The sequence below is a fragment of the Schistocerca gregaria genome, chromosome 3, assembly GCF_023897955.1.
Source record: "Schistocerca gregaria isolate iqSchGreg1 chromosome 3, iqSchGreg1.2, whole genome shotgun sequence".
NCBI classification, from domain to species: Eukaryota; Metazoa; Arthropoda; class Insecta; order Orthoptera; family Acrididae; genus Schistocerca; species Schistocerca gregaria.
The window spans coordinates 390,426,368-390,570,546 of record NC_064922.1 but is presented as its reverse complement, the minus strand read 5'-3'; the positions used below and the strand labels follow the sequence as shown (position 1 = coordinate 390,570,546).

Below are 144,179 nucleotides of genomic sequence, written 5' to 3'. Positions count from 1 at the left end.
CAATTCTGGTAATCATTTCCCTATCTTTAATTTTTCTCTCACTCGAAAATGATTCAAAATACTTTGCGGTTTCTTCCACTTCCCGTTTGATTGTTAATTCGACCTTATTGAGTTTATCTTCCACATTGTCTACCCTACCTTCAATTTCATCTGTTCGCTCCTCCAAACTGGTTTTCGTCTCTTTCATTTCCGATCTGATAGTTGAACATTCATTAAAGAACTCCTTAGCCAATTGGCTATTTTCTTTTAAAAGCTTCTCTTCTAAATCAGACACTTTCTTTTCCAAACTTTTCGCGTTTTCTGTAATTACATTATTCAAGAAACTAAATTGTTCAGAACATTGCTTATTCAAACAACTAAACCGTTTGTTCAAAGTATCGAATTGTTCAGCATTCTGTGTTAACAGTAATTGCAACATAGCGGACATATCTAATTCTTCAACCTTTCCTTCCGATTTTTTACCTGCCATTTCTGCACTAGCACTTGCTTGAACACTTTCGATAGACTTTTTATCTCCCTGCTGATTTTGTTGCAACTTGTCTGTCACGGTCATTTTTAATCGAATTAGAAAACTCTTGCTCCGACAAAACGCCCCAAATTTCAACAATACAAATAACTTAATAGGTGTACTTATCTCGTTTTTCCGCGTGGTCCCACGTCCGTTATTATTTACTTTTCTTATTCTTGTTGGGTTGTTACTTCCATTTGTCAGTAGACTATATTTCCTTTCATTTAGATCGTTCTCCTCTTCTTTCTAATACATTATTAGTCCATACCTGTTAACATAAAACGAGTATCAGTCCAATAATGCAATGGATCCCGGACAAGAGCCCCCAATTGTAATGTACCCTCTTTCATCCAGGGTGAAAATCAAATATCAAGCGACAAAATTTCAATTCATTTAAATGCTATTTCAAACCCTGAGATTATGATGATCAATTGACGACACCCTGCCAGCTTGGGTGGTCCGTATCTACAACAGACGATGTTAAGCTTAATATTTAGACAAAAGAATGATACATCACAGAATACTAAAAGTAATTAAAATACCTTACCTTTAGATACTGAATTTGGTCTCATTGTCTTGATTCTCACCATGGTGCGTTCCATCCATCTAACATTGTTAATATTAGGTCTGGGTCTTTGTGTGCTAATGAAAACTGGTACTCGCTTTTTGTTTTACTATTGATTCTTCATTCTTATTAATTTAACTTTTTCACAATAATTTCCATCTTCATATCACATACTATTTATAGATACTCTCCATATAAGACGACAGACTTCCTTCCGTACTCCCATCAACAGTCCACCTCACAAAAAACACGCTCTCCCCACAACAGTCCAACTAACTCACTCCAACAGTCACCTTAACAATGTCCGACTCTCTACCTTTTACACACGAATGTCTTTGGCTCACACTGGTGCCAACATATTCTCCAGAAATAAACAAATAAAGTTCACATTATAGAATAATATAATAAAAAAGATTTGGGCAAAATTAAATACTACATACAATAATATTATATAAAAAAAAATCATAGAAATGAAATTGGAGCACTGACCCTGCAAGGGTAGATGCGACTATAAGGGTGGTATCGCACTCTTCAGCAGTCCGTTACATTACACGACGCACTTCCATCATAATGGATGTCCAGCACGTAGCTCACGTGCAGTTGAAGTGGTATTGAACAGCATAATCCATGACAGGTGGATTGGTTCACAAAGCACTATACCATGGCCCTCATGTTCAGCGGATCTGACATCCCTGGATTTATTTCTGTGGGGAAAGTTGAAGGATATTTGCTATCATGATCCACTGACAATGCCTGACAACATGCATTAGTGCATTGTCAATGCATGTGCGAACATACGAGAGGCAGACTACTCCCTGTTGAGAGGAATGTCATTACACATATTGCCAAATACATTGAGGTTGACAGACATCATTTTGAGCATTTATTGCATATATGTGGTATTTGCAGTTAATATTGCTGTAACAGCATACATTCTCAGAAAAGATAAGTTCACAAAGGTACATCTATCACATTGGAACAACCGAAATAAAATGTTCAAATGTACCTATGTTCTGTATTTTAATTTAAAAAACCTACCTATTACCAACTGTTCGTCTAAAATTGTGAGCCATATGTTTGTGACTATTACAGTGCCATCTACTACAAAGCAAAATAAGTGGTCCAACTAAAACACTCATATATCTTTATGTACTACATGAATATGTAATAAAAAATGGGGGTTCCTATTTAAAAAAAGAACAGTTGATATCCGTTCGACCTATGGCAGTGCCATCTAGCGGGCCAACTATAGTGACATCTGGTTTCCCACTTCAAGGTAGACAAGTTTTGTTCTTTGTAGTATTTTTGTTTGATGCTTATTTTGTGAGATATTTGGCCAGGACATTATCAATGGACCACCCTGTATATACTGTATGTGTTCTGGCCAGAGGCAATTCGCTCTGCACTCATGTGTGCAAGTGCTGAATGAACTATTATTAAGTGAAGTTAGTGTTTGTGACTCATCTAAGTAGACATTATTCTGGTGGAGGCATTGGGTATTGAAACTTGTGATAGCACACACCATCAACAACACAGTGGCTCCCATCAGGCCACTACAGAGCTGCCCTTTACGTGGCGAGAAAACGGAGTTCAAGCCATATTCAACAGAATGCAATCTACAGAGGAGGGAAGAAAAAGAGGACATTAAGATGACAGCAACTGTGTGCCACCACATGAGACATCCTTCCGGGTTCTCTGGGGATGATGGCCAAGGTCCAAACAAGTGGCGGAAGGTATATTAGCATATAGCCAAATTTAACAAATGGGATGACACCGTTTGTTTGGCTAATGTATTTTTCTACTTGGAGGGCACTTCCAAGCAATGGTATGAGAACAACAAGGAGAAGTTCACAAGCTGGGAAGTATTCCAGATGGAACTGGGCAAGTATTTTGGCAACACACAATGATGGAAGTACAAGGCTGAAGAGAAACTAAAGTGCAGGGCACAGAGTCCAGAAGAAACTACAGCATCCTACATATAAGACGTCTTGGAGCTGTGTAAAATAGTGGATCCTTGAATGAAGGAGGAAGATAAGGTTACACATCTCATGAAGGGTGTGACTGAGGACATGTATCAAGCCCTATTCCTGAGGGAGGTTTTGACAGTAGACGACTTCATAAAATGTTGCACATATATCGAGACAATGCATCAAAAAAGAATTACGCACAAGAAGTTTGAATGGCTTCCAAATGTTGTATCAATGTCTGTGATGGAAGAAGCAACTGATTTCACAATTGTTCTTCATAAGGTAGTGAGAGAGGAAGTTCAGAAGGCACTTGGATTGCACGGCGAGCAAAAACCTGAGATACTTCAAGAGGTCATAAGGGACGAAGTCTAACAGACATTGAACCCAATCTCTCGTCCTTCATTTCCCTTTAAAATGGTGAAAAAGTTAAGACCCAGGCGGAGTTACGTTCCTACAATGCTGCATGAGGAACCTGTTTGGGCACCAAGGAAGACTGACCTCTGGAGGACCCAGGATAACCAATCAGTATGTTTCCACTGTGGATGACTGGGACATATGGTGCACTATTGTCGAGAAAGGCAGGGGATATTTGATGATGCTCGCACCAGAAGACAGCAGACCAATCTTAGCCACTGCCAACTCTAGGATGATGAAGATGTGGGTGCAGGACGATGGAGGTCACCATCACCTTAAGCTAGCCACTGGAGAGGATACTCCCCAACAGGTCTCCATTGCCGTTTAGAAACTCCAGCTGATCACCTAGCTGCCGCAACCTGGAAAACTAAAGGCAACCTTCCTTGGAGGTGAGGCCACCAAAGAGAAAAATCCTCCACTGTCAATCACTACAAAAATAATAGGAAACTACATCAATATCCTCACAGATGGCCTTCCAGCCCAAGCTCTTGTGGACTCTGGAGCATCATATTCAGTCATTTTGGAGATGTACCATTGCCAGTTGCAGAAAACCATATTCATCGACAACAAAACATCTCTGCTGAAGGTGACCAATGGGAAATATGTAAAACCCACAGGAAGATGTACCATTTGTGTGGGTATAAGTGGTCATACATAGGCCTTAGAATTCATCGTCTTATGAGAGTGTAGTCATGACGTCATACTCATATGGGACTTTTTGAAAGCTTCTCAGGCAATTATAGATTGTGGTCACTCAAAGATTATGCTAGATGAGATGAGATACCGTGGACAGGAAAATGTGCACCCAAGTGTATGAAGACTATGAGTGCTGGATGAAGTGATCATTCCTGTAGTCAGTGCTAGAAATGTAACTGTCATGTGTCATGCCATGCATCAACCCCTGGATCTTGTAGTAGACTGTAAGAGAAACATACCACTGAAGAATAACTTGGTCATCCCAGCCTCTGTTGTCTCATTTAAGAATGGATTCAGTGAATTGTGGATAGTTAACTGTCGCCGAGAACTGTAGATCCTTCCGAGATGCATGTGCATAGCAAACACTGAGCCATTAATTGAAGAACAGTTGAGTGTCATAGAAACCTCCCATGCTGAGTCTGTGGGCAGAATTAGTGCTACCACTACGAGACAAGATCTTCTAGCTTGACTACCACCAGATCTCACTAAGGAACAACAGAAGAAGCTACTTGCCATTCTTCAAGAGTTCTCTGAGTGCTTCAATCCACAGTGACGAGCAAATTAGACAAATCGACAGTGAAGCACCAGATTAGCACTTGGAGACCATTAACTAATAAGCCAGAGAGCATACCATGTATCAGCAATGGAACGTCGAATAATTCACTATGAGGTAGAGAAAATGATGAAGAATGACATCATTTAGCCTCCACAGAGCACGTGGGCATCTCTAGTGGTCCTCATCAGGTAGAAGGATGGCAGTTGGCGCTTTTGTGTTGATTACAGGAAGCTTAACAAGCTAACTAAAGAAGCCGTTTACCCTCTTCCACAAACTAATGATACACTAGATTGTCTGAAGGGGGCTAAGTTTTTCTGAACTATGGACATGTACTCAGGATACTGGCAAATCGAAGTAGATTAAGCGGATCATGAGAAAACTGCATTCATCACCCCTGAGAGCCTGTATGAGTTTCAGTTAATGCCGTTCAGTTTATGTAATGCACCAGCAAGTTTAGAACAGATGATGGATAATCTTCTACATCGCCTGAAGTGGGCGATCTGTCTTTGTTATTTAGATGACATTATAGTGATCTAAGAGACATTTGATGAATATATAAAAAGACTGAGGGCCATTCTTAAGTGTCTCCAACAAGGCAGATTGAAACTTAATCCAAGGAAGTGTATCTTTGGAGCAAAAGAAATCAAAATACTTGGAAACCTTGTGTCAAACAAAGGTGTGTGGCCAGACCCAGAAAAGGTGAGATCTATAATGGAATTTCCTATTCCTAAAGGTATTGGAGATGTGAGAAGCTTCCACGGATTACATTCTTATTACTGTCGTTTTATCAAAGGGTTTTGTATCAAAGCCAGGCCAAGAGTTGTTAAAAGCTGATGCTAAATTTATCTTGGGGTGGTGCTCAACAAGATTCTTTCAATGTGCTGTTAAAAGCTCTGATGAGTGAGTCTGAACTTAGTCTGTATGATGAGAGAGCACCTACAGAACTACACACAGATACCAGTGGGTATGGGATCGTTGCTGTTCTGGTGCAAATTTCGGATGGAACAGAGAAGGTTATAGCCTATGCTTCTAGGACACTTACAAAAGCTGAGAGAAACTACTCAACTATGGAAAGAGAATGTCTTGCAGTGATCTGGGCCATGTGCAGATTTTGACAGTATCTCTGTGTAAGGCCATTCACAGTTGTTAGAGACCATCATTCACTTTGTTGGTTGACAGGTTTTAAGGATCCAACAGGACGACTCTCTAGGTGGGCACTGCGTCTTCAAGAGTATGACATTACCATAGTGTACGAAACTGGAAGAAAACACCAAGATGCTGACTGTCTCTCAAGAAACTCTATGCAAGACCTCAAGACTTTGATGGAGATAGTGACTGTCTCACTGCACTCCAGGATCTCTCTGCTGAGCAGAAGAAGAACGCCAAGATATCTCAAATTATGCTGCTCTTAAATTGGTCAGAGGATGTGAAAGGACAATTTAAGGTAGTTAACAGGTTACTTTGCAAGAAAAACTTTGATCTGTTCGGAAAGAGATGGGACATTAATTACAGACTGAGGGAAAGTTTTTCAATGGAATCTTGTGACAGAGATAAACCATCAGTGCAACATTACTCATCACATGACGACTGCCTACCATCCGCAAACTAATGGGCTTACTGAATGCCTTAATAAGACTTTGGCCAACATGGATAAGGTGCTACCTTTTGTGACGTTTGCTTACAACACCACCTAATAAGACACCACAGAATTTACGCTATTTTTCCTGGTGCATGGGCGTGGGATGACTACAATGATGGACACTGTGTTTCCACTACATCCTGATGACAAGGATGACGACTGCATCAATCAGGCATTAACCAGAGCTGAGGAAGCTCGGCAGTTAGCTCAACTCCGCTTGCTGCAGGCTCAAGAAAACGATCGCCGAAGGTATGACGCGAGCCACTGCCCTGTTGTTTACCAGCCTGGTGACCTCATCTGGGTATTCACTCCAGTTCGGAAGGTTGGTCTCTCTGAGAAGCTCCTCAGGCATTACTTTGGACCTTATAAGGTTGTAAGACAGTTGTCTGATGTTACTGGTGAAGTTGAAGATTTTGACCCGGACGCAAGATGACGAAAGATCAGAGATACGGTCCACATCATTTGAATGAAGGCCTGCAAGGATCCTGCCACCCAGGGTAAATTTAAAGCTCCAGCAACAGGCAACAAGTGGAAAGGTGACAAAGAGCATAATGGCAAAAGAAGTTCTAAGAAGATCACTGTCAGGTTGAGCATCAGACATTGGAAGTCGGAGTATGCAGGACTGATGACTCGTTCCCGTACTAGGACAATGTAACACCAACACACTGCTCTCTTAAGAAGGGAGCAATGTCACAGAAGAGGCTGAGGTAGTACCATGGTGTAGTGATTATGATACTACACTGTTGAATGGAGAGTCATGAGTTCAAAACTCACCGGCACTTTAACATTTTAATTTCTATATTTGGTTTGCGTACATTTTATGAGTATCCACAAATGTCAAGAATCATTCTACTGGAATGTTCTGTAGCTGTATGTATACTGTATGTGTTCTGGCCAGGGGTAGTTCGCTCTGCACTCTTGTATGTACAAGTGCTGAATAAACCTTTGTTAAGTGAAGTTAGTGTTCATCATTCATCTACTTACACCTTCTCCTATGTGACAATATAAAGAGATCTATTCTTTACATGTGTTATGAAAAATGATGCACCTGCTCGAGGGTTAATGTTTTTGCACATTCCATGCAAAACCTTATTGTCATCACGTTGTTGTATATTTTCTTGGACTTATTTCATATACTAAAAAATGTATAAGTAAGGAAAAAACTGACAAGCAGCTGATAAACAACCAGAAAATACCAAAGAAGTTAAAAAACAACTGTAACTGAAGAAATATTCAATAGAAAACTAAATTTTCAAAAATAAAATTGGCAAAAATTACGTTATGAGCTAACACAGAAGGTACAGACAACATTGATTATTCTTCTTTGCCAGCTTGTAGAGTAGATTTTATGCACACCTGTACTTCAAGGCTAAATTTTGCTTGAAATTTGAATATTTTAAAATTTCTGTGTTAATGAGCTTTAACAATAGTAAAAATCCAACTTGTACAAGATGGCTGACTTAATGTCATGAGCATAAGTAATCGCACAGTGCTTCTTTATTGCTTCATGACAGTAAAGTTGGCTTTCCAGAATGTTCTTGCTCAACAATATTATTATTACTGTGCTGATATTAAATTGAAATACATGAATCTTATGTGATTTCTGTCATGTTATATCTTATAGTGAAAGACAGGAAAAGCCACCACAATGGAAACAGAAGCAGGTAATAAGGTAATTAATCCAATCCATTTTCTCTCACCTGATCAATTTACTGCATTATCCAAAATGTTCATATAAATGGAAAATGAATTATCTGGAACATCACAAAATTTTAGTGAGATTTCCATTAACGCAAGTGATGAAATGTCATTTAAATGTAATGAAATAGCTGCTAAGTGTAAAGAAATTTAAACTAAATATTGTGAAATGTCTCATGAAATGTCAACTCAGTTAGATGAAATATCGACTAACATAGATGAAATATCCACTAAAAATAGCGAAATGTCTCCTACCATAAGTGTAAAGTTCACTCAATATGATGAAATGTCATCTATGTGTAAGGAAATATCATCTAGCATAAATCAAGTGTCAACTAAGTCAGATGCTATATCATATAAACCAGAAGGCATGTCATCAGAAATGTCAAATAACTGTAATGAAAAATTAGATTCAGAATTGACACACATAGTGCAGTCTTCTGCAGCTGAACTTTCATCTCAGAATGATACTTTGGAAGAAGTAATTAGGTCTGAATCAATGCAGCCCACCAAATTTCATTAAAATAAGGAAGGATTGTAATACATACCAAACCAGTTACCATCATTATGGAGTAGGACAATACCATGACTATGACAAACATAATCAGTGGAACATCAACAAAAGACACTTACAAGAAATTTCAGGACCAAATTATAATATTAATACAACTGGCGAATACAGAAACTCACTGTGAACATTGTTCTGGTGGTGGAAGAGCCCCACCCTACGATGATAAGTTTAACAAACTATGCTTGATAACAAACAGTAAGTTGTTGGATGGTGGACCGGGAGCAAAGTATATAATCCAGTACACTTATTATGTTACTACTACAAAGACATTAGGGAAGAATTGACTAATGACAGTTACAAATGCAGTGGTCATAGTGAAGCAATTGTTCAAGTCACAGTACACTTTATTGTAGGGAAGATACCCACTATATTTGTTTTAGATACAGGTGCTATGGTGAACGTTATGTTGTCCAATTTATTTAATAAGATTTGTCAGATCAAAAAAGTTCCCCTGTTTTCTGTACAAAACTGTAAGGGTATTGGAGCTATTGGTGTTAGGTTATGAAATGTCAAAATTCAAATTCAGGTGGAAGTTGAAATAGCAAATGGAGTTATAAAATCCTATTCCTAATAGTTAGTGCTTAGCTGTGAATGCATTTTTGGCACTGATTTCCTAAGGAAGAAAGACACAGTGATCAACTTCTCCTCAAGCAAATGCTTTCTAAACATTGACAGCCAAAATATCTACATCTACATCTACATACACACTCCGCAATCCACCATACAGTGTGTGCCGGAGGGTACCTCGTTTCACAACTAGCATCTTCTCTCCCTGTTCCACTCCCAAACAGAACAAGGGATAAATTACTGCCTATATGCCTCTGTATGAGCCCTAATCTCTCTTATCTTATCTTTGTGGTCTTTCCGTGAAATGTAAGTTGGTGGAAGTAGAATTGTACTGCAGTCAGCCTCAAATGTTGGTTCTCTAAATTTCCTCAGTAGTGATTCATGAAAAGAACACCTCCTTGCCTCCAGAGACTCCCACCTGAGTTCCTTAAGCATTTCCGTAACACTCATGTGATGATCAAACTTACCAGTAACAAATCTAGCAGCCTGCCTCTGAATTGCTTCTATGTCCTCCCTCAATCCAACCTGATAGGGATCCCAAACACTCGAGCAGTACTCAAGAATAGGTCGTATTAGTGTTTTATAAGTGGTCTCCTTTACAGATGAACCACATCTTCCCAAAATTCTACCAATGAACCGAAGATGACTATCCACCTTCCCCACAACTGCTGTTACATGCTTGTCCCACTTCATATCGCTCTGCAATGTTATGCCAAAATATTTAGTCGACGTGACTGTGCAGGTGCTACACTACTAATGGAGTATTCAAACATTACGGGATTCTTTATCGTATTCATTTGCATTAATTTACATTTACCTATATTTAGAGTTAGCTGCCATTCCTTACACCAATCATAAATCCTGTCCAAGTCATCTTGTATCCTCCTACAGTCACTCAATGATGACACCTTCCCGTACACCACAGCATCATCAACAAACAGTGGCTCATTGCTATGTACTCTATCCAAAATATCATTTATGTAGATAGAAAACAATAGCAGATCTACCACACTTACCTGGGGTACTCCAGATGATACTCTAACCTCCGATGAAGACTCACCATCGAGGACAACATACTGGGTTCTATTACTTAAGAAGTCTTCGAGCCACTCATATATTTGGGAACCAATCCCATATGCTCATACCTTAGTTAGGAGGTATCATGTGAAAAAAGGGCAAGTTGCGTTTCGCAGGAGCGATGCTTTCTAAAGCCGTGCTGATGAAAAAATAGTTGACATATTCCACATCCACAAGGATCTCCTCAGTATGGATCTACGGAATGAAAAACTAATCTAATCTAATCTAATCTAATCTAATCTGGACAGCAACTTCTCTGTCTCAAGGAAATTCATTATATTCAAACTGAGAATATGTTCGAGAATCCTTCAACAAACTGATGTTAAGGATATTGGTCTGTAATTTTGAGGATCCGTCCTTCTACCCTTCTTATATACAGGCGTCACCTGCGCTTTTTTCCAGTCGCTCGGGCCGTTGCCAGGCCAGACTGATCAGTGAGTGACTGGATGGAAGACTTTGTCCCACTTACCGATTTTACGTAAGACCAGAATTTCCTTGGGTTTTCAGCAAGATCTTTTGCTAAGGTAATATTGTAGTTGACTTAGGAAAAAGAAATATAGAGCATCACAAACACTGCCGGGGCTTATAGGTAAAGTTTCTTAAGACAAAGGTGATATATACTGATAACACACCTTCACATAGTAGTCCAGTTGAGAATAATGAAAAGCAAGTTAAAGATAAGCTTGTTGAGTCTAATACTATCGTCTCATTGCGACAGGCAGAATCAAAAGAAATGCTGTTAAAGTATGTGCACATATTTGGGAACAAACTTGATATTATTAACACAGGCAAATATTAAATAGATGTTCAGTCCCATATACTGTCTGAATAAATAATCCATCTTATGGCCCAAAAGAGGCACTGTCATGAATGGTCACACCAGGCAAATAAGGTATGCTGAACTATATGCTACAATGTCTATTGCAGCAGGTCCAATCATTGAAAGAATTATTATAAATGATTTCATGCCAGAATTGCCAAGCCTGCTGTCTTGCTGTCAGACAATGGATCAAATTTTGCTTGTCAAGCATCTAAGAATTTCTACATGCATATCAAATTAAACAGATACTACTATCACAATTTCACCCAGAAGGAAACCTCATAGCCAGAATTTTCTGTGAACTGAGTAGATTTATATGAACATATGTACATAGTCAACGGACACATTGGACAGACTATTTAGTTATTCAAACAGGCAGCAAACAATTTGCCACTTTACTCCACACTATTCACTCCAGCTAATATACAAGACAAAAGAGAAGAGTGACTGGACAGATCCCTTCCCATGTACTCTGAGATAAGAAAAGGTATGACAAGCCTTAGTCATACTCACCAAACAAGTACACTTGAGAAAGGCCTACTATGATTGGGAAATTATGACAAATGCAAAGATATCAGGTAGGAGGAAGTTTTCTTTTTGAAAACTTGCCCAAAATCTTCACTTCTTCACAAAAGAAATTCTAAATGGCAGCTTTTGTACATAGGTACTTATAAAATAGTCAGGATTCCACATGAAGGAAATCACCTCCTGGCCTATCCCAAAAACAATAAAAGTAAGGTGTTATATACCCATGAAGATGCAAAAAGTACTTACATGAATTATTAATCCTTTTATGTTCTGTAAAGTGTTTGTACTTAACTGATTATTAGTTGTGATATACAAACTAATTTAACCAGGGATATCAGTAGAAACTTTTATAGCCATGTGTTAGCAAAATAACCAATGAACTGAAAGAATACTATGTGATTAGTACTTTTATACTTGGACATTCATTACAAAGGGCATGGACAGTGCACTACAGAAGTCAATCTACATGTTGTGGTGATCAACAAGTTAGATACATTGACTGATGAACTGATCAAGAAAATTTACCACTTCTGGTTCTTCATTAGAAATAAAATGACAGTATCCCAAGGAAAAGTGGCATATTTGAATTAAAAACAATCTTGGTTGCAACCAAGACTGTTTTTAATTCAGATTTTCTACATACAGTTGCTGTAGTACCAGATGGCCTAAGGGAGTGGAAGAAATTCTGGAGAGAAGCATGAATATGTTTGGGAAAGAAAAGGGTGACATTTATACATCTGCATGGCTAGACTCTCCACTGTGTGAACAGTCTAATATGAAGTTTGTAATACTAAATATTTAGCTACGTAGGTTACTTTTTTGTCTGTTTCTCCAATTCTTCTGGAACAAATGAAACAAAAACTTGCCACAAGAATGATGTGCCCTCATTACCGATTATTTGTAAATCCCTAACACATCATATTACTACTGGGTAACAATGGGAGATTAATTTAGTGTTAATGGCATTCAAAGCCATGTATATATTAGCATTAGCCATGTAATCAGGCTTTGAATGAGTACAGCTATCATAGCTCCTTGCAAGTCCTAAGTATGTGTCCTGCTCAGCTTTGAACATGTTCTTCATTTTTTTCTCTTTGTTTTTCCAAGCTGAATACTCTATGCAAAAGTTGATTTTGTCCTATGAAAAGACAATGTCGTGCTGACCTATTCCAGTGTGATTCTGTCACAATGCAGGATTTTAGGAAATCAGACCAGAGTTGTACAAAAGAAAACTATTTTTATGATTGTAAACTTATTCTGTAATGAAGTATAGCTATGATTTCTACAAAAGAATGTACACATTTTTCTATAAACATGTTACCAATCTTTGCTTAACAAAAACCACTTCGGATCCATGGGGCGACATGAAAGCATGAACTGTAAATAATACAGTGAACTCATATTCTGAAAAGTTACTGTATCAATGACTATGCGATGAAGATATTGGACAATGATGAACAAACAATGTGAAAAGTTATGACCCAACCAAACTAGCACTGTGTTGGGTTGTGTTGATATTGTAGCGGCACCACTGTTTAGTATAGGGAGAGTTGGTTTTGTGTGATATTCAGAGCACAAGTTATAGCCAGGTGCACACCTGAGTATAAATATGTGCCATTTTCTAATGAGATTCATTGAAGTGTGACAGCTCTCCTGGACGGCAGGGCGTATCACACCACCGGGCTACATGCAGAAACAGATGGGGCACCAGTGTGCCAGTCCATGGTGGGTCGTTGGCTCAACCCTCTGAGGCCAACACGTGATCCACAGCAAGCCAGGGCGAGCCACTCTTCAGCTTGCTACCGCAGGCAGTCATCTTGGCTCCCGTCACATGCTGGAGACTTCCCAAGGTGAGGGCTGCAGATTCGGATGCCGGAGAGTGGGCGGTCATTGCCGCCGCATTCTCAGCTACGCCAGCGAGGAAGAAGCAGCAGCGGCACCGACCTATGGCTCCAAAAAGAGCAGCGCTGAGTCAACGGGGAAGAAGAGTACTTAGTCAGCAGCAGGCACAACCATGATGACGCAGTCCTACAAGGCCGACACACAGTAGTGCGTTGCACTGGCTCGCTGGGGTGGTGGCCTCAGCAATGCGGGGCCCTGTGACGCAGAGCAAGGTGAATGGAGCACTGCAGTGGAAGCAAATAAATAATTTGGAAAGTTCTTACTGGGTTTCAATACGCCAAATTTGGCATCTGATACCACAATATTTGGCGTCAGAATAGCGGACGTCATCTGTCCAGTACCATGTTCGAGTCAACTGCTGTAGTACAGTCACAAGATGTGGTGAGTGCTGTCAGAATTGTTCTTTTGAGTGTTGGACGTTTTCTTTTTTGTTTGTGTAGATTAGATTAGATTAGATTAGATTAGATTAATACTTGTTCCATAGATCATGAATACGACACTTCGTAATGATGTGGAACGTGTCAGGTTAATAAAAGATGTCTGTACAAGAAATTACATTACACAAAATATTGCATGACACTAATGATTAAGTTTTTTTTTTTTTTTCCCTTACTTTATATCTAAAAATTCAGCCAATGAGTAGAAGGAGTTGTCATCTAGAAATTCTTTTAATTTATTTTTAAATGTTAGTTGGCTATCTGTCAGGCTTTTGATGCTGTTTGGTAGGTGCCCAAAGACTTTTGTGGCAGCATAATTTACCCCTTTCTGTGCCAAAGTCAGATTTAACCCTGCATAGTGAAGATCATCCTTTCTCCTGGTGTTATAGGTATGCACACTGCTATTACTTTTGAATTGGGTTGGATTATTATCAACAAATTTCATAAGGGAATATATATACTGTGAGGTTACTGTGAGGATCCCTAGATCCTTAAATAGATGTCTGCAGGATGACCGTGGGTGGGCTCCAGCAATTATTCTGATTACACGTTTTTGTGCAATGAATACTTTTCTACTCAACGATGAATTACCCCAGAATATGATGCCATACGAAAGCAGTGAATGAAAGTAGGCATAGTAAGCTAATTTACTGAGATTCTTATCACCAAAATTTGCAATAACCCTAATAGCATACGTAGCTGAACTCAGACGTTTCAGCAGACCATCAATGTATGAAGTGTCAAAAGCCACTTTGTAAATGTTTTGCGTGAGCATAGTATTTTTTGTTGTCAGACTAAGTGTTGGTGTATTTGGGGCAGTACGATTTTTTTTTTTTTTTTTTCATGGCATTTGGTTACTTTTGTATTGGTTTATGATGATACTGAATATCATCATACTGAGCTGTAGGAAGTCAGATTATTCTTGTACTTAATCCTGAAACAAAACCAAAACGACTAACTGGTAACAAAAGTAACACAATGGCAGAGTAAATGACGCAAGGTGTGTCGGAACCAGAAGTGGTGCGGATTTTGATGGAAAAGATAGCACAATTGACAGCACTCAATATGCAATTGAGAAATGAATTAACATCTAGAAGTGAGCAGGAAACCACATCTGATCAGTCGCCGTTGTCTAGGGTGCAGGAGATTGATCCAGCTGCCGCGAGTCTGATTATTCCGTTTTCTGGCAAGACATCTGAGGACATGTGTTTATTTGAGGAGGACTTGGAGACTTCAGCGGTGATGAATGGTTGGTTTGATGAACAATTGTTACATGTAGCCAAGATTAGATTAACGGGTGAAGTGAAGACATATGTAAGATGCTCTGAGGCCTCAAGGAAGGCAGGACAGTTTAAGCAGTTAAAGGAAGGGCTTTTACAAGGGTACAAGAAACAGAATAGCACACAGTACTTTGGAGAGAGGTTAAGTACAATGACAAACAGACAGGGGGAGATGGTGGAGAAATTTGCAGATTGGAAAGGGGAAATTAATGAATATACTTACAAGTTGGGTCAGAGCAATGAAGCAAATAGTGTTCTGTTGCAGGAGGCTGAGCAAAGGGTACTTGATGTTTTTTTGGGAGGGTTATTGGCGCATATGTCACAGAAAGTGGCTGAAGGGAATCTGGATGACTTGTATTGGGCCATTCAGCTGGCAATTCAATGTGAGGAAATAGACATGGCAACAGGGGCATGTGAGAGGCAAACAGTGTTTACGGCAGGTGTGAAAGTTTTAAGTGTGGTCGTACAGGACATGTGCAGAGGCAATGTACCCAGTCACCAAGGAATAGAGGAAGGGGTGGAAATCAGCACCGGGGAGGATGGAGAAGTGGAGATAGCAGAGATGGACAATTGTTAAACGACAGAGAGGGCCCAAGACTCACCTAAGGGAGGCCCCGTTTGATTTCAATGATACGAATATGTATGCAGAGGTGGAATGTTCAGTGGTATGATCTGTAGGAACTAAAAAGTTTAAGATTTTGTTGGACACAGGAGCGCAAGTGTCAGTGGCTACTAAGAATATAATGGGACAAAGGAAACTAGACCCATCACATTATAGGTTGCATGGAGTGGGGGATAAGGAGGTCACATCTTTGGGGTCGGCGACAGTTGACTTTTGCATAGGGAAAGTCCAATTTAATACGTGCATGGAGGTAGTACCATGCATAAGTGAGGGATATGACATGATCCTAGGAGTAGATTCCTTGCCTCAACAACATGCCAAAATTGACCTTGGAACTTGGTGGAATGTTATTTCCGCTAGAGGAAACTGTTGTCAATGCAGAGCTGTCGCAAGCGGCGTTCAACGTAATGAGGAAACCAATTGAACTGCGTACATTAGTATTAAGGCTTAATTCGCATGAGTGTGTGTCCAATGGCACCACGGAGTTGCTTTGGATAAGTGTGGAGTCGAATCTACCTGTGGGTACAGTATGCGTTATTGAACCATTGGAGGATAATGAAGTTTTAGGTCCATTGGGTTGTTTCATGAAACGTAGTGTTGTACACGTAGAGGAGGGGAATGACACATTAGTAGTTCCCATGAACATTGATAATTTTGGTACTGTAGATGTGAATTTGAGGAAAGAAGTTTTAGTAGCAAATTTAGATGTGCCAGATGATGAAAGACTGGTGTTCGAGAGGTAGGCAAAGCGATCAACCACTAACTGCCAACAGAACTGCATTGCATGACAAAATTAAGCATTTGAAAGCAGGAGAAAGAGAGCGTATGGAAGAATTATTGTGGGAATTTAAGGATTTGTTTTTTTCCACAAGGGCCGTTACCAGCAACTCCATTAGTTCAACATATGATACCAACAGGGAATGAAGCACCTGTTTACCATAAACCATACAGAATACAGAGGTATTTGCAGCCGATTGTGGAGGATTTCATTGATCAGCAACTTGTGGATGGTATTATAGAGCATAGTAATAGTTGCTGAGGAGTGGGCATTGTCACTGTGCCTAAAAAATCTACAGATGGAACTAAGAGATACAGGTTCTGTTGTGACTACCGATACCTCAATAATAAGACAGTAACGGACGCATGCCCCATTACAAACATATCAGAGACTTTGGATCACTTAGGACAGTGCCAGTACTTTTCTACAATGGATTTGACAAGTGGTTGTCATCAGTTAGAGGTGGCTCCAGAGGATCGTCCAAAAACCACTTTCTCTACACTTGGAGGCCGTTACCAATACATCAGAATGCCATTCGGTTTGAAAAATGCTTCAGAAATATTTCAGAGGTTGCTAGACAGTATCTTGAGGGGTTTGAAACCACAGCAGTGTCTGGTCTATTTGGATGACATTATAGTGTTTTGAAGTAGTATGGAGCAACATAGACAGTGGTTAAGGGAAGTCTTTATGAGGTTAAGAGCAGCTCATTTGACATTGAGCCTGGAGAAGTGTCATTTTGCATTAGAAGAAGTAAAATATTTTGGTCATATTATCAGTAAGGACAAAGTGCGAACAGATCCAAGGTTGGTACAGGCTGTAACGGATTTTCAGGAACCAAAAACAGCTAAAGAAGTGCAGTAATTCATCAGACTTTGCAATTTCTATCAAAAGTTTGTGAAGGGTTTTGCAGATGTAGCACAACCATTGACGTGATTGTTACAGAAGGGTGTAAAATTTGAGTGGGCAGAAGAGTGTCAGAAAGCGTTTGACAAACTGAAAGAAGTGTTAACATCAAGTCCGGTTCTTGTGTTTCCAGATTTTGAAAAGGAGTTTATACTAGCATGTGATGCATCAAATCAAGTATTAGGGTATGTTCTTAGTCAGGAAATTGATGGGAAAGAACATCCTGTAGCCTATGCATCTAGGCAGTTGAATACAGCAGAGAGGAATTAATCAACAACTCAGAGGGAGATGCTTAGCGTAATCTATGGAATCACATATTTTAAATGTTATTTGTATGGGAGAAGATTTCGGGTAGTGACAGATCATGCTGCATTGAAGTGGTTGTTGGGGTTGAAGGATTCGTCCACTAGACTCGCTCAGTGGGCTGTGAGACTTAGTGAATTCAACTACAACTTGCTGCACAAGCCTGGGAAGAAGCATGGTAATGCGAATGCACTAAGTAGGAAGGTGGAAAAAGAAGAAGTCATAGGTTATGACCTAGCGGTATGGCAAGAATTACAGGAAGCTGACAACGAGTGTAAACTGTATCAGACACAGTGACAGTTTAATATGTATGATGGTCTTCTGTACAGGGAAGCAAAGTTAGGGCCAAGGGTAGCAGTGCCAGCGAAGTTAAGGGATGAGGTTTTAAAGGAAGCACATGATCATGTGTTATCTTGTCATGGAGGGTGTAGAGCAATGAATAGGAGAGTGGTGGAGAGGTAGGAAAACAGATGTGTATCAGTATGTCAAGAATTGTATACCATTTGCACAGAGACAGATTTGAACAGGAAACAGATACAGCTACAGCTACAACAATTACCAGAAGCTACATGTCCATTCTCTTTGCTGGGGATTGATGTCTTAGCACCTTTTAGTCAAACACCATTGGGGAACAGATTCGTTCTGACAATAATACACCATTTTTCAAAGTATGTGGAGATGGTGGCTAAGCCAAATCAACAGGCAGCAATGGTCATGCAAGCGTTAGTAAACAACTGGATTTTGAAGTTTCGTGTGCCGGAGACAATAATTACTGACCAAGGGACCAAGTTCAAGTCAGATTTAATGAAGGAACCATATGAGGTAGTGTACGGGTGAAAAATGCCGTCACCGTTTGATTTAGTGAAGCTACAGAAAGGTAGGACTGGTGAATCTATACGTCAATTTGCTAGGACAATTTGGGATGTTTGTAAATGCGTACAAAAGGCGAATATGAAGGCTTTGGAAAGGTAGGAAGATGCAGTAAAGCAGAAAGGCAGTTTACTGCAGTATAGAGTGGGGCAATGGGTAATGCTGTCCAGCCCCTATACGCAAAAAGAGAAAACAAAGAAGTTCCTCACGAGGTATCAAGGGCCATGCCAAGTTGTTGAAACCACATCTCCCATTAATGTTAAGTTTCAGCTGCCAATAGAATGACAATAGTACGCATTGGGTGGTTACGGCCATTTAAGGGTTGCCGGAATGTGATTCCAGGAAGGAAAGAGGAAGAAAGAGAGAGTGAAGAGAGTGCTAAGTGCAGAGAAGACCAGGCAGATCGAGTACAGCATGAAGTATCGTATGCTTTGTGATCCAGAAAGTAGTAGAGTATTTGTAGTTTTTTTGTCATGTATCATTGGGTTTGCATAGAGTAATTAAGCATTGTATTTTGTATGTGTTTTCGAGTATTGTGGGCCTGCTAGGGGCAGCAGTCTTTTTGAAGTGGGAGGAAGGGTGATGGTGATCCCTGTCCTCAGGTCACTGAAAAGGGACATGTACCATCTGACGTATGTGGAGTATTGTTGGAGGAGAAATCAAATGCAGTTCTCGAGAAATAAATGTGTTGGAGTAAATTTTGCGGCAAAGCTGTAATAAATATATTTTGAATGATGTCAGAGTCGTACGATTCCCTGTTTAAATTTTTAGTTGTCAGCAGTGGTGGGTCAGGAAAGTCGAGTTTATTGCACCAGTTCATATGATGTGAATTTAAGGAGGAAAGTAGTCACACAATCTGTGTTGAGTTTTGATCAAAACTAGTGAAGTTGGAGGAAAATCTGTGAAGCTGTGAATATGGGGCACGTGCACGGTGCAGTTATTTTTAGCCAGGAGGAAAGGAATAGGATGTCCAAGAGACAACGTGGAACCAAAATGGAGCTTGCAACGGGTCGGGATGCATTGGATCTTCTCCACCTATGAGAATTTGGTAGTAGTAGCAAGTTGTTTTGAGCAAAGAGTGTTTACGGAAGTGAAACATATAGAGCTCGAGGGGAGCAGAATTTTAATCAATGGAACAAAGTGTAACAGAATAGGACCAACCTTCCACGTGCCAGTGTCAGTTTCAGAAGTCACACAATTGAATGTTACGCAGCCACAGATGTACTGGCCAGAAGCCACTTTAGAGTTTTTGCCAAGGCAGAATCTGACCTTGTTAAATCAAACTCTGGAGCCAGATCTGCTGAGTTCCATAAACCAGTTCATTTTAAAGCAAGAGAGGGGCATATCATCTGAACAGCTTGTGCAACGTGTCGCTCAGTATAGGGAAAGGCAACAGCAAATAACAGTCATTTTGAGCACCTCTGTGCCAAGTGTCATCACAGCCTTAACTTTGTTATGTGTTGTTTTCTTTCTGACCAGGCAGAGAGCTAATTCCAAGAGGGAACCAAGGGTAGTCTAAGTCACAGTAGACTGGATACCAAGGGCATAGGTAAGGGGTTAAACAAGTGTTCAGTGGAGTGGCAATCCATTAAGGATTTTTTAAATGTTTTTCCCCCCATGTAATTTGCTTAGGAGCACTAGATCATGTCTAAGTTTTCTAATAGTAAGTAATTATGTCATAAGTGCCAATTCAAACAAGTTTAACAGTTAGTTAAAGGACGACCCGAGGACTGCGTCTTTCCAAAGAGGGGAATAATGTAGCAGCACCGCCATTTAGGGTAGGGAAAGTTAGTTTTGTGCAATATTCGGAGCACAAGTCACAGCCAGGTGCAGGCCAGGTTGCAGTAAGTTACGCATACCAGCAGTTGTGAAGCCAAATAGAGGACACAGGGGCGTAGAACTGCTGGGGAGGGCGCACACAGCAGTTTCCATGGTGCAAGTCACAAGCAGAAGAGGGCCACTGCCCAACCTAAGTGTTATGCATATGTGATGCGAAGTGGTGTGCTTGGCAGAACAGAGGCACACAGCCAAGTATAAATAGATGCCGTTTTCTAACGAGATTCATTGAAGTGTGACAGCTCTCCTGGACGGCGGGGAATACCACACCACCAAGCTACACGCAACAACAGATGGGATGCCAGTGTTCTTAGTCCACGGCGGGTCATTGGTTTGACCCTCTGAGGCCAACGCGGGGTCCGCAGCCAGCCAGGGCGGGCCACTCTTTGGCACACTACTGCGGGCAGTTGTCTTGGCTATCGTCACATGCCGGAGACTTCCCAAGGCGAGGGCCGCAGATTTGGATGCCGGATCATGGGCAGTCATTGCTGCCGCGTTCTTAGCTACGCCAGGGAAGAAGAAGCAGCGGCAGTGCCGGCCTGCGGCTCCCGGTGGAGCAGCGCTGAGTCAATGGAGAAGAAGACCACTGAGCCGGCTGCAGGTGCAGCCCTGATGACACAGTCCTACAAGGCTGACACACAGCAGCGTGTTGCACTGGGTTGCTGGGCAGTGGCCTCAGCGCTGCGGGGCCATGTGACACAGGTCGAGATGAATGGAGCACTGTAGTGGAAGCAAATAAATAAATTTGGAAAGTTCTTGCTGAGTTTCAATACGGCACCTCCTGGCACCCATCCACTACATTTGGTGTCTTCCCCCTACATTTGGTCATCCTGATACATTCGGGGGCAGAAGTCGCCACAACAATATGAACAACAAAAACTATAGCACCAATGCAACCTGCACAAAATTTTGGTTTCAACTGAGATGAACTCCACAATCTGCTATCCACTTCTGGTGTAGTGCAAGATGATGAAGTTTTCCTTATGTGATATGGAATGCCTTTTCGCACACCATAAGAACTTAGATATTCGATGTGCTGGAGGAACAATAATGCAGTAGTGGGGCTAACTGTTCTACAATCCTTGCACCAGACCTGAATGCTGCTGTATATACTGGGCACACTGTCATTATTGATTGTGGACATTAATTTAAAAAAAAGTGATTTTGGCTCCAGGAACTCATTCATCACAAACGTTAGTAGTGTATTGGACAATGAGTGATGCTTTGAAGTCAAAATACAAAAAAGTTCTGCCCATGCTAATGATGGACCCATCTAATGTATTTGATTAATCCTTGCTATTTCTGTTTGTGTAAAAAATTTTGCTTGTGTGTTAACAAAGAATTTTCTTTCAGTAAAACCTATGTAGGTCACACATTATGTACTAGTAATTCTGTTAAACAGCTGTTCTAGTGACATGATAATAACAAAACTCTCTGAGGCCACTCTGAGAACTAAGCAGACACTTTCTGCCTACTGTACTGATTGATGACCTTTCTGTCAGGAACTTGGCTGCTAAGATGGGCCCTACCATAACTTACAACACTGACAGTACCTAATCATTTGGTCCATCACACCATGTCATTGCCTACAGAAAAATCCTGTCATTCCTACAATCCAGCATCTCATGAATTTTAACACTTATTGTTATAAAAAGAAAGAAACCGTAGTTATCTTACTGCCATTATCACCATGTGTATCATACCACAGTGACACGGAAGTATTTACAAAAACAATTGAACTGAACTCCAAAATAATCACATTGATTAAAAAAATATAAAGCTATTATTCTAAAAGAAAAATTAATTACAATAACTTTGACTGCTAAAACATAAATTGTTAAAAAACATAACAATTCAGTAAATCATATATTATGAGAAACTGTCTTTCAAAGAATAGTACTTGAAAATCTAAATATCTGTGAAGTGTAGTATGCCTTTTTCATTTTTTCTAATGAACAATATCTGTCACTTGTGATGTGTTAACATCTGAGGCCCCCGCCACAGTTGTCTCATGTTTCCTGTCAACTACATCCAGATGGGGAAGCAAATATTTAATTAAAGTCCTAAGCACAGCTAAAACTTCAGGTATTAACTCTAAGTTGTGACACTGAATATTGTGTTGTTAAGGAGTTGAGTAATCTGTTGTGATCAATGGCTTAATTAAATGTCATGCAAGAAAGGCATTTAAAAGCATATGCAATCTGCACCAACCAAAGGCTCTTTGAGAAATACAGAAAACGCTTTTGTTAGAAATGTAATACGCAAAAACTACTCTCTCAGGAATGCTAACAAATTGACATTGTATATACGTTATATTTTATGCTGAATTCATACATCAGTGCTCTTGTCGTGTTTCTTTGATTCTAAAACTCATGAAATACTCCTCACGGAATAGAACCCAGGATGTTGTCCTTGACGATGAGTTTTCATCAGAGACAAGGGTATCGTCAGGAGTGCCCCGGGAAGTCTGATAGGACTGCTGTTGTTTTCTATACACATAAATGATTTGGCAATTGGGGGGAAGGGGGGGGGGACAGGTGACGGTATGAGGATACAAGATTACTTTGACAAAATTTGCAGTTAGTACGATGAATGGAAAAATATAAGTTAATGTGGATGAGTAGGAAAAACAAACTTGTAACGTTCTGATACAGTAGTGTCCGGCTTGACTCAATCAAGTCGTTAACATATCCAGGTGTAACATCGTTATGCGATATCAGGTGGAAAGAGGACGTGAAAACTGTGGTAGGGAAGGCAAATGGTCAACTTTGGTTTATTGGGAGAATTTTTAGGAAAGAATGGTTCACCTGTAAAGGAGACCGCATATAGGATGCTGGTGCGATCTATAATGCAATCCATTCTGGAGAACTGCTCAAGAGTTTGGGATCCGTTCCAGATTGGATTGAAGGAAGACATCAAAACAAGTCAGAGGAAAGCTGCTAGATTTGTTTCCAGTATGTTCAAACAAAACATAAGTGTTACAGAGATGCTTTGGGAACTCAAATGGGAATCTCTGGAGGGAAGCCGACATTATTTTCAGGAAATACTATTAAGAAAATTTAGAAAACCGGCATTTGAAGCTGACTGCCGAATGATTCTACTGCTGCCAACATACATCACACATAACGACCACGAAGATAAGATATGAGAAATTAGGGCTCATATGGAGGCACAGAGACAGTTGTTTTTCCCTTGCTCTATTTGTGAGTGGAACAGGAGGGGAAATGACAAATAGTAGTACAGGGTACGCCACGCCACACACCTTGCAGTGGGTTGTGGAGTATCTGTGTAGATGTAGAAATACTTGGCCCCTTTGTGAATCAGGCAAGAACAAACTACTGTAAACTTTGTGTCCACCATTCAAGGAGGCATTTTAATGAATCGTTATAACATATGTTAATGTCAAAGATGTAATTATCCTGTAGAGAATACATCCTAACATACATAATGAAATTTCTGTAAAATTCATGAATCACCTGCTTTCAAAAAACTGATGTACAATGTGCTCTTGCTTCAACTCTTGTCTTTTACTGCTTGTCTGCTCTCTCAAATGGATGTGCACAGGAGAAGGTTCTGTATTTATTTTGTTGACGTACCCAATATCTAGAAATGTACTGTGTTTTATTTATTACTGCAATCATTATGATCCTGACCTGCCTTGCTAACTGTAAACCATTCATATGATTTCAGCTAGTTAAATCTGTTGGTCAGTTTGGTGATGTGATGCCCACATCCTTTAGCCTGTTTTCGAATGTGCATTTACATTTTTACAAGTCGAACCTGTGGTCTAATGTTCTTTATGAGGTTCAGTTATCATTGCTATTAATATACAAGTCATTTGTTGCATTGCAAGTCAGTATTATCATGGTCCTGCATCACCAAGCTTTTGCATTCGTTAACGACTTCTGCACCTAACTGCTTCATGATTTTGAGCTTTCAGATGTTTCAATATTAATTGATGCAGTAGGAGTTTCAGTTTTACCTTTAATACAAAAAAGTTACAGCTCCATGTTATACTATACATCTGCTGTTGTCAGTGTGATGTGTCCCACCACAGAAATAATCAACATAATCATTCACTCTTTACATTTCATTTTTGTGGGATACATTATGAGTTTCACAACTTTTTGAATCGTGTTTATAGAGAATGTACAAATATGATGATCTATAATGTCTCATTTTGAAGAACTGAGAACATTGGTGAAGATACTGCATTTGTAATTGCAGGCATTTTCTCATTCTGATGTAGATTTCTTATGATCTCCCTAATTACTGTAGTCTTCAAGGTCACAGTCACCCATGCTTCTCTTAAAAGCAACACACATGAATTACAGAACTACAAGCACAAATGGAAACACATAAATAGTGCACAGCATGGTAGTGGATGTTTGATAACAAAAGGTATACATGTTAAAACATCAAACTACTCTGAAAATGCTGAATGGATGCTGGTTACTTTATACGAAAAAGATGAACTCCATGTCATCTGCAAGAAATATTAGGGCTATAATTTTCTTGTGTGAAGAAAGGATTCTTTTCTGTCTACCTAGCAAATATTAAAGCAAAAAAAGTGAGAGTGAAAGGGGCCTTCAATTACAAAGCAAAAAACATCTTTCATAAGGACAATATGCCTGTTCACAATAGTCATTTGATGACAGAAACTAGGGGTTTGAAGTACAAAATGTTGGAACATAACTCTTTTCACCAGATTTGGCACCTAATTTCCGTTGTTCCCTCATCTACAAAAAATTGTGGGTACAAAACATTTTGAATTCAGTGCACAAGTTAAGGCAAGAGTGTATTCACTGGAACTACTTTGGACAAAGTGGATTGACCTAGAAGGGTATCACATAAGAAAAGATCCACTTCTGACTGGAAAATGCAGCCTTTCACTGCTAGGGTGACAACTTTTCAAGCTTGTCTGCATATTTTGGATTTGGTAACAGATTATATACTTCTGTATTTCATGCCTAAATTTTAAGTGACACTACAATTATTGGATATACTTACCTATTCTTTTTGTAACAATATTATGAAAAGAACAGTTGCCACTCACCATATAGCAGAGATGCTCAGTCGCAGACAGGCATAACAAAAAGACGAGAAGACTGCCAGAAAGTACGCTATTGGCCAATAAGGCCCTCGTCAGGAACAGACAAAACACACACACACACACACACACACACACACACACACACACAAGGTGACAGCCAGAGACTGGGGTCGTGTGTGTGTGTGTGTGAGACAAAGGCCTTGTTGGCTGAAAGCTCACTTTCTGATAGTCTTTTTGTGGGGCCTATCTGCAACTCAGCATCACTGCTATATGGCAAGTAGCAACTATTCTTTTCATATTGTTTTATTCTTTCTGTAAAACATTTAATTTACATATCCTTTACACGTGTTTCATGCATATAATTCTGTACCTTCTCCCTTTGACATGTGTGACAGAGCTCCGAAGTTTTCTTGCAATACAGCTTACTATGTATTTACGGTAGTGCTTTACACTTCCTTAGTAACATAAAATGTGAGACTTCTGAAAATGAAGTGAGTTAAAATGTAATTTCTTTTGGAGAGAGAACTGTGATATAGAAACACAAATGAAAGGTGAGGGTAATATTTATCTGAAATTAAACACCCGTTACTTAACATTTATCTGTTTATTAACATGGCAGTTCGCAACAACCACATTTTTGGCATAACAGACTTACAATATGTCATATGAAAATGTAATATAAAAATTCTTCACTAACATTCAGTCAAGAAATTCATATACAATAGTACTACATTATCACCACAAAATCTTGGCACTTTCCTGAAAACAGGATGTACAACGGCATAATAAATTTTCCTTCAAAACCCATATAACAAATGTCATAAACATTTTAAAAACAAACAGTACATTTACTATGAGTATTTATTATAGCACTACAGCTCTTAATTTATAATCAAGTTCTTCGTAGGTTCCTCGTAAGCATCCCAATGTTTTTTATGGCTTATATAATCAATCATAAAAATGGCAGTTTTTGCTTTTTGTGGATGCTTCCGTTTCACCTTTTTAATCATGATACTATATACCTCATCACAATTCACTTGTGCTACAATTAAAACACAATTTTATTTAATTCCATTCTAACATTACTATTGCATTTATGCACTCATCACTGATGAGGTGTTTACACATATGCAACACAAATACTTTACAAATAACTGCCATTAGGTTTAAATACACTAAAAAATTACATAAAACAATCAAAAAATAAAAATTAAACATCATTTAAGATAAAATAAGGTAATATATTTATCAAAATAATTTGTAAGTGTACAGTAGAATGTACCCGAAAAAGCTTATATAAATTTGAACTTTATGAATCAGAAGAGCAACAAAAAACACAGGGAAAAATCTGGATAAATGAACCAAACACTGTGTCCCGCACAATAACAGAGATATAAACAGGACAGGTTTTTTTTTCCCTTTCTCACAGCGTTTTGGAAAGTTTTCCTGAATCAAGAATCTAACAGCATTTCCTAAAGAAGGAATCTCTACACCAAACTGAAAGACAATGTCTGTTCTAGTTACGTTAGTAGAAAGAAGTGGCATTAAGGTTACAAAAAACAAGTTACGCACAAATCAAAAATAAAAATTTAGATTGAGAATTACAAACTAAGACAACATATTTGATGAGTATGGGCATATCTGCAGCAGCGAGAGGAAAAGTTGGGATGGTGTACAGAGTACTGAAGAGCTACAAATGTAGGAACATTCATTCACAGTGGAAATTAATTAATATCAAAATTCCTTAAGTAATTTATTTGATAACCATTTCAAGACTGATATTCCCTCAAATGCTGCTCTATTTCCTATTTTTCACAACAAATAAACATGTTGGTTAATTTGCATCTTCATATTTTCATGATGCAATGACTGATCCACTGAATTCTGGAAGCACATCATGGATTCAACTTATGTGTTCTGTTTGCTGCCAATCAACATCTTTGGCATTTGTGTACCTGTGGTTTAAAATAACAGAATGAGTACTGCAGCTTCTGTCGTCTGGATCACTCTGAAGATGGCTGAAAGGTATACAGCCAAAATATTAGAAGACAAAGATGAAGAAGAAAAAAAAAGGAAAAGGAGAGAAGTCATTGAGCTGCACAGCGGAAATTTAATGGATCATACAGGTTTATTACTCATTTCATAGCCACATAAATGAGTGATGAAGACACTGAATTACCTCAACTTATTGAATTTAAATTACTTGATGTCTGTAAAGTTATTATTGTTATTGTCCCTATCATCATTATTAATTATGACAGTAAATGTCAAACTTTCTTAGATTCCAACAGTTCTATGATTAGATTTTATGGGAGGGGACTGTTATAAAGTAACAGGAAAAATGGCAGGACAGATCGAAAAGAAAGGCCACATTGCCTTTTCATATGGAAAGTGAGTTTACTAGTGTCAATGTATTTTCTCTGTCAAACAAGTATTGAAGATGAAAATGATGAGACATGGCTTCAAAAAAAAAGTATTGTTTAGAGGAGCTACAGTAAATCTATTCTGAACTATTGGAATACGAGTTGAACACAACATTTTTGTTTTATGACAGTTCACTTAATCATTCAGTGGGAGAAAGCTGTTTATTGATGTAGAGAATGTAGTATCAGTGGAAGAAATATGAAAGGAAAAGTGAGGTAGTACTAAAAGAACCAGCTTTATACAGCCAAGGAAGTGCCACTAAATGGTATGTATAAGCATCAATAGAGCAATGAATATGTCCTGTTTCACTGATGCAATACTGGCAACAGGCCAAGTGTTTTAAAACAAAAGACATTACACTCATGGGCATCTGTAATTGTACGTTGAGGGAAGAAATAGCAAATGCAAGAAGCAAGGACTTATTATGCAAAATGACGTGTTGAAACATTATAGTTGTTGTTATACCTGGATCAGAATTACAAAGTGAATGACAGCTAGTTGCTTACAGAACAGCTACCACAGCAACAAATAACAACAGAACTAGTTTAGTCACGGTATATCTTCCGTTCTTGTTCTGCTACTGGTTTATACAGAGTAATTGTAGATGGCATATGTGGCTGGTAACTTTCTCAGTGTCACTTGTCTTTATTTTTGCCATGGAAGAATATTTAATTTGCTTAACAGAATGTGTGAAACTATATCTGATAGTTAACACAAAAGTGATAAGGCTATTATGATCTTGCAAAGGGAACTAAACATTGAATGTTAGCATAGGACTGAATGGGTTCACTACTAAACTACACAACTGTTGTTATAGCAACCATATTGAGAGCACAGGGAGAAATTGATCAACAACAAAACTCCCTGCCATGTTCAGACATGATCGCCTGTTAAGCTCTTTGTTATTTTGGTACAGTTATAGTTCTTTGGAAAGAAGTGTTCTGGGTCTTAAAGGGAAGCGCACACCTATTGTGTCATTGCATTCCCTAAACCTGTGTGACACTTCATAGGCCTCTCTCCCAGAATTTATCATTTTACTCTCAGATTCATATCTTCACTTTTCCCCCCATGCAGTTTTTCTTCCACTGAAGACACCAGTTGTTAATAACTGTCAGGGCAAAACTGAGGAACAATGTTTACATCTCTGTTAGCATTCAGCATTGGACAGAACTGGATAATAAACAGGCTAAACAATCTTGAGATGTGTCCTGTTATAGTTTTCTGGCTTATCTGCAAGACAACTAGTGACCTGTTTTGTCACACATATTTACCCCCTCCTGAGATGTATAATATTTGTTACTAAAGTCTGCAAATCTAAATCTGATTTTCTACCATGACCTTGATCTTTTAACATTAAATTTGACTAGACATACGTTCTGTATTAAAATTTCACCATTAGTGTTATAGAACCAAATTTTTAACTACAGTGTACAACCCTGTCATGTCAAAGGAATTTCCTCACCTTTTTTTTGGCAAACCAGATAGATTTCAAGGAATTCACCAGTCAAATAATATGCATTGTATAACAGAACAGACTCACTCATTATCCATCTCTGGAACTGCAAACAGCAATGTTTTAAAATAGATATGCAGTCTAACCGCTTTACAATCCCCGATCTGCAAAAGCTGCCAGAAAATCAGTTATTAAAATTATTCTGCTATAATACAGTGCCATGATTGTTACTTCAGGCACTGCTATAGCTACACTGAAGGCGTGTTTTCCATAAAAAATTAAAAATAGTACATATTGAAGAATGCATATAATATGTAGAGCCAAAAGCCAAGCTAAAGACAGTAAAACAATGTTGGTCTCTCTCTCTCTCTCTCTCTCTCTCTCTCTCTCTCTCTCTCTCTCTCTCTCTCTCTCTCTCTCTCTCTCTCCTCCAACACAAAATGTGGATAATTTCTTAACAATAGTTTAGCACTTCTGGTTTTCATCAAAGGAGCCTACTACCAATACATGTGAATGGATTTCAGTTAGTGGGAAATGACAGTAACAGTCTTTATATTGTGCAAGATTTCTCTGATAAAAAATGATATTCCATTATGATGAAAAATTTGCTTACAGTGATGAGAATGAGAGGTGTGGTAACTACGAGGAAGATTTAGGCTTAACATCACACTGACAGTGGCAAATTTATTATTATTATTATTATTATTATTTTAAAGAAATACAAGGCAAAGCATTTTAGCTGTTTCAGAAGTGAGACCAGTATGCTTGGGGTGGGCAGTGGGTGGAGGGTGGGGCGCGGATGGTTACCGAGGGGGGAGGGGGGGGGGCAAGGGGATGAGAAACATTAACAGTCCAATGTCATAACATTAGATCAGTTTAAGGAAGCAAATGACAAACAGAATAATGTATGACATTATGTATTACAAATGTAAGTAACAACACAAGCAAGTTATCTCTTTTATTGAGACATATTTGCTAGTATCTGAAAAGCTCAGTACGTTCCAGTATTTTCATCACCACTTTTTTTGCCTTGCATACAGGACTTGCTTACTTAACACAGAAAATGTAAAACTGATATGCGAAACAGATATTCATGCTATAAAAATCATTTTTCTCTCGGTCAATTATCTTACTTCTTCTTAACTGTTTTTTGTCTTTCATTTATATGCCAAATTCTTCTTCCTGACTAATCTTGTCCATATTTGCATACACAAATTACTACTCTTCACGTGTTTTCAATTAATAACATGCTATTTTTTATCTCAACAATCTTGCTTCTGTCAGTCACCATCTCAACATAACTTTTGAACAATGAAGAAAATTACACTTCTAAGCAACACTTAACGCATATTCTAAAACAAGACTACTCCCACCCTTTCTGCCTTCTTTGCCTTATAACACACGAAATGAACTTCAACCAATGCCATGACAATGAACAAGTGGGTAATGGGACAGCAGAACCGATTTTTGTATACATATTCTATGTAGATTTTTGTCACCTGATCAACCTTTTTTTACACAGATATTCATACAGAATTTTTTTGCTTTGTTTTATTGAAGAATTTCCTAAATTCTTTTTAAATGTATGTCACTAAAACCTCCATAGCTTGAAATGCATATGTACAACATCTGCAATGTTTCTTAACTACAAATTGATTTTAAGGTAACAGCTCAAGAACTGCATCCAAAAGAAAAATGTCATTCATGGTACTGAAACATTATTACAGATTTTATTTGTAAATGAAGGTGCTCCATTGTTAAAATCTTTTCTTTACTTTGAATTATTTTTAACATTAAAACATTTGAAAGGAGCCTCGGAGAAAGCAATTGTGAATAATGTCCAGTTCTGACCAATCAGAGAAATATCTGTATGAGCCCTCTGTTGCTAGAAACAGCGTATACTGAGTAAAGGGCCTAATTTTCTTTATCTCACATAACTTTCGACTCATTAATGATAACTGTAATCTCTTTTCATGTAGACAAATAAAACTAGGGGCTCATAAAACACAACATTGAGACATTTTCATAATTTCATCATTCACTAAGCTACAGACATAAAGTTCTTTTTTAAATTATAATTTTTTTCCACTAGAATAGCATATGTATACATATCAAATTCAGTGATACAGTTCTTTTGTTTGGATTTTTGTTCTGTTATGCATCTGTTTGAATGACTTGGTGACCAGAATTTCTAGCTTATATGAACAGAAAACTGCCCTTCCCGGCTGAGACACAAACTCATGTCTGAGTGTTATACTTTACAAAGATTTAAATGGTTTGTTGCAAGTTGGTTTTAGAGACATATCATTATCTTCAGCACAAAAATGTTTAAACCTCTGCAAAGGTTAGTGGTCGAACATGAAATTTCCATGGAGAGTAGCATACACTGCTGCACTATACAGCATTCAAATGATCACAACAGCTCAATATCCTCATTTTAAAGATATATTTAACCTGTAATTTTCTGTGATACCTACAAAATCTGTATGGCAGAAGGAAACACTACAGGCCCACTAAATAACACAGTTAATGTCTTTAAAAAACTGTGTTGTCTATCTTTCACAAGCCGCCGGTCGTGACTCATCTGGATGAAAAGAGATTACAAACATCATCAATGAGTCAAAAGTTATTTGAAGAGAAAAAGTGAGACACCTCACTTCGTACGTTGGAATCACTGGAAGCAGATAATTGGTGACAGAAAAATAATAGGAAGTGACCCAATTATAGTTCCAACAAGTTATGCAGAATGCAATACTTCCATTTATGTTGGGGTACTAGATCTCTTCCTTATCCCTTTGCTCTGTATCTAATGTTTTTAGTTCATGTGTGTGAAAATTTCATATTAAATGCTGTAACTGACTTCTTATGCTATAGCCAACACCTATGAAATTTTGAAGTGCTCTGCCATGGATTAGTTTTCATTTCACCTTCAAAGACACAGAGAACTTAGCACATTGCATGTTGTGGGAAACAAGACCACCCCTGCAAGCCCATATATATTAATACAACTGAGGGTCGTGTTGCATAAGCTGCTCACCATATGATCTATCACAAAAAAGAACACCATCAGAGCACATACTAAATATACTTGAGTACAACTGTACACAAAACTTTTTTCAATAAAATACTTATTGGAGTAATTTTTCAAATTTGTTAATGTACAGAAACAAAATTGTGTAATTTCCAACACCATTCTAGCTTTTTGTAGACACTGTTTCTACTATCACTGTCTCAGTTTGTTGGCTAAAACAATTACTCTGACTGGCTTATTCCATCATCTTTCAGGCGAGCATCTGGAATAGTGCTGTTTGCTCTTCTGATATTTTGACTGGTAATCTTACAGCCATCTTTATAAGGTGAGATGCTGCCAGAACTTAAACCACTCAACACAGTGCTGTGGTGTAAAGATGTGTGTGACAGAGATTACACTGTCAGCAATCAGCAACAACAGCATCAATCACAGAAAAAAAAGAAAAAAAAAATTTTATGTCTAAGAGTAAACCGAGGCAAACACAGATTAGTAGGTACACAGTTCTTAAGAAATACATGGTTGATAACTAAAAAGGATAGCATGTGTTGAATTACCAGGCTCCAAATACTCCAAACAATAATTTCTCTGAGACAACAGATGAAAAATGAGTGGTTTCTGTGGTTTATTGAGATGGAACTCCTCATCTCCGCTAAGCAAGTTATCTGCTAATTGTATTTCCACTACTTCCTTGATCACAGAATCGCACAGGGGTGAAGGTGTGGCCAGGATCTTGACTTTACCGTAATCCATGGAAGGGTCAGTGTAAATACAATTGTAAGCCACTGGAGACTTGTCACACTGTAGAAGGTGGGTGTGTCACTGGTTTTCAATGGACCATTAACATCAGTGACAAGGAATTTCACATATACTTGCCTTTCTTAAAAGCAGACCCCAGAAGAACTGCCGTCTTGGTTGGCAAGAGGACGGTCACATTCACTTTAAGCTTTTTCATTGCTCTGGCAATTTTTCATGAAACACTTCCCACATAGAACAATGTCATGAAAAGGATAGATTTCTACTCAGCATATAGAGGAGACTTTATAAGTGCAATGAAAAGACTATTATACATTTAATCTTTGGGCCAAACAGACTTCTTTCAAAATAGAGAACACACACCCACGTTCGCAGAAGCACTGTTCACACATACATGATCACTGTGTCCGGCCAGAGTGGCTGAGACTGTGGCCTTGTGTATATGAGTTATGCTTGTGTGAATTTTCTGCTTTGAAAGAAGGCCTTTTGGCTGAAAGCTTAAATGTATAGCAGTCTTTCAATTGTGGCAGTCTATGACTCAAAGTCTTCCATATGATGAGAAGCAGTCTATGCTTTTTCTGGAGTTTCCCAATATGGTGGAAAGAGTGCAAACTTTACACCTCTTTCTTCTTCCTCTTCTTTTGATTGTTCTAGTGTTTTCACAAGCTGAGTTATTTACTACAATCTAAAGCCTTTCTTTTGTATGTGGGAAATGTATCTTCAAAAACTGATAGAATAATGAAGCAGCATAAAGTGGGCATGAGCTACCTACGACCAGTCAAGACAGCAATTCGTCTGGGATCTGTGAAATATGATCTGCTTTCAAGAAAGGCAAATGTATATGAAATTCCTTGACACTGTAGTAAAAAGTACAAAGGAAAAACAGTACATACTGTACAAGAATTGTGCATTGAACACCACTGACATGCCCACCTTCCACAGCAAAACAAGTCTTCAGTGGTGTACAATTGTATTTACATTGACCCTTCTATGGATTATGGAAAGTCAAAATACTGGTCACACCTTCAACTCATTGCAATTCTGTGGTCAATGAAGTGGTGTAAATACAATTCGCACACAACCTGCTCAATCGAGATGAGCTTCAAAAATCATGAAAACCAGTCATTTCATATCTGCACTTTCAGAGGAATCATTGTTCAGAGTCTTCACTGCTTGTTATTTCTATACATACCATCATTTTTAATAATCAACTACATAATTCTTAAACACTATGGATATGCAGAATCTGTGCTGGCTTGTTTTACTTTTGGCCAGACAAAGTTTTATTGTTCGTTTATTCCACAACATTGCATCAAATGGTTTAAATTCTTCCAGTGACCGTCTTGAAGAAGGCTGTTAGGTTATCAGCTGGAAAAAAAAACAAAAAAACCAACAACAACAACTCAAGAAGAAACAATACTATCCCAGCTGCATGCATGAAAGACAATGGAATATTTCTCACAGGCTCATTTGGGTTTTAGTCATAACTGTGCAGCTGTGTTATGTATTTCTCTACATATTTCAGTCTTTTTACAATGTAAGTAAAATGTGAACTTTAATAACTATTTCTAAGTATTATTTTTAATAAAGTAATTAGTTCCTAGATTTTCTTCTCTAAGGATACAGCACTCAATGAAATTCATTTACACTAATTTCTAGCTTTAAAAGCTAATCTAGCAACTGATGTCAGAAACTTACTTGCCTTTAAGTTCCTATCCTCTGTGAAAATTCATTAACAGTGGTTTCATTTATGGTGACTGACTGTATTGGGGTATACTGTAGCTGATGTTTACATTTTGAAAGCTTGCCATATTACTAATGTGGGTTAGGAATGACCTGTCTATCTGAAGTTTGCTTGAACTGTGATGTTTCAAATGATCAAGTTTAGTAATCAATCATATGATAAAATATGTGAAACAGTTGTCTGAGTAAGCTGCTTCTTATTAGAATACAGCTGACATGGAGTTCGTTTTGCGACCAAAAGCTCTCTGTGTCAGCGTCTACAAATCAAACTTTCTCAGTTTCTAACTACATGGTCACTGCTGTTGGTGGGAACAGTGAGAATTATTTTCACACAAAAGGTAAGGAGAGTATCTAAATAAAAAATAGATATAAGTGGCTGTTATGTTAAAGTAGACATGTCCTGTACATATTGTTTAAATAATTAGTGAATCTGGCACTTCAATTTTACACTTGGCTTTGTTTGAGCTGCAACTGACAAGTAAATTTCTTTCAATTTTTCCTCTCACTCCTAAAAGGGGGTGGGATGTAACTTAAGTTCAATTCTTTAGATGACTTAATATACTGTATTAATGTTGGGGCAGTAACTTTCTGTAAATATGATTCCTCACCCTCCACACTCCTATTTACAATAGAAAGGGAATGTAGTTTGACATCATTTTTCTATCCACAACATTGCATCAGAAAAGACTAACAATTAGCTTAAAGAATTTCTTTTAGTAAACTCTGGAAGTCTAATGGCTCTTATAAAATTTACTAGTTTCTGTGAATCAGTGCATGACAAGCAACAGTTGTGTAAGTAACTAATTTCTTTTTTAGAGGCCTTTTGTGAACATAGTTTGGGTGTAAGTGTGTTTATACCACATCCATCCATTCATAACCACTATCTTACTTTTGATAAAACAATTTGAAAGACAGGCACTTCAAGACGTTTGGTGATAACCAAGTAAAAAAATATGTTTGTTTGCAGTTCACACTACAACATCTGTGATCAACAAAAACAAAGCAAGGCCGAAGTAAGTTTCTTGATGAAGAATTATGAATACTCAAGTCATTTTTTTATATGGCACCCAAAACAAATTTGCTAATAGTAACATACTTTCATCTGTTAAAAATAGGAAGAAAAGAATGACAATAGAAACTTCTACAACAAGAAGTCTTTCTGTAAATTAAAGGCATGTGATTCCTTTCTTTCTTATCTAAATGAAAATATGAAAGTGAAATGAAAATTTTACATGTGCAGAATAATTTTAAAAGCACATGAAATGAAAATTCCCACTAAGAGATGACATGAGTTGTTAAAGTCACAGAAACAACAAAGGCATAGAAATATGGTCACTTCTTACAAAAGTAGCTTCAAAAGCATCATTTCAGTGATACAAATCTGTGATTAGAACAGGCATAATGAGTGGTTATGCCAGAAAACACATCACTGGATGACTATTTTCCTTTGGGATGATAGAAAATAACTAGGATCTCTGATGGACAAGTGAGGAAAATTTATTGGTAACACGACAGATAATTAATGAAGGCTTCCTGTTTAATTGCAATTAACAATGTAAGCATCTGAGAGTGAATATTCTGGTGCTTACTGTCCATTAACAGTTGCTACTGTACAACATACAAAATCTGAGTGTATTCCACATATGCTTCATTCACCGCACAACAAAACCACATCTAAAATTTCTTTTTTCTTTTACTGCTGAAAGAAGCATTTGGAGGAAAATAATTTTAAGATAAAGAATGGGTGAAAATATGGTTAGAGAGTAATTACAGCTGTGGACAAAACACCTTCCTCAAGCAGTATCTACCCAATTCCAAAGACTGTAATATATATGTAACACATCATTAGGATTATTTTATGAATGGGTAACAGTAAATTAGTTATGTATGTAATAAATTATTTGGTAACAGATATTTAAGGCTTTCATTTGAACTTCTGATTTGTAATATTCACTGCTAATTTCTTTCAGGATTGTGTTGGCTTCTCTGCAATATACATGCCAGGTACTGCTGAAGATAATTTTATTTCATGGTATATGTAATAAAAACATATTTATAACTGAAATGTCTAGTACAGATACCAAATGATTTCTTGGAATCAAATATATTTAAATCATTCTTGGTCTCTTCTTTGTAAGCATAAAACTAACATTATTTTTAAAAATTCAAGTACTCTATTTTTATGCACATTAGAACTCAGTAATCCACTTTTCAACTTAAATGTGCATCTTTATACTCAAGATACAGTCTTTACATGAACACTGAATACTTCTCTTCTGATACCTCATACAATCAATGATTTCTCAAGAAAAAGTTTTAAACATGATAAGGCCACATGAAAAACTGCCAGTTAAAACTAAGTCAATTTCCTGAAACTGTAAAAGTTTTGACTAGACCCTTCAATAACGTAGTAGACTTCTGCCTTATAATAAAAGTGAAGTGGTGAAAGCAGACAGAACATGCTTACTTCAAACTGTGTCACAGATCAACTCTATATTTTTGAGCTGTGGTTTCTTCAGTACTCTTTCTTTAGTAATCCATTCTTAGTCATAAAAAAAGCAATGCCTACATTCACTTATTTTTCTCTTAAGCTAATCACAGTTCCAACTATTAGAGAAAGTTTTATCATTTACTTCACTGTATTAATCATGGTATTCTCTGTTCTGCTGATAATCCTGATCAATTCAGATTCAGCAGAGCACTTGAAATAATAGAGAGCAAATTTTAAAGTAGTATAACTTTCCCATTTTCTACTCCTGTAAACATCAAACTTCGTTAACTTAGAGCTTTTAATTATCTCAAAAGAACCTACAACAGAGGGCAAGAATAAATTACACAACTCCTGCTATTTGTGCACTTCAAGTTTTTGGTGTAGAATAAATTCTAATGATACAACACTTCATATAAAATTGACCTAAATAAATATAATAAAATGTTTATTAGCTCCAAATATATTTTCAGAGCTCTACTAAGCACAGGATTGTCTGTGAAACCAGTAGTACCATCTTCTGTTTTGCAGAGAAAGCACAGGTGTTAGCTGTAAAATGAGAAGACTGCTGCTGTATTCTGTACAACAACTCGTCGTAGTCCAGGCCACACACGTTGCAGGGCTGCCTGCATCTTGTGCCACAACCACACTGGAAAGGAGCACGGATTGGACCGGTACACGATGCTGCAGTAGTGCTTCATGTAGTCAGTGCAACAACGTCAAGGACAAATATACAGCTTTAAAGATGGTTTCTTACATCTAGAGCCTTCAAACATATGATATCAATAATTAAAGAACATTTTACAACCATATATACATATGTGTGTGTGTGTGTGTGTGTGTGTGTGTGTGTGTGTGTGTGTGTGTGTGTGTGTGTGTGTTTCATATATCACTCAAGTCTTCCATCCAAAAGTATGTCCTGAAAATACATGTCTTCTATTTTACTCATTTTACGAAAACTAATATATTAAGGAAAAACCATTACATAATTCAAAATTTGACAAGCAAAAACAACATGATTCTAACTTTGTTCTACAGAAAGCTACTTCAAAAGTGAAATACACTGCAGTGGATGAATATAGCAGCTGTTGATACAAAGAGAAATAATTGGAAGTCTACAGTATACAACAACATAAGAAGGCCAGATTTTTTGGCTCAAGCAGAAAAATAAGAGTAAACATGAAAAACTGAACCTAGAGATGGAGTGTGAAATTTAAGGCATTAATTGTGGACTTATATGCTGTATATTTATTCAGTAGTACATTTAGACCACATATCTTGAATAATGGTCTCCCAAAGTGTCTACACATGTACGAAATGCTGGCATTGTTAGTCTGAACTGAGACATTAGTGAAAACTGAGAAATCGACATGCAACAGTGAGATACTGAAGACACTTTACTGATCAGTAGAACCTGTTGGTTAGGCTTAGGAACAAAAGAACATTCAAAATGAATGATTCTGGATTAAGTTTTTCTCTGGTCCAAGTGCCTGGTTTTTGTGCAATGGCACATTACTATGAGGTGGGAAAAAGTAGTTATTAAAATGTGTAAAATGTCTTTCAATAATAAAATAATATTTCTTGTCATTTGTTTTCTGAAAACCAGCTTCTCAATTTATAAACAATATTTCGACATCTATATTGCAGATGCTCATAATATTAAATTGTGAACCCTGTTGCCCTCCCTTGAACATATAGGTCAGAGAAAATTCACTTGTGTTATCTTCTACATCCAAACCTAGAACAAAAAGTTACATAATAACAAGCCCTTTGTTGAAGTCATGCTTTGTTCTGTGACACTGGTGAGTGGCATAAGGAATTCAACTCAAGTTTCAGTGTATTTCAACATTTTTTTCCCCTAAGCAAATGAATGCAAATTATAAAACTATACTGAAAAACCTATTTCTCAGTCATACAAACTTGGCAAGGATCAAGACAGATGAGTATCATTCACAAATAGGTTACCCAAAGGGCTCTGAAGTAACAGTCTTGGAAGTTTATCTATTCCTCTGAAGAACTTCACCAATTAAATACACTTTTGTGTTGGCAGTTTATCTATCCCTCTGAAGAACTTCACCAAATACAGTTATTCTGTCAATAGTCCACTGCAATATCTGATCAATGTAAGTGGTTGTAGAAGGAAGGGAAGAAGAATATAATTTAATATCTTATTGATTGATGAAGTCATCAGAGATAAATAACATACTCAAATTGGACAAGGATGGGAAAGGAAATCACTGTGTCCTTTTCATAGGAACCGTTCTTGCCTTTGTCTTATCCAATTTAGTGAAACCATGGAGGGTTTAATATGTATGGCCACATGGGATAAGACAATCTGATCCTCCTGAATGTGAATCCAGTGCCTTAACCACTGTGTCATCTCACCTGCTACATGACCCTGCAGATTATCCCTCACACTGTGCTCCAATAGCATCAAGGCTCTATTTCAACACAAATATGAAGAGTTATTGACACTGTCTGCTGCATCACTTGTGCATAACAGCATACTTCATTGAAATATACTTAAAATTCTATTCACATGCAATGATTGTTTTCTCCTATTAAGACTAGCTGTATATTTGGTCAAAGTGCCAGAAGCAAATACTTGTATTTTGTTAATTAAACGTATCATTAGGTGAAGTTTGTAAGTGCTGTAAGGGACATCAGAATGCTGATACCACTTCAATAATCTGTTTTAAACATTTTAATCTTTGCTTGTTCCAATATGTTTTTTTTTTCTTTTTTTTCCTATTTCTTCCCACAGAAAGTTAATTATTAACCCATTGTGACTTCAGGAGAGAGTGTCTCATAGATTTATTTCCCCATGTTTTGTCAACATCCTTCCTCTGCACCACATTTCAGATGCTTCTAGTTCCTTTTTATATATGTCCCCTCCTCACAAACTCCCCCTCCCCACAAAAAAAAAAAAAAAAAAAAAATAAATAAATAAAATAAAAAAAAATCACTTCCATTTAAATTATAACAGCAAAGCTCTTTCACTGAAGAAATCTTCTCTTGACAACATCCATCTATTTCTACAGTATCGCCTGCTTTGGCAACATTGTGTAAGTTTGATGTCTTTCGAATCTTCAGTTGTATCTTCCTAATTGTAATGGGTAGTCACAAGGGGCTCGTAAAGCAGTAGTACTCCTGATTTTGCAATCTAATTAACCACTGATATACAGACTACAAGTTTTGCAACTTAAATGCTAATATGCTAATTTTGTGTCAACTGAAGCAATTCTCTATAAGGTAAATTCAGTAATATCATTATTTCATGGGTCTGATAAGGGATTATGTAGCACAGATACATGTAAAATATGGGTTCCTAGGTTAAATGGCACCAACAATCAAATTCTTATGCCATTCTCAATAGAAATGTGCTTTACTGAGAAAACAGTGGAAATACTGTCTACATACAGAAGTGTTTCTTGTGAGGTGTGTCAAACTTCGTTTACAGTACGACTGCCAAAAACTAATTGCCTTGCTTAAATAAGTTATGAAAACCATAATAAATTTAACTCAGAGTCTAGGAATTTTGATAACTATTTAATGGGGTGGGCACCTAACTACCCAGCACATACTACATGCAGCAATACAGAAAATCTATTACTGGCAAGAGTTACTTTTTTTTACCATTCAAATTAATCAACTTTTCTTGATAATTGCTATATATTTGTGAATCAATTACTGTGCAGCCTACTAATATTCAATTTATTGAGGAAGAGCATAGTTAAATATAAGAATCGAGCAGAGAAGTGCCTAAATTTAGAAAAAAATGGTCATGTGTAATAGAAGATTGTACTATTATTAAATTTTTACATTTTTTATAATTTACATCCTGAAATTTATTGTCATGTCATGTGGTTTATCCTTAATCATGCAGCTTTTAATATGGATTCTTAAAATTTTCAGCACAGATGATGCAGTTATAGCCATGTACTTCACTGGTTTCAAAGAATTACAGGAAAGTTAAAGTAACTAATACACAGACGACATCAAAACTGCACAAAACTACCATGCGCAAAACAGTTGTGTTGCAATGTAGTCTTGTCACTGTCCACAGTATATATTATATTTCAGATCAGTACAGCAACTGATACAATGAGTGAGAGAGAGAGAGAGAGAGAGAGAGAGAGAGAGAGAGAGAGAGAGAGAGAGTGGGGCAGGGAGGAGGGGGGGGTTGGGTGTGTGGCTGGGGGTGGGGGGAGGGGGGGGCAACTGAGATAGCCAACCACATGCCTTGGGGTATCATAAACAGACAAACTGAGATGAAGTGCCATTGGCAGACTGGGCATTGGTCAAACTGAGAGACGGGAGAGGACAGAAAGTTTGGAAACTGAGCTAAAATGTTCAACTTCTTGTTTACATACCTATTAACAGCTTGATACATCCTCCAGATGGTGATGGCTCTCTAGGTAATAATGTACATGTTACTTGTTCTATACTAAATTAATTCATCATTTTGTAAGTTTCAAATATATATGTTCAAACATAATTTATTTATCTGAGTCTGTTTTCTATTACTAGCTCCAGCTATGCTATATCGTTCGACACACAATTTTTTTGAGTAATTATTTTGGTGATTGTTCCTTGATCTATGTAAACTAGCACATCTTCCAGCTGGGTCACAATATTCTTACATAACATACAGACACTCAATCTTTTCACTTGATTCAGCTGTAGATGAGCACAAAATAGCCACAATTTTCATAACACAGTTTTATTCATATCATTTCACTGTTTCTTGTTTTATTTATGCAGTCTAAAGCAATTTCTTTTATTGACCATCCATGTATCAGTAAATTCTGTAAAATCTTTGGGTAATTTTTATTCATAACTTATTGATCGTTACATCCAGAATGACAAAATATTTCTTAGAACCATAACAAATTTTTGGGAAGGGATAGTTTTTGTAAAATTTTGTCACTCAACCATCTTGCTCAAAATTTACTCACATTTCCGGTACACAAAGCACCGATCACTTTGCTCTGTATGTGTTTTGTGCATCTGAATAGTTACAGCTTGTTTTTAAGCAATTTTTTCCTATTACAAGTTGTTCAATTGCATTCTTTATTGTTTTACAACTTTCAAGGGGACATCTCCATCTTGCATTCTCTTGTCTTAATTGTTTCTAGCCACTGCAATCTTCCTCTGAAGTGAACTGTACCACATGTTGCTGCACTAAGGAAAATTCATGACTTGACAGCAGGTCTTAATAATTTTTGAACCCAAATTAAGTGACTTCACTGCTTTTTCTAGTTACAAGTGTGTTTGCATTGCCCTAGTATTATTTTCTTGAGCAGATAACTGCCTGCCTATTCTGTAAACAATTTCTTTATATTAATCTCATACCCATTCTTCTGACACCATTGGAAAAATCATTATACTGCCTGGCAAGAGTACAATTCTACAGGCCACTTCTCTTTGTTCATGGTAGGAAGTGTGCCACTGCCCCAATGAACATACTGAAAGCACATGATAAATTGGAAGATAGGGATAAACATTCACTTTATGGCCACTATTTTTTCTCCTTCTACTTGAGATACATGTCAATTTTCACATTGAGTGTAACCTGTTTATTTCTCTCATTTACTTTAGTAAGATTTTTCTGAATTTTGAAAAGAGCATATTCTAATTTTTGAACACATTTTCATGAAATGGTCTTTACTTTTAATGAAACTGCCCCCCCCCCCCCCCCCCCCCCCCCCGTAATTGTTCTACAACTGTTTCTCTAAACAACACATAATTAGAACTTCAGGCATTGTACATCTTCTTCTAAACACCACCTTTCATTGAATAATTTTTCTTTTCTTTCTTTTTGCTTTTAGTTTCCTTGTCTAATTAATAATATAATTTCACTTTCTTTTTCCTTTAACTGCTTCTTCAGTTCCCATTTCTTCCTTATTAAGCATATTTCATGCACCTTACATCTGGCTGAAATATATATGTTTTTATCTGCTGTCTCATTTTAAAATGCTGTCTGTTTCTTCTACTTCACTCATTTCTGCAGTTTTTTTTATTGTCTCTCTCACTAATCCTGTTTTATATGCCCAATCTCTCTCCCAAAGTTTCTTTTGACTGCTTTTGACTTTCAGCAGATTTGTAACATACCGGAAACTCAGTGTGACTAACACTAACAGATGCTACTTGCAAATCATTTATCTTTATTTTATTTACTTAAGTAGAAACTTGATGATGAGTCATAACAAAAATATATTTCCACTTTAGTATTATGCGACTTCGTTCTTAATATAAGTAATTTTACCTCTGCATCATTTATTTTCTTTTCAGAAAAAAAGTATTTCTTTTCACCTATGTGTTTCACATCACTGTTTGCATAAGAGAATATTCTGATTTCTGTAGGCTCAGCTCAGTAATTCTCACGACACACTTTAGTGAAACTGTATGGTCACAGATGTTTATTATTTGGTATGAGAATTACAATGGATATTTCCATGCAAAACAGCATGTATATTCTTATTAAACCTCTACAACAAATTACTATCTAGTTCTTTCAGTTTGTTGATTGCAACTGCTAGCAGATTCCTAAATTCAACCTCACTCTATGTTGCAGCATTTTATGTGCTTTTGAAGACAATCATGATCTTCCCTACACTAACTGGTGCAAAAATTAATTTTTCTTCAGTTAATGTTTTCCACTTATATGTATTAAGATGAAACTACGAGGGTGGTTTGAAAAGTTTTTGGAATCACCACAAGAGTTCAGCACTAATGCAATGAGTTGTTCATGTGATATTCATTGGACTGTTGCCTGTAAACACGTGCCATGTCAGTGGTCTTGAAAGAGAGCTGTGGCAGTGACATTGCTCTGATGTTCCCGCATAGTGATTTGCGAGGATGGCAAAAAAAAAAAAAAAAAAAAAATTATATACATATATATATATATTAAAAACAAAGATTCCAAGACTTTTGGAATCTTTGTTTTTAATATATTTTTCCCATGTGGAAGTTTCTTTCTGTTTTATATATATATATATATTAAAAATAAAGATTCCAAGACTTACCAAGCGGGAAAGCGCCGGCAGACAGGCACATGAACAAAACACACAAACACACACACAAAATTACGAGCTTTCGCAACTGGCAGTTGCTTCGTCAGGAAGGAAGGAAGGAGAGGGAAAAATGAAAGGGTGTGGGTTTTAAGGGAGAGGGTAAGGAGTCATTCCAATCCCGGGAGCGGAAAGACTTCCCTTAGGGGAAAAAAAAAAAAAGGACAGGTGTACACTCGCACACACACACACATATCCATCCGCACATACACAGACACAAGCAGTCTGCTTGTGTCTGTGTATGTGCGGATGGATATGTGTGTGTGTGTGCGAGTGTACACCTGTCCTTTTTTTTTTCCCCTAAGGGAAGTCTTTCCGCTCCCGGGATTGGAATGACTCCTTACCCTCTCCCTTAAAACCCACACCCTTTCATTTTTCCCTCTCCTTCCTTCCTTCCTGACGAAGCAACTGCCAGTTGCGAAAGCTCGTAATTTTGTGTGTGTGTTTGTGTGTTTTGTTCATGTGCCTGTCTGCCGGCGCTTTCCCGCTTGGTAAGTCTTGGAATCTTTATTTTTAATATATTTTTCCCATGTGGAAGTTTCTTTCTGTTTTATATATATATATATATATATATATATATATATATATATATATATATATATATATTAAAAACAAAGATTCCAAGACTTACCAAGCGGGAAAGCGCCGGCAGACAAGCACAATGAACAAAACACACAAACACACACACACAGAATTACTAGCTTTAGTAACCATCGGTTGCGAAAGCTAGTAATTCTGTGTGTGTGTGTGTTTGTGTGTTTTGTTCATTGTGCCTGTCTGCCGGCGCTTTCCCGCTTGGTAAGTCTTGGAATCTTTGTTTTTAATATATTTTTCCCATGTGGAAGTTTCTGTATATAAAATGGAGATTCGAGCAGTGATTAGGTACTTCGTAAAAAAAAAAAGTATGAAAGCAAAGGAAATTCATGCTGATTTCCAGAATACACTGAGGGACTCTGCTCTTTCATATTCAACTGTTGCCAAGTGGACGAATGAATTTAAATTTGGTCGGTAGAGCTCAGATGATGATCCCCACTGTGGTTGGCCATGATCCACGCAGTGGTCAGTTAAGGTGTGTCACTACTCCAGAAATCATTGGAAAAGTGCACAAAATGGTCATGGAGGATCGCTGATTGAAAATTCGTGAAATTGCTCATGCTTGCCAGATGTCATCTGGTAGAGTATATCACATTTTAACTGAAGAATTATAAATGAAAAAATTATCTGCAAGATAGGTGCCGTGACTCTTGACGCTGGATCATGTATGCATGTGACGTAGCCATGGCAAAATTACACGAACTAAGGTATGAATTGTTGCCACACCCACCTTACTCACGTGATATGGCTCCGTCAGACTTCCATCTCTTCCCAAAACAGTAAATTAAGAAAGATTCACTTCAAACAAGAACTGATAGCTGGAGTTGACAACTACTTTGCAGGCCTGGAGGAAACTCATTTTCGAGATGGGATCAAAGCATTGGAATATTATTGGACCAAGAGACATGGAGAATACATTGAAAAATAAAAAAAAGTTTCAGTGATGTAAGTAATTTTTTTCTATTTTGTTCTGAGAACTTTTCAAACCACCCTCGTATGCTACAGTGCCAAAAATTGATAAGCAATTAGCCAACATTCTCATCAGTTACCACCAAAACACATATTAATGAGACCCTATCCTATTAGCTATATATACGCTTAAATACATTATTACTATAAAAATATGAAAGCAACCTAAGACACAAAGGCCCAAAGGCAGTTGCAAATGAAGAAAGACAGACAAAAAAAGTGCACAATAAATTACATGAATTGGAAGGCAGTATGCCATAATGAGTGTCACTCTCTTTCAGAAATGTGTCAAGCATAGGTAAGCTTGAAACTATGCTATACATTCCACAATGCAATTTGAAGATATTTGCAGACCATTGTTTTTCATCATGCATTTATGTAATTTTTTTACTGGACATTTTGAAATAATTTGAGGTCTACTGATTGTCAGTAACAAGCATTGTTTAAATGCAATTTTTACCTTAAGGAACTTGTCACAGCTTCTAGAGGACAGAGCAATACCAGTTATGAGATAAAGTAAAAAATGGGAAGCAATGCACTCTTTTATGTAACAGAGAATTTACACCCTTGAGTAACTGAATTAGAGACTGCTGTTGCATTAAATAAAGATGACTCCTATTCGTGCAGGGAATAGAAGAGCTCTGTGTCTCATGTGATTAGGATACAGTCAGATCATCTACTGGTTGACAGAAGACATTCAAATACAGGATGTTGGATGTGTGGCAACTCAAGAGAAATTTTACCAATGTGCTACGATGTGGTGGCCTATAGAACTTAAAATGATACTAATTGCAAATAAATGGAATATAATAATTTTAGATACACAGGGTGAACATTAATAAAACCAACACACTGCAGGGATGGATTCATGACTGGAAATGGAGGAAAAAGAACATGTGTCCAGAAATGCATCTTTGGCATGATAGATTATGCTGACAAATGACCATGTGCCATGTGTTCTTCATGTGTTGCACATTTGTATGATTGACGCAGCTAACGGTGAGCACCAGAATGGTCCGGTATTCATGTCAAGAAAAAAACCAAGATGGTGTTTGTGTACGGCCAAGCACATGGAAACAATTGAGAGGCAGCACGGCTATACCAAAACAGGTACCCTCTGAGACACCAACCACATTGCACAACATTTCAAGCCCGTTTTGGGTATCTGTGTGATCTTGGGTCCTTTCAGTCAGATGAATGTGCAAGAAGGAGGCGGACTGTGCATACACCAGATCTGGAGGACTTCGTTCAACAAGATATTGAGATGAACCCTAGTGCAAGCTCCAGGCACGTGGCCCCATAATATGGTGTAAGCTAAAGTATGATTATGTGTATCCTGTATGACAATCGCTACCATCCCTACCACCTGTAACACACAAGGAACACAAGGCACAGGGTCAGAGGAACTGTCATTCTTCAGCACCATCTACTGTGGTAATGATAAATTTCCATACACATGTTCATAAAACCTTTTCCTCTCCATTTCCAGCCAGGAATCTGTCCCTGCAATTTGTCAGTTTTATTATTGTTCACTCTATATAAACTGAAGTGTTTAAATATATTAAAATTTCATAATGAGTCATTGAACATTGCGAGTAATAAAATAAAGGAAAAAAAGGGTAGAACCAGCGGGAATCAAACTCCATCAAATGAACTATCAATCCATGTCCTTAACCCCTTAGCTACTGAGCCATTCTGCCTACTGTTCAAAGTTCCTCATACTCTATGCATAAATATTTAGAGAGTGTAATACATTTTCCTATTGCCCATTCATGGAAAATATTTTAGGAACTTGAAATGGGCATCTATTTGCTTCTGTTCACATAGTTTGAGCCAAATCGGTCAGCCTTGTCCCGCACCCTTATGTCGTTAGATTTACATATGGAGAAGATCTACCTAACTTTCTCCTCCTAAGATCTACTGAGAAAGAGCCTCTTTAGCAGATCATCTACAAACAACACTTTAGTACTAAAGGAAGATGGCATTTCCCATTTTTGCTGGTTTAAGTTTATTTGTTCACAGCTATTTTCAGCCATTCTGAAGTCATTTTGTGGTTCTGCAACAGAAAACTATGCCTTACATAATGAAACATCAAGTGGTGGCAGAACACACACGTAAAAGACTGTTGTCATTGGCAAACTTTTGGAGCCAGTGGCTCCTTCTTCAGGCAGAAACGTTGAAGGAAAAGGAAGAAGGATGAAGGAAAAGGACTGGAGAGGTCTAGGAAAAGGGGTAGATTTCGGGAAAGTCACCCAGAACTGCAGGTCAGGGGAGACTTACCGTACGGGATGTGGAGGAAAGACTTATTGTTGGGGACTGCATCAGATGAGATTTGAAAACCTGAGTCCCCAACAATCAGTCTTTCCTTCTCACCCCTTACAGTAAGTCTCCCCTGATGCATGGTTATCAGTGACTGTCCCCAAATCTACCACTTTCCCTAACCTCTCCAGTCCTTTTCCTTCATCCTTCTTCCTTCCCCTTCAACCCTTCTGCCTGAAGAAGGAGTCATTGACTCCGAACGCTTGCCAATCACAACACTCTTTTATGTGTGTGTTCTGCTGCCACTTGGTGAGTAGATTTTTTACCTACCCAATTAAATAATTTTATCAATAACATGAAACATAAGCGTCTTTAAATTTTTTCATGGAGGGAGTGCTACAAAACATGTTTTTGTCCACTTTATTTGGATACTAGCCTGCATTTGAAGAGAAATGGTGTAATTTTATTGCGATTTCGGCAAACATTTGAAGGGAAACAATGTAATTTTAGTGTGATTTGTGGTTCGCATTCAAAGAGAGACAGAAATGGCATAATTTTATTGTGATATTTATAGTGTGCTGTAGCACATTAGTAAATGGTAACTGACTGCCACTGATAAATACAATTGACTGTAAGCACATCATGGACACTTGTTGCATGAGCAATACCATCTTGAAAGTTATGCAGGCACTGGGCTATGTAATACCACCATGCTAGGGTGCACTGTAAGTAACACTGCTAATGACAACTACCATTAGTAATATCATGCTGACAGGAGTCACCACCAGTTATCACAGATTGTAACAGCTAGTATATGAGTCATGGTGCAGTAACTCATTTGAACATTCAATACTGAACAATTCATGAGCTGTCACAACATCCAGAATTATCTCCTCACTGTAAAGCCACTGCCTAATGTGTGTACCTCTGATTCCCGCACAACACAGGCCATAGTGATTTGCAAGGACACATGACTGTTACCATCAGATGTTCAAAGCATGGAAAATATCACTTGAACTGATGAGTTCCAGTACACGAAAGTGCATTCCAGAGAAAGAATACAAGTGTGTCAAAAACTATACGCGAGATGCATTCCACTTGTCAAGAATGCAACATTCTCCAGGGTGGGGAAGTAATCTTACATGGGGTGCACTCGCACAGCATAAAATGGAATCCCTGATATGCCTGCCATCATCTCTCACTGAAGAATGAGACAGCAACCTACTGTCTGATCCTGGACATCCTTTTGTTCACTTACAGCACTTTTCAAGAGACTGTATCTTTAGCAAACCCAAGGAACCACTGAACCCAAATTGTGCCACTCCATGGATGTGTGGTTACTTGAACATAAGCCCTGTTGAACTTTGGGTGTAGTCCAGCAATCATGGATCGGGACTGCTTGCCAACATATTCAGTGTCTCCTAGTCCATGCCATGTTTTGTCACTACTGTCATCATATCAAAAAGTGATGCTACATGCTACTAGGTACATTAAGTCAATTGCTTATGAGTTTATTACAATGTATTTCTACGACAGTGCATACTTGTAATGACTGGCATGCAGAAATAATAACATACTATTTTAACTTTCAGTCAGTCCATATACGAGACAAGAGTGTTGGCATTAAATTTAGTATTTTTAAAATTATGATGACTTTGAATGCCATTCATTACTGAAAAGTTTCTACACATGAGAGAGTAGAATTCTTCCTGATGTTGCTTATTTATCTGAGGCAAAGGTATATAATGAGGAAAGCACAAATGTCTCTATGTGAACAATGGCAGAGAAGAGTTGGACCACACCAAAACCAAAACAGTTTGTGAAAGAATTTGAGAGCTGAAAGTAATGTATTAAAAGTTACAAAAAGAGCTATATATGACAAAAACAACTGCAATGAACTCAAATTGGTTCATAATATCTTTGGATGCATAATGCCACATTATATAAAAATGCTGCAAAGCATGCTCAATGTAAACAGGTTGTGCAAGTATGATAAATAAATGGAGGCAGTTTCTTAGGTGAAATATCAAATAGCACTTTATTTTGTACTTTGCAATCCAGATTTGAATTGCATGTGAAGTGAGGGTGCATCCCGTGTAAAATCAGATTCGAAAAGCTTTCCAACATAGTGTATCACTTCTAAGTCAATGATGTCTCGTGAGCAGGCATATATATCAACAGGAGCATAATCTATCAGGTTAATACCACCAAAATCTCACTGAAATTTATTCTATGGGACAGAACTTGAGAGCATATAATGCTTCACAGGTTGAACAATGAAAATCAAAGATCAGAAAGCAGGAAATGCAACACAGTATGCTCACTCTTATCATGCTGCAGCTATATACCATCTGAGGAAAAAATCAATGTGATGAGGATAAGATATGCAATAACAAAAGAATAATAGTGATATAAAAGAGAAAATGATGGGAACTGGCAACTGAAGTGAAGATCAAAGAAAAATAAACAGTTTTATAAACATAAAATATCTTTAATTATTCAGGTACAACAGTATAATTACAAAATACCTTCTCAAACTCAAAAAGCTGTACACATTTGGAAAAGGATATTATATGCCCCATGGTGGATGGCCTCCATTAATATATAGTACATATGTAAAGCCATCTTTGCATTTTCCCTTTATGGAATAATAATATGGTAGAAAAGAATGTAACCTGAAAAATAATATGAAACACTATGATACAATCTTCTTTTATCACGAAAAGCATACAGGTTTCTTTTAAAACAAAATACAAAGAAAACAGAATACAGCTTATGACATCACATTACAACAAAATTTAAAGAATCAAGAACACTGCTCTGAGAAACGGAACTATTATTTTTTTTCTTTAAATTTTATCACGGTTACATGTGCCTTCTGCAATAGTTTTTCCAAAACCAAATTATATAGATTATGAAGGGGCTTTTTCAAAATTCAAAAAGGTTTACAACTGAAGTTAGTGTCTTAATGTGCCACCTTCTATAATCTCGTCCTTAATGGGGGGGGGACACCCTTTCTAAATTTTCTTGCACAGTGATCTCTCATTGCATTTGTGCTTTGCAAATGATGGGATGCTCACCAGTTGAAATATTGGGAGTTGTCGAATATATCATCTGGCTGCATTTCTCTATGCTGCTTATACATTTTATAAGCCATGAGAAACTTTAGTTTCACACCTCTAAAGCTAATTATCAAAGTAGCTCATTTTTCTGCATTCAATCGAATGAGCATAAACTAACAGATAGAGCATTCTCAGTGGCTAAACTTTTTATGCTACATTGTTAGCAACATCACTGTCACATACAAATGTATCTTATTACTGCAACTAGCTGAGAGCCCTGCTGTTGCCCAGGCATATTTTGATAGCCGAGCCTGAAACTTCGAATGTGTGGAATTTTTGATTTATAAAGCTTCTTTGTATACTATGTTTGATGTAGTATGATTGGGGACATGAACTAAGAGCTTCTTTGCTTCACTAATGAGAGAGAGCCACAAAGTGCTGGCCATGCGAAAGGAAACTGAGCTAAGATCCATGCCAGCAACACACACTGTCTGGTCTTGTGCTTCGTTTATGGTCACGGTATAACATAAGCTCACTCGGAATTTTACATGTTTAAAGCAAAATGGTAAACTGTTATGAATAAGCAGGATTCGGGATATAAAAATTCACTTGCCTGTGCCACTTCACATTAAAATTTTTTGCTTCTATGATGCTACAGTGGAGGCAAGTAACTTTGAGCCTCTGTGAATGAAGTATATTTTGAAGAGTGAGATAATGTAAGATGGTCTCCATCAGAGTTATATGGCACCTCACTTTTGGAAGAAGTCTCCAAAAAGTGAGTTAGAGCCTGATATAAGTTTTGTCTCATGATCTTCATTGGATTCTTGAGACCGCATAGTCCTGAAGTCTTTTAGCTGTTTACTGAGCGAGGTGACACAGTGGTTAGCACACTGGACTTGCATTCGGGAGGACGACGGTTCAATTCCGCGTCCGGCCATCCTGATTAAGGTTTTCTGTAATTTACCTTAATGACTCCAGGCAAATGGCACGATGGTTCCTTTGAAAGAGCATGGCCGACTTCCTTCCCTAATTTGATGAGACCGATGACCTCGCTGTTTGGTCTCTTCCCCCAAACAACCCAACCCTCTTGTAGCTGTTCTGGTGTATTCGGAAAGACTCAACCATTTTCTAGAAATTTTAATTCACAAACAAAACTAAATCAAAATATAATGAGTTGATACTCATATTACAAAGAAATTTAACAAATTCATATTTTCCTAGTGTAGAATATAAATAAAATTATTCCAGAATAAGGATAATTTGCTGAATAATCAACTGATCAGTAAAAATCAAGTTGATTACAATTCAATGTTACTGGTTTTTACAATGCTAGTACAATGATATGCCTTGTTTTCTGTTTTAGTTGGTTTCACATGACAGGATTACTTTTATTTATTTATTCATTCATCCAAAACATCTTTTGAGATTGTGGGACACAAACAAACACAAAACAAAACAGTAACACAATACAGTAAAAATGAAGTAATATTTCAGTAGAGCCTTATCCGCAAAAGAGCTTGCACTACTTGCAGTAGGTGCACTGTCTTGTCTCAAGTCTCTTGTATCTCAAATGTTCCAAACATACTGCTACTGAATGGAAGCAATGAAAGGAAGCAATGTTCTAATACAAATTCCCTGAAGGTTTTACAAAAGAGTGTGAATGATTATATGATTTTTCCCCTATGTGGAAGACTATTGCAAAATTTGTATACCAATGTTTATTGTGGAAGTTTTGTAGGCTGACGTCATTACTGACTAGCTATGAAGCTTCTCCTTTTGCTTTGTATTATGTTCACGGATATTAAAATTTTCATTGATGTCTTTCAAGTTCTTTCTAACATACTTCATTGTCCGCCCCAGGTAGCTGAGTGGTCAGTGCGACAGACTGTCAATCCTAAGGGCCCGGGTTCAATTCCCGGCTGGGTCGGAAATTTTCTCCACTCATGGACTGGGTGTTGTGTTGTCCTAATAATCATCATTTCATCCCCATCGACACGCAAGTCGCCGCAGTGGCGTCAAATCGAAAGACTTGCACCAGGCGAGCGGTCTACCCGACGGGAGGCCCTCGTCACACGACATTTCATTTTCACATACTTCATTTATGCCTTCTTTTAAGTTCTTTCTAACATTCTTACAGACGTCTAGTAGTACATACAGGGAAATGGGAGGGGTGATAACTTTTGAAAGAGGGGTCTGCAAGAATCTGTTTGTCGAGCTTGCTGCATTGCTCTTACAATTCTTTTCTGGGTTAGCAAATGAGTGAACTAGGTTGTGTATTACCCCAAAATATAATTCCATACAGTAGGATGCTATGGAATTGAGCAAAGTAGGCAATTCATACAGTGCTAAAACTTGCTTTAACAGAGGATAAATGTTGATTATAACATATTTTATTTAATGTTCCATTTATTTTGTTTATATATGTATTCCATGTGAAGTCATTTTGAAGCCATATCCCAAAAAACTTAGTTTTTCTGATAAGATGAAATGTCGTTGGATTTTATTGCCACACTGGTGTTGCATGCATCATCTTTTAAACACAAATTTAGGAATGTTGTTTTTTGGTGTTTATCAGTACTTTATTCCCTCCAAACCATCTATTTAACTTTGCTGAAGTTTTATTTTTAGCTGCTTGTAGCTGACTTGAGGTGTTTCTTGTAATATGGAGGCTTGAGTCATCAGTGAAAAAAGTATTTGTTTGTGACTCAATGTTTAGGTCTAAATTAAATTGTTTATATAGAGGAGAAAAAGGTTTGGCCCAAGAATGGATCCCTGAGGGGCTCCTTTTCTTCCAGTTTCTGCGCCTGAGAAACATATTCTAGTATTTTACTTAAGTTCACATTTTATTTTTATTTTCTGTTTTCTGTTTGTCAACTACAATGTGAACCATTTCAATGCAATGCCTTTAATGGCATATGCTTAGAGCTTTACTTAAGTGTAAACAAATTGCAGTGCCACTTTTTTTTCCCCATTGTTTGCAGGGCATCATGTATAAAATCATAGATGGCACTAGTTGTTGATTTATTTTCTCTAAATCTATGCTGAGTGTCAGTGAGAATTTTGTTTTCCTCTCAAAATTATTATATATTACTTTTTCTGTGGCTTTGCTGAAGCTTGCTAATAAGGCAATTGGTCTATAGTTTTCTATATTTGATTTATCTCCTTTCTGATAAACAGAAATCACTGCAGCAATTTTTAAACAGTCTGGAAATGTGCCTGACAGAAAAGATGAATTGACTATATATCTGCAAGAGGCAGTGAAATGTTCACAATATGACACAATCAGGAATACCATCAATTCCTGATGATATTTTCTTAAGAGTTGATGCAACATGGATGATTTCATCTAGAGTCATTCCAGAAACATAGATTGAAAAGGAACATGACTGCACTTTGTTTTTCTATTTCTATTCTAGGTACTGTTTTGACACTGACTGTTAAATTATTTGTGATATCTGCACAGTAACACCCGAAAAGATGTGTGATGTGTTGGGGATCAGTTACTCTCTTCTTCTCATGGTTCAGAGTGATATTCTCCATTTTAGGGTACACTTTATTTGCTTCCTTCTTAATTACTTTCCACACTGCTTGGTTTTTATTTGATGACTCTGTTATGAACTTATCATTGGCCATTCTTTTTGCCTAGCACATCACTCTTTTGTACATTTGAAATTATTTCTGAATGTGGTTGTTCAGAAGTGGGAGTTTGTTATTGTTTTTCCAGCATCTGAGTAATTCTCTTTTACTCGAACTTGATACCTGTTGTTATCAATATCTTAGCTTTTGGAGTTGTGCCTCTTATTACTTGTGTTTTGAGAGGGAATTCAATTTCAAAGTAATCACTGAAGATACTAGAGAATTTCTTGAATCTTTCGTTGGTGTCATATATTTGGGAAACTCCGTCCTGCCTTTCTCCTGATAATATTAGACTGAATGTTTCTATATTATGTGTACTGAAACTTCTTGATGTTGCAGTAGTTTTGTAGTTCTGGGTGGGGAGCAAGTAGCTTTGGAGGGTGTCAACTTGATCTTTATGATCACTAAGCCTTCTACTTACCAATTTTGCACAACAGTCTGTATTCACAAACATCTGGTCCAGGGCATTGACAGTAGTTTTTGTAATTCTTGTTGGTGTTGTTATAGTCAGTTTTAAGGTGAAAGTATTTATGAGGCTGAGGAGTAGATTTTTTTCTTTTGTTGCTTCCAAGAAAGTCTCTACACAGCACATTGATTTTCTGTCTAGATGGAGCCTGTTTAGTACTTATTCAAGATTTATTTGGGAACGAGTTAAAATTTCCATTTGGGGAGTGATAAATACAAGCTAAAACTGTATTTGTATCACAGACTTCAATGAGTACCAGGTTAAAGTCTCTTTCTGTACTGAGATTCTGATACTTATTAATGGATTTATATTTTAGATATTGATTGATGAACATCACAATATCTCCATTTTTATAACTGTATCCACAGAAATAATTTGGGAGTGATTACCCTGGCATAGAGAAAAAGATAATTTGATCCATATTTAGGCAGAGTTCTGTAATGTGCAGAACAGTGATAAAGTGGAGTTCTGTATTTAGTAAAATCTCTACATCTAAAATTTTGTTTGTTATTGACTGAATGTTTTGATGGCAAACAGAAAGAACTTTATTACTACAATTTATCTGATTACTAGAACTGATTTTTACACTAACATTAGATTTTGCTGAGGGCATTTTTATTACACCTCTAACCTCCTCATTGCTTGGTATAGATTTTTCCACAGTAAATCATCTGTATAGTCTTGGAATAGATTTTTCCACAGTACATCATCTGTATAGGCAGCGAAAGGCTATTTACAATTTGTACAGAAACCAGATGGCACTTATAAGAGTCGAGGGGCATGAAAGGGAAAGATTATTGTTTCGTTATATTGAGGAGTTAGGGGGAGGACTGTACGGGATTTATAAGGGCTTTATTTTATTGTAAGTACCTTATTTTTTTACATATATATTTCAACATTCCATTAGAACCACTGATAGCCTTGGGAGAGCCAGCCCTGACACAATTCTACCATCTGGTGAGCAAGACGTATGGGACAGGCGAAATACCCTTAGACTTCAAGAAGAATATAATAATTCCAATCTCAAAGAAAGCAGGTGTTGACAGATGTGAAAATTAGTGAACTATCAGTTTAATAAGTCACACTACAAAATACTAACACGAATTCTTTACAGACAAATGGAAAAACTGGTAGAAGTTGACCTCGGGGAAGATCAGTTTGGACTCTGTAGAAATGTTGGAACATGTGAGGCAATATTGACCCTACGACTTATCTTAGAAGACAGATTAAGGAAAGGCAAACCTACGTTTCTAGCATTTGTAGACTTAGAGAAAGCTTTTGACAATGTTGACTGGAATACTCTCTCTCAAATTCTGAGGTGGCAGGTGTAAAATACAGGGAGTGAAAGGCTATTTATAATTTTTACAGAAACCAGATGGCAGTCATAAGAGTCGAGGGGCATGAAAGGGAAGCAGTGGTTGGGAAAGGAGTGAGACAGGGTTGTAGCCTCTCCCCGATGTTATTCAATCTGTATATTGAGCAAGTAGGAAAAAAAGAAAAAATAGTAATTGGAGTAGGTATTAAAATCCATGGAGAAGAAATAAAAACCTTGAGGTTCGCCGATGACATTGTAATACTGTCAGAGACAGCAAAGGACTTGGAAGAGCTGTTGAACGGAATGGACATTGTCTTGAATGGAGGATATAAGATGAACATCAACAAAAGCAAAATGAGGATAATGGAATGCAGTCGAATTAAATCAGGTGATGCTGAGAGAATTAGATTGGGAAATGAGACACTGAAAGTAGTAGATGAGTTTTGCTATTTGGGGAGCAAAATAACTGATGATGGTCAAAGTAGAGTGGATATAAAATGTAGACTGGCAGTGACAAGGAAAGTGTTTCTGAAGAAGAGAAATTTGTTAACATTGAGTATAGATTTCAATGTAAGGAAGTTGTTTCTGAAGTATTTGTGTGGAATGTAGCCATGTATGCAAGTGAAACATGGACGATAAATAGTTTGGACAAGAAGAGAATAGAAGCTTTCGAAATGTGGTGCTACAGAACAATGCTGAAGATTAGATGAGTAGACCACATAACTAACGAGGAGGTATTGAATAGAATTACGGCACAACTTGACTAGAAGAAGGGATCAGTTGGTAGGACATGTTCTGAGGTATCAAGGGATCACCAATTTAGTATTGGAGGGCACCAAGGAGGGTAAAAATCATAGAGTGAGACCAAGAGATGAATACACTAATCAGATTCAGAAGAATGTAAGCTGCAATAGGTACTGGGAGATGAAGAAGCTTGCACAGAATACCATAGCATGGAGAGCTGCATCAAACCAGTCTCTGGACTGAAGACCACAACAACAACAAGAACAACAACATTTCTTCATTTTAATGTCTGTTTGTGATCTGCAAATTTTATTACAATCCCTGTTTCTAGTGCTTTGATGTTTGTATTTGTTGGTAACTGAATGCACATGCTCTACATGCACTTTAAATTTTTGGCAGTTTACTGCACATCAGAGGGACTTCATGGGATACTTGATTCATTATGTATTAAGCTACCACCATTTACAATTTTGCTTCGCATATGGCCAGCTTAATATGTATTTGGTTTTATGTAATTTTGAATGCTTTTGTTATTTTATTTATTTCTTAGGATTTCCATAAATGCATTTCAGTTTACTTGTTTTGCATAATTTTATATTTATGTAATGCTCCTTATGGCTGATATTGCACACCATCTAGTTACATTTTGCCACACTAGTACTGTGTGTGTTTCCTAGACTCTGGTAGTCATATCTGTATTAGCACTAAACAGACCTGAGTTGCGCACAGCTGATACTGTGTTTGTTCTTCTGTAAGTGTGGTCCAAGGTTGTGCTAACAAGGTGAAGTTTGCTGGTGTTAGTAAGGTAACATACAGTCTTTTTTGAAAAGTGTTTCTGTCGCTGTCATATATGGGATGGCTTATTGTCATATTACCTTTCTTTTAATTACGTCCCCTTCTCATTCTGTATGACTATGATGGATGGGTTTTTTATACAGCTACTTTTATGTAAGTTCTAGTATACATTTGAATTCATTTATTTGTGTAGTTGTAGAAGATAGGACCATGCCTTCCCTCTATTTTGTTTTTAATGGAATGTTTTCCTCTTTTTGTAGACAACCTGATGATGCCCCAAAAGGATAAAAGCATTATTAAAACAAATAACTTTGCAACCCAGGGGGTTTTCCAGTCTGAAATAAAACATATTGAATGAAGCAATGCCATGTCATTAAGTTTTTAATACACAAAGCGAAATCAGTAAATCCATATACCCTAGTCAAGTAAATGCACTGTTAGTTTGTATTTGTAAAAATAAGGTTGTGACAATTCTGTCACTGATATAAACTTCCTAAAATACATCTGTACTTGAGTTAAAAACTAACAGCATTATCTATTGGAACTTTGGTGTATAATGAAGTTAAGAGTGCCATCTACTGGTTCTTTGCTGCACTAATGTGATGATTAAACATCTGAAATACTAAGCTGAGTAGAAAATTTTACAGAAAACTTTATAAATTACGATACCTTCTTTTCCTGTGCTCCAATTTTGATGAAATAAAGGCTATAAATTGCTCAAGCTACACTCTTGTTACCTGCGAAAATCCCATGAAAATTCTTCAACTAATTTTGAAGATTAGCGTGTTCAAACTGACAGACACAATGGTTTTTGATAAAACTCATGATACCTTTTTTTCTTCATGATCTGATTTTGATCAAGTAAAGCCTATATGTTTCCCCAAGCTACACTCAAGTTAGTTACATGTGAAAATACCATGAAAATTCTTCTAGTAGATTTGAAGATTAGTGTGTTCAAATTGGCAAATGGTTTTGCGTTTTAATAATTAGTGTAGACCACGGTAAATGCTCATCATAACTGGCAAGATTTGAATTATGTCACACCATCTGTTTATCAAAAACATGTATTGGCAACTGTGGAGGACATTAATAAATGATGTGGTACAAATAACAGCCACAATATGCATAGAGAAGCGACAGCATCTGGCAATCAGCTACTGTATGTGCTGCTAGGATTCCACTTAATTATGCTCATCATCAGCTCCAGTCATTATGTTGAGTGACACAATCAATGCCACCCACTGAAGGATCCTGTAGTAAAAGATGTTATCAATCAGGTGGTGAGTTATCTTTGGATGGATGGATTTATGGGGTTACAAGGACCTAACTATTAGGTCATTGGTCCCTAAATCCTTCATGTGTCAAGCCAGAAATAGTCCCCAGAGAGGAAAGATACAAAAGACAAATCTTGATGAACTCGACTGCATCTGAGAATCAAGAAATTCAAGATACAGAAGGAAGAAGTAGTCAGATAGGCACAAAAGGTTAAGATGGGAGAGATGCCCCATCCAGAAAGCAGCTGGAGGCCCTCGGGATATGTCATATGATGGGAGACACCCTCTGCATCAGACCAGTGCTTCCAGACCCTCCATTACCACAAGAAAACTAGCAGTGTGGACAAGTTGATAAAATCTCAGAAAATAGAATGATGATGACAAGACAGTAAACCAACAACAGATGTGAAAGAATAAGAAGAATTAAAAAGTTGGGAAGGACAGGAGCCAGGTTGGACCACCAAGCAAGGGCAGCCTTGGTTCCCCTCAGTCAGAGCAGGTGACAGAGCACACATCCAATTCCTCAAGTGGCTGACAAGGCTAATATGCCCTACATCAAACAGAAGAGTAGAAACCACTTTTACAGGTAAAGTGTAAAACCAGATCAGCCGCTTTGGCATCATCTGCTAGCTTAGGAGGTAGTGTGTCAGCAAGGTCAAGATTTCATCACCAAATTAAGGCAGTCCCATGGGCAGATGGCCACTGTCAGGCAGGCACCACACCAGCAGTGGAGAGGATCCTCACTTTGGCGAATGTGGCCCTGGGTCACACGAATGTGGCCAATGTGGAGGCAACAGAGAACAACAGCTTACCTGCCAGAAGCACAAAGGGAAGACTGCCACTTGGTCATGGCCCCCTTCATCCATGATCCAAGCCTCCAATAATTGATGGTGTACTATCGACCAAAGGTCCAGTTCTAGTACTCTCACCTCCAAAGTCAGCATCCTGGTAGCCAATTTCATCAACTGGTCAGCGTGTTTGTTCCCTGGTATCCCAGCTTGACCTGGGGCCCATAAAAACATAACTGACGCATCAGCTTGGTAGAGGTCACAAAGGAGATCCTGGACAGTCTCAGCCAATGGGTGTTGATGGTAGCACTGGTTGATGACCTGAAGCCTACTCAGGGAGTCACTGCTGATTAAGAACATCTTACCAATATAAGAATGAACGTGACTGAGGGCTTGGGCTATGGCCACCAATTCTGCAGTGATACATTGCATCTGTTCGGCAGGGAGTGTAATTCACTGCACCCTGCACATTTGAAGGTAAAACTGGTTCTTCCATTGACCACAGAGCCATCAGTGTATACCAGGCAGCAAAAAACAATGGGATTAACAGTGTCTTCTGGTCCAAAGGACAGATCGAGACAGATCCAAGAATGGTGTACACACCATGAGGGTGTATGCAATTGCTCCCTAATAAGAGACGAAAGTGGGAATAGCTAGACTTCAGAGCAGAGACTCTATATGCGAACTGTGATTGTGAATCCAGCCCTGGGCCTCTATTGTGTGAGGTGCATCTCCCCACCAGGAAAAAGGACATGGTAGTTCAGATGCTCAGGAGAGCAACAAAAGTGTGTCCCACAGGTGAGTAACATTTGTTGGCATTTGAGCCATAGGTAGAGGACTCCACCTCCATGAGTAGGCTGTTTGCAGAGCTAGTCAAAAATCACCTGTTGCAAGCTGGACCCCACAATGGTGTATTGGGTTTAGCATCCGCTGTTCTGAAGGTGGTGCTGAGCCACCAGCCAGGCTTCCAAAAACTAGATCAGACAGAATAACAGCTCTGTAGAGCCACAAGTGCGTATAGTGATTAGTGCCCCAGATAGTGTTACTGAGGCATCAAAGAGTATTAAAGTGTGACCTGCAAGTTTGTTTATGTTGGCAAAGATGGGGAAGCCACATCAGTCGATCAGTGAAGACTAGTCCCAAAAAAGCAATGACTCCATCACACTGAGTAACTGATCATCGAGGTAGAGTCATGGATGTGGACGGCAGTATGATCCCGACAGAATTACACAATATTTCTTTGCAGTTGAAAACCGGAGGCCATGGGTGAGTGCCCAGGACTGAGCCTTTCGTATGGCACCCTGCAGTTGGCATTCAGCAACACCCACAGTTGAGGAACAACAGTAAATGGAAAAATTGTTGGCACACAAGAGGGGTGACATTGTAGACCCCAGAGCTGCAGCTAGACCATTGATAGCCACTAAAAGAAGGAGCACACTCAATACAGTGCCCTGCGGAATCCAGTTCTCTTGTGTATGTGGGGTATTGTGAAAAGCAGCAACTTGATCCCAGAATGTATGATCTGACGAGAAGTTCCTGATAAAAATTGGGAGTTGGCCTCAGAGACTAAACTCACATAAGGTAATGAAGATGTGGTGGCATCATGCGGTGCTGTAAGCCTTTCAAAAGTCAAAGACAGCAGCAATAAGCAGAAGGAAGTCCTTGGTAAACACTGACCTGTGATGGAACTGAAAGACCCTGTGACTCAAGGCACCAATACAGCTGCTGGCTCACCATACATTCAAACAGCTTATACACAACATTAGTGAGACTAATTGGGCAACAGCTGTCCATCTGAAGTGAGTGTTTACTCTGTTTCAATACAGGGACAATATGCTTTCTCACCACTGACATGGGAACTCACCCTCCCTCCAATACAGTTCACAATAGCGAGGATTTGATGTTGACAATCCATCAATAAGTATTTGGGCATTAGGCTGCAGATGCAGTCTGGACCTGTAACTGTGTTGGAACAAAGACCTAGGCCACTGATGAATTCTCACTCATAGAACAGAGCATGATATTGCTCTAAGGTGACGTTTAATGAAAGGTAAGTGAATTTGTTCCACCTGCTGTTTGAGGATACGAAATGCTGGCTGATAATTCTCAGATGCAGAGGCTCGAGCATAATGCAAAGTAAAATCTTTGATGACAGTGCCTGAGTCAGTGTAGATTACCAGGTACACCTGGGGGGGACTGCTGTCCATGGAGGTGTCAAATTTTTGGCCAAACCTTTGAAGGAGGGGGGTGGGGACACTGTCAAATGGTAGCAACAAACTGTTCCCAGCATTTCATTTCTGTTGTTTTGTGAGGTGACAGACTCAGGCACAGAGCTGTTTAAAGGAATGAGGTGCTCCATCAACGGCTGTTGCTTATGGTGATGGAGAGCTCGTCTTCAGTCATTAGTGATTTTGGGGACCACCAAGCTACTGTCTTCTGACAAGGAGGTCCCAGGAAATAGGATATTGGAAAGTCAGATGCCCTGCAGCTGGACAGCCACATCGATACCTCCATGTGGTGGCGTGGTAAAGGTGATGGAAGAGGTGAAGGCATCCCAATCAGTTCTGTTCAGAACCCATCTGTGTGGCAACCAGGAGAGTGACATAATGGAGGGTCAAGACAAACGGAAAATTATCACTGTCACACAGGTCATCATGCACTCTACAAGAGAAGGATGAGCTGCAAATGCAAAGATCGATGGCTGAATAAAACCCATATGTCACACTGAAGTGTGCGGGAACAGTAGTATCCAAGGGGCAAAGATAGAGCTCTGTGAGCAAGTTTCCAACAGCTTTACTGCAGTCAGTGATCAGCGTTCCACCCCACAAAGGGTGGTGGGCATTGAAATCACCCAATATAAGGAAGGATGGGGAGCTTAGAAAACTCTGTGTGGAGGAAGACACACATTACAGATGGTAAATTCTAGAGACATCGTCACACGAACAGCTACAGTGCATGTGTTCACTGCAGACAGAATGTAAGTGTAAACACTGCCCAACACTATTTCATTCTTAAAATAGCCCTGATAGCTGCGAATGGAAGGAGTCCACAATGATGGGAACCAAGTTTTCTGAAGGGTGATGTAAGAAAAAGGGAAATGCATAAGAGATGACATTGCTCAGCCATATGACAGAAAAAACTGCTACAGTTCCACTGGAGGATCATGTATCAATATCCTGTGGGGGCACGAAGGGACCAAGGAGGCAGGTCACATCTCAAGGCCACCTGCTGCCACCAGTTGTGTAGATATGGCATCAATACACATTGGTTCTGAACCAGTTGTGTGTGTGTGTGTGGGGCGGGGGGGGGGGGGGGGGGGGTGGAGGGGTGGAGGGGAGGGTATGGGACACAGAGACCAGGTGTGTGTGTGTGTGTGTGTGTGTGTGTGTGTGTGTGTGTGTGTGTGTGTGTGTGTGTGTGTGTATGTATGTATGTATGGGGTGGGGTGGAGGGGGGGGGGGGGGGGAGGGTATGGGACACAGAGAACACCAGGGATGCCACTTCAAAGACAGAAAGACAAGAGGCAGAACAGGTAGAGCTCGGTGGCATGGTGTCTACTGGAATCGCCTTCTTCTTGGAGGACTTGTGTGCCCCAGATTCTGGACAAAGGGGGAATGCAAAGTCCAATGACCTGTAATCTGTGGCTCCTTCTGCCACTAGCTGGAATCCAGTTGCTGATCAGCAAAATCCTGGGAAGGGAGTGTCCTGAAGGACCCTTTTGTGGTAAGAGATGCTGGAGGAGGGAGTTGTTTCTTCAACTGGGTGTTGGGGATGACATCCCTGATGGGTGGGGAGCTGATGACCCCCAAAGGGTGTCTGGGAAAAGCAGTTGCAGACGAATGGGTGCAAATGATACAGACAGGGGAAGGGCACAAGGAGCTTTCATGTGCAACTGCTGTCCACAATCCCTACAGATGGAGCTGATGTTGCAATGCGAGGACATGTGCCCATTCTCATGCATTTGTAGCACTGCATGGTAGGAGGAACATTATGCTTCATTTTGCATTGATATACTGTCACCCTGATAGGTCAACATGAAGGCTACAGTATCAATCTTATTGTCCGCTGGTACCCATTGGACATAATGGACAAAATGCATAACATATCCCTCCAAATTGGCACACAGCTCATCATCAGTCAGATGTGAGATTAAGATGATACCCTATGCCACACTGATACTGTTGTGGGGAGTTATATTCACAGGAATGTCATCCCACTCAGTGAGGAATGCTTGTGGCTGAGGAGGGTAGGCCATTTTAATAAAGAGCCACTTTTCATTTCTGAAATTGCTGACGCTTCCCCAAAAATGTCCTTGAGGTGTTCAGCGAAGAAATGTGGGTTTGGCAAAAGGGAATCCCTGTGGGTCACAGAACAAACTAAGTACTGGGAGGAGCATTTCACCCCTTGTTTCTGAGCCTTATATTACTCCCATGGTGTAGCCAGGACAGGAATCATTCTGGGATCATATCTCTCCATTGTAATAAGTGTTACCATCTGAAGGGACTAAAGAAGCTGTATGCCCACAAGCAGAAGAAAGTTTAATTCGCTTCAAGTGCAAGTCTTCTGCCAGGGTGCTACCCACTTCGAACAAGGGCACTCCCCATGGGCCTCACCCACCCACAGCAACTGTAACTTGGCCAATACACCTTTGCCGGAGTCCCTGTGCCCCAGCCATGACTGCACATATTCCTTGGCATGTGTGGTGAGTTTCCTCCTCCAACAGTACGATCCCTGTGTGGTTAGGCATCTACCACCATTCATGTACTTGATCATGATAATCACAAAGTACAAATGACAGCCATAATATCTGTAGTGGCGCCACCCAACATCAGTATGGAAACCTATTAGCTGGTGCAAAATTACTGTCAACTGCTGTTGCGTCACTACCCAGATGGCGCTTGTCACCACCAGAAGATGGTGCAAGCCAGTTGTTATTCAATCAGTGGAAGTGCATGCTGATCGGTCTACTGGTTTAGTTTATGGGTGTTTACTTTCCAGACTCTGTTAGTTACTTGTGGGACTCTGAGATTGCTTGAACTGAATTTTTATGGGATTCCTTACTTAAAGCTGCTTGTACAGTTCCAAGTATGGTTCTGTAACATATCTCAGTTTATCAAATAAACTGGGTGTCTCTCCATTAGTTCTGAGTATAAATAACCTATAAAAGACAAGTGATATGCAAATCAGACTTTGAACATTCTTAAGTGAGATTTTTTTCAATCATGGAACAACTCCAACTGCATAAGGCCATCAAATGCTAACAACAGCAATATTAGAGCTAGTGCAAACATTAGTGAATATAGCAAATATGTCTTCCATACCATTCATGTTGATGGTTTTACCATTATTTAATGAAAAAAGTGAAGAGTGGGAGACTTACTGGCAAAAATTGCGGTTAGATTTTACAGGTTGCCAAATTTCCAACATGAGAAGACAAAGGGTCATATTCTTGTCAGGAAATCCTGAATGGTATCACCTGATACAGAAACTAGAGCCACTAATGAATCCGACAGTAAGTTGAACTGCCAAAAATATTTTCACAGATTTGAAAGGACAGATTATCACACTACTCACCATACAGACAAGGCCCTGAGTGGCAGACAGGCACAATGAAAAGAGACTGCTAGATATTATTTGTTTATTTGCTATTTTACTAAGTCCTTCATCAGACGCAGACAAAATAAAACACACACACATTTGGAACTCACACATACAAGGACACTGTTGTCTTGGGTGCCAATGACTGAATGTGGTTGTCTCTGAGGATAGCTGTGATCTTTGCTGGGTGGATAGTGGGCTGCAGAAGAGGTGTGGGATGGGGAGGGAGAGGGATAGCAGGATAGGAATGGTGGAAGATGCTAGTGCTGCCTGAGGGAGCATGCAGGGATGTGATGAGGACAAGATAATGGGCTACAACATGTAGCATCAAGAGGCTGTGCAGGGTGAGAAGGAGGGAGAAGGGGGGTGAGGAGTGTAGAGAAACAGAGGAGAAAGGACCATGTGTGTGCACTGGGGGGGATACAAGATGTGTGCAGGGATGTAGTAGGAGCAAGGAAGAGGATAGGCCGGTAGAAGACAACGACTAGCGAAGATTAAGGCCAGTGGGTTATAAGACTGAAGGATATGTTGCAGGGACAAAACTTTGGGCCTATGGACCCATCACATGCGGTTGTTAGGAAAAATTTCAGTTTTGCTCATTTAAAAGAAATCACCCATTCAATAAATTTTCTTGAGCTAGCTGTTCCCAAAGTGAACAATGTTTTTGAGGTACATTCTTTCCACACTTTTGGGTTTACAGTTCCTGAAGCAACACACCATTAAATCTGAAGGACTTTGCACTATGCTTAAGACTTTCTGTGAAAAATGTGGTCAAATCTTCTCACTTGGATTGGAAAGGCAAGTGATTTAAAAGCTCACATCATGCTTAAGGCAACACCTACCCCGCAGTTCTTCAAAGTTCATACAGTGCCTCTAGATCTAAGGGTATCCTCAAAATAGAACTGTGCAGTTTCACTACTGAATATGTATTAACATCTATTTTACACACTCAATGAGCTATTCCACTGGTAGCAGTATGGAAGTCCAATGGAAATTTGAAACTCTGTGATGACTTTAAAATGAAAATAAGTGCACAAGCTGAAGTGGAAACTTACCGCTGTCTGAGCCTCAATGAACTCTTTCTACAATTAGACCACAGTACTTTATTCAATGAAATCGACTTCTTTGAGGCATATTTTCAAATTCCCTTGGATGCAGCATCACACGCTTATCTACTGCTCATTACATCATATGGGCTCTATCATTATAACTGGTTGCCTTAATGAATTTCATCAGCCCCTGCTATATTCTGAGGTTTATGGATAAATTTCTATTAAGTATTCCAAACTGTCCCCCACACTTCAATGATACCTTAGTTACAGGTGCAACTCTAGATGGTCACTTCACCAGTTTGAGCTCTTGTTCAAGAGTCTGGCAGCAAAAGGAGTCAAATCAACCTGTGCAAATAGCCAATTGACTCAAAGCAATGGAACATTATGGCCCAGCAATTCACAATATCCAACCACCAAAACCATAAAAGACCTTCAAGTGTTTCTAGGTAAGATTAACTATTATGGCTGCTTCATCGTATATCTGAATTGTCTTTTCCACTGAACCAGATATGAAGATAGTGCAAGTTTTGAATGGTCATTTCACTGTCAACAAGTTTTCCAGGCTTTGAAACATCGCCTTAACCAGGCACTATGCTCCAAAACATGCTTCCCCCCCCCATCTGCTGCAAGTGTTAGTGGCTGATTTGACCCCCTAACAATTGGCACAGCCCTGTCCCATAAACAGACACCCTGATGAAACAGAGTACTCTCTGCATATGCTTATAAGATAACACCCCCCCCCCCCCCCCCTCGAGCAACACTACTCTCAAACAGAATGGAAGGCCCTTGCAATCATCCACGCACTCCACAAATTTAAATTATTCCTTTTTCTTATGTACATAAATTTCACCTTGTCACTGACCACTGACTGGTGCTCACCATATTTTCCCCAAAGCATTGCTTACCACAGCGGACTAATGCAGGGTGCTGGGTGTTGTACTAGCCTAATTTCCACTGTTGTATCCACTATCAGACAGCTGTGTTACACATGAATGTGAATGCATTGTCCTGATTCCTCATGAGAGACAACCCAGATTTTGACCAACACAATTTGTGTGTTTCCAGGTTGATTGATATCTGGATTCAGCCATTTCAGCTCTTCCCTTAACATACACAATGTTGCAGCCACCACTGACAAGGACCCATCATTACACTGCCTCACTTACTTGGTGCAACACAAGTGGCTGGATGCACCTCCTGGACCTTGTTTTCTCCTCTGATGGTCCTGGAGAATTCAAATGCTAGTGGGTTTCAGACAAAAACCACTGGTGTGTCCTGATTCTTCACTCTCTTCAGCCACAAGTGCTGCGCCTCCTGCACATCGTCCATTAGGCCACATCATAAAAGAAAAGTTCGGTGCAACAAGTATTCTGGCTTAGTACTACCTCCAACACTGCGGACTTTGTCTGTCAATGTTCTTATTGAAAGGCCCATCAAGCTACACCTCCCCAGCAGTGTTCTCCCTGGTCCAATGCTGCAGAGCTGTGAGCCCATTTTTGGGCTCCATGTGGTGGGCTGTGACAGATTCCTTTTCTCATTTGTCTTTTGTGTTCTACATGTCCCAGGTCACTTCTGCCCTTCTACTGTGGTCTTGGGAAAACTTTTTGTCCTTGTAAGTACCCCATGCACTTTGGCTTCAGATGCTGGGATCACATTTAGCTCACATGACTTCGAGCAGTTTTGTGCCTGTAACAAGATTCAACACCTTCATACCATGCTGTTTCACCCAGCCTCCAAGTCATGCAAAATGCTTTATCCACACTTTCAAGGCCCAGGGGTAACATTGCACTTAATATCCCCAATAGTTTTTTGAGAATTTACGAGACCACCCCAATGGAAGGTTGCAGCCTGGCAGAGTGGCCAGACATGTCCTCTTGGACATACTACATCCACTGCCAGCACACGTTGTCGGCAAGGCCTGTAACTTCCAGGTGGGGTATCCCAGTGCTGGCCTGTGAGTTTAGATTCCATCCAACCTGAATCCACACAATGAATGCTGCTCACTATGGTTTAATCCATGGCATTCTGTGGTGCCATCAAACTCAAATTCATTTCTACTGCTTAGATCAGCAGTTGCCTGGTACTATGTCCCTGGATTACCCTTTGCTCCCATTGCAGATCATGCAACTTCTATAAAGCCTGTCCTGCCCCATCCTTCCACAGTGATGCCCATGGACTGTGATGAAACATTGTAGAGTGGCACCACCTGATTACACTGCAGAAATCAACTAGCACTGGCAGAACGTTACTGTTGACCACCATAGTACCACTAATCAGAAAACATTTGTCACCAGGAATGCCCTCTGACAAATCCTCTTTATAAGCCAGCCCATGGCCAGTGTGAGGCAGTTTTAATTCAAGCAGTGGAAGTGTGTGCCGATCAGTCATTTGGTTTGTTTTATAGATTTACTCTGTGAACTCTGTCAGTTACTGGTGGGACTCTTGACACTGCATGAACTGGACATTGACTGGATTGTTTCTTAAAATAGCTTGCATGAGTGCTAGGAGTGTTTTGTAACACATCTCAATTTTTCAAACAATCAAGGTGAGTCTGCATTAGTTTGAAGGTACATTGCTTTTGTAAAAATATTCATTGAGGTCACAGCAAAATATGGAACAACAGGGTACTTACTATGCTTTGTTTAAGCACGTATGAATGGTTTGAGGTTTCAGTCATGTAGCTACCTATTGACGTCTATTAGCACTAGTCACACAGCAAGTCTTACTGCCAAAATTTATTTTCGCAATCATGATTGCATTTCAGTTTAATCATCTACCTTTTATTTGTTCAGCATTGAGTTTCTAGTTAATTTTATTCTCTGTTTCACATCTTATTTTCAAACTGATAACTTTTATACTAGTTATTTAATTGCAAGAAGAGGGATTGCAATGTTGGTTTGCAGTTCATTTCGTAAATCATTATAGTACCTAATGATAAAATAAAATAGTACTGGTTCAAAAACATGTTTGCCTTTGACTACTGGTTTTACTTTACACAAAAATATCTCTCTTACACACACACACACACACACACACACACACACACACACACGCAGAGAGAGAGAGAGAGAGAGAGAGAGAGAGAGAGAGAGAGAGACACTCATCCAGCACAATTCAAAAGTTAAGTGACTGTTTGAGTAGTTTGTGATACTGCGGTGAGCACTGCCAAGCAGAGTGAAAGCACAGATTCACTGAGCTGTGTGTACTGTTTGGCCAGCCCTGGCAGTTCTATTTTATCAGAGAATAAAATCTTAAGCTGTACTGGGACTCAAATTAAACTCTATGTCTTCTGAAGTACTGTTTTGCAAATTCCTGCATGATGCTGGCTTTTGCTGTATTTGTGACATCTCATGCTGCAATTCTGCTTCCATGTTCGGATACAGTATAGCTAAATTTAGTAGGGTAGGGGCTAGAATGTGACAATGGAAAAAGTAAGGGAAGGAAAAATACTGGTTGAATGTGACTGAGGGAAATGATTGAAAGGGGAAGCTGCATAGAAGAATTATGCACAAAGAAATTTAACAATTGCTAACACATTGCAAAATAATCAAGAAAGACAACTGCGTATGTGGAAGAGACCTGCAGACATCAGAAAGTTTCAGATAGATTATATAATTCTAAGATACAGTCCCAGAAAACCAGATTTTGAACTGGAAAACATTTCCAAGAGCAGATGAAGACTCTGATCATAATTAATTAGTTATGAAATATACACTACAGGTAGCAAAATTCCAGAAAGATAGGAAATTAATGAAATGGAATCTACAAATGTGGAAACAAACCGCACCCTGTAAAGTGTTTCAAAGGCAGCATTAGGAAATGACAAAAGAGAACTGCTGCATGGAATACAATAGAAAATTCATGGGTGGTTTTGAGAGATGAAATAGTGAAAGTAATTGGTGAACAACTACAAATTTACAGAATGAGATTTTCACTCTGCAGCGGAGTGTGTGCTGCCAGGAAGTTTCATATCAGTGCACATTCCGCTGCAGAGTGAAAATCTCATTCTGGAAACATCCCCCAGGCTGTGGCTAAGCCATGTCTCCGCAGTATCCTTTCTTTCAGAAGTGCTAGTTCTGTAAGGTTCGCAGGAGAGCTTCTGTAAACTTTGGAAGGTAGGAGACGAGATACTGGCAGAAGTAAAGCTGTGAGTACCATGCGTGAGTCGTGCTTCGGTAGCTCAGATGGTAGAGCACTTGCCTGCGAAAGGCAAAGGTCCCGAGTTCGAGTCTCGGTCGAGCACACAGTTTTAATCTGCCAGGAAGTTTCATATCAGCGCACACTCCACTGCAGAGTGAAAATCTCATTCTGGAAACATCCCCCAGGCTGTGGCTACGTCATGTCTCCACAGTATCCTTTCTTTCAGAAGTGCTAGTTTTGCAAGGTTCGCAGGAGAGCTTCTGTAAACTTTGGAAGGTAGGAGACGAGATACTGGCAGAAGTAAAGCTGTGAGGACCGGGCGTGAGTCGTGCTTCGGTAGCTCAGATGGTAGAGCACTTGCCCCCGAAAGGCAGAAACAGTTCTTAAGGAAACCATGAAGCAAGATAATTCACTGGGAAGATGACAATGGTAGAGTAACCTCAATACTTTAACTTCTATCCCAGATTAGTTTTCGTATACCCACCAGCAGACATCAAGACAGACGCAGACAAAATGGCATGGGTAGCATAGCAGAATAGTGTGAAAACCTCACTATGCAGGGTACGTGCAACATGTGGTACGGGGCAGAGGTGTTTAACTGTGAGTGGGAACAGGTTGGACACGCCAGTGCTTACATATCGTGCCATGTGTTGTGCCAAGTGTTTCAGCATTAGCTGTCCTTGCCAACCATGCTCTGAGTTCTTCCTGTGTTCTCTATGCAGTTTCGGACAGTCTGCTTGCATAGATTGACTAGCACAGCACATTCATTTCCCTCCTATGGGGTTCTGTCTCCCAGATATTATGGAGTCACTACCGGCCCGTGAAGTATCCGCACTGACCATATAGTGGACCAGGATTCTGACACCAGTGCAGGTACTAAAGTGGTGTCAAAGGACATTCTTATGCCTGTTACACCCCTGCATTTTCTTTGCACTTTTCCTACTGTTCACTTGGGTCAACACGGATCCAGCATTTCTGCAGTGGTGCCACGAACAGTTGTGTCTACAGAAGGAGCAGCAAGAGGAGCCAATGCAGGAACTTATAATTCAGAATGTGGACTTCCATGCACCCTTGCCTCACTGGTGGAGGGCCAGGTGCCTGCTGTTCCGATTTCTATGCCACCCTCACACTCCTGACATTTTGAGTGTCCCAAACATGTTACCTCTTAAGCAGACTTGCTAATTTGGGGTGTGACTGTCAGGTTTACTCCTTATCTGGAGGTTCAGATTAGGATGTTGACCTTGTCCTAACCTTCTATCAGATATTGCAGACTCACTAATTTGGGCTGTCACTGTCAGGTTAACAACTGATATGAAGGTTCAGACTAGGACGCTGACCTCATCCTAACTTCCGTATCAGATGTTGGAACAAACTGCGGAACTGCAAGGGCTCATAGTGGTGGTAAGGGCGTCCTTTCTGATAGTTGGCAGGCGGCTAAATTGCGTGAGCATACTAAAAGAGCTCCTGGTGCCCTACAGCGAATCCCAGTTGGCTTTGATGTTGTCAGTGGAGTGGCTTAATGGCACTGTCTGTCCCCAACCTTGTCAAGCTTGCTGGGTTCACACCAGCCACAACATCATAACCCCCAGCAGTGGGGTTTTTGGATCATCTGTCTCATTTTCCTTCTGCTCACTGGGCGAGCCAGCAGCCCTGCCCCGAATGTCATTTCTTGCATGTTCGGTGCAACTGCCTGCACTTGTAGGCCATGTGTGGGGTACAGCAGCCAATAGGTCATTTGGCAACTGTCCAAAACAGTTGATGGGTGATGATTCAGTCATTGAATGTCCCAGTATGTTCACTGTACTCTGGGGCTGCATACGACACCACCATATTTTACTCACTTTGGTATTAGGTGAATGCTTGATTGAATTCCAAGTAGACACAGGAGCGACAGCTAGCCTAATTAAATTTGAATCATTCAGGCTCTTGGGGTGCACAGAATTGCAAAAGCTGCTCCACCACATACTGTCTTACAGTGAACAGTGCATTCCTTTGTGATAGCAATTCTTAATTTCTGTGCATTATAAGAATGTGGAATGACAACTTATCTTATTAGTGGTCATCTCGCCACTCGTGCAAAATATCTTTGGGGTTGATATGTTTTTCTTTCTGGTTTCCAGATAACTGACAAAGTGCATTTCGTGTAAAAATCCTTATCTTTTTTTACGTGGACTGATTACTGTGATACTACAGTCAGCTGTTTGAGAACACTTTTGGCTGAGCAGAAAATTTTGAGGCACATGTGTCATAAGCCATTGGTGATACGTGAATTTTGTCATGAAATGTATTCACTGCTACAAATCTGGACAACCATCAGCTGTATAATGGAATGATGACAATGAAAATTTATGGTGGACCATGACTCAAACCCGGATTTCCTCTTTATTACAAGCGATCACCTTAACATTAAGCTATTCGAGCACATTTCATGGCCAGATCCAAAATTCCATATGTCATCAACCATGTGTCTACAATATGCATTTGTACATCCATTGTGTAAATTCCTGTACAGGGGAGACACTTTAATTGAAAGTTGCTTGTCCAGTGTCAGAAGATAAATACATGCATGTGTGTCTAAAGGAACACTGCATCATACTTCTGAACAACACAGGCACTGCCATACCACACAAATTTTGTCGTTCTCACGCCATTCCCTTCACCATGCATGACAAGGTGAAGGCTGAAATGCAGTGTTGGCAGTATCAGGGCATTGTTTCTCCTATTTTGTTGAGTCACTGGGCAACCCCTATGGTGATGATTCAGAAGCCTGATGGTGCCGTGTGACTTTTAATAAATTTTAAACAGACGGTCAATGTGCAATGTGTCACAGATTCATATCCTGTTCTGTGGCAGGTAGAGTGGTTTGTGAAGTCACTGGGAGGGGTAGGGAGGGGGGGGGCGTCTTTTTCCTGCATTGACTTGCACAGTGGTTACCTACAGCTGCTGTTGGATGTGGTTTCTTGGATATTCCTGGTCCTCAAAACCCACTTTGGGCTTACCAAGTTAATCACTTGCCTTTTGAAATCTCATCTGCACCTAGAATTTACCAATGGTATTTCGAGCTGTTGATTCAGGACTTCATTGTTGCTTCAACTACCTAGATGACATATGGGTCACAGACCCAACTTGGAAGGAGCATTTACAAAACCTTCGGTCAGTTTTCCAATGCCTCCTGGAGAATGATCTTCATTGCAGCCCAGAGACAAGCAATTTCTTCTCGACAGTGGTGTTTTGTTTTTTGGGTCATGTGCTTAGTAAATACATTCTTGTCCCTGACAACCTCATCAAGATCACTGTCAATCTACCAGAACCTGAAGGAACTCCAATATTTTCCTGGGTACAATTTTGTATTATGACGAGTTCATTCCCCCAGCTATGCACATTTGCCAGCCTCTTAACTGGAGTCACCAGCAGGGTGTTAAGTTTGTCTGGTCTGGAGATTGTCAACATGCTTTCCAGTCTCTCAAGCCGTGTCTGTGCTCTGCTTCCTGTCTGGCTTACTTTTTGTCGGGCAAGCTTTTAACCCTGGCCTGTGACATGTCCCAGTATGGCATTGGTGCCATCCTCTCCCATTGGATCCCACTGAATGGTACATCACCTAGGCATCAAAAAAGCTGCATAGCATAATGATCCAGAGGTGCAAAAAGAAATGCTATTTGTAAAGCATGTCTGCTTGTGTCTGTGTATGTGCGGATGGACGTGTGTGTGTGTGCGAGTGTATACCTATACTTTTTTTCCCCTAAGGTAAGTCTTTCCGCTCCCGGGATTGGAATGACTCCTTACCCTCTCCCTTAAAACCCACATCCTTTCATCTTTCCCTCTCCTTCCCTCTTTCCTGACGAAGCAACCGCCGGTTGCGAAAGCTCGAATTTTGTGTGTCTATTGACCTGCCAGCGCTTTTGTTTGGTAAGTCACATCATCTTGAATACTAAGCAGAGAGCAGTAAACAACAGTTATGAAATCGTGAACCATCTTATTAAAAAGGAGGAAAAGAGGAGAAAAGTGGAACAAATGAAGAATAAAATAAGGATTCTCACAGTGGCATATTATGGTAAAATCTCAGAGAAACTCAAGACATATTTAACTTTTAAGTGTAAAGTTAGTGAAATACAGTTAACAACATAATGTTGTGAAGAGGTACAGTGTATTGGAAGAAGTGGGAGGGTATGAGATACAATGTTTTTCATGTGATGCAAGATGCATTGGACAACTGAGCGAACATTTTCAATGAGATACAAAGATCACAGAGATGCTTTCAGGCTGGGGAACTATGGGCCATCAGTAATAGCCAAGCATATGCTTGAGACAGGCCTCCCACTACAAGGTATTGAGGATGACTTTTAGATGCTACATAGAAAAAAAGGAAGGAACACCTAATGTGACTGGATGGCTCGAAATAACAGTTGCCCACTTAAGATCTGATGATGTACTTAAAGTACAAAAGATAGACAGTCACAGTGGAAACCTAGATTGTTTCAGGAACCATTTTTGATACCAGTGTAAATATAACTATCATATATTATCCAGAGATAACTATTAACCATGCGATGGTTTCAGAAATATCTGTTAACCATGTACTGTTATCTTTGAGTTAGGAGGGACTGTCAAGTCACTCAATGCATTCATGTGGTGCTGTGCACTACTGTCATGCTAAATCAGCTGAAAGCATGTTCCATGGGTAATTTTACACAACAGATCATGATGATGTGGAATGAGTCACTTCATACTCACAGCGCAAATAATTTGTGCACATGGTTACACTCTGAACACTTCAAAGGTTTTTTTTAATTACAAAAAGAAAAAGGATTTACAGATGTAAGTTATTAATTCCTACCTACCACCTTTTACACATTACAGTAATACAATAATAGAAATTCTTCTACAGAACACAAGGAGTTATCAAGCAGAAACTTTCTGTTTGTTATCTAGTTTTACTTTTCTGTTTGTCAGACATTTTATATCACTGGGTAAGTGATCAAAAATTTTTGTTGCAGGACTGTACACCCCTTTTTGTACTAAAGACAACCTTAATGTGGAGTAATGAATGCCACTTTTCCTTCTGGTATTGTACTTATGAACTTCATTGATCATTTGTAACTGTAGTGGATTATTTACAACTTCTTGAGGGAATAAATATACTGTCAAGCAGTAGTCAGAATGCTCAACTCCTTAAACAAATATCAAAAAGATGATCATGTGTGAGCACCATCACTATTCTTACAGCAAATTTTTTGTCAAACAAAGACTTTGTTTCTTAAAGATGAGTTACCCAGAACATTACTCCATATGAAATTATTGAATGAAAATAGGCAAAGTATGTCAAGATACTGATATGTCTCTCCCCAAGATGTCCAATAATTCTAACTGCAAATGTGATGATGATGATGTTTGGTTTGTGGGGTGCTCAACTGCACAGTCAACAGCACCTATACAAAGTCCCAATGTTTTCATAGTCCATTTTTTTTCATAGTCCAATTTATCCACTGTCACAAATGATGATGATGAAATGATGAGAACAACACAAACATGCAGTCCCCGGGCAGAGAAAATCCCCAACACAACTGGGAATCGAACCCGGGACCCCATTATCCAGAGGTAGCAACGTAAGCCATTAGACCATGAGCTGCAGACAGTGCAAATGTGGTGGAACTAAACTGTTTTAGTAGTCTCAAAACAAAACAAAAATCCAATTTAAATTCTCATCAATATAGACCCCTAAGAATTTTGCAGTATCTAAATGCTGACATGGGTTTTGAGTTTAATCTGAGAAATATTCTGGTAAGTAATAGGAGAGTTAGACAGAGGTTTTAAGGAAATGCCTGAAAAGGGGAAAAGTCCGCTCCTTTATAGTAGGTACAAAAGTGGTGGAGCATGTAAGATTTGCTCTGATTTTTGTTTTAGAACTTTTGAGTAGAAAGCATAGGTTCAAGACAGATAGAGCATTAGGGGGATTTTGAGATATTTGCTATGACTCAACACCACATCAACCAGTGTATTAAATTCAAAGCAAAAGTAAGCAGTGGTCCAGTATTCTCAAGTTAATTTTTGAATGGGGGGGGGGGGGGGTGTAATGTATGGTCGAGAAACATCTCTAATTCAGTAGAGTCAGATGTAAAACACTCTTAAAATATAAATCAAAAGGTTTAGCAAAAATATTACAATAGTATGGAAAGGATAGAGTGCTACTTGCCATACAGAGGAGACACTGAGTTGCACAGAGGCACAACAAAAAGACTGCTACACATTTGAGCTTTTGGCCACAAGGACTTCTTTTAAATCATAAAAAAACGTGCAGATTCACACAAGCACAACTCACACCCACATAACCAAGATCTCTGGTCACACAGGTGTATCTCGTGAAAGATGTTATTAAAATCAGAGTGATTTATCATAGTGGCATTTGACAAATATCACTTGATAGTTGTAAGTTTATTAATGGTAGAGTTTAAGGTACTTATGAAAATATAATTTCAACTACATGCAATCATTTTGGTCTCCCAGGATGTATCAGATGCCACATTTTTCAAAATATACAGGGCAAAATATTACCAAGGCTAGTGCGACATATTTAGTATTAGTCGTCACTGCTACTTATGTAGCTGTCTTAATAACAACAAATGATTTTACCTATACTGAGTCCCAATAAATCCAAAATAATGCTGACCTTGTCAGGAAAAATGGTGGCAATTTGCTACATAATAGGTTGGGTTGGTATTTGTTGCACATGATGTCCCACTATGTCAAACTTGTGAGACTGCCGATAGGGTTCATTGCTTATAGGCGATTTAGGAAAATCAATTCAAGTGATGGGTGAGTAATGGTTTGGTCCTAAATTCTTTTAAGTAAAACAAACATTACTAACATTCCACATCTCTATTCTTCATTTTACAGATTTATTTCTCAACTGTCACCCTGACAATGAACACATTTCTCCCAATGACAGATTTATTTGTTGATACTATCACTATAGAATGCCTGGCTTTGTTGATGGAGCCACAACCTAATATCTGCTTGCACCATTCCTTCACTATCTAAGGAAAGTCTTACAAGGTGTTTTTTAAGTTTTGGAAAAAGATGAAAATCAGATGGGGCAGAGTTGGGACTGTACAGAGGATGGTTGATGACAGTCAATCTGAGGTGTTGGATTGTTGCAGATATCACAGTACTCATGTGCAGTCTGACATTGTTGTGCTGAAGGAAAGGGTGCTCCGTGTGTGTACAAATTCTGAATTCAAAACTCAATTATAGCACAATGTTTCTCGCACACTGACCAGTTATACTACAAACTGCCAAGTTATACACTACAATTTGGAGCCCTCTAGTGTCAGAGGGCTGCAGACATGTAGACACGAAGAATAAAGATGTAGAATGTTAATAATGTTTGTTTTGTTTAAAAAGCTTTAAGAATTTTCACATAAAAATTCAGAGGCATTACTTTTCAGCACATCCTCGTAGTAGCAATCACACAAAAGCTTTACAAAACTCAAGCAGCCTAACACTACCTGTTGCCCTAGTCTTGAGACCAAGGCATTGCTGCATGATCAGTGCCGTGCATTAAGGTCCTAATGTAGTAATTCGAGAATTTATGCGTAAATTCTAGAACCACTCGGTCTTCTGCCATCCCACACACACGATATTTTAGATATGAGTTCTAGAAAGTGGAATCCTACCTATGCTCGTCACGTTTTTGTGTGTGCAGGTTGGAAATGAGTCGTGAGCAGAATGTAGAGGCAGTGGTCAAACAGCACCGACAAGTACTTGTCTGTTGATCCATGGAAGTTTAGTGAAAGTTGATAGAAGAACCATGGAGTGTTTATGCTACTCTGTTCTAATTGTGTTTCGACCATTGTTATAGTAATGTGAATAGTTGGGGGGGGGGGGGACCCTTTTGTCTTATCCTTGGTGAAGGGAAGACGTGTATTAAGATTCATGTTGAGAATGGACATGGATATTAAGCCAACCTTCTCCTATATGTAAATTAACTTTCTTTCTGATGTTTGGACAAACGAGAGACTAACCAATATTTATTTATGTGAAGAGTGGGATTTTGTAAAATGTCTGAAGTTTAAATATACATCATTGGTTGAATCAAATGAAACTTTGAACGTCTACTTATTTTTATAAGTAGCAAAAGTCTTGAGAAATTCCTGTAACCAGCAACATACTTCAGAGAAGAAGAGAAAGAGAGTTTACACCGGCAGGCTAACCAGCAAGGAAGGTCGGCCCAACATCTCAAGTAAGTCATCTCGTTAAAGAAGTGGAAGTTTGCATACATACTTCAACACTTTTAAGTCATCCAAACCGTTAGACTAAGACCCAGAAACTTTCTCAAATCTATGGAAGTTAGGGCAGTGTTCATCATCTGCAAAAGACATAAATTAAAGAGACAAAAAGAATGGTTAAAATGAACACTCAGAGCTGTAGCCAATTTGATATTTGTTGTTGTTGCTGCTGTTGTTGTTGCAACTGATACATTACTGTTGCAGTGTAGGAGGAGGAACAAAAGAACTGCAAACTCATCTATGAATTATTGTCTTCTCTAACATTGTATCAAATCCTTCTAAAAGGATCATCTTGTGGTGTTACAGTTCTTCTTGTTCTTGTTCTTGTTATGTCCATACTTGCTATGAAAATAGGAAGAGGAATTCTGCCTTATGCAATTGTAAATACTGTGTACCAAAAGCTTCACTAAATGTTAATATGTAACAACAATTTTACAGTTAGAAAATAAAAAATAATCCACTGAAGAAAGCACTGAAACATATCTGGGTGAAACAAAAGAGAAAAAAAAGTGTATTGCATAAAGCAGAATTTCTCGTCCTAGTTCTAAAAGGGCTTCAGGTACGTAGTTATAGGATACTGAATCACTGTAACTGACGTCCAATTCATTGCGTCCTGCAGATGCATGGTGGTGATGGGATGCTGGGACTAGAAGTTCAGCAGTACTAGACTTAGCAAAATGATCTGCCATTGTCTGGGAAATACCTCCAGGAGTTGTTTGGAGTTCATATCTGATTTCAGAAAGAAGTTCTTTATTTTATTTTTATTTTATTTTATAGCACTGTTAGATAGTAGGTTAAAGGATACATATCGTTATCCTGTGGCAAATGCACTATTACAGCAACCGCTTGCAAGGTGATGGTGAGGTACGAATCACAATTCAAATGGATGATAGCTACCAACTACTACTGGTTACTGATGTCTGACATGTTTTACTAACAAAGATAGCTACACCATATAGTGATTCAACTTGGAAGCCGTTTCACTATGAATTTTACCACCCTTATAATATACAGTACAGTAGGTTATGTTCTTTTGTTCAGTAAATGATTACCAATTTTATTACATTAAATGTGTTTTGCAAATGCTACAAAAGTGCAAGTTTTTAGTTTCTTTCAAGTACCAAATGGATGTCTTCTGGTGCTGCTTTGCTGGTTTTTAGATGCCAGGCCAACTTTCGGCAAGTCAACAACCACACAGTGTGAGGAGATGCTTCCAACTATGTCAAGATATTGTTGTTGAGTATTAAAACAAATTTAATATATAAGATGTTACTAAAATGATGTATCAACAAAGCTTAGTATGTCTTAAGTCATGTCTGATTACACGCCTCTGTCAATTAAAATATCATAATAATAAATGGTCACATTAACAGTTTTGAATTAAAATTCGAGTCTAAATATGATTGCTAACTTGGGGTATCAAGTTATCTTTGGTTTTATTAACTTATGACAATTGGCTAATATGAAAGGTTATATAACATATTTGAGTTAAAACGAACTGAGAGATTTACATTAGAATAAATACAAAATTTAAGTAACAGTAATTAAACAGAGGAAAAGCATAATTAAGAGAGGAAACATTAATTTACTTCTTTCATAATTAATGCGTGTCGCAGAAATGAGCAGTTAATGGTTGTCTCTGAACAACTCAGCAATGTAGTCAACAACTACATAAAAATCTTAAGTGACTCTGATGAAAATTTTGATTCTCAAATTCAAGATCTACAGCAACCTTTATCTGAGAACAATTTTATTACCACAATCCTACAGTAGTGAAATATCTTCGGAGAAGTGATCTTATACTTAACCGTTACAAAACTAAAATACATGCAAGACACTGTATTTTGTTCATGCTTTTAAGATTAACAATCCTTGGTTGTGTAGCATTATAATCACATTTAGATCTCTGCCGACTGAGGGCCATCTTCTGGCGATGGCTGCAGATTTGTAACACATGGGCATCAGTATATTTAAACTGAATGTTTTCAGAGAAACAGGTATAATGGGTTATCATATACTAGCTGTTTTGACTTTTCATATGTTTTCTGGGCGAATTTAGACTTCACTACAGTACAGCAGTATTTTGATTGGCAATGTTTGTCACCATCTGTTGTTTTTCCTATATTGCTGAGACTACAAAAAATGGACCTCTTTGCATTGCAGCAGATATATGTCATTACAGCATGAAATGTTAGGCATTATTTTCTGATTTACCTTAAGTTTCTATTGCTCATAAAAGTGAATGACAGTTGTGGGGCTAAGGAGACTGGTTTGTGCCTTCTGATAAATTTTTTTTTAGGTGATACACAACTCTCGTGGTATGATAAATGGACATACATTAAGATTTCAATAAGTAGAGGCTAACAAAAAATTCAAACCAAATTTTGTGAATGCAAATGCATGTGTATCTTCCTCTTTCCCAATGTTCTTAAAGAAGACACAGAAATATAAAATTTTAATTCTTGCTCTTTTACAGCTTGCTAAATACAAATTTTCTTATTCTGATAATTTGCTGAAAATATAGAGGTCTGATTTTCTTAGGAATTTGATAAATGAGTTTTTAAAAAATTAAATCAAATTTTCCTATTTCGAGTAACTGATTTATTGGCAACACTAATTTATTTCTAACTTTTGGACAGTAATAATTTACCAGATATATTCTTGCCTGTAACGCTTCACTAAATGCAAATGCAAACAGTTTTGAAAATCAAAGTTAAAAAACTGTTGTTAACTATATGTGATACTAAAGAGAAGTGTGTACTTAATCATAGCAAAAACAAGCAGAATCACATACACAAATTTAGAAATACATCTGGGTCTTGAGCCTTTGGAATACTCTAACATTCCTTCATCATAATGAAGGAAAAGGGTAGGGTATATGTACAGCTGTTGAAGGAATGAAGAAGGAGAGGAACAGTTTTGGACTGACTGTTTCTTTCTTACTGGACACATCAATCACTTGCGAAAATTTAACAAACCCGTCAATCTATAATACCACCATTGACTGTTTAACTATGAAAATGGACCTCTTTGCATTGCAGCAGATATATGACATTACAGCAAGAAATGTTAGGCATTATTTTTTGATTTACCTGAAGTTTCTATGCTCATAAAAGTGAATGGCAGCTGAATTTGTAGTCAGCACATGCAGGAAGATTGCCTTGCAATCTGAATGCTCCAGTGTTGTAAGGTGAGAAATGAGGTTGTCTAGCAGGAGCGATGCAATGCCATTACGACGATGAGCTTTGCTGACGCCAAGACTCAAAATGTATCCCACTTCTGTCTGTTTTCCAAATGACTGTGCCAGAATGCCACGATCCTGCAGCAAAACATCAAAACTGAATTAAAGTTGTCTGATTTTTCTCGCCGTATTTTCTTTTTTCCTTGTCTTAGATTTAAATACAAGCTACATGGAGCTAATATTAAAAATAAAATTTTCATGTCTCAATGGTTATGGTACTATTGTTTGTCTGAAAACAAGGTGTTAAGTCGGAGAAAAAATAAAAAGCTTAGATTCATACAACAACTCAATAGCAGCTAAAAGTTAATACACTGTAGTCAATACAACCCAAAAATCCACATGATTTTACAACCTTAGAAAAGAAATACATTCTTCTTTAGGATATATACTATTCCATTCTGATTATAGATGAAATAACATGCAATACACATGGTACAGAAGTGATGTGTTAAATGTTCTTGCACTGACAAATAAACAGTAAGCACGTGACCAAAGTATTGTGGCTTAGGTAAGTATAAATCTTCAGCTGAAATTCTCTGAAGCTAGAGAGATGTATGCTTATCTGCTTTTCGTGGTGATTTTGTGAACAACCATGTACTAATGTCTTTTATGTATTTGAATTACCTACTGTGATAAAGAACTGCATTTTACAGTGTTTAACTCACATGAATATAAAATAGGAGCTAGATTCAACAGTAAAGAATTTTTCAGCTGGTGGCTGAATTTAGGTGTGATTTTGCATTCACTGCTCCGGACATTAAAAAAATCAATATGACACATTTTACATGGAGTTGTGGCCACTATAAAGCTTTTGTGTGGCAAGGTTATGTCTGTAAACAACATACATGTGTTCACAATATTTCATAACATTGTGTAAAATTAGGACTCATCATTAAATGTCAGAGACAAAACATTAGTCATAACAAATGGTGACAAAAGGCTAAAATGTGTCAAAAAGTGAAAACAGTTTATCTTTCGAGATTCCAAAGGTATGTTGCTCATAGATTACCACAATATGGGTTGTACCATAAGCTCTGCTGAGTATTATTTAATGGTCAAAATACAGGTTGCTATTTAGACTAAATTTTCAGAAGAAATTTCTCTTCCTTCATGATAATGTGCACATCACTGTTGCAAAAGTGCTCTTATTCCTGTATGAAGAAGAACCTTGGCATATTGACTAATCCATGGCAATGTTTGTCGAGCTCTGTGACTGAGGATTAAATTACTTGAAGAAATACAGCTACCAGGCACTTTTTATATAGCTTTACTTAAACCAGAATATCTTTCAGTCTATAATTTAATGATTTTTCAAAGCTAACAAACACATAAATTGGCCATTTGGTGAATGCTATCCTGCAACAATAAAGTTAAAAGTGTATGCGCTATGCATATAAATGAAAGAAAAGGAGATACAAGTTACAGAGCAAAGGATAGATGCAGCACACAAAATGTAATTGACAAGAACACTGTGGTGATAAAGACAAAAATGTTACTAAACCAACAGAAGATAGGTGAAGACCCAAAACAAGTCTTGGCGTAGATCAAGCTAAACCAAAAGTGGCTGGTTGCTGTATTTCTTCAAGTAATTCTACATTCACCAGATTTGGCTGCCAGTGATTATTTTTTTCCCCAAACCTGAGAAAATGCTTTTATGAAGAGTCAAGTTAATGATGAGGTTAGTCAGAACAACTGGACTAATTTTACTTTACTGTTTCAGTAGTGTGCTAATAACCACAACACAGAATACACTCTGCTGGTCTTTACCAAATTCTATGTCATGAATGGTTTTTTGTGCAAAGTTGTTGCTGATAATGGTCTGCAATTTATGTCCCCGCTGTTTCAGTATGTGCACACAATGTTATAACACATGGTGCAGGAGATTTGTTTCTGGAGAAAGTAGGGAGGGTGATTTTGGTCTATGACGTCCTTGGCCTTGATCCTTGGAATATTTGGAGAGGGACAGCTTCTCAGTACAGATAAAACAACCTATGCATTGTCTCTCCAGTCACACACCATCTCCCACATACTGACTAACAGGTCACAAAGCAGTGCCGACTTAGCACTGAGTACCACCCAGAACTGGAGCAAATGAATCACTTTCTCTACCAGGGCTTCTCTGTATACTACCTGTTACTGTGCTCAGAAATGAGAAATGTCCTCCCCATTCCTCCCACAGTAGTATTCCACCAACCATTCAATTTATGCAACACCTCTGTCCATCCCTGTTCCACCTTTGCTCCCTATGCTTTGCCCCATATTTTACATCATCGTAATAGATCTAGATACATCGCCTGTCCTATACACTCTTCCACTATCATATATTCCAGTACTGTCGCATGTATTTCCTACCTTATCAAAGGTGCGAGCAACTTTGAAAGCAGCCATGTGTTCTATCACTTTAGCTGCAACCACTGTGCGGCATTTATGTGGGCATGACTTAACAAGCTGCCTGCCTGCAAGAATGATCACTGCAAAAACATGGCTAAGAGACAGCTCCATAAGGAGCAGTTCAACTACAGTCAGCTGGAAAAGGAAGACTTAGCAATTATCTAGAGCAGCACAAAATTTCATCAATATCTACGAGAAATTTTTTTATTGTGACTGATCTTAAGCCATTGACTGCTCATTCAACAAAAGCTGTATCTGATTGTACAACACAAAAGCTGCAATTAGTCACTACTTCTTTCCAGTTGTTAATATGAAATTATTTGTTGCCCTACAGCACATCATGCAAAGGGAGGCACACTGTCTCACTTATCTATGGGATGTGATCCAGAATTTTATGCATTGGATGCTTCTTATCTTCAAATTGACCAAATGATTCATAAGCACTGCAAGCTTTACCCATTAATTGTCCCCCCAAGCTACTGAACATGATGAATCACTACTACAACTGCTCAAGAACTACATTTGGATGGGTTAGCCTCGAAGTCCAAAATCAATTTCAGGTATAGTAGTATGCCAATAACATGCTCATTGCAATGGCTTTTCTCTTTCCAACAACATGATTTCATTACATAATCCTATTGAACAAATGCAAGTCATGATTCTCATATCACTGCAGCAAACTATTTTCAGACTTTTATGTATAGCACACTGGGGAATCACTAAAATTAAGTAGCTAGCATTGTACATGGTCGGTCCTGATAAGAAGATTAAATATATGACTGCTCACTGCCACAGGCAGCACCATGCCAAAAATTTTTCAACTAGCATCGGCCTGACAGTCCTTGGCAACATATGCACATTGACTTTGTTGGTCCTTTCCAGAACACATGGTGGCTAATTATCATTGACACATTCAATAGTCATCCATTTGTCATTCTGCTTAACACAGCGACTAGCACTAGCACTATAAAAGCATTCGTTTCTGTCTTTTTTTATGAGCTTGCCACAAACAATCATTTCAGACAGTGGCCCTTAGTTTTCTTCATTGGAATTTCAACAATTTTGCCAACAAAATGGGATTCAACATATCAAAATTATTCCATTCTATCCTCGACTGAAGGGTGAAACCAAATGTTTTGACCGTACTTTCAGGGCTCAGATGTCCAAACCTCACGCCAGGGTATGTGCATTTTGTTGTTTCTCAGCCCCTATTAAACTCTGCCTTTTCACCATGCTGCACCAGTAGAGTTATGATACGGTCACTGTCATCGCACTTTGTTTCATCTGTTTCACCCTCTAACCGCTGCTTCAAAGGCCAACTTCACAATGAAGTTCCACATGAAGGACAAAGTCTTCTATAATAACAAGCATCACAATGGGGAATCTGGTGTCACCACTAACACGACTTGCCGAGCTCATTATACCATTCATGGCAAAACAAGCACCCACTGACGATACCAAAACCAGCTTCGATTTCATGATTATTTTGATTCTGCCATGGATTTTAATGTTTCAGAATCACTTTCTGTGTACCAAACTGCTGCCACACAGCCAATGCCAGGGCTTGAGGTTAGGACACATGGGTCAACAGATGACATTGTCACGAAGGTCGACCTCTATCAACCTACACAGCCATAGCTGCATCCATCACATCTGTAGCCATTCGTAGCAGTGTCAGTCATGGACATTGAGCCTGTATCAGCCTCACAGCCTTCATTGTGCTCAGCAGCATCACCTGTGCTGTTGGACAGACAGCCTACCTCCAGTTTTTTGGCAGATGTTCCTGGTGGTTCACAAGGAGAATGTTGGGACAAGAGTTAGTTGGCACTTTCCACCATAGGGCTGCAACCAACTCCATCAGCTTCATCATGCCACAGGCTTACCTATTGTCATTGCCCAAATCCACACTATGCGATGAGAATGCACAATTTTTTGTTTTATTATTTTTTTTTTTTGTGTCGGGGGGAATATGATACTAACGATGCCTCTGTTGACTGCACAAGGTGCTGCACTCACACCTCTGTGTAAGAAGAGATATTTAAAGAGGCTGCCAGCACACAACAGTGAGCCTTGCTCTCTCCAGGGCTCATTGGCTTCCTACAAATGGCACTACGGATGCAACCAGAGTATGCTGTCTTCTCTTACACTTACTGCATGCAACTGTAACACTCTATGCGTCTTTATAAGATGCTGCACTCGACCTCTGCCCAAATCTCAGAAGACTCACAGTAAGAATAGAAGGACCTAGTATGAGACTACTGATCTAGCCAGACTACTATGCTAGTAAGTCAATGTACACCATAATAGGTAGCCAGTGTTTCACAGTATTACATCAAAGATGGTGTGGAACAGAAATAGTCAAGGATATCGAGTTATATATAATTTCTACTGCCTTGTACGAGGGTGTAATGCCTCTGAATTTTTTACATGAAAACTCTTGAAGCTGTTCAAATAAAACAAACTTTATTAATGTTTTATATCTTTTTTCTTCATGTCTAGATATTTATTTCTCAACACAGTCTACCTGACAACAAACACATACCACCCAATGAGAGACCATTTTGTTGATAGCGTCACTGTAGAATGTTAGACTTTGTTAGTTAGACTTTGTTAGTGGAGACACACCATCATCTCTGCTTGTACCACTTCATCACTATCAAAGTGAAGTCCTTGAAGGTGTTCTTTAAGCTATGGAAATAGATGAATATTGGATGGAGCCATGTCAGTACTGTATGGAGGATGATTAATGACAGTGAACACAATGTGTCAGATTACTGCAGATGTCACATGTGCTTGCTTGTGGTTTGGCATTGTCAGGCTGAAGAAGAGGGTGTCCATCTGTGGAAAAACTCTTGAATTCATGCTATCAGTTTTCTGAGGGATTACAGCATGATGCTTCTCATGCACCAACATAGTTATGTTACACACTACCTGTGCCCCACCATTTTATACACTACAATTCAGAGCTCTCTAGCAGCAGAGCATTGCAACTTGTGTCAGCGAAGCAGGAAAGTTGACCAAGCAATGTGTATGACATATGAACATTACAGAACAGAATTAAAAAAAAAATGGGGGCATTACTTTTCAGTGCACACTCTGAAATGTGATGTTTTACTCATTTCTTGCATGTCAGTAGATGATCACTCCACCTCGTTTAACTATGGATACAAAAGTTTCATTTTATTTTCATTAGATTCTGGTTAAGGAGTTATTTCTCTCTCATCTATGCATGCTCCACGAAAGTCTTGCTCAGACAATGTTATATGTGATAGGGTAAGATCAATATTCTGGTACATCTACTGGAAACACTTGTTACAGAGTCCTATAAACAAAAGAGGCTCATCAATTTTTTTATTAATTAGCTTACTAAACTACTACAACTATTGGAACATTTGTTACAGATTCATATAAAAATAAAAATCTTAATAAGAATTATCAAGTTCATTGGAAGAACCAATTATGACAGTGCTGTTCCACCTGATACATCTTATACATGAAATAAGCAAAATACCCTCAGATTTCAAATTTATCCAAAAGGCACACACTGTAAGGTGTGAGTATTACCAAACCATAAGGGTTTAATAAGTCATGATTGCAAAATAGTAAACTAAATTATTTACAGAGAAAGATGAAGATCAGTTAGCGGCTGGCCGGAGTGGCTGAGTGGTTCTAGGCGCTACAGTCTGGAACTGCGCGACCGCTTCGGTCGCAGGTTCGAATCCTGCCTCGGGCTTGGATGTGTGTGATGTCCTTAGGTTAGTTAGGTTTAAGTAATTCTAAGTCCTAGTGGACTGATGACCTCAGAAGTTAAGTCCCATAGTGCTCAGAGCCATTTGAACCATCAGTTAGTGAGTCCAGAGAAATGTAGGAAGATGCACGCCAATATTGAGACAGCAACTTAGACGATAGGTTTGCAGTACAAGGTGACTCAAGTTAATAGTACCAAATCTGAGGGTCTGCAAAATGGCTAATTTGGTAATGGACAATAGTGTGTGTGTGTGGAGGGGGGGGGGGGGGGGGGGGAGATAAAACTTTGGCAGTGATCAAGCTGAAGCTTTAACTGCAGAAAGTAGGTTCAGATAGATGAGTACTTAAGCAGAAAATTATAGTTCACTGCCTATGTAATCACTGTTTGTCCACAAGGCTATAATCTTTGTAAAAGAGACTTATGGAGTAAGCGTAATGAACATAGACATTACAGTTACAACACAGGGACCAGGTGTGATTATCATAGGATACTGAGTAAGAAGAGAGCTACAGAACACAATCCACTTGGAGCTGGAAGTCAGTTCTATAATAGGTTGTCAAATAACATAAAGCAACTCCATGGCAATCTTTTTAAGGGCAACCTGAAACAGTTGCTAACTGAAAGGTGTTTACATTCGCTCAAAGTCTTCTGAGCTGCATTACATACTGCAGTGTATTAGTGGTGGTAAGTGTTTATAAAATAGTATAAGATGTACATCTTTTATATGGCATGATACCATTATTGTAAATCTACAAAAAATGATGATGTTATAATAATAATAATAATAATAATAATAACAATAATAAATAATAATAATTATTATTATTAGATTAGATACTTTCACAAATTAGAGAAGTGTACAAAGCTGCATGAAAACTGTCTTCATCTGAAGACCACAAGAATAATACCAAAATTTTGAACTTCAGCAGACAATACGCACATTACATGTTGTTTACAATATTACAGTATTAACCAAAAATTCCTACATGGAATAGTGGCATCTTCATAATAACAAACTGTGTAGTGTCTTCTTCAGCATTCCTAATGCCACACACTGGATATTTCAGCCCTATAATTTGTTATATATTTTCATATAGATGCATTATGAAGTTTGAGCACACAGCTTTAATGACTGACTTGAAAGCATGAAATTTTTAATACTATTTATACATTTGCAATGGAAATATTTTATATTCACATAAGTTTTGTGTTTTGATGTATGATGTTAATTAGATCAAAAAGTACAATGGAGAAACAGCATTTCTGATCTCTTAGTAGTAGATGACATGAATCTAAAGGGTTTGGATTACATGTTTCTAATTATTTTTTCTATAGCATGAGTATTTATGATATATTAATTGAATTCATCTGAAAAAATAATTTTGTATATCTTACAACTGATTCAAATATAATGGTACATTACATTTCTTGGTCTTATTGGTAAGCATGTTGAATAGTACATTGTGAATATCGAAGTGTTTAGTTATTTTCTAAAAAAATTATGTATGTAGGCCCCATGATAGATGTTTCTCAAGGTTGTTGTTGTTGTTGTCTTCAGTCCTGAGACTGGTTTGATGCAGCTCTCCATGCTACTCTATCCTGTGCAAGCTGCTTCATCTCCCAGTACCTACTGCAACCTACATCCTTCTGAATCTGTTTAGTGTACTCATCTCTCGGTCTCCCTGTACGATTTTTACCCTCCACGCTGCCCTCCAATGCTAAATTTGTGATCCCTTGATGCCTCAAAACATGTCCTACCAACCGATCCCTTCTTCTAGTCAAGTTGTGCCACAAACTTCTCTTCTCCCCAATCCTATTCAATACCTCCTCATTAGTTACGTGATCTATCCACCTTATCTTCAGTATTCTTCTGTAGCACCACATTTCGAAAGCTTCTATTCTCTTCTTGTCTAAACTAGTTATCGTCCATGTTTCACTTCCATACATGGCTACACTCCAAAGAAATACTTTCAGAAACGACTTCCTGATACATAAATCTATATTCGATGTTAACAAATTTCTCTTCTTCAGAAACGCTTTCCTTGCCATTGCCAGTCTACATTTTATATCCTCTCTACTTCGACCATCATCAGTTATTTTACTTCCTAAATAGCAAAACTCCTTTACTACTTTAAGTGTCTCATTTCCTAATCTAATTCCCTCAGCATCACCCGATTTAATTTGACTACATTCCATGATCCTCGTTTTGCTTTTGTTAATGTTCATCTTATATCCTCCTTTCAAGACACTGTCCATTCCGTTCAACTGCTCTTCCAAGTCCTTTGCCGTCTCTGACAGAATTACAATGTCATCGGCGAACCTCAAAGTTTTTACTTCGTCTCCATGAATTTTAATACCTACTCCAAATTTTTCTTTTGTTTCCTTTACTGCTTGCTCAATATACAGATTGAATAACATCGGGGAGAGGCTACAACCCTGTCTCACTCCTTTCCCAACCACTGCTTCCCTTTCATGCCCCTCGACTCTTATGACTGCCATCTGGTATCTGTACAAATTATAAATAGCCTTTCGCTCCCTGTATTTTACCCCTGCCACCTTTAGAATTTGAAAAAGAGTATTCCAGTCAACATTGTCAAAAGCTTTCTCTAAGTCTACAAATGCTAGAAACGTAGGTTTGCCTTTTCTTAATCTTTCTTCTAAGATAAGTCGTAAGGTCAGTATTGCCTCACGTGTTCCAACATTTCGACGGAATCCAAACTGATCCTCCCCGAGGTCTGCATCTACCAGTTTTTCCATTCGTCTGTAAAGAATTCGTGTTAGTATTTTGCAGCCGTGGCTTATTAAACTGATAGTTCGGTAATTTTCACATCTGTCAGCACCTGCTTTCTTTGGGATTGGAATTATTATATTCTTCTTGAAGTCTGAGGGTATTTCGCCTGTCTCATACATCTTGCTCACCAGCTGGTAGAGTTTTGACAGGACTGGTTGTCCCAAGGCCGTCAGTAGTTCTAATGGAATGTTGTCTACTCCGGGGGCCTTGTTTCGACTCAGGTCTTTCAGTGCTCTGTCAAACTCTTCACGCAGTATCGTATCTCCCATTTCGTCTTCATCTACATCCTCTTCCATTTCCATAACATTGTCCTCAAGTACCTCGCCCTTGTATAAACCTTCTATATACTCCTTCCACCTTTCTGCCTTCCCTTCTTTGCTTAGAACTGGGCAGCCATCTGAGCTCTTGATATACACTGATAACTTTGCTGTGATCCGTTTTCTGCAGTTCCACGTTTTTATGAATAATTCAGAACTTACTTGTTCTTGATTACTTATCCTTAAACTGCATAGCTAGGGTTTTCTCGAAGTTTAATTTTAACCTGTTTACACGAAACAACACATCTAAATGTTTTAGAGAACTTAAGATTAAGCTGAAATATAATAAAAAGATAACACCAATTTTGGCTATCAGTGTGATACCAATACAGCCCAAAATATCACAGTTCTAACTATATAATATAGCACTATAATGCATAGAAAAGTTGTGTGGAGGCCTTTATCCAGCAGTGTATGTCAAATAGTTCATGATGAAACTAATGAACTGTTATAGAGCTTTAGCATACCTGAACTGTACACAGATACTTACAGTACCTAGAATGACATTGGAGTGGATGTTGTTGACACAGATGAACAAATTAAGTTTTTTCAGAAAGGAAGCAAGACAACAGACCCTTCAACTCTATGGTAACTACCTCAAAACAAGCCATTCCTAAAAATCTGGAGGAAATCACATGTGTGATCCATTTTGAAGCAAGGTAAACCACCACCAACCAGATGCTAAGAGCTGCAGCACAATGTCACTATTGTATCATTTATATACAATGTTTGAAAGAACATTGCTGAATGGCTTACAGTACTTGGTGGAGCCATCAGTAATTCACTAATAAGCAGATTGTGCATTTTAGGTTTTTATTATAACACCAAGTGAATGCAAAATGCATTCAAAATGCACATTATTACAGGTATAAGTAATTTAGGAGAAAAATGTAAAAACTTGCTGGATACTGGAGTCATTGCTTTGTCAACAGGCACAAGCTGGAAACATGTTGGCTTTCTCGCAAATCTTTTTTTACACTAGAGTAAAAACACACACACACACACACACACACACACACACACACACACACACACACCAGGGTCGCCACAAGTTTCCCCACGTGAAATTCCCTGATATTTCCCTGATGTGTGTGAAATCTTATGGGACTTAACTGCTAAGGTCATCAGTCCCTAAGCTTACACACTACTTAACCTAAATTATCCTAAGGACAAACACACACACCCATGCCCGAGGGAGGACTCGAACCTCCGCTGGGAACCTCTACTTGAACTAGCCACACAGTCCATGACTGCAGCACCTTAAGACTGCTTGGCCAATCTCGTGTGGCGATATTTCCCTGATTTACAGACAAGTTTCAGCATTTTTCCCTGACAAATTGTGAGCTTTCAAAGGTAAGTAAAGACATAAGTTGACAAAAAATGTAAGGAATTCTCTATTTCACCCCCGTGTGAGCAAAAATCTTATGTACTAACATCAACAACTTTTGTAATGAATTGTTTTTAGGTGGAGAAAGCAAGCCAAATGGTATAAAGTCTCATTAAGACCAATGTTGTTATTTTATTTCAATAAAAGAAAACACATCTGGTGACAAAAATAAGCATTTCCTTGGAGTCAAAAGACAGATTTAAAATAACTGATTTCAGAAATAACCTCAGAAAAAGTAGGCCTCTTAAAAGAAGTGTATAAGGCAGCGAAGAGTTGTGTAAACCAACACTACATGTGATGGCCAATAAAATGTTGGTTCTACTATGTTCGTTATTATCGGCTTTAACCCACTGTGTTATGTCTATTATTTTACAGGTATTGTATGATTTTTCTTTCGAGAAATATATGAGTATATAGTGTACAAACCACCAGCAACTGCCACAATTTTCTTTGTTCTTATCATACGTACTTTCACTTTTGAAGTGGAAAAAAATCTACTACAATAAATAAAATGTCCATAAAACACCACACTGTGCAATGTACTTGCAGTGAGACAGTCACAATTCCTGAAACCTATCACCCACGGCCTCTGACTCGCTGTGGAGCACCTCAGTAATAGATCCACAGATAAACCATGAAAATCCACCTCATTATGCCACATACAAACAGACCTGGCCTACAGACAGATCAATGAGACTACATCTGACGGGCATGGTCTGCATATTAGTGGGAAACAATGGGCTTCAGATTGGCAGGCCCTATACGTTAGATATACCGGCAAATATGGCCTGCAGTTTTGGCTCATTGCAGGAATCCACTTGTGTGGCCAACTATTCATATGTCACAGACAGCATGTTAATGAAGTGAGGCTGCCATGATCAATCTATGCAACAGATAACTTGTGCAAATACTCTGAGAATCAATACTAATGAAGATGGGTAGCAACTCACAGTAAAGATGATTGCTGAGCTGCAGACAGGCACATAGAGAAGATAATCAGACTGTCACAACTAAATTTCTGGCCATAGCCTTTGTCCGAAAATGAGAGCACACAAACATTTACACAATAGCTCAGACCCAAGTCATGCACACATGACCACCATCTCCAGCCGCTGCATCAACAATCTCTGAGAATCAGATCCAAACAAACCACTCCTTATGTCTCCCTGCCTCTCATCGGCAGCTACTAGGCTAGCTGCAAGAAGTGTTGACAGCACTGACTGAGGGCAGCGGTAGGTAGGAGAGAAGCAGTAACAATGAGGGGGTACAGAAGTGGCGCATATTCTCAGCTGCGCCCAGCCAGCGACGATGCATGACATTTCAGCAAACAAACCATTTCATATATTGAGACAAAAACAAAATTTTTCCAGTTTTTTTTCCCCAAATTTCCCTGACACATTTGAAATTTCCTGATTTCAAGAACTTGTGACACTCCTGCATGACCCCCCCCCCCCCCCCCTTCCCCGCTCCACACACACACCTGTACAGATGCACTGTACTGGCTGAGTACACCAATAATACAGGGGTGTAGTTTTCATTGACACAACAGGTGCTCACGACGCTATCAATTATCGTGTATTGATGAAGGATATCTGTGAGCTTACCAAGAACTACTATTGCATCAAATTCATTGAAGAATTACTCCATAACAGATGACAAAGAAACATACTGGCCCCTGCCCTTTCTAACACCTCTACTAATGATCAGCCACTTCAAGAGCACACCAGGAGTTTTCTTTATGCAGATGATCTGGCTTTGGCAACTCCAGCAAAGTCTTGCAGAAGGGGAAGGTCACATGACTGATGCTTCAAAGAATATAGGTGTTTATTACAATAACAATCAACTTCGACCAAAAACAGTTACAACCCAAAGGTGTACTTTCCATCTTAAATATACAGAAAAACGAGTGTCTCATGTCAAGGAGTACATCTGGATTCTACAGCACATCCACAATATTTAGGTGTCACTCTTGATCAAACCTTAACTGGTGTACTGCCATAACACAAGACTGAAAGAGGAAGTAATAAATAACATCCTTGAGAGATATCAGTTAGTACAAGGGCATCTCACCCATGAACTTTAAGAATACTGGTATTATTATACTGATACTTCATTGCATAACATCCACATCCTGCAGGGTACAGATTTGCACACATCCAAAAAGTCAACAAACTCTGAATGAGATATGCTGCTTATTACTATATTTCTGTAGCCTACAGTACTTTCCAAGGTATATCATCTGGCAGGTACTGCTGTCCCAGTTACTTGTCAAGTAGTTGCTTTCAGTGTGGAAAGAAGAAACTAATCATCAAGCTCTCCTAACCATTGAATGATTATGTATCAACCATCCAGAGGGTGAGGCCCAGGAAAACTTCATGAAAACCAACAAAATGTTGCAGATTACTCCATCCAAAGCGAGAATGGACATGTGGAAAATACTATCTGCAAATGATCCTCATAGGTCTCAAACTGGGGATTTGCAGTCATTGTTACTGACTGCAGTTGTGGATAAATGCAAACTGTGGAACTCTTGCTCTGCTGTTCTCTATCCTACATCCTGCACCAAGAGAGATCTACTACACCTTCAAATGGTATAGAGGTTGCCTGTTTTAGATCATTCACATTGTAATGTTATGCATTTTTACCTATAAGTCTTTACATTAAGTAAGGTGTTTAATGCACTATACAATTTATTTTGTGTTTCTTTATACTGGTTCTTCCGACATAAACTTTAAAAAAGGATGACCATTATGCCATCATCCTTGAAAAGTACTGAATAAGAATTTATATTAATAAGTAAGTCATTTACATACAAGAACAAGAGAACTGGGCGTACAATTGAACCTTGGGGGACTTCTTCTACAGTTACCCTTTGATTCCTTTATGGCAGATTGTACCTAATCCACTCCAATGCACTTCCCTTGACTCCATGTCTTCTAGGTCAGTAGTGCAATTCACACTATTAAATACCTTTGCCGTGTCATAGAAAATTCCTGTGATTGTTTTTTATTTATCCACAGAGCAGCCAGTGTTCTCTATTATTCCTTTATAGCTTGCATCATTAAACCGTCTTCCTGAAAGCCTAGCTGCACTTTTTACATGAATATTGACGTTTGTGTGAGAATTTGTATCTGGTTAGTAGAAAAGATTTGAACACCTTTAAAAACAGAATGATACGAAGATTAGAGATTGAGCAACAACTTCTTCAAATTCTGTTTCAAAGCTTTTTTTTATATAATAGCTTCACCTTGGCGTATTTCAGAAGACCATTTAATGACTAATTTATAGTTGCAGACAGAGGATGTGTTATTTCCTTAGAAAAATCTTTTATTACCTAGGTAAACATTCCATTCTATCACACTGCACTACACATTTTTTTATGGATTATATAGTCTTTTCTGTATCTTTTGTTGAACGGCTCTTACACACAGTTAAAAATTTCTGTTCTTCTAGGCACATATAAAGAAAATGCACCTTGACTATGTGACAATCCATGTCAACTGCTGACACAGACACCTATAGAAAATGATTAAAACAAGAGGAAAAGTAACATGAAAGGAACAACCAAAACTACTTCAGAAAGTCTGCAGAAGAAAAAAATTCCTTAAAAAAATGCTGCAACTGTTCTTCTTCACAAGAAATAAGAGGGATACGAGAAAAGAAAACTCAATACCTGTCAGCCTCTTCTTTGAAATGTACAAAATATCCATTATAATTGTCACCACTCTTATCAGAAAACAAAACCATCAGAAGTTAATTAAAGGACCAAGCTTGCTCCAGACATGAACAGAGAACAATAGGTCATTTGCAAGACATGGTTGGTTGGTTTGGGGTGAAAGGGACTAAACTGCAAGATTATCAGTACCTTCATCCATTAAGTGGCAAACCAAGAGGAGCTTTCACAGGAAGGAGCTGAAAGGCAAATCCTGGAAAGCCTAAGTGTAACTAATAAAATAAAAAAAAAAAAAAACAATAGATAAAGCCCAGAAAAGAAGACAGCACAGACAAGTCATTAAAAGATCAGTGAAGATAAGGCATTAAAACCAATAAATGAAACCATCGATGAATACTGCTTCTGAGCCCAGATGCTAGCCAAGAACAGGTGGCGAAAAATTGTGGTGCCAATGGAATCTTTCGGACCAAAGGAGAAATTGAGGCAAATCCGAGGTCAGGACACAAGCCATGGGGCAGATGCAATGTCTCCCTGACCAGAGGCAACAATGGAGGAAGTTGGAGTTCTGAACAGAGACACTGGAGGCATGCAGCAATTGTAAACCCAAATGCGAGTGCACGCTTTCTCGGCGAATTTCATACATGAAGTCTTCATGGGTTGTCAGTCGAGTAGCATCGTCACTACGAGACGATGATGCTACTCGGCTGACAACCCGTGAAGACTTCATATATAATTGTAAACTCAGTTCTGAGTCACTATTGTGGGAGGCGGAACTCCATGGAAGAGGACACAGTAGTTGGGATGTTCAGAGAAACTATGAATGCCTACAGCATAATTCAGCAGCTGTTGTTGGCACCTTATAGGTAACAGCGGAAAGTTCCACAGGACTGGAAGAAGGCCCAGGTCATAGGAATCTATAAAAAGGGTAGAAAATTGGATGCACATAATTACCGGCCTATTTCACTGACATCGATTTGTTGTAGAATCATGGAACATATTTTGTGTTCAGACATAATAACCTTTCTAGACGTTGAGAAGCTCATCTGCAGAAACCAGCATGGTTTTAAGAAACAGCGGTCATGGGAGACACAGTTGGTCCTCTTTGTGCATGATATATAACAGGCGCTAGATACCGGCTCCCTTGTTGATGCCATATTTCTCGACTTTCGAAAGGCATTCGACTCAGTTCTGCACTCTCACTTGCTCCAGAAAGTGCATGCTTACGGTCTATCCAATGACATATGTGGTTGGATAAGAAGTTTTCTAACGGACAGGGAGCAGTATGTCATCCTGAATGGGGTGACTTCGACAGAAACAAGCATAACTTCAGGTGTGCACCAGAGAAGTGTAATAGGTCCACTGCTTTTTGCGATCTACATAAAAAATCTGGTTGATAGTATTGCCAGCGGCATTAGACTGTTTGCCGATGATGCTCTAGTCTACAGGAAAGTAGTATCACATGAAAGTTGTGAACAAATCAATGAGGATTTGCAGAAAATAAATGTGTGGTGTAATGACTGGCAGTTATCTCTCAATATTAGTAAGTGTAACCTACTGCGTATAATGAGATGAAAATCCCCATTAATGTACAAGTACAAAATAAGTGCCCAGTCTTTGGAAGCGGTAACATCCGTCAAGTAACTGGGTGTAACTATTCAAAATGGTCTCAAATGGAATGATCAGATTACACAAGTAATGGGTAAGGCGAACTCGAGATTGTGGTTTACTGGTAGAATCCTGAAGTGATGCAGTCCTTCAACAAAGGAAATAGCTTACAATACATTAATTTGTCCAGTCTTAGAGTATTGTTCGCCTGCATGGGACCCTTACCAGGTGGGTCTGATTCAAGAGATTGAGAGGGTCCAATAAAGAGCGGCAAGATTCATGACTGGTACATTAGCCATCGCGAGAGTGTCACAAATCTCATAGAAAGTTTGAAGTGGGACTCACTTGCAGATAGACGGCATGTTAAATGGAAGGGGCTGCTCACTAAATTCTGAAATCCGATCTTCACTGCGGCTGTAGAGCATATATTATTACCACCAACTTTCATATCGTGCAATGATCACCATTCAAAGATAAGGGAAATTAGAGCTGGTACTGAGGCATTCAGACAGTCGTTTTTCCTTCGCGCAATCCACGGGTGGAACAGAGGGGGGAAATATGACTTTAGCACGAATTGTGCCCTCCGCCACACACCGCTAGGTGGCTAGTGGAATATATATGTAGAACGAAGGGACTCGAGCCTCAAATAGTAGGCTATTCATAGGGCTAATTCGAAAGGCTCCTGTCACAAATCGGACCCTACAATGATGAATGGGGTCCTGTACCCGCAATGGTGAGGGTGATGCTGAGCCACATGCAAGACTCCCATAGTCAAGATGGTACTGAGTCAGGGCTTTGCAGAGCTGCAGAGGGAAGAGCGATCTACACCCCAGCTAGTGTTACTGAGGTAGTGAAGTGTACCAAGGTGTCGCCAGCACTTACGCATAAGCTGGCAAAGGTGGGGAAGCCATGTCAGCCAGGAATCAAAAACCAATATGTTGCATCTTCGGTATCCAGGGGAGCAACGCTGAGGGAGGGGCAGGAAGATTGGGAAGGGGTCACTACCACACAAGTCATCATGGAACCTCCAGTGGATAGGTCCGCAGCTCATGGTCCAGTGAACAGTGTTGCTGCCTCTGGATCACGGGGTCCCGGGTTCAATTCCCAGCCGGGTTGAGAATTTTCTCTGCCCAGCGCCTGGGTGTTTGTGTCGTCCTTATCATTTCATCATCATCATCATCATCATCATCCAAGACAGTGGCTAGACTGGACTGAGTAGAAATTGGGACTTTGTACGGGTGCTGATGACCACGCAGTTGAGTGCCCCACAAACCAATCATCATCAACTAGTGAATAGATGGTAGATGACCAGTACTGCAAAAGGAAAAATCAATGGCCGAATTAGTCCATTTGCCACTACGAAGTGTGTGGGGGCATCAGAGTTCAAGAGACAAAGATCGAGCTGTGCCAGTAAATTTTCAATGTCTTGACCATGGCCACTGATCACTGTTCCACCCCACAAAGGGTTATGGGTGTTGAAGTTGCCCAAGACTGGAAAAGGGAGGCGGCGGCGGGGGGTGGTGGTGGTGGTGGTGGTGGTGGTGGTGGTGGTGGTGGTAGGAGGGGGGGAGGAGCTGATAGAGTAGTGCAGACAAGCCCACAGTACATCCTGGGGCATGACATCGTCAAAAGGGAGGTAAACATTACAGATGGTAAAATCCTGCTATATTCATACCCGAACAGCCACAGCCTTCAACGGTGTATCAAGAGGCACAAGGTCACTGTATATAGAGTCCAGCAGATACATACAAATACCACCAAAAAGCCTCTCATAGTTGGTTCAATTTTTAAAATAACCTCAGTAGCCACAATGGGCAAGAGTCCATGTTGCTCGAAGCCCTGTTTCCTGGATGGCAATACAGAATGTAGGGTATGCTGTCATAGTTACGCCAAGTGGTGGAAAAACATGTTACAATTCTGCTGGAGGATAAGATCGTCTGAAAACTGTGGGGCATGAAGTGATTGGAGTGCGGAAGGGCAAGCTATGACCCAATGTCATGTATTGCCATGGGTTGAGAATTCAGGGGATCTACTGACATAGGTTCTGTGGCACATTGCCTGGGGAGATCTGGTGCCTCAGGGGTCACCGGGATCTCCACCTTGGACACAGAAGGAGTACATGCAGACTCTAGTGGCATGGGGGCCACCAAACTTTCCTTCGTATTAGAGGACTTCTTTTTATTATGACTTCACTGATGAGAGGACACAGAGTGATACAAACACAGGCTGGATAGTAAGCTTATTTTTGAAAATGGGTAGTGATGTCACCTGCTATCATTCATCATGTTCCATAGGTGGGTTCGAGGAGGAGAACCTTCAGGATGTGGGACAAATCAAAATGCACATTAACAAGATAGACACCGTGTAAACACTTAGTCGGTGCTCTGTTATAACAATAAATTGCCACTGTACTTCAAAATATGATTTGTGCTTGCTAAATGCATACTAGTACATTAGAAGTAAAGCCACTGCTTCCTCAATTATATCAAAGTGCTAACAGGAAAAAGATCATGTAGCTAAAGCTTACAAGAATATTCAATCCTTGAATCTAGATAATCTGATAATTTTTGTAAGGAATGGTTGATGGACTATGTTTTCAATTTTTCCTGTTTTGTGTTAGCAGACATTATTTCAGACACATCAACTGAGCTACCTAGCAATACTAATAGCAATACTTTCAGACCTTTCACACAGAGATTACTGCATTATTTCAAGGCACTTCTGGCTAATTAATTACTTTTTCACACATCACAAGCATCCTGAAAATTAACACCTCAATGATGTTGAGGCCACTGACTCATTTTGACAAGAATACGGCTGGCCTTGATCTGGCTACGAAAACATTCGAGTATTTGGTGTTTTAAGAAAACTTTAATCGCGATTTCTTCCGAGTACAAGAGTCATTTCTTAACCAGTGAAAAGCTTGGCCCTGTTGGCAAACAGCAGCAAGTCTAGAATGTCTGCTTCCAGCCTTCATACTCTGTTAAAGTTGCACAGCTTCACTCTATTAAGCTCAAGGAGTAAAGTGACTTACCTTAGGAGTATGCACCTCAACATCATAATACATGACATCTGCTTACCTCTCGGTTCAATTTGAAATAAGATTTTATTTCAGCCACAATGAGGCCAATGATAATTCCATCATAAACTGCTGCTAGTGAATAAAACCTTGGATTTGAAGTGATATCCTCATACCATGAATAGGGATAATCAATTGGAAACCAATCCTGGCACAGAGTTCGCACCTGCATTACAAAAATCATTTAGAAAACATCCATTCTCATATATGGACAACCCTCCACACAGCATTAAATGCTTAAATACCAAGGCAAACACATGACAGTTATTAAAAAAGGTTAGGATAATAATAAAAAACAGTATATCTCTAAATAAATGCACTGAATTACATTTAACTAGAGTAAATGGAAAATTAAAGGTTAACATTCCATCAATGAAAGGGCCATTAGTGATGAAACTAAAGTAAAATAAATAACCCATCCTCTTAATAAGGAGTTTAAATATACAACCTGATTACAGACATTATTTACTAGCTGCAGCCATCAAAGAATTGTGGTATACACTTAAAAAATACAGCTACTCTTCATGAATGACAAGATTAAGGGCTGCACAAGCTTGCACCTCAGTGCTATAAAATGTACTCAACTTGCAAAAAGTACAGTTCGTATGTCCTGTACACATGAGGTTCCTGCAGAATAACATGTTATATTAGACAGTAACTAGAAGTTACCATTAATTTTCTATGTTACTGATTTTTGAATAATTTAGTAGTTCACTTCATTCCCTCATTTTCAGTATTAACACTATGACACCCAATGTGACAAATTTACTTTACAAATAATTATAAAGGATGTTTTAACAGACTAAAGCAAATATAAACCTTCAAAAGCTAGTACTACATAAATATAGATATACCTTTTTACAGGATATGCAAACATAATTTTAATCAGTACTTATGAATTCATTTATGGATTCCTGTTGTATGAATATAATTTCATAAAAGAGTAATACTGATTTCTAAGTAAAATAGACATTTCTGTGACACGACCGTGGTACTTGATCGTCAGGAGTATGTGGCTGAGGGACTGAGTCAGCTTTCAGACAACACTACATACAAAGTTTGCCAAGGTAATCCATTCCTGATGTCCAGGCAGAGGTTCAAGGAATCCTCAGAACCTTAGGCCCCCTACAAAATCTTTCACCTGACTCCATCAACCTTCTGACCCCTCCGACACCCTGCACCACTACCTTCCACCTTCTTACTAAAATTCACAAACCCAATCATCCCAGCCGCCCAATTGTAACTGGTTACCAAGCCCCCACTGAACATATCTCTGCCTACGTAGATCAACATCTTCAACCCATTACATGCAGTCTCCCATCCTTCATCAAAGACACCAACCACTTTCTCGAACGCCTGGAATCCTTACCCAATCTGTTACCGCCGGAAACCATCCTTGTAACCATTGATGCCACTTCCTTCCGCATGTCCAGGGCCTTGCTGCGATGGTGCACTTCCTTTCACGCCGATCACCTGCCACCCTACCTAAAGCTTCTTTCCTCATTACCTTAGCCAGCTTCATCCTGACCCACAACTACTTCACTTTCGAAGGCCAGACATACCAACAATTAAAGGGAACAGCCATGGGTACCAGGATGGCCCCCTCGTACGCCAACCTATTCATGGGTTACTTAGAGGAAGCCTTCTTGGTTACCCAAGCCTGCCAACCCAAAGTTTGGTACAGATTTATTGATGACATCTTCATGATTTGGACTCACAGTGAAGAAGAACTCCAGAATTTCCTCTCCAACCTCAACTCCTTTGGTTCCATCAGATTCACCTGGTCCTACTCCAAATCCCATGCCACTTTCCTTGTCATTGACCTACATCTGTCCAATGGCCAGCTTCACACATCCGTCCACATCAAACCCATCAACAAGCAACAGTACCTCCATTATGACAACTGCCACCCATTCCACATCAAACGGTCCCTTCCTTAAAGCCTAGGTCTTCGTGGCAAATGAATCTGCTCCAGTCCAGAGTCCCTGAACCATTATACCAACCACCTCTAAACAGCTTTCGCATCCCGCAACTACCCTCCCGACCTGGTACAGAAGCAAATAACCAGAGCCACTTCCTCATCCCCTCAAACCCAGAACCTCCCACAGAAGAACCCCAAAAGTGCCCCACTTGTGACAGGATACTTCCCGGGACTGGATCAGACTCTGAATGTGACTCTCCAGCAGGGATACGACTTCCTAAAATCCTGCCCCGAAATGAGATCCATCCTTCATGAAATCCTCCCCACTCCACCAAGAGTGTCTTTCCGCCGTCCACCTAACCTTCATAACCTCTTGGTTCATCCCTATGAAATCAGCAAACCACCTTCCCTACCCTCAGGCTCCTACCCTTGTAACCGCCCCCGATGTAAAACCTGTCCTATGCACTCTCCCACCACCACCTACTCCCGTCCTGTAAACCGGAAAGTGTACACGATCAAAGGCAGAGCCACATGTGAAAGCACCCACGTGATTTACCAACTGACCTGCCTACACTGTGATGCTTTCTATGTGGGAATGACCAGCAACAAACTGTCCATTCGCATGAATGTACACAGGCAGACAGTGTTTGTTGGTAATGGCTAAAAATGCCTTGGTGCACGGACAGCACATCTTGGCACAGTGTTACACCGTCCGGGTTATCTGGTTACTTCCCACCAACACCAACCTATCCAAACTCCGGAGATGGGAACTCGCCCTTCAGTATATCCTCACTTCTGGATATCTGCCAGGCCTCAACCTCCGCTAATTTCAAGTTGCCGCCGCTCATACCTCACCTGTCTTTCAACAATTTCTTTGCCTCTGTATTTCCGCCTCGACTGACATCTCTGCCTGAACTCTTTGCCTTTACAAATGTCTGCTTGTGCCTGTGTATGTGCGGATGGATATGTGTGTGCGTGCGAGTGTACACCTGTCCTTTTTTCCCCCTAAGGTAAGTCTTTCCGCTCCTGGGATTGGAATGACTTCTTACCCTCTCCCTTAAAACCCACATCCTTTCGTCTTTCCTTCTCCTTCCCTCTTTCCTGAAGAAGCAACCGTCGGATGCGAAAGCTAGAAATTCTGTGTGTGTGTTTGTGTGTTTTATATATACACTCCTGGAAATTGAAATAAGAACACCATGAATTAATTGTCCCAGGAAGGGGAAACTATATTGACACATTCCTGAGATCAGATACATCACATGATCACACTGACAGAACCACAGGCACATAGACACAGGCAACAGAGCATGCACAATGTCGGCACTAGTACAGTGTATATCCACCTTTCGCAGCAATGCAGGCTGCTATTCTCCCATGGAGACGATCGTAGAGATGCTGGATGTAGTCCTGTGGAACGGCTTGCCATGCCATTTCCACCTGGCGCCTCAGTTGGACCAGCGTTCGTGCTGGACATGCAGACCACGTAAGACGACGCTTCATCCAGTCCCAAACATGCTCAATGGGGGACAGATCCAGAGATCTTGCTGGCCAGGGTAGTTGACTTACACCTTCTAGAGCATGTTGGGTGGCACGGGATACATGAGGACGTGCATTGTCCTGTTGGAACAGCAAGTTCCCTTGCCGGTCTAGGAATGGTAGAACGATGGGTTCGATGACGGTTTGGATGTACCGTGCGCTATTCAGTGTCCCCTCGATCACTCCCCACACCATGATGCCGGGTGTTGGCCCTGTGTGCCTCGGTCGTATGCAGTCCTGATTGTGGCGCTCACCTGCACGGCGCCAAACACGCATACGACCATCATCGGCACCAAGGCAGAAGCGACTCTCATCGCTGAAGACGACACGTCTCCATTCGTCCCTCCATTCACGCCTGTCGCGACACCACTGGAGGCGGGCTGCACGATGTTGGGGCGTGAGTGGAAGACGGCCTAACGGTGTGCGGGACCGTAGCCCAGCTTCATGGAGATGGTTGCGAATGGTCCTCGCCGATACCCCAGGACCAACAGTGTCCCTAATTTGCTGGGAAGTGGCGGTGCGGTCCCCTACGGCACTGCGTAGGATCCTAGGGTCTTGGCGTGCATCCGTGCGTCGCTGCGGTCCGGTCCCAGGTCGACGGGCACGTGCACCTTCCGCCGAGCACTGGTGACAACATCGATGTACTGTGGAGACCTCACGCCCCACGTGTTGAGCAATTCGGCGGTACGTCCACCCGGCCTCCTGCATGCCCACTATACGCCCTCGCTCAAAGTCCGTCAACTGCACATACGGTTCACGTCCACGCTGTCGCGGCATGCTACCAGTGTCAAAGACTGCGATGGAGCTCCGTATGCCACGGCAAACTGGCTGACACTGACGGCGGCGGTGCACAAATGCTGCGCAGCTAGCGCCATTCGACGGCCAACACCGCGGTTCCTGGTGTGTCCGCTGTGCCGTGCGTGTGATCATTGCTTGTACAGCCCTCTCGCAGTGTCCGGAGCAAGTATGGTGGGTCTGACACACCGGTGTCAATGTGTTCTTTTTTCCATTTCCAGGAGTGTATATAGAAAGAAACTTCCACATGAAATGTCTGCTTGTGTCTGTGTATGTGCGGATGGATATGTGTGTGTGTGCGAGTGTACACCTGTCCTTTTTTTACCCCTAAGGGAAGTTTTTCTGCTCCCGGGATTGGAATGACTCCTTACCCCCTCCCTTAAAACCCTTATCCTTTCGTCTTTCCCTCTCCTTCCCTCTTTCCTGAAGAAGCAACCGCCAGTTGCGAAAGCTAGAAATTCTGTGTGTGTGTTTTATTTATTGTGCCTATCTACCAGCACTTTCCCGCTTGGTAAGTCTTGGAATCTTTGTTTTTAATATTATATAGATAGATAGATAGATAGATAAAGAGAGTTTTCCCTGCTAAGCCAAACTTCTTGATCCATTTGAATCAAATTTACGTTCACTAGCTCAGTTTGTTTTCGCTTTCATTCAATATACAGTTGGTGGATAACTGGTTATATGTGAGTATTGAATTTTTATTCTAGAAGGTCCCTTTTTTTTGCCTTCGTTGTTGATTACTGTACATCTACGTTCACTGTTAATATCTATGGCTGTCTGTTCATTCATGCAAAGCAAAGGTTGTTGAACTGCTTAGGGTTGCCAACGTCCCTTATTTAGTACTAAAATTTATCCTCGTTTGCACTATGTAGACTACTGACCAACAACACAGCAGTAGGTAGAAACTATGATGTAGCTGATGTGGAGGTAAACAGGTTGCAAAACTTAGTACACGTAGCTGCCACCTATGGCAGCAGCACTCATTCTAACCCAATCAGGCATTGAGTCAAGCTGAGCTTGGATGACAGATATTGGCACATCATTCCACGCTGCTTCAACTCTAAGCCAGAGATCTGGAGAATGTCCTGACTAGCGCAATAAGTGAACATCCTCTGTACTGAAATAGTTCAGGACAGCACAGGCAACATATGCACTTGCATTATCCTGCTGAAAGATGATATCACCTGAAGATAAGGGTACAGCCACCACCCTTAGGACACCAGAAATGGCTGCTGTCCAAATTGCTGGCTATGTGAAACAGAGGTGATCATGTTGTGTACACAGTAGCAACTCAAATTATCATGCCAGGTGCTGGGACTGTATGATGACAATGAATGCAATTTGCCGCCGTTCATACTCCTTGGAGCTCCTCACATGGACACACACATCCATCTTGATGGGTATGCAGAAGCAGAGCTTATTTTAAAAGATAATATGATGCCATTCTTGTGTCCACTATTATCGTTGTGCACACCACTGTCAGTACATCTTTCTCTGCTGCCACATCATGGGAAGCTGCAACAATAGTTGTCATGCTGACAGTCCATGGTGCTCCAGATGTTATGGCACTTTCTGTTTGCTACAAGTGAGTCTCTAAGTAAGTTATGTGGCTGCATGATCCTGCACGACCAAGTGGACAATATGTATGTCTTCTCGAGAGCTATACTTGTGAGGCCATTGAGATCTCCTACAGCAACCAGCATGGGCCTCCTGTGCCCATTGATTCCATATTTGTGTGACTGTCATGTAATCCAACTATCCAAGCAGAAATTTGGTGGAACGGCAAACTGCAGTCTCCATGGGTAATGATACAGCCATTATTGGATTCTGACGTGTGCTCATCGACATTTCTCCTTCTCACAGAAGGCATAACATGATGTTCTCAAAAACAACTGACATTCAAATGCAATTTCTAAATGAAATACTTGTAATCTTGCCTTATATGCAATAGCCCTAACCACTTCATACACTTATGCTGAAACGATAATCATTTGCATATCGAAGCAGATGGTACAGTGTTGCAATTTTAATAGTCAGCTGTGTATTAAAAAGAAAATTTACAATTAAGCTTGTAGATCCCCAACTATTGACACCCCTCTGCCCAACCATGGATTTCTCTAATTTTATCATCATAATTATTACATTATTTGAAAGTTGGAGTAAGTTTCTTAACTTGTTTTGGAATGTTCACTCTCGGCATTTTGTTGCTAATCCTTCCTGGAGAAGCACAATGATTTTCTTGTAATATTTTCGACTGCAGTTTGTTGAGCATTCCTGTGACGGCTAGTTCTTCCTTCCTCCACCTCCCCCATCCCCACCCAACCACATGCACATCTACTCACCCACTCCTACTCATCCATCCCTACACACATGCGTGCACACACACACGTGCACGCGCGCACACACGCACAAACATTAAAATCAATTTATTCATCATTCTAAAGTTTTTGACTTACAAAAATGGACAGTGGTTGAACTAAAATAGTATGGAGTGGCCAAATTACAATTTTGTAAGCAACCTCAGTGTGTGAAAATTACACTTCTTTAAGCGTATTCCAATGAATCTTTGTATGGCAACTGAATTTCCCATAGATACAAAGATGTGATCGACAGAAACTCCTAGACACTTGTGACTGATTCCAGATACTAATCACTGATGTTAGAGTAAATCTATACAACATATTTTTGTTTATTTGTGCCCACTACATTTATTTACATTGAATTTTAACTGCCCATCTGTGCAGTAAGCATTGATCACCTGGAAGTCTCTATTTTTCATAATTTGCTAACAACGTTATCTCCCTGTACATGATAGTGTTACCTGTATACAACATCATGAAGCTATGTACGTAATCTGCTAGATCATATATATACTGTACACACAACTGGTCCAATAATTGCAGGTGTTAAAAACAACGAAAGTGAATGACTAACACAGCATGAGGAAATAGATATATCAAAACAGTCATTTGACAATAATTGTTCTAGTGGATAGTATGAAGAATATTTTTAGAATTTACATTATTAAAAGTGTAACTGAAGGTACTGGCTGATAATATGCTACACAAATTGTCCTCTGCAAAATTCTGTTTAACAAATAATTTACCATCCCAAACAATTAATAAAAACACTGAAGCCAACAACACACTGACTAGTTAAGATGTGATCACTGCATATGCACTCAAATGAGAAGTTGAAAAGGGTGGCAAAATACTTTGGTGGCAGAATGTATGCATGTATGTATCACTCTCTCACTCTCACTCTCTCTCTCTCTCTCTCTCTCTCTCTCTCTCTCTCTCTCTCTCTCTCTCTCTCTCTCTCTGTGTGTGTGTGTGTGTGTGTGTGTGTGTGTGTGTGTGTGTGTTTGATGGGCAAAATTTCAGATAGAATGGACCTCATTTCAGAGCATGATTTTAGGAAAACATGGCCCTGTCAAAGTAGCTGATTAACACATTCCAGACCAGGATAATACTGAGTCACCAATGGTGTGCACCTAGAATAGCTTTCTGTCACACTCCCAGTCGTCACAATATTCTTGTCAGACCCTATGTTCCTTCTGCACCCATCTCCCTACCCTACGGCTTCTAACCCTGTGGCCATCCCCACTGCAAGACTTGCCCTGGGCACCTTCCTACCAGCACCTATAATAGCCCTGTAACTGGCAAAACATATACTATCAAAGGGAGAGCCACCTACGAAACAACACATCATATACCAGTTAGTATGCAAACACTGTTCAGCCTTCTACACTCCTGGAAATGGAAAAAAAAAAAAAAACAGATTGACACCGGTGTGTCAGACCCACCATACTTGCTCCGGACACTGCGAGAGGGCTGTACAAGCAATGATCACACGCACGGCACAGCGGACACACCAGGAACCGCGGTGTCGGCCGTCAAATGGCGCTAGCTGCGCAGCATTTGTGCACCGCCGCCGTCAGTGTCAGCCAGTTTTCTGTGGCATACGGAGCTCCATCGCAGTCTTCAACACTGGTAGCATGCCGCGACAGTGTGGACGTGAACCGTATGTGCAGTTGACGGACTTTGAGCGAGGGCGTATAGTGGGCATGCGGGACGCCGGGTGAACGTACTGCCGAATTGCTCAACACGTGGGGCGAGAGGTCTCCACAGTACATCGATGTTGTCGGCAGTGGTCGGCGGAAGGTGCACGTGCCCGTCGACCTGGGACCGGACCGCAGCGACGCACGGATGCACGCCAAGACCGTAGGATCCTACGCAGTGTCGTAGGGGACCGCACCGCCACTTCCCAGCAAATTAGGGACACTGTTGGTCCTGGGGTATCGGCGAGGACCATTCGCAACCATCTCCATGAAGCTGGGCTACGGTCCCGCACACCGTTAGGCTGTCTTCCGCTCACGCCCCAACATCGTGCAGCCCGCCTCCAGTGGTGTCGCGACAGGCGTGAATGGAGTGACGAATGGAGACGTGTCGTCTTCAGCTATGAGAGTCGCTTTTGCCTTGGTACCAATGATGGTCGTATGCGTGTTTGGCGCCGTGCAGGTGAGCGCTACAATCAGGACTGCATACGACCGAGCCACACAGGGCCAACACCCGGCATCATGGTGTGGGGAGCGATCTCCTACACTGGCCGTACATCTCTGGTGATCGTCGAGGGGACACTGAATAGTGCACGGTACATCCAAACCGTCATCGAACCCATAGTTCTACCATTCCTAGACCGGCAAGGGAACTTGCTGTTCCAACAGGACAATGCACGTCCGCATGTATCCCGCGCCACCCAACGTCCTCTAGAAGGTGTAAGTCAACTACCCTGGCCAGCAAGATCTCCAGATCTGTCCCCCATTGAGCATGTTTGGGACTGGATGAAGCGTCGTCTCACGCGGCCTGCACGTCCAGCATGAACGCTGGTCCAACTGAGGCGCCAGGTGGAAATGGCATGGCAAGCCGTTCCACAGGACTACATCCAGCATCTCTATGATCGTCTCCATGGGAGAATAGCAGCCTGCATTGCTACGAAAGGTGGATATACACTGTACTAGTGCCGACATTGTGCATGCTCTGTTGCCTGTGTCTATGTGCCTGTGGTTCTGTCAGTGTGATCATGTGATGTATCTGACCCCAGGAATGTGTCAATAAAGTTTCCCCTTCCTGGGACAATGAATTCACGGTGTTCTTATTTCAATTTCCAGGAGTGTACATTGGCATGACTACTACCAAATTATCAATTAGGACGAATGGGCATAGGCAGAGGGTAAATGGAAATGAGCGTATGACATCAATAGCCGGGAGTTCCCAGACTGGAAGTTTGGCTGTGAAGTACAAGTTTTATTGAGTGTGACACCACGGTGGGCGACTTGGCACGCCGACAATGGGTATGAAATGATAATGAGGAAGTCACAACACCCCATCCCTGAGGGGAGACAATCCCCATCCCAGCCAGGAATTGAACCTGAGCCCCCGTGCGTGGCATTCCAACGAACAGACTGTTCAGCTAATGGGGCGTACAGGCAGAGGGTATATGCTGGCAGCTCACAGTATCCTGTTGCAGAGGATGCTCTACAACATGATATTCGTGACCTTGGTGCCTGTTTCACCACACACGTCATCTGGATTCTTCCCCCAGACATTAGTTTCTCAGAACTCCGCAGGTAGGAACTAGCACTACAACGTGTCCTTGGTCCTTGCCGCCCATCTGGCCTTAATTTACATTAATTTCTTCCATCTCAGCTTTTCTTCACTGTAACTACTCTTCGTTTCACTCCATTTAAGTATTCCGCATTTTTCATCGACTTTCCTGTCTATTTTTCACCACCCCCTCCCACTTCTGTTACATACAATGCACTTAGCTTACTCATTCTTATTAACTCAGGCACCATGTTTTAGTAGTAATCTCTGTCTTGCATATTACTCTGTCTTCTGCCTTTAAGCTCTCAGGTTTTCAAATCTTGTTCAATGCAGTCCCCAACAATCAGTCCTTCCTTCTCATCCTGTATGATAAGTGTCCCCTGACCTGCGGTTCTGGGTGATTTTCTCAAAATCTAGCCCTTCTTCCTAGACCTCTCCAGTGCTTTTCCTTCTCCCTTCTCCCTTCCCCTTCATGCCTTCTGCCTGAAGAATCAGCTTTTCAATCACAACAGTTTTTTATGTGGGTGTTCTACCGCCACTTGATGAGTAGACTTTTTATGTATCCAATTAAATAATTTCACCTTAATTTTTAAGAAATTAAAAAAAAATAACATTTTTACTTTTTTATTATTGGATTGCAAAGCCACAGTAAAAAATAAAATAAAAATAAATCTTAGTTTGTAAAACAAATATGATCTTTAAAATCCCTGAAAACCATCATCTGAACTTTCTTCTCTTCATCATCATCATCATCATCATTGTCCTCTTCATATATAAGATGGTCTTCATGGCCACTGTGAGCATTATTTAAGCCACACTTCTTGATAGATTTAACAATCTCTCACTGTAGACATGACTATTTTATCCACTGACACACATATTAGATTGCAGATCATTTTAAATCTCCCTTAGGCTTGAATTCATCTCCGGTTTCATCCATCAGCCATTTGTTCTAATCCTTTTTCAAATACACATTAAATGGTTTATTTATTGAGGCATCAAGAGGTTGCAATTGAGCAGTCAGTCCTCCCGGAATACCAGCAAGCTCTGTATTTCCCTGTCTCAACTTCTCTTTTACAGAATTTTTCAGATGACTGTTAAACCATCTAGTAGAAGGAGAAAACTCTTCTTCAATAAAGCACTTTTCCTTCTGTCCCACATTCTGTTAATCCTAGTTTCAAACCAGCCTCATCCACCCAAACCTTGTCATGTGTGTGAACACCAACAGCTGGCAGCATTTCAAAAGATTTTGGCATTGTTTTGCGCTTGAAAATAATCACTGTATTAAGTTTAGTACCATCAGCAGAACATGGAATGGACAACAGTGTAGTGCATTTTTTCATATCCACTTGTTTTTATATTTATGGTTTCAGCACCTTTCATGTCAACAGTTCTGTTACTTGGCACATCAAATATCAGATTAGTTTCGTCCATATATTATTTAACTTAGTCGCAGACTTAAAAAACACAAAATTGAGGGAACTGCAGAATCAAGAGAAATGTTAAAATCCCCAAAATACGATCAAAACCACATGAAATTTTGAATATATGATTAAAAATCACAATCCTATCCAATACTTTTTATATACTTTGTCTAAGTGAAGGAAATTAAATCTAATATACAATGTTTATACAATAATTTGTGGTCATGAATTTCATCAGTTCTTAAAAAGATCACAAATGTAAAACAGCAAGTAAAAACTCATCAAAAAGTTGAAATTGGTATCCACATACAAGGTAATTAAGCTGTTTTCCAATATGCTATGACCACAAATTGTAAATTCAAAACATGTATTTTTGAGAAATCATCCGTTAAGCTCACCCAGGAAAAAGCAAAACTTCATGAACATATTGAATTAAACCAAAAACCTTCAGCAGCTAAGTGGTTAAACCATAAGCAGAAATGTGGACATCTGCCTAATGACATACTTCGTCACCATTGCTGTTATTGTGTAATACTTTTCTTACGCGCCGCACTTCATACGCTCACCACTGTTAAAGTGGTATTTGAGGCTTTATGAGAGAAACAGAAACATAAAAAAAAATGAGTTTACTTCCCCAATTGATGTCACAAGCTTATCAGAAGTCAGCTCAGCGAATTTCTGTACACTGCGTAAAATCTAAATTTGAAAGAAAGCTTAGGTGCTACAGTTTTGCTTCATGCCCTGTATCACTGTTGCCATTCTTTACGATCTATGGTGTGTGTGGTGCAAAGTATATACATGAATAGTGTACATAGTTTTTGCAACTGTATCAGGTCAGATTTGAACATGAAAGTCTTTAAAATGCGCTATCGCAAAACCCTTGTTCTGTTTCTGTGTGAAACCTCTGTCATAGCACATCATCTGCCCAAAAAGTATATTTTCAGGACTTCACAAAATGCTTTCACCTCTACCAGCACTCCTATCAGTGAGGGGCCACTCCCACACTCCAAACACCCAGCAGGCAATCTCATTTTACATGTGTCAGAGTGGTGTGGTGGCTGCACAGGCTACTGGGTGACTTAACAAGTTGCCAGCCTATAAGAGTTCACTAGCAAGAAATGGGTGACATTTCCTCGATTATGGCCATGCATGTTCTTTGAAACTCGGAGCTTAAATTTAAAAGGTTGATGATTGATACTGATGCTGAATACAGTACATCAAAAATACATGGAAAAAGATGAGACTGACGTATAACGAGCATAAGAAAAAGTGATAGCTGAGCCCCTTCATCCCATATTGGCTTGGTCCAGAACACTTTGCATCGACTGTCTTGTTTTTCCATTACTGCTGCAACGTAGCAGTAGTTGTATCATAACTGTGTGGCGAAGCTAAATGTTGCAAGTTGTGTTGGCAACACCAATTGTGGATTATGTTAGCATTTCCTCTCTTACATTTCCTTTCTCCGCAACAGCCTAAAATATTCCCATAACTCTGCCACCACCTGCGGTGCGAACCATCTGCCTTTTGTGCCACATCAAACATCAACAGAAAGAAAATGGGACGAAGTCAAACGGGACATCGAGTAAGAATTTACAACTGAGTTGAACCTTACCAGGAAGAAATGTGAAATTGGGGAATTTTGAGCATTGATCTTAGGGGTTTTTCACAGGGGCTACCAACTTACGGTATAGTATCATGAAAAACGTAAAACCGGAGACTGTAAAATTGAAGTTCCACTGTATGGTTGAATTATATTATGAAACTTTGGTGTAGATTAAAAGTTTTACAAAGACAGTTATTTAAATTGCTAGCATGTAGCCACATTTTCAAAAAGGAAATGTATCTCATTTCTACACATAATGACATATTCCACATCACAGCGAGTAGCTACAAGTGTAATCAACAGAACATGGATTATACTATACAAAACTAAGTAAACTGAATCCAAAAGATATAAAGTGCAGCAGACAAGTCAGAATATTGTGGCTTCGTATATTCTTAAAGAGATGTTGTTACTTAACTATCTGCAATAAAGATAACAGCAGCTAAAAACTGTCTATTACAACCCCTACCAGTGACGGGCAAAGACATAACCTATCAACCAACCTTCAAGTTGATGCTAATTGAAACTGATCGGTTAGATTGATAATAACAATAGCCGCAGCCATCATTTTAAAAGCTTTACCTTATGTCCGATTTTGAGACTTGCACATGTCATTTCTTGATGTATCTTAGTAAATGTCTAATTAATGGTTAAGTATTAATCTACCAGATCACAGCATGTTGTCAACTGAAAGACAACCCTGTGTCACAAGACTAAGCAAAGTGTCACAACACAAATAGGCATGAGAAAATGATGGATATTGAAAACAATTACATTAATGTAAAAATGTAGCCTCAAGTACAATCTTACCCCAACAAATCATAAATGATTTCTTATCTTGCAAGTAGACACACTAGTCCAAATCAAGAGCCACTATATCACACTTAGCACAGGTACCAAATAGTCCCTCCATTCATGAACAATTACTGAAGGAAAGTTCTACTCACAGGCAACAAGCAGGAATGTCATGATTATTTTTACTTATTTATAGTTTTATTTAGCCTGATCAGATCAGAGTCTTTGGGCTCTCTCTTTCAACAGGCCAAGAACTATACATTTCAAAAACTATTACAAAACACATTCAACTTTTGTGTATACTTGTGGCTCAGTTATGTACCTTTGAGATATTCTAACAAGGCTTATTATAATGACCACCACATGTAACATCAATAATAATAATAATAATAATAATAATAATAATAATAATGTTTGCAGACACAGTAAACTCAGCTAAATACTACCCCATAACATGCCTACCAACAATATACAAAATATTAACTTCAGTCATTACACAGAAATTAATGACACATACAACACAGAACAAAATTATAAATGAAGAACAAAAAGGCTGTTGCAAAGGAGCACGAGGATATAAAGAGCAACTGATAGTAGATGCAGAGGTGACACTAAACAAAGGTCGCTACACTATGCATACATTGATTACCGAAAAGGTTTTGATAGTGTACCCCACTCATGGTTACTACAAATATTGCAAATATACAAAGTAAATCCTAAATTGATACAGTTCCTAAACATAGTAATGAAAAATTGGAAAACCACACTTAATATCCAAACAAATTCAAATAACATCACATCACAGCCAATACAGATTAAGCGTGGAATATACCAAGGAGACTCATTAAGTCCTTTCTGGTTCTGCCTTGCTCTGAACCCACTATCCAACATGCTAAATAATACAAATTATGGATACAATAATAATGGAACATACCCACACAAAATCACACATTTGCTATACATGAATGATCTAAAACTACTGGCGGCAACAAATCAACAACTCAACCAATTACTAAAGATAACAAAATTATTCAGCAATGATATAAATATGGCTTCTGGAACAGACAAATGTAAGAAAAATAGCATAGTCAAGGGAAAACACACTAAACAAGAAGATTACATATTGTATAACCACAGCGACTGCATAGAAGTGATGGAAAAAAACAGATGCCTATAAATATCTAGGATACAGACAAAAAATAGGAATAGATAATACAAATATTAAAGAAGAACTAAAAGAAAAATATAGACAAAGACTAACAAAAATACTGAAAACAGAATTGACTGCAAGAAACAAAACAAAAGCTATAAATACTTATGCTGTACCAATATTGACCTACTCATTTGGAGTAGTGAAATGGAGTAACACAGACCTAGAAGCACTCAATACACTTACACGATCACAATGACACAAATATAGAATACATCACATACATTCAGCAACAGAAAGATTCACATTAAGCAGAAAGGAAGGAGGAAGGGGATTTAACGACATAAAAACCTACATTATGGACAGGTAGACCAATTAAGAAAATTCTTTCTAGAATGAGCAGAAACTAGCAAAATACACAAAGCAATCACTCATATAAATACATCGGCTACACCACTGCAATTTCATAACCACTTCTACAACCCTTTAGATCATACAACGTCAACAGATACGAAGAAAGTAAATTGGAAAAAGAAAACACTACATGGCAAGCACCCGTATCTTCTAACACAGCCACACATCAATCAATACGCATCCAACACATGGCTAAGAAAAGGCAATACATACAGTGAGACGGAAGGATTCATGATTGCAATACAGGATCAAACAATAAACACCAGATATTACAGCAAGCATATTATTAAAGATACCAATACCACAACAGATAAATGCAGACTTTGCAAACAACAAATAGAAACAGTAGATCATATCACAAGCGGATGTACAATACTAGCAAATGCAGAATACCCCAGAAGACATGACAATGTAGCAAAAATAATACATCAACAGCTTGCCTTACAACATAAACTTATAAAACAACACGTTCCCACATACAAGTATGCACCACAAAATGTACTGGAGTATGATGAATACAAATTATACTGGAACAGAACCATTATAACAGATAAAACAACACCACATAACAAACCTGACATCATACTCACCAATAAAAAGAAGAAATTAACACAACTAATCGAAATATCCATACCCAATACAACAAAACAAAACGGGAGAAAAAAATTGAGAAATACATCCAACTGGCTGAGGACGTCAAGGATATGTGGCATCAGGATAAAGTTGACAACTACAGGAGTCATACCACACAATATCCACCAGTACATCAATTCAATACAGCTACATCCAAACTTATATATACAATTACAGAATTCCATAATTATTGATACATGTTCAATTACCCGAAAGTTCCTAAATGCAATATAACATATACTGTACAGTTAAAAGGAAGTCACGCTTGATCAAGGTCCGCGTCACTTTCCACTTTTGACCAGACATAACGTCTGAGATAAGAAAGAAATAATAATAATAACAACATAAGCAGACATTAATAACAACAATAATATTAATTACTTTAGCACTTTTGAAGCCGTGTTTAATATATCTAAAAGGGATAGGGACAGAGAAGAAACCTGAAAAGACAGTGATACTGACAGTAACAGCAGCTCTTAAGAAAGAGCAGACTGTTTCAATAAAGAACGCTTTAAGACAAGGGGATAGACTGGTGAGGGAGGAGGTTATCTAGAATGGGCTGCAGATAAGTATTTACATACATACCACATAAGCCATCAAACAGCGCATGGCGGAGGTTACTCTGTACCACTGCTAGTCATTCCCTGTCTTGTTCCACTTGCAAATGGAGTGAGGGAGAAACAACTTTCTATATAATTATGTATGAGCACTATTTTCTCTTATCTTTTACTTGCAATCTTTATGAAAAATATAAGTTGGCAGTAGTGGAGTCATTCTGCAACCAGCTGCAAATGCCAGTTCTTTAAACTTTCTGAATAGTGACTGCTAAAAGGATGTCTTTTTCCCTTCAGGGATCCCAATTTGAGTTCACAAAGTATCTCCGTAAACTTGGCACATTGATCACACCCACCAGTAATAAATCTAGTGGCACACCTCTGAACTGCTTTGATGTCTTCCTTTAATCCTATGCAGTGTGGAACCCAACTACTTGTGCAGTATTCGAGAATGTGTTACACTAATGTTCTATACACAATCTCCTTTACAGTTATCAACACTTTCCATAAAATCCTCCCAATAAATCAAAGCTGACCATTTGCCTTCCCTACTGTTGACCTTACATGCCTCATTCCATTTCAAATCACTTTGCAATGTTACGTCCAGATATTTAATTAACACATTTCAAATGGTATACCACTAATACTGTATTTTAACAGTATGGGAGTTTTCTTTCTACTCATCAGCATGAACTTACATTTTGTGTGTGTAAGAGATAACTGTTGTGATAGAAGGTGGAACATTACATGTCAAAGTTGGAAAGGAGCATAATTTCTTTGAGGAACATAGATTGATTCCATAAGCAAAAAACGATTTTGGGAGACAGCTGTGTTATGTAGTGGTATAGAGAAAACTTTTGTTTGTGGAAAATCAGTAATTTTGCTATGATGTTTAGGTAGTAATGTTAAGGGCTGAAGGTACAAAAAAGGGAGAGCCATGAGTGAATAGAGAGCTGAGCAAACAGAAGATATCTACACTTAACTGCACACAACGAAACTTTTGTCTCGAAACCTGGCACGAAATCCAAAGAGATTCTAATTGTATGTGAAGTCTCTTCTCTGCGGGATATCAATGGAGATACTGTCAAAGACATTGCTGCCAAAGCAGAGTTACTGAACACAGCCTTCTAAATGCCTTCACAAAAGAAGACGAAGTAAATATTCCAGAATTTGAATCGAGAACAGTTGCCAACATGAGTAACGTAGAAGTAAATATCCTCGGAGTAGTGAAGCAACTTAAATCACTTAATAAAAGCAAGTCTTCTGATCCAGACTGTGTACCAATTAGGTTCCTTTCGGAGTATGTTGATGCATTAGTTCCATACTTCACAATCATATACAATCGTTCACTCGACGAAAGACCCGTACCCAAAGACTGGAAAGTTGCACAGGTCACACCAATATTCAAGAAAGGTAGCAGGAGCAATCCACTAAATTACAGGCCCATATCGTTAACGTTGATATGCAGCAGGATTTTAGAACATATATTGTGTTCGAACATTATGAATTACCTCGAAGAAAACGGTCTATTGACACAGAGTCAACAAGGGTTTAGAAAACATTGTTCCTGTGAAACACAACTAGCTATTTATTCACATGAAGTATTGAGCACTATTGACAAAGGATCTCAGATCGATTCTGTATTTCTGGATTTCCGGAAGGCTTTTGACACTGTACCACACAAGTCACTCGTAGTGAAATTGTGTGCTTATTGAATATTGTCTCAGTCATATGACTGGATTTGTGATTTTCCATCAGAGAGGTCGCAGTTTGTAGTAATTGATGGAAAGTCATTGAGTAAAACAGAAGTGATCTCTGGCATTCCACAAGGTAGTGTTACAGGCCCTTTGCTGTTCCTCATCTATATAAATGATCTGGGAGACAATCTAAGCAGCTGTCTTTGGTAGTTTGCAGAGGACACTGTTGTTCATCGACTAATAAAGTCATCAGAAGATCCAAACAAACTGCAAAATGATTTAGAAGAAATATCAGAATGGTCCGAAACATGGCAGTTGACACTAAATAACAAAAAGCGTGAGGTCATCCACATGAGTGCTAAAAGGAACTCATTAAACTTTGGTTACATGGTAAATCAATCTAATCTAAAAGCCGTAAATTCAACTAAATACCTAGGTATTACAATTACGAACAACTTAAATTGGAAGGAACACACAGAAAATGTTGTGGGGAAGGATAACCAAAGACTGTGTTTTATTGGCAAGACACTTAGAAAACGTAACAGACCTACTAAGGAGACTGAATACACTACACTTGTCCGTCCGCTTTTAGAATACTGCTGCATGATGTGGGATCCTTACTGGATAGGACTGACAAAGTACATCGAAAAAGTTCTAAGAAAGGCAGCATGTTTTGTATTATTGCGAAATATTCAAGAGAGTGCCACAGAAATGAGACATGATTTGGGATGGAAATCATTAAAAGAAAGGCGTTTTTAGTTGTGACGGAATCTTCTTATGAAATTCCAATCACCAAATTTCTCCTCCGAATGCAAAAATATTTTGTTGACACCGACCTACATATGAAGGAACGATCACCATGCTAAAATAAAGGAAATCAGAGCTCGTATGGAAAGATATAGGTGTTCATTCTTTCCACACGCTATACAAGATTGGAATAATGGAGAATTGTGAAGGTGGTTCAATGAACCCTCTGCCAGTCACTTAGATGTGATTTGCAGAGTATCGATGGAGATGTAGATGTAGACACACAGCCACAATAACAGTTCAAAGGCAGGAGTAATACAGTTAAAAATATGAATATTAGAAATGTATCATACACAAATGTCTTGTCTGGTGCGAGCTCTCATAGGAAAGTTCTTGAAGAATAGTATTACTATACTCAAGAACTGGGGGCGCAAGTGATTCTACAGGTTTCTTTTTAAGCTCAGGAGGAAATACCTTTTTACATTTATGGAGTGCATGAAGAGATTTTGACACCTTTTATAAACAGCAGTTGGTGGTTCTGTCTAGTATAAGTGATGGTCCAAAATTATCCCCAAGTTCTTTTCACAGAGCAAAAAATTGTTTCTGCTCTGTTAACTATTAAGGATGAAATGATTCTCTGAACAGAGGTCTAGTAGGTCTTTTGTAAGCTACTAAAACTGCTTGCATTTTTGATGGATTAAGTTTCAAACCTGTATTCCGTGCCCATTGTGGTAAGGCAAGTATATCAGTTTGACATGCTCAACGGTTGTGCACAAATAGGTTGGTCTTGCACACACGTATAACTGAGGTAATCAGTGATATTTGTCATGAGAGAGAGGGAGAGATCAGTGACACAGTATTAAGATATAATGAGAAAAGTAATGGACCTAGTACTGATCTTTATGGGGTCCTTTACACTACTTCTCTCCACTGTAACTGTTTTTCTCTGATCAGTAGACACTATTGGCAGAATATAATGTGTGAGTGGAATCAATGTACATTACTTATAGAAAAATTCTGGCTTGTGTATTTTGCAAGTGAACAATGTAGGAAGCTTTGCTAAAGTCCAAAAAGCAAATAATGCTGTCCTGTAGAGTGTCCGTAGCTAGCTTCAGTTCACCCGGAACTTTTATAAGAGCAGTTGTCATGCTGCAGTTTTTTGCATATACCTGATTGGTATTAGTCTTGAAAGTTATCCCAGATTAAGTGATTAGTGAATTGACAATGATCTACATGTTCTTAAGTCTTAGACATTGCTGGGTCTGTAGCTGGAGGGTTTTTTGGCAACTTCCTTCTTGGGGAATGGTCTTGTCAGTCCCTGTTTCCAGGTTCTCGAGAAATAAGGCAAGAAATGATACAGATGTCCCTCCATGAAGAGTTGGTGAGTGATGAATTTTCTCAATTTTGTCTTGTGGTCTGATCATGAAATGGAAGGCCCCGTGTGTATATCAATAAGCTGTGGCCAAGAATGGAATTCCAGCAGCAAATGACAATAGTAAAATTTACTGATTTGATTTTACCTGAAACTGAATGGATGCATAAAGGATAGACACCTACATATTTGAAATATCTGTTTTCCATTAACATTATATGGTCTATAAAATGCTGGGGAGACTTTATGCAAAGCAAACAGTCTTAATGTACTTGAGCATTAAACATTATTTGATGCAATGATCCAAGGAATAAGATTTCTTGCAGACGGATTGCAAGTGGTGTCCTCCCACTTCCACAAGAAAGTTTGAAGTAAGGCTAATTTTATAATTTTATGTGATGAGCCTAATTCCTGTCTGTGTTGAAAAGTACACAGGCCATGCATGATGTATCCAACATGGATCATGCAAATGCATTATAAAACTGGAACATGTATGTCCTATCATAGCCTGGAGCTACATCTCCTTTACATGTCGAAGTCAGGACAAGTGTCATCACATTTGAAGCCCAGAAATCTCACCAAATGGGTGAAATAGATAATAGTAATTGCTACTGTAGAACATTAAAACGTGATAAGTGTGGTTACAATTGACACAAAATGTTTCCACAATTGAAAAGCTGAAAAATCTGTCACTTCAACCTACAACTCAAGGCTCTGAAGTATTGACTGAAATAAAATCATCTACAAATAATAAATTCTTGCAGAATTTCTCATTGTATGAAGACATTCATCATTCAGCAGGCAGACTGCCTCCCCCTCCCTCCCCTCCAAAAGATTAACTGAGTTGTTTAGTAGAGGTGCATCAGCACTTAGCAGTGTAATGGATTACATTTGTGATGTCATTTACACAGTGCTGAACACTACCTTAGTGTTTAAGTCCTTCCAGGTGGTTAGACATCATCAGACTTGTTCTGCTGAAAACCCATTTTAATAGCTTTCTTTTAAGGATTTCAGTATCTGGAATGTTTATCTATATAAGTATATGGTCACTGGAATGAGGGTCAGCACTGGCTTCACACTCAAGAATGTTTAAAAGGACACGGGAAAAAGACAGAATGCCAATGGACAGCCCCCCCCCCCCCCCCCCCCCCCACACACACGTGCAGGTGCTGACACAGGTACTCACACGTGCTCCGATGGTCTATTGCGACATTGGTCTTGTTGAAAGTTTCTAGAGAGGTTTGATACATGAGGTGCCCCCATATAGGATATTACTCAGCACAAGTATTTACCTTTCCTCAGCATAAAAAGAGCAAACTCTGTTCCACACTGTATGAATATCTGAGATGTTTACATATTTTCATGGAGATGTGTAGAAATGTGCTTCTTGGATGTTGATCCACATTTTGCATCATATCTTCACCATACAAGTGGTAGTTATATGACCAGATTTTGACATTTAAAGCTCTTCATAACCAGTGGTATAGAATTCCTAATTTTGAAGCAGATGAACTCTTTTCTAGGACACATGTGCAATATGTGTGACTTACTGCAACTAATTATACGGATGGCACTTGATTTCATGTTCCCAATTTGGTTAATACCTTCTTACTGGACACATGTAGTACACAGTTCATCTTCCTGTTGATACAAAGGCTAGTTATGCTGAGCCTATAGGCATGTCATGTCTCTGCAATCTTGAAGGCCCATCTCTAACAGAACACTTTTTTAAAGAAATTATAGATAGTGATCAACTGGAAACAAATAGCAAGGAGACTATTTGATCAATGAATAGTGAATAGCAGTCTGTAAAAAGCTAACATCGTGAGAATTTGCGAAAGAGAGAGAGAGAGAGAGAGAGAGAGAGAGAGAGAGTAGCTTCGCAAACCCTCCTGGTGCATAACAAAGTATATCTATAATAGTCCTAAGCTCCTCCCTTCTCCATGTCTTTGTTAATAATACTTCCAAAAACAATATTGTTACATCTGTTTCTTGACTAATGGCACAAGAGCTTATGTGAATTAAATTTACACAATACCATTAGAAGAGATCAAATTGAGTATTAAAATAGCTACGAGAAATATTGAAAAGACCTAAGTATTACATTTAAAAAATGATACGTATTTCAGAAAATGGTAAAGAAAGTGATTTCATGCAGAATGAGCTCATACAATGACACTGAGCCAATACAACAACATATACAAATTCCTTCGCAGAATGAAAATAATCAAATACTAATGAAGCATCTTGTTGTTCTTGTGTTCTTCAGCCCAGAAACTAGTTTGATGCTACTCTCCATGCTACTGTATCCTGTGCAAGCTTCTTCATCTCAAAGTACCTACTGTGATCTATATCCTTCTGAATCTGCTTAGTGTATTCATCTCTTGGTCTCCCTCTACGATTTTTACCCTCCACGCTGCCCTCCAACACTAAATTGGTGATCCCTTGATGCTTCAGAACATGTCCTACCAACTGATCCCTTCTTCTAGTCAAATAGCAAAACCCATGTACTACTTTAAGTGTCTCATTCCCTAAACTAATTTCTCAACATCACCTGATTTAATTCGACTACATTCCACTATCCTTGTTTCACTTTTGTTGATGTTCATCTTATATCCTCCTTTCAAGACACTGTCCATCCCATTCAACTGCTTTTCCAGGTCCAGTGCTGTCTCGGACAGAATTACAATATCACTGGCGAACCTCAAAGTTTTTATTTCTTCTCCATGGATTTTAATACCTACTCCAAATTTTCCTTTTGCTTCCGTTACTGCTTCCTCAGTATAGAGATTCAATAACATCGGAGATGGGCTAAAACCCTGTCTCACTCCCTTTCCAACTACTGCTCCCCTTTCATACCCCTTGACTCTTATAACTGCCATCTGGTTTCTGTAAAAATTGTAAATAGCCTTTAGCTCCCTGTATTTTACACCTGCCACCTCAGAATTTGAGAGAGAGTATTCCAGTCAACATTGTCAAAAGCTTTCTCTAAGTCTACAAATGCTAGAAACATAGGTCTGCCTTTGCTTAATCTTACTTCTAAGATAAGTCGTAGTGTCAGTATTGCCTCATGTGTTCCAACATTTCAACGGAATCCAAACTGATCTTCCACAAGGTCGGGGTCTACCAGTTTTTCCATTTGTCTGTAAAGAATTTGGATTAGCATTTTTCAGCATCTTATAATAAGGCAGCTCCAAAACTGCACTTAATATTAACACTGTACTTCGGCTAAAATGAAATGACTGTATGGCACTGACCCTATGTGGGGAAATCTGGCCATTGAACTGCAAGTCTTTTCAGTTGATGCCACATTGGGTGACTTGTGTGTCGATGATGATAAGGACAACACAACACACACCAAGGCCCTGAGAGGAGGAAATCTCTGACCTGGCTGGGAACTGAATCCGGGCCTGTTGTCAGAAGCACTGAGCGCTCCATTACAGGGTGTACTGCGCTCAAGGTAAAAGTGCGCTTGGAGTGTCAGCGGTTTTTCTGCTGCATGCTACAGATGGTAACTATGAGTGTGATGAATGATGGGAAGTGAATATGGAAAATCATAATCAGACAAGATGGCAAAACAAATCAGAAAATAGTGTTTCACAAATGTCATCATGATGTCAAGTGTATGACATTATGTGAACACATAATGGAACGTATTGTGTGAAATGGTGTCATATATAACAGATTATTTCATAAATTTAAAATGTACTGTTAGGACACTGCCTAAACACAATCTCCGAGATCAGGACATTGTGAAGATAGGACTAACAGGGGATACTGAATGTATACAGAGAAAGACAGCATGAATGGTCACAGGTTTGTTTAACCTATGGGAGAGTGTTACAGAGATACCGAAGGAACTGAAATGGTAGATTCCTGAAGACAGATGTAAACTATCTCGAGAAAGTCTATTAACGAAGTATCAGGAACGGGTTTTAAATGATTACTCAATGGATATACTACAACCCCCTATGTATCACTCACAGAGGAATCACGATGATAAGGTAAGGATAATTACTGCATGACTCAGAGGCATTCAAACAATCATTCATCCATGCTCCATATGTGAATGGAACAGGATGAAACCTTAATAGCTGATACAATGGGATATACTCTCTGCCACGCACCTCACAGTGGTTTGCAGATTACAGATGTAGAGGTAGATAATCCATAATAGCCAGATCAAGAATCATTAATCTCGTAGTATCCATGTCAAAAACAAATATAGTCAATTCATATCTTCTGCCAAAACAAGTCATTAGATTTAGCAAATCTCATTGGCTACTGTATGCTATCACCCCATTAGCTGTAGCCAACACATACAAGTTGCCAACAGCAACATGCAGTGGAAGAACGGCTGACACCATATGTGCACTTTAGCCTGTACTTGATGTTAATATCTCATCTCATGTATAGCCTACAAATAAACAACACCAACTGCTCTTTGACAGCTACCATCCATTCACATGAAATGCTCCCATCCCCACAGTCCAGAAGTCCGTGACAAACACATCTGCTTCACCAATGAGTCCCTCCTATCACCTACACTAAATACTTTATACAGATTTTCATCTCCCAAAATGCCCTCACAGATCTTATCCACGCACAAATCTCCTGGCAATGTCTTTCTCTAAAATTCTCTGATTAATAAAGTCTCAATTCCAAATAACTTTTAAGTGTCTCCAGAACTATCTACAAGTCAAATGCTTCGACATATTACTCAACCAAGGCTATGATTTTCTCTAATCAAGCTTCAAAATAAGATCCTCTAACGGAAATATCCTCTCCAAGCCACCCACTATAGCCTTCAGCCACACTCCTAACCTCTGTAACATACGTTTTCAACCATATGACATTCCAGACCACACCCTACCTGCAGGGTTCTATCCTACTGTCTCTCACATTGTAAAACCTGTCCCATGCACCCACCATCCATTACCACTTTCTCCATCATTACCACTGGTAAATTTTGCAATATGAAAGACAGAACATGTGAACCTACGCACATTGTTTACTAATTTACATACGTTCACTGCACAGTATTTTAAATAGGAAAGATCACTACTAAACTGATTGAGTGCAGAATGAACAAAGAATTGTCCATTTTAGGGACGTTCAGTATGCCGTCACTGGGCACGCTCTGCAACACAACTACAGGGACTTGAGTGCTTACAACGATACATGGGCTATCTGGTTCCTGCAGCCAATACTAGGCTCACTGAACCTCAGAGATAATAGCTTGGTCTCCAACATATCCTTGATACTTGCCACCCTCCTTGACATAACCTCTGTTAACATACAATCTCCTAACTCCCCCTATTATTATTACATATTTTATTTATTCAGTTACTTTCTTTACTTCTTTTATATCTTCATTTCCCTCTCCCATTGCTTCCCAAATCATCTTTTCAGTTTTTAAATGTACTACTCATTTCACTTCTCAGTTCTGTTCCTTTATCCACCTATATTCCTTGCTCTCTTGTTATACCATCAGTGAACTGAAACTTCGTTTTTGCTGAATGTCAAATTAGCAAACCACTGACTTGGCAGGTGATGTTTGAAGTGATCACTGCCTCAAGTAGAAACTATGGATAACAGTCATTTAATGCTGGCCCCTATTTTGACTGGAACAGAGGTGGGAAACTTCCTACACGTCAGTCTGGGGGCCTGAATATGATGTAATATAGCGCTGAAGCTGGTAGTCCAATAAAATGACAATTTGGAAATTGAGATGGCTGAAAGCTGTTTGATTTGACATTCTGTACTGACAGCCGAGGTCTTAAAACCATCTGTGAAGCAATGGACATATAGAGACTTTATTTTCCCTTGTCTGCTTGTTCTCACAACAGAGTCCCTCTCATTCTGGGATCTGAATTACCTGCCCTTTTATGTTCCCAGCCTATCCCTCTTTGCTGCCTAAGGAAGGAACCAATAGTTCTGATACATAAGAATAGTTTTTCCACTTTGATGTGTGTCTACTGGCAGTACTGGACTTTGGTATACTGAAGGAAAGTACTAGCCAGCTACTACGTCTCTTTGTAATTTTATAGTTTTCTCAAGTGAATTTTCCTTATACACTTAATAAACATATTCATTTTCTTGATACAATATTAGTGCAAACTGGTATGTAGAAGTTTTGGTGCAATACAGGAAAAAATATGTATAAGAATATGGTTGCTGATGGCAGAATATCTACTAAAGGAATGTGGTGACAGATACCAATAAAAGTAACACTATCATTCTGGCGAGCCTTTTCTTTAGGCCTATAAATACACACAAAAATAAATACAAATTTCGAAAACTGTAATATACTATGAATGACATGAGGAGCCATGTGTGTCAGTTAGTGCAAAGTAATCTTCAGAAACTACTCTACTCGATTAAACATATAAAATACACAAAAAGCAGATAGTTTGTCTGGAACCCAAACATTACTCTGCTCAATAAAAAAAAGGACAAAAGCATAAAAATATAAATTAAGTTGCAGGTAAAAAATCTGGATTTATCATCACATATATAGTTTATGCAGAGCATCGTTTTATTATTATTATTATTATTTTAAATGAAGATTGAGACTGAATCTTTGAGGTTAAATTTGCTTGTCCAACAGACAGAACGGTTTCCATTTCATTCGGAAAGTGGGTGTTTACCTTCCCATCACAAACATTATTAGTTTTTATTTCGACTTTTTAACTGGAACGAACAAGATTGTGTAAATAATCTTATATGTGAAACTTTCATATAATGACTTCCAAATATTTTACCTTAGAGAGATACCTAATACAGTCACTGCTCACAGAAAAATATTAGAGTATTTTATGAATGGTTGGCAATATGCTGTGCATCTCACTTGCAAAAAAGAAAAAATAGTGTTTACTATGAATTAACCTAAAGTATAAATAATGTGTACTACACATGCAAACAAAGTCGACACTCAGCACTGTGGCTGATGGGAACAACTGTAAAGGCATTTCCCGATTACAGTCACTCCCATCAGTCACCGAGCTGAGTGTCAACTTTGTTTGTGGGATTATTATTACTAAGCATCATCAGCAAATTATAGGAACATGAAACATATGTTTCATACTGCCACTGATGGAAACTTTTTAGTAAAACATGTTGTGTATCTCTCAGGACATTCTTTTTTCAGAGTAATGCATATGAAACAAGAGAAACCTTAAATGGAGTGGCATTGTTAACAATAATATGCACCGTTATAGAGGCTGAAACTATACAACAATCATCCCTTAATACAGTGTTACCTTCCTATTTGGTTATATTATTGGAACATAGATCATAATTATTTTATTATTAGTTATTAACTGTGTCAGATTGTTTTCTTAGTTCTAGACTTCAACAAAAACTGCAAGAAATACGATTTGATGCTTATCCGTGAGGTATTATTCAAAGCAATACAAAAAAGTAAAATTACAGTATAACTTTTTCAGTGTTAGTTTTTTTGTTTATATTCATCGCCAGGTAACAAATATATGATATTTCATCCAGGACTTTCCATTGTGTGACATTAAAACTAAGTCATTCGACGTGCAACCCTTGTGCCTGGGTACACACTCAACACCAGACTGTCACTAAACAAATGTATGTACATATGCATAATACAAACCTCATCAAGATCTGTGGGACACAGAAACCGTAGTTGAAGATTTGTTAAACTGCAAAGGGGTACCGGTTTAGTCATGCAGGATTTTTGATTTAACGGATATCCAGCATACCTTGAACAAATTTTAATTACATCAGAAAATATTTTCTCGAAACAAAATGAAGATTTTTTGAGATATCTGCGTACCTTAAACTGTCTTACCACTTAATTCCGGCCATGAACGGCCCATTTATCAGCTATGCATATTTTATTTTGCACATAGTTTTCTTTTTAAACTGCTCTGCGACTGCCGATTCCAATTTTATCACATTTAGAACGCACTAAGTATCGCAGCAACATATATTAACCTTAAATGTCATCATCTTCGACTTCCGAGAAACATTTCTATCACTTCCTAAATATCTAAAATGATTATCAACGTTTTCACAAACTGTCAAGGCCAACTCCAAACCAATGGTACAATTTTTATCAACAGTTTAATACCGATGATGTGACATAAATACAAACTGTATACAAACATTCAAGACACTATTCTACCCTATCAAAGATAAGATAAACATCGAAAAGCTGCAAGTGCGACAGAAGTAAATGATTACGAGATACCATTAATATATTGATTCGAATTTAAAGAAGTTTGTCTTTAACTAAAGAACTCTGTCATAAACTAATAAATATCGCCCATCTCAGTATCGCCCATTGAAGAACCCAGGTAAAACGATATTTCCGTTGCCTAATAAGGCTTTGGTTCTTTCTGGTACGAAGGGGAAATATGACATCTTCTCTTTATGAACATCTTTGTTCTGTGGCACATAATCCGTGGTTGAGGCGGTAGTGGTAGTGTTTATGATTTAATTGAAGTCCGTATTAATCGTGGGAAATGGCAAGCTCGAATTCGGCTACTTTTCAGCCGGTACGTGCGTTTGATAGATGATGAAATACTTCTTTCTTTTTACTGTTTGTCCTTTCTTAAGTAAGTTCAGTGTCAAATTTAGTAGTGTGACATGAAACAGTGTAATAACAGTTCCATATATTACCTTCGTTCTAGGATTCAGACGTTCACATCTCTTATGACGACCAGCAAAAGATAAATGAATTTGCAAGACATAATGCAAGGCTCGAAGATTATAAGGATGAACTAAAATCAAAGCAGGTGGGTCATATAGCATTCATACAGTATTATGCTAAAAATAATTTAGGCGTAGATAATTTTCCCTCAAGTTCCTTGTAAATGACACACACTATCCTGTACCAATCTTGGGGTTTTAGAAAATGTATACGTAATGTTACAGTCACCCAAGAACCGATCCTACACAGTTCCTATGGTTGATTATATTACACTGTGGCAGTTACAAATGTTTACGCTTTTCGTCAAAAATTGATATTAGAAGTTATGTGGATGCAGTTCTTTCCATCTTAAAAAGTTCATCATTTTACTTATCACCCAGTGCCGAATCCAGACAAAACAATATGTGCTTTTGTTTATGAGGTTTGTAGTAGTTTGACTCATTCATGAAACTTTGCTTCTCGTAGTTATAGAGGAGCAATGATTTGCTTGCTCTTGCTTCCAAAATTGGAGCCGGGCGCGCCGCGGTTTTTTACACCCTGATGGGCTATACTGTTCTTAGTTATTCAACAGTTTCAGTAATTTAAGTAATATATTGGGAACCTAAAATTTAAGTTACAAGGATAGTAGGCCTATTTCCAGAATACAGAAGTGTGTTATAAGAATTATAACAGGTGTTAATTCAAGAACATCCTGTGCAAATACCTTTTCAAAACATACGCATTTTGACTACTACTCCACAATACAAATATCCAGTAATGTCGTTAGTCATTGCCAATACTTATCTATTCATGAAAAATATTTAAAAGCAACATATGGTCAAAAATGATGTCTACAAAGACCTCAGTTTGTTAACATTAACACAGAAATGAGTTGGATACGTATTGTTCTTATCTTCAGTATGAAGACTGGTTTGATGCAGCACTGAATGCTATCAAGATTGTTATTGTCCATTGATTATATGAGATGAAATAACCTTTGTTTAAGATGCATATAATAAAAAATTTGTGGCACTGTATACAACTGATATACAAGCAATTTGGAAATATAAATACTGAGGCAGTGAATGTAGTGTTCAGTACACATATAAGCCACTAATTCGGTGCACACAGTTAACACACAAAGCTCCTAAATAAGAAATATATTGAATCAGTTGACTTCACCTAGCTGCCCAGCCCTCTCTCCACATTATCCCTGTATGTCTGCACAAGCAGCACTTTACCATCCTGCTACCCTTCTCCTTACCCCCACAACTCAGATTGCTTCACCCATCATATGCATTTGCTTTCAGTCTGGTCTCAGCAGCCAGAGACTGTGTGTGTGTGTGTGTGTGTGTGTGTGTGTGTGTGTGTGTCATTCAGAAGGCCTTCTGGCTGAAAGCCACTTGTTTAGTAGTCTCCTGTTGTGCTTGTCTGTGACTCATTATTTCCATTCTGTGTCCTGTCTGTGAAGGCCTTTGTGAGACTTTCAGCATACTGGGCAAGGGAGCTCTCTCTGCAGATATGCCATCTGTGCATGACCAGCTGTATGGGAGGGATTTTTTGATACAGAAGGGATGGCAGCTGTTGGAATGCAGGTATTCTGTGTGGTTGGTGGGTTTAATGTGGACAGTGATGTAGATGGAGCAGAGAGGAGGTGGTAAACATTCAGGAAGGTAGCATACTGAGTTGACGAGGACCAGGTGGTGAATTGGATGGAAGAGAAGATAAGGTTGTGAAGGAATGAGGATAGGGTGCGGAAAGATAGGGCAGGTGTCTATTGTGGCAGGGATGGTGTTGGGACAAATATGAGAAATGACATAGGAAATGAGCAAATGAAGGTGTTAGGTAATTGTGAGCTGGTTAACAGAAAAAGATGTACAAATTTGTACAAATATGCAAAATACAAACAAATACACAAAACTGTGCTATAGTTTTGACTTGATACACTTCGAATGCTGTTGTCCTTGTCACATGAGGAGGTGGCCTGTGACCTTAAGTAAACATGTGAATCAGGCCTGTGGATCATCAGAGGTTTTCCAACCTGGTGTAAACTAACAAGAAAGATGTGCAACAGTTTGAATACTACAAGGGAATTATACCTGCTGCTTGCCCCAAAGGAGTATATAAAATCCATTGGACATGCTGTCAGGTGTATATAGGGAGTACAAAAAGCAGCATTAACACTGACTAAAGAAACACAAAAGCAGTTTGATCTGGGAAGCAGGGATAAATTGGTGTTTAGGGTTTTTCCTCAGATCAGAAAACCACATTCCACCGGTGTGTGCTGTGATATATTGCACATTGATTAGAAAAACCCTCGTGAACAAGACAGGGCATTTGGAATTTGTGCAACAAAGCACAACAGGCTGGAACTTGCTAGTCCATGCTGCATTCAGATGATTTATTCACAAACATCAATGTAATTCCTTTCTTTCTAAAATTTGTTTGTGTGGTCATGCATTGACGATCACAATACTTGAAGTTCAGCTACTCTTTTCCAAATGAATTGCAATTGTACAAAGTCAGGAGGGGTACTTGGACACCATATAGAATTTGCTTATTAACACTAGTGTCGTTGTTGTTGGAGCCATCAGTATGGATTTGGATTGCTTCGGGATGCTCTCTTAAAAACCTGTGTGAAAATTTTATCATTTATTTGTGTGTTGTACCTAAAAGGGGGATGCCATTATGTGGAATAGTTTTTATAGATGTTACATCAAAATGTTTGAGGCAGGGTTGCCTTTCAGTTTCCATGGAATACCAGTTATTATCCAATTACATTGTTACTAATGAAGATGCATCCATTTAAGTATTTTATTGTTAAATTTGAAGCAACTGGTTTGATGTTGGTTCCATTTGAAATCCTTAAAAAGACGTTAGCACAGAGGTTGTTCCATTTGAAGTTAATTGGAGGATATTTCAACCAACATTGTTTGTTGTAGAGGAGTGTATGGTTACATCATTCTCTCCTTTGAAAGTCATTAAAGTTTGTACATTTGTGAAATACAGAAGTTCCACTTCTGATGTATTTTCTTCTTTACATTTTACACATCTCCACTCAACAAAGTCCAAACTTCAGTATCAGATTCTGTGGTTCACAGTGGATTTGTGGGACTGATAGTTTCTTGTTATTTAATCGTGGATGGGGGAACAGTGACCAATTTCTGGAACTGGTGTAGAGAGCTTTGGAACACTTACATATGATTTTTCTGGTAGTTGCAGAACACACTTATAGGTAAAGGTGTCTTTATGCAGGATGCCTTCCTGAGAATTTAACTCGCATTCCTGTCTGTGAATATGGTGCACTGTTTCCCTGAACTGGACATATATATTTGCCACATGTGGATTAGCCTTTACATGTCAAGGTGGTATGCTTGTGTACTATACTCTCAGTTGGTTATGTAAGGCTGGATCTTATGTCACAAATTGTTCATTTCCATGACTGATTTCTCAACTATTTTTGCACCTCTTTACTGTCAATATACATTATTTTTTTAAAAGTCATTCTGTATTACTGGAAAGGACATTTTGTAGTTCGGCTTTGCTGGGTTAGTTCCACTTTTAACTGGACTCAATGAGAGGGGCTGGTATTTACTAGCAGAGTATTACTACGCAATCTTTGCATCCATGTCTGCTGTAATTCTTGAAGGTATTTTTCTATGAACATGAAGGCATCCTGTTTGAAACTCGGTAGATGCTATGGTTTATTATAAGTGCTCTGTCTGATTTGGTGTTGATACCTGCTACTGATTCGCCCATCCCATTGAGAATGTTAGAATTCCTATGAAATTTCGCTTCAACGTGGTTTTGAAACTGAATAGATTTTGTGGTTTACCAGAAGTGCTCTTGTTTCATTAGGTGTTCGTAGCTGCCAGTGATACATCCATTCCATTGGGAACTTTTAATTCCTGTGGAAAGTATCTGTCATAAAATCATGTTTCCTCCAAAAGGAAGCTCTTCATGTCACTGTAAGCTAATGCAAGTGGTTTGCCAAGCCTCTATCCAATCATTGTTGACCAAGACTCCTGGCAGGGGATTACTTTATCATCCAGAGATCCTTGTCAGAAAATTTCATAGATTTACCAGAATTGTGATCATCTTAAGTACTTTCATTGCATTTCCACGAAATACTAACATTTCTGTAAATTGACCTGATCATATGTAATTGTTGTAAAATCTATCTATATATCTGGCTTGTGGGCCACTGAAATCTTGCCCCCCCCCCCCCCTCCCCACATATGGTGGTTGGTGAAGCATGCCATTACATAAGTAACCTGATGTTCCACATAGTTCAGTTGGAGGCCTGGAGGTTTTTGACCACCTGATGTTGCACCAGGTCATAGCATACATACTTTGTTGTGAAAATGCTAGTTAAAAGAACTTCCAGTGCATGCAAATCTCTTGAAGCCAACCAGATTAGAGTGCAAATCTTTTTATAGTGTGTAGTGTCTGTAAAGAAGTTAAAAAGCAACATTTTGAATTTTAATGGTAAAGTTTAGCTTAGGCCTAGTTAAAACAATGCATTTTTGAAGTTATTCATGAATCAAGAGCTTATGCAGTATAATTTTATGATTTTTTTTAACAGTTTACATGTTCAGAGTAGACAATTACAATGCCAGCCAAAGATTTTTTTTTTCAAACGCTACTAGAATGCAAAAGAAAATAGATTTTGATTCTGCACCATAAGGCTCTATTACATTGGATGCTGAAGGTTCCCGGAGAACAACCACCACCACCTTCTCAAAACTAGTGTAAGAAAAAAACACCAGTGTAAATTTCTGCTGCATCTTTTCTGAACTCTAATGTGATCTGGATGTTGGGGGGAGGGGGGGGGGGGGCTCATTAAATATATTTTGCTTTTTCACACACTGTACTCATTTAATCCATTGTCATGTAAACCAGTGCTGTGAGACGTAGTAAAAATTGATAAACTGAATCTTTAAGTACTTGGAGTTTCCAAAAGTATGTGCCTCAACCAGTGCAGACTCATTTGAACGAAGTTGGCATATTTTGCTTAGATCTGCCACTGCTGATGATAAAAATAGTGAATGTACAAGTTGCTAATGGTAACACATTAAAGGGTATCTGCTTCTCACTTAAAGCAAAATATGTTTTTAGATACTTTGTGTTTGAAGTGATACGTTGTGTACCAGTCCCGGCATATTATCACTCATTGTACCAGACACACATATTATAAATGTGACAATGTATAACTAGCAACAGTACAAGAAATATTAAGTTTTCAGGAGAAAAGGAGGACTTTTTGCCACTAAATGTGTGTGTTTTAACAACAGAGATGCTTTCAGTGTAACAGATGGTAGGTGTTAGGTATTGTGTTGCAATTCAGTTTCCTGCAGGATATACATATTAAAAATACCTCAGCAATGTAATATTAATCAGTTAATCACTATTTTCAGTTACCATTTGCTGGAATGAAACCACAAGGATATAGTAAAATTTGTAGTGTGTGTGTGTGTGTGTGTGTGTGTGTGTGTGTGTGTGTGTGTGTGTGTGTGTGTGTGTGTGTATAAATGGACATTGGGAGTCATTCAGTGGAGTTAGTTCTCCATCTAGATGATGTAGAGATTACTGAGTAATGCAAACATAAACAGTACTGCTGTAAAACGGTAGAGCACTTGCCTGTGAAAGACAAAGGTCCCAAGTTCAAGTCTTGGTCTGGCACGCAGTTTTAATCTGCCAGAAACTTTCATGTCTGTGCACACGCCGCTGCAGAGTGAAAATCTCATTCCGGAATGCTGCTGTAAATTGGGAATTTTTTGGTAAAGATATTTTTCTGTAACATTCTGTGAAGTTTCATTTGTTCATTAAATTTCTGTGTACTGTCAAGTTAATAGGATGCGAATTTACGTTTTTGTTACAGAACCAATTGAAGAATTTGGAGGAGGCGTGTGATGAATTGACGCTAATGGACCCAACGGAATTTGTTCCATATTTTATGGGTGAAGTTTTCATCAATCAAGATATTGAACAAACAGAGGTACTTAGAATAATATAAGCTATATTTTATACTTTTTGAATTATTATTATTTGAATTTATTTATATTACAATGATTTCCAGAAAATGTTGGAGGAAGCCAAAAACAAGATATTATCAGAAACAAAGGATTTGGAGGATAAATGCAGTAATATAAAAAACCAAATGAGTGAACTGAAAACTTACCTTTATGCTAAATTTGGAAATCACATAAACCTTGAAGCAGATGATGACTGAGCCATTCCCTGTGAGATATTGTTTGTACTTACATTTTCTTGTTTTACACTGTCATACGTGCTGATATTTGTTTCAAAAGAACACTGTGCTTCATTTTTTGTAGTCCCTGAGTGAACTGCAATGTATGATTAAACAAAAGTATTACTTCTCACATTATAAACACTGTTTCACTTTATTTTAATATGTGCTATATTTGAACTTTATCATCTGAGAGGAGTGATGTCCATGATGATACCTTCCAAATTGACTTCATATATATACTCTTATTTTTAGAAAAATATGTGCTAGAATAATAAGTGCTTAATAGTGCTACATTTGTCATACATTTGCCTGTTATGCTAAATAATTTTGATTTGCAAAGAATTGTTATTCTATGTTAGGAAATAGCTATGTGTAAATAGCTGACTTATACTCGGAACACCCTGCAATATTAATTGCATTTCTGCATCCTTTTCTCTAACCTTAAAAAATAAACTTGAAAGCTAGTTTGAATGCCACAGTGTTTTACTAGACATTGTTCTCCCCCTCTCCGTGTGTGTGTGGGGGGGGGGGGGGGTAGAGAGAGAGAGAGAATAGTCACATTTCATGTCTTACGTTGGTGCTTCAGTAACTTCTGCATCTATGTATATTTTTTGCAGACTACTGTGAAGTGCATGGCAGAGGTTATGTAGCTTGGTACCACAATAGGATTTCTTACAATTCCAGCCACACATGAAGTGCAGGAAGAATAACTGCTGAAATCTATCAGTGTATCTTGTAATTAGTCTAAATCTTTTCTGTACAACCCCTACAGGACCAATATGTAGAAGGCTGAAGAATATCAATGTATTCTTCACTTAATACTAGTTTCTTGAAACTTTGTAAGTAGGCTTTTATGGGTAATTGGCATCGATCTCCAATTGTAAGTATTCTCTTTGCACGTTTATTACATTTACCCAGTACAGCCTACCCAATATCCAAAGTCTGCTACATGTTTTAACTACAACTGAGGCTATGTGATAATTCCATTACATATCCCTAAACACTGTTACACCTAGATAGATGTAAAATTGGCTGATTGCAGCTGTGACTCATTGATACTGTAGTCATAGGATACAACATTATTGTGTTTTGTGAAATGTAAACTTTAATACATCTGAACATTTAAGATCTGTTGTCAATCTATGCACAACTTTGAAATCTTCTTCAGTGTAACTGGATATATTTGGAGCTTTCCTTTGTTATAGGCAACTTTATAATATGTAAAAATCTGAAGCTACTATTAATATTGTCAGTGAGGTCATGAATATACAGTGTAAGCAACAAGGGTTCCAACACATTTCCCTATGCCATGCTTGAAGCCACTTATATTTGTCAATGATTACTGTCCATCCAAGTGAACATGCTGCATCCTTCCTACCAAAAAATACTGAATTATCTCTGTGGCTGTTTCTGAATGGTACTGACCAGATACATCACCATTAGCTTCCACATAAGGGAGGGGCAGTTACAGGACTTTATATGTCCAACTCCCTGCTCTCAGTGATTAGAAGATAGCAAGGGGATGCTGTTCCAGACCTAAGGTGGTGTTTATCTTGGTAATATGGTCAGTAATTACATGGTCACTGTCTACAGGTGCTATTTAAGTTGACATGTTTTCCAGAAATCTTCCTGATGCTTACATATCCTTTGGTGAGCTAATGGAATGGTTATGGAGTCAGTGAACCCTATATTATACCAATAACCTTACTCTAAAAGTAAAAGTAGTTTTTGCCCTCATAACTCAAAAGACTGCAAAATTTGTTGCTGTTGGTTGGTAATTGAATCTTTTCCAGAGCCACACATTAGTCCATGATTGCTGGGAGGTTCATTTCACTCAACATGAAAAAAGACTTTGTAAGACCTGAAGACTGTAAATCCGATACACCAGGAGCTTGGAGGTTAACATAGGTGATATGATGTCAATTGTGGATGCTGTCATGATGTTCAAACACAACTGGTTGGCTGTTCAGGGTTCATTTAGTCAGAAGCAAAATGAAATTGGCTTTGCATTAAAAAATATAAAATAATGTTGCCAGAGGGAGGCTAGCATTATAAGCAGTCCATCTAGAGCTGCCAGTGTAAAAACTGTCCAATTACATTAAAAATCCCCATGAATATTTATTAAAATATGTGTTTCAGGAACTGGAGATACAGCCTTAAATGCCATAACTGGAGATACAGCCTTAAGTGCCTAGATCTCAAGGATAATTTGAAATAGAATTTCACTGTGAAGGTGAATGGAACATACATGATGTGAATATTGAGATGTCATTAAGAGTGCAAACTTTGGGTGAACTGCCATTCTGAAGCTATGCTTCGTCAGTGGAACACTGAGTGGCTCCTTATTGTTCTACTTAAATATGACTGCAAAACGGAGTCAGAAAACCTGTTATTTCAATGGGTGTTTGGACATTGGTAAAATCCAGTACCAATGACAGGGGCTTTGAAAGGTTATTCTTTTGATCTGGCTTGTGCAGAGGGAGAGAGAGAGGGAGGGGGAGGGGGGTATTGAACTGTGTAACAGTATGCTTTCAATGCTTTTGAGTGTTTGTAATTATTAATCCTCTTATGCTGGTGATAGCTGTACAATAAGCCCTGATGTTCTATGGAATCATCAGAGAGCCACCTTCACTGTACGTGTAAATAATGTCAGAGAGCAGGTGCACAACATGAGACTAGAAACAATGAAATGAAGTACATGTGCCCTATCCTTCTTGGGTGTGGACTTTGGATTGACATTGGCCAAATTTGATACACATATTCATGCTGGCACGAGTTAACTCATAAATTTTGTATTATTACTTTTTACATGAATAGAGAAATAACTTTACGTAACAAAAGCAAACAGATATTACTATGTCTGTGTTCTAAAAGGAACCTACAGCTGTGGTCTTCGATAAATAATGCTTTCCCATATTATGTATTGTTGGATTTACTGCTTTATTCTATACAAACCATTACTCTATTGTAAGATCTGTAATTTAATTTCAGTATCAATTGACAGGCATGAAACAGAAGAAAAATTAATAGAAGTATGCCAAGAATTGACAATTTATTGAAGATGGTTTTAATATGTTACTTCACTGAAGATACACAAAGAAGGTATTGAAACCATTAAATGAAATTGGCCTCTTAACATCAGTTCTCGTAAAATTTGCATTGTCATCACATTAAATTTTGACTAGCGTTCATGTAGTGCTGCTTTACTTGAGGCACAGGGGGACATAATGCTTGAAAAGAATAAATTTCATCACAGACTGTATTGTATCTGTCATACAGGGCAGAATGGGTCGCATTTGCATAGAGGGATAGAAATTATTTATTGCTTTCTTCTACAATAAACTCTACAAAGGATGCAATTCAGGTAAGTGGACAAAATTGTAAGATTGAACATCCAGCAACTAGATGCATTATCCCTCTCTGAGGATGAGCAAGTGGATGGAATGTGTTTATTGGGTAATATGCTTCACGTGTGTGAAAAAAAAGCTGATTTGAAAATTATGTGCCTTGTGGTTTCAAGCATAATAGATATGGAGGTTGAGGATTGATGTGATGCAGTTGAGGAGTGAGAATCTTTTCTGACAGACTGGACAAAATCTTGCTATTCCTTTTACTAAGTATTTCCAGCATCTCCTGCTGTGATGTTTAGGGTAATTTCGCCATTCTGAATAGTTTCTGGTGTACATTCCCAACAGAATGAAAATACTCCACAGAGCACTGAGTGAACATGGAGGAATGACGTAGGGAAACTGGAGGTTCCGAAAACAGTTAAGCAGGCTAAAGCAAGGCTTGGTCAGGTTTACTGAGGTGAAATGGAAAGAGGACATATTTCTGTTCTGATAATTGTAGGGCAAAAACAGCATCAATGAGGGATGTAAAAAATGTTAGTGTGTGAGTAGAAAGATAAGACTAATTACCATCAGCACACTGACAGAATTAGTCCTCTGAGGATTGAAATGAAGCTAACACCAACTATAACTGTACAGATTTAGAATCCCACATCGCAATAGAGACTAGATGAGGAAATGAGGGACTAATGAAGTGTATTAGAAGGTCGAAAATAGTTTTCAACTGGTTGAAATAACCACTCTTCCAAAATTGCAAGACGAGGAGACACAGATGTGTGTCAGCAGGACTATGTCATGGTTAGATAAAGATACAGAAACAAAATTCTAAAAAAGACAGCCAGTTGAGGGCTGACCATAATCTACTTCTTCTTCTTCTTTTAAAGACAAGGATGAGTGAGAACTTTACATCAACTTGTTAGAAAGGTGTCTGGCACAAAGACTCAATATATTTCTTGACATTCAGCTATTGTTTTCCACAGAATGGAGCACTCCACACACTGCCAGAGTATGTACAGCAGCAGTAAAAGTTTTGAGGGGGAGGGAGAATCTTGCAGTTTCAAAGTATGGTACCACCTGGCCGCTATTGTTTCCAGACCTTTGACTGCGACTCATTGTAATGAGGTCCTCTGAAGAGTATCATTTTCCACATTACAATAAGAATGAAGATGAAATGGGAGATACAATACTGCGGGGAGAGGTTGACAGAGCACTGAAGGACCTGAGTCGAAACAAGGCCCCGGGAGTAGACAACATTCCATTAGAACTACTGATGGCCGTGAGAGAGCCAGTCATGACAAAACTCTACCATCTGGTGAGCAAGATGTACGAAACAGGCGAAATACCCTCAGACTTCAAGAAGAATATAATAATTCCAATCCCAAAGAAAGCAGGTGCTGACAGATGTGAAAATTACCGAACTATCAGTTTAATAAGTCACAGCTGCAAAATACTAACGCGAATTATTTATAGACGAGTGGAAAAACTGGTAGAATCGGACCTTGGGGAAGATCAGTTTGGATTCCGCAGAAATGTTGGAACACGCGAGGCAATACTAACCTTAGGACTTGTCTTAGAAGAAAGATAAGGAAAGGCAAACCTACATTTCTAGCATTTGTAAACTTAGAGAAAGCTTTTGACAATGTTGATTGGAATACCCTCTTTCAAATTCTGAAGGTGGCAGGGGTAAAATACAGGGAGCGGAAGGCTATTTACAATTTGTACAGAAACCAGATGGCAGTTATAAGAGTCGAGGGACATGAAAGGGAAGCAGTGGTTGGGAAGGGAGTGAGACAGGGTTGTAGCCTCTCCCCGATGTTATTCAATCTGTATATTGAGCAAGCAGTAAAGGAAACAAAAGAAAATACCGGAGTAGGTATTAAAATCCATGGAGAAGAAATAAAAACTTTGAGGTTTGCCGATGACATTGTAATTCTGTCAGAGACAGCAAATGACTTGGAAGAGCAGTTGAATAGAATGCACAGTGCCGTGAAAGGAGGATATAAGATGAACATCAACAAAAGCAAAATGAGGGTAATGGAATGTAGTCGAATTAAGTTGGGTGATGCTGAGGCAATTAGATTAGGAAATGAGACACTTAAAGTAGTAAAGGAGTTTAGCTATTTGGGGAGCAAAATAACTGGTGATGCTCAAAGTAGAGAGGATATAAAATGTAGACTGGCAATGGCAAGGAAAGCGTTTCTGAAGAAGAGAAACTGTTAACATCGAGTATAGATTTAAGTGTCAAGAAGTCATTTCTGAAAGTATTTGTATGGAGTGTAGCCATGTATGGAAGTGAAACATGGATGATAAAAAATTTGGACAAGAAGAGAATAGAAGCTTTCGAAATGTGGTGCTATAGAAGAATGCTGAAGATAAGGTGGATAGATCACATAACTAATGAGGAGGTATTGAATAGAATTGGGGAGAAGCAGAGTTAGTGGTACAACTTGACAAGAAGAGGGGACCGGTTGGTAGGACATGTTCTGAGGCATCAGGGATCACAAATTTAGCATTGGAGGGCAGGGTGGTTGGTAAAAATCGTAGAGGGAGACCAAGAGATGAATACACTAAGCAGATTCAGAAGGATGCAGATTGCAGTAAGTACTGGGAGATGAAAAAGCTTGCACAGGTTAGAGTAGCATGGAGAGCTGCATCAAACCAGTCTCAGGACTGAAGAGAACAACAACAAGAGTGAAAGGTTGTGCTCTTAGAGATTTAGAGCTTCTTAAAATAATAATAACAACAACGATGAAGGTTAGGTAAAATCTTACAACAAGAAGCGATAGAGCAATTAGATAAAAAGAAGCAGAAATTACAAGCATTGGCCAAACGACTTAGGAGATACAAAAAAAGTGAAAATAGAAGGAAACAAAACCAAACATTCAACACAAACCAAAAGAAATTTTACCAGACAATAGATAACATACACATTAAAATAGACAATCCACCAAACATAACAGACATGGAACACTTCTGGAGTAACACATGGTCAAACCCAGTACAACATAACAGGCATGCACGGTGGATCGAAGCAGAAACAGACACATACAAGATGATACCACAAATGCCTGAAGTGATAATTTTGTGACATGAAGTCGCCCAAGCAATTAATTCTACTCACAATTGGAAAGCCCCTGGAAAAGATAAAATAGCAAATTTTTGGCTAAAGTAGTTCACCTCAAACATTCACATTTAACTAAATTATTTAAGTTACATTGCAGACCCATACACATTCCCTGATACACTTACACATGGAATAACTTATCTGAAACCTAAAGATCAAGCAGACAGCAAACCCACCTAAATATCGCCCCATAACATGCCTACCAACAATATACAAAATATTAACTTCAGTCATTACACAGAAATTAATGACACATACAACACAGAACAAAATTATAAATGAAGAACAAAAAGGCTGTTGCAAAGGAGCACGAGGATATAAAGAGCAACTGATAGTAGATGCAGAGGTGACACTAAACAAAGGTCGCTACACTATGCATACATTGATTACCGAAAAGGTTTTGATAGTGTACCCCACTCATGGTTACTACAAATATTGCAAATATACAAAGTAAATCCTAAATTGATACAGTTCCTAAACATAGTAATGAAAAATTGGAAAACCACACTTAATATCCAAACAAATTCAAATAACATCACATCACAGCCAATACAGATTAAGCGTGGAATATACCAAGGAGACTCATTAAGTCCTTTCTGGTTCTGCCTTGCTCTGAACCCACTATCCAACATGCTAAATAATACAAATTATGGATACAATAATAATGGAACATACCCACACAAAATCACACATTTGCTATACATGAATGATCTAAAACTACTGGCGGCAACAAATCAGCAACTCAACCAATTACTAAAGATAACAAAAGTATTCAGCAATGA

General features: G+C 38.9%; 2 protein-coding genes across 2 annotated transcripts; one reads left to right on the top strand and one right to left on the bottom strand.

The window, feature by feature from the left end:
* Positions 1-26,175: 26,175 nt before the first annotated feature.
* On the bottom strand, positions 26,176-130,289 carry LOC126355955 (N-alpha-acetyltransferase 60). The gene is made up of 6 exons (XM_050006544.1): positions 129,831-130,289; positions 129,633-129,741; positions 101,763-101,927; positions 82,622-82,848; positions 50,948-51,052; positions 26,176-38,190 (listed from the first exon to the last, which is right to left on the bottom strand). Exons 1-6 carry the CDS (start codon positions 129,845-129,847, stop codon positions 38,028-38,030), a joined length of 786 nt encoding a protein of 261 aa, XP_049862501.1. The 5' UTR covers positions 129,848-130,289; the 3' UTR covers positions 26,176-38,027.
* A 129-nt stretch (positions 130,290-130,418) lies between these two features.
* On the top strand, positions 130,419-137,398 carry LOC126355956 (probable prefoldin subunit 4). Its single transcript, XM_050006545.1, has 4 exons — positions 130,419-130,539; positions 130,675-130,779; positions 136,555-136,671; positions 136,753-137,398. Exons 1-4 carry the CDS (start codon positions 130,507-130,509, stop codon positions 136,903-136,905), a joined length of 408 nt encoding a protein of 135 aa, XP_049862502.1. The 5' UTR covers positions 130,419-130,506; the 3' UTR covers positions 136,906-137,398.
* The last annotated feature ends 6,781 nt before the right edge of the window (positions 137,399-144,179 follow it).

Coding starts and splice junctions, on each gene's coding strand:
- LOC126355956 (XM_050006545.1), top strand. CDS start 130,507: ATGGCAAGCTCGAATTCGGCTACTTTTCAGCCG. Junction 130,540..130,674: donor ATTCGGCTACTTTTCAGCCG/GTACGTGCGTTT, acceptor CCTTCGTTCTAG/GATTCAGACGTTCACATCTC. Junction 136,672..136,752: donor AAGATATTGAACAAACAGAG/GTACTTAGAATA, acceptor AATGATTTCCAG/AAAATGTTGGAGGAAGCCAA.
- LOC126355955 (XM_050006544.1), bottom strand. Junction 82,849..101,762: donor ATTTCAAATTGAACCGAGAG/GTAAGCAGATGT, acceptor GTTTTGCTGCAG/GATCGTGGCATTCTGGCACA. Junction 38,191..50,947: donor CATCCACCATGGGGCATATA/ATATCCTTTTCC, acceptor ACGTTGTTGCAC/TGACTACATGAAGCACTACT.